Source organism: Aythya marila, assembly GCF_965140915.1.
Source record: "Aythya marila genome assembly, chromosome: 3".
Taxonomy (NCBI): domain Eukaryota; kingdom Metazoa; phylum Chordata; class Aves; order Anseriformes; family Anatidae; genus Aythya; species Aythya marila.
Window position 1 is genome coordinate 4,452,783 of NC_139044.1, and position 143,882 is coordinate 4,596,664.

A 143,882-nucleotide genomic window follows, 5' to 3' on the forward strand; every position below is an offset into this window, starting at 1 on the left:
TGAGGAGATAGGGGAATGGTCTTAGACCGACAGCTCGCAGAATTACTCAGGTACTCCAGCTCCATAACCCGAGATCAGACCATGGAGCTGCCTGTTTGCTCTTCCCCCCTTGTATGCTGGATTGTCAGGGCAACCATTGCCAGGATTGCCATCAAGCAGGTAGGAGATGTCTCTTCAGAGAGCCTGTTCCTGCTCTGACCATGCTCTTCAAGTGTCCAGCAGGCTCCTGGACCTGTTTGTTTTTTTGCATCGATTCTTGACCAGGTTTACAATACAGCAGACAGCACAATCAACCCTTCCTATGGGAGGAGAAGGGCAAGAGGAGCTCGGAGCTAGACCTGGCAACGTGAACCAGGAGGAAGGAGAGACAGCTTGCTGGATTGATAAGGGGCTGGGGCAGTGCTTGCAGCTCTGCCATGCCAGGGGCTCGGCTGCTGACAGGGTGGGGATGGACTCTTCCTGGGGTGGTGCTTAATGTGGCTAATGACAACCAGAAGTAGGAGAGAGAGGCCCAGGAATGGATAAAGAATAAATTGGCTGCACTATGTACAGAGAGGGCCAAACAGATGTTGGGCCTGATCCAGAGCCCATTGAGTTAATGGAAAGGCTCCCTTTGGTTTCGTTGGACACTGTATCAGACCCATTACAGCTTCGCAGGAAGCAGTGGAGACCAAGAGTAATAACTTGTGGTGACTGGAGTGGTGTGTGTTGCATAGGTGTGGGCTGTGAGGTTTTCATGGTGAAAACAGATGGGTCTTCAAGACCTGTCCATTTGGCCTGGCTAACCTTCCTGCCTCGCCTCCCCCACCTTATGGGAAGCAGTCTCATGCGGTTTTGGTCCTCTGGCCAACATTTTGGCATGATTTTGTGCAGAAGTGCCCTTCTCCCTTCTGTCTTCCCCCTCCTTCTTGATGAGGTTCCGCTGTGATCCTGTGGTGTCCCAGAGCTGAGAGACCAGTGACTTGAGCTGTCCGCAGAGAAGGAAGGAGCAAGGCCTGCTGAGGACCGCTGACCAGGGAGGTTTTTTGTTGTGGACCAACAAGAAACATAATGTAAAGCAGGTGTTTCTGCAGTTGTGAGACATTTATAAAACCAACATTATCCAACAAGTCTCCCACTCACATTCTCATCCACATGATATGGCAAGGTCTCACACGAAGGACTGCAAATAGAAAACATCTCTTTGTACTAGTTGGCTTGCAACCTGCACTAGGGCCTCTCTCCCCTTCTGCTGTCTGTGCTTTTCTGTTTATTTAGGTGTGTGCTTTTGTTTCTGTTTTTACGTTTAGCACAAGTGGAAAGGAAATGGAATTTTGTGCAGCTTAGGAGCCTGAGAGCACACTGTGTTTGGATCTTGGGCCTTTATTTGTCCTCATGCCATAGGTGCAGGTGTTCACAGGCCAGATCCTCCACTAGTAGAAACTGCCCCAGCCTCCAGGAGAGCTCCCTCCATCTGGCCAACACATTTGAGGAGGTTTCTGATATCCAGAGGTGGAGACACAGGGCAAACTTAGGCCAAATTGTCTCATAAACCCCTAAACGGGGGTGAGAACTTGCAGCTGAGCAGCAGCCATTTTCTCCTGGTGACAGTACCAGGAGGGATGGATTGACCATTGCATACAGAAATGTGTCAGCATACTGTAGAGGCTGGTTCATTCAGGGTCATTACTTTATTGTAAATGTAAATTTGGGAAAAGTTTAATTTAGTCTAATTTAGTCCATTTTGTAGAGAGGCAGGGAAGTAAATTATCAGGGTAATGTCAGGTCTCTTTCAGGACAGCCCCTACCCAAACACAGATAGCTTTGCTCCATATCCGTCTGTCAGCAAGGGAAATGCTCATGGTGGAGTGGGATTCACTTGTACTGCTGAGAGAAGAAGCTTTGTCTTTCTCCTGTGAGAAACTCTGCTCTGAATGGGGCTCATAGTTCACAAAGGTTGTATAAGGTAGAGCTTGCTCAGCATCAGGACCACTATACTGATTTATCCCAACTGAAGACCTGCCCCAGTGTTCCTTCACATACCCATAGTCCACAACTGGATTTTCAATCATCCATTAACAAAGGAGCCACTCCCCAGTCTTTCATAAAACACTGTTGGTTCTCGTGCACCCCATCTCCAGCTGTATTCATGTAGGCTTCATTCCTCATGTGCCCCTTTGCATGCACATTACTGCTGGTTTGAGCAAGGGAACCCATGCTGGCACTGGTGTGCACACACTGCAGTGGGGCTGGGCTTGGCTCAGGATGAGCTGGGTTTTAGGTACATAGCAGGTCAAAGTTGTGACCCTACAACAACCAACATCTAGAATAAAATCTGTCACTCTTAACAATAATAATGCACTTCTAGCCCTGTTCAAAAAAAAAGGTGGTACTGAAAAAAGCCACTGAACTTTTAGTGTGAGGTAAGGGTCAGTGTATGGCTGGATAAATTGTCTGGCAGAAAGGTTGTGTGGCAATTTGGCCATTGTACCACAGCACAGCTGAAGCAGAATGCCTGAGCCCTATGTTCTCGTCCTCTTTTTAACCATGCTGGCTTGTTTATGTTTGGGTGGTAGATGGGTGTATCCCTTACTCCAATTTTTGGCTCGTATCTGTCCACTTGGATGTCAATGTAAACTGCTGCAATTATATCCTAATCGTGTCCCGCTATTGGAAATGATTAGTCTGTTCGTGTTCCACAAATGCTGGCTGGCTTCACCTGGCAGTGGCTGGGAATTGTCATGGCAGATATGAAAGGCCAGAGAACGTAGGGATTCATAACTTTATGTGAGCTACAGTGTTTTCCAGGTGGCAAAGCCTAACAAGACTATTCTATTGAATTTAGATATAAACAGGATGCTGGAGGAGAAATGTCAGCTTCTAGACTGGGATTCAGGTAGCAATAGAGTGCACAGGTATTTTGAGGCAAGGGCTGTCTTACTTTGCTGTCTCATTCAGAAAGTTAATTTCTTATTAAAATAAGTCACAGTGTTATGGGGGATTTTTTTAATTTCAGATTAAAGTTCAAAAATATCCAGATTTTATCATTAAATGGCACTTCCCTTTCCCACCTCCCCACCATGGCAGCCTTTGCTCTTCCATACCTACCAGTTCTAGTGGGTGGAACTGGATGTAAAACGTAGCCAGTGTATTAACTTCAAGGCTATTTATTCTACAAGAGAGCTCTAATTCCAAATAACACCGATGCCAACCTTTTTTTTTTTTTTTTTCCCCAGCACTCAGGCATACAACACACTTTCCTCTATTGGAGCTCATCATTCCATAACTCCAGAAAATGCAATATAAACTTTGGCTACTATGCATGCTTCAATTTGAAAACACAGCAGTGATCTGGGATTTTAATTCAAGCAAATTTGAAAGTGGATTAGAAATAGGATCCAGCTGCATCTCTAATAGTCAAAAGACAAATTAGCAGAACATTGGAGTTGAAATGAACTCCGTCTTTCTTTTTGCATTTTCCCCCCTTTTGCTTAGACCTAAAATACCATAATTAAATTGTCATTTGTTCCTTACCTTGGTAGAAGCTCTCCCCAGCTGAACACATCTCAGTTTCCATCCTAAACATTTACCTACAGCACAGGGTTGGGGGAGGATGGGGTTATTACTTGTTTGAAGAAATTAGAAATCAGAGGTATGCACAGCCTGTCTGTTATAGTCTTCAGCGTGCGTGTTGCCAGGCTCTACAGGTTATACATCATTAGCGCACAGAGTGTCCAGGAGAGCCCAAAGCTTGTGCAGGTGTGTTGGCAAAGCTCACACCACTTCCCTCCCTCCTCCCTCTCTGCTGCACTTCCAGCAAGCCGATACTTGAAACTCGATGTGGCAAAATCGCAAAGAGCTCTTCTAAACTTTGTTAGCTCGAAGCTCACCCAGCAGACGTGACTGTGAGATGGCGCGTGGAGCCTGGAAGGGACTCACTGGAAAAACAAAACCATTGAGTCAAAAGTTTAGTGTGTTTTTCCATGATTGTATGAAAAGAAAAAAAAAAAAAAAGTGCATGTGTGTTTTTTTAAGCACTTTCAGATATTAGAAGTTTAGTGAACACAGAGACAGTTTCTTCTGTTTTTTCTTTTCCCCTGCCCTTGAACTTTCGGAATGACTATAGGGAATATATTCCAGCCTGTTTTCAATGACCCATTCATATGGTGGTTTTATTTCAGCTTTTCCCAAAAGGGAACAAGCTCCATTCTATCTCTGCTCCTGGCATTAGCTGCCATTATTTGTGCATCCCACTCAGATAATCACTAAAGTGGATGGCATCTGAAAATAATTATGTACACAGCTCTTCCCCCGCTTCCAAGACGGAGACAGAAGCTGGGAAAGGAGCCTTTGCATATTCAGCACTTGTTAAAGGAATGAAATATAGCGTTGTGTGATATTATTGTATCCCGAAACCTGGGCATTCAGCAGCAGCTCCTTTTGACTCTGGCCCCGCAGCACCTGATCACAGAGCTCGTCATCCTTGCTATCTTCCCTGGCTTTGCTAGAAAAGTTGCCCTGTCTGCTTGCACGGCATGCCAAAGAGCAAGAACTGTCAGATGGGTCTCAAATGTACCAGCAGTGGCTGTGGCCTCCCTCGGGGAGGAAGGATCTAGCTGCGTCCAGTACCCTCCTTTGTTTAGGAGACACCATCGCAGTTGCATTTTTACAACCAGATGTTCTGGCCCCAAGCAAGAGCTTGGTGACAAGTGGGTGGCCTGTGCAGGGCGTGGTGTCTCTCTGTAGGACGGGATGAGATTTTCCAGTGAAAATCATGTTCAATCCTGAGCTAAAATGGTGAGGCTCTGTCTTTATACTGCTCATGGCAAAGTCACCTATGTCCCTACGGCAGTCGCTGCCAAGTGACCTGATTCAGGTTCTCCATTACCTGTCGGAGCTCTACCAGCCAGGGAAATAGGTGAGTCACTTTTATTTGAGAAGATATTTAATGACTATTTTAGGATGTTTGCAGCTTCAGCCTCCCTTCTTGCAGTGGCTAAGAGGAGCCATTGGCAGGAACCTGAGCATTTCCAATGCAACCTGCCCAAACAGCAGCAGCAGCAGGTACCAGCACCAGGCCTCCGAGCCGAGCGGGTGCTAGGAAAAGGAGAGGCACGGATTTTGCCAGGGCACGCTGCAACTGCAGAGTAAGGCTTTCTCTGTTTAGTCCTTCAGCTCTGGAGGAGCTTCATGCAGTGCTGTCACAGTGGGGACTTGATCCTGGCTGTGGCCCTAGACAGTGCCAGTAACACTGCTTTTATTCTTCTTTCCTGAGAGTCTCCTCATGGCCTCTACTGAAGACAAGAAGAGAGATGAGGTGCAGCAGTGGTCTGACCCAGCGTGGCCCTTCCCAGATACTTCATTTACACCTTTCTCTCTTCCACTGCAGAGTCAGGAGGAAAGCCGTGACTCTGCAGCCAGGAAAGCCTGTAATGTCTGCAAGGGCTTATGGCTGGGGACATTGGAGTTTGGCAGCTGCCTCCCCAGGAATGAGCTGAGGACACTGAGCAGTTCCCTGCTCCCATCTGTTGGGTGCCAGCAGAGCTATTTCACATATCCGGAAAGCAACAATTACAAGGGAGCAATTATTTTTTGCCACTGCTACAGGGTCACTGCTATCTCCTGATCTAGGCAGCCAGCAGAAGTGTTTGTTCATGGCTTGCTCCATTGTCCATCCCCAGCTTTTCTCCATGGCAGTACATTGTTTGAGATGTTGTTTAAATCCTCCTGCCAGTCCCAACAATGCCTCACGCAACCCCAGCATGTCAGGAGCTTTGAGGCCACAGAGAAACCAAGCCTGCTCAGCCCAGCACTGTTTGTTGCGAAGTGTTTGCTTAGCGATTAACTCATGCACGGACATACACAGCCACAAATCTCTAGGTTGTCTCACAGCCCTTTCATTCAATTAAGTCTGTTGACTTAGTCTCATTTTGAGCAGTAACTGGATTTAGATAAGGCAGTGGAAACCAAAACATCAATTGTGTGATTTCTGGCCCAGCCGGTATGCTGATCTGAGGGGAATGTTTGTGCGGGTGATAACCGAGGTAGCGCAGTGATTAGGACAAAGTCATTTCGTGCAGGGTTCTGTAAAGTAAAATCCGCTCTGCATTAAGTACCAGCACGGGCCACAGGGAACCAAAGGGAGCTGCTGCTTGCCTCTGCAGACTCACTGGATGTGCTGTGCTGTGACCAGCAGCTGGCAGTGGGGAGGTCGTGGTCTGCCTGCAGGAGCAGCCGTGGCAGGGCTGGGGCAAAGGGGCTGTGCTGGAGCCCAGCTGATGTAACCCTGACCGCTCCTCTGAAGCCACAGATGCAGGGAGGTAATCATTGGGATTCAGACAGTTACTTTTTCTCAGCAGTAGCCTAAAGTTATTCCGGGATAATTTCTTCCCACGATCTCAAATTTACATTCAGCTCCTAATGGAGTTGGTTTGTCCAGCTTGAACCAGCCCTCCTCACACACATCCCTAGGAGGAGGAAATGCAGATGGCACAGAGTCAGCATCTCCACTCCTTATGAGTCAGGTGGCCCAGACAGAAAAATCCTCTATTCTACAATGGGTGACGTCTCCCCGTATCAGAAAAGAAAAATAGAAAAGGAAGATATTCTATTTGCAAGCATACGGTTTTGTGATAGCCTCCTGTGTCTTCTATTGGTGACACACTACAGTGAGAAAGCATACTGGGAAACATACATACATATTTGTCAAATGCATATTTCAGTGCATGACTTTTTTGGTTGCATTCTTTTCCATATTACTGTTAAGCTAATGGGGAACATGGTTTGTAGGCATTCCTGATGTCCTGCAGATTTTCAGCAAGATTTGTGGAGGAACAGAGCAAGAAAAGCTAGCCAGAAGACATTGCTTCCTGTGCACATCAGACAAGGTACGCTGTTAGAAAGATAGCAAATATATTGTCACCTTTCTCTTTCTTCTTTTCCATGGTAGGGAGGGTTTTTTCCCAAATTATCCTTTTCCCTCTGACATTCATCTGTCACATAAAGAGATCATTCTAGCTTGTTGCTCTTTGCTGATGGAAATTGAAAGGGGGGAACACGTACATTGTTCAAAGCAACGGGCAGCATGCAGCCTTGGAGCACATATTCCTCCAAACAGTACAGCTTCACCACGGGAGGAATGCGTTGCTTCAGAGAACTTCTCTTCCCAGGTCCTCCCACCCTGCTTGTTTCTCTTTTGGGCCATGCAGCACTTCTCTTAGAGTTAACGTTTTAAAACCAGTGTTTACTGAGAAAAGCACTGAGCCCATGTGCATGCCGTGGAGTAGGAATGGGGAGGAGGTGCTGAACACCTCCAGGCACCGAGCCAATATTTCATGTCACTGCTCCGGGCTTGGAACGAGAACCACCACGACCAGCTTCAGCCATACTACTATGTGCACTCACAGTCACGCTTATTATTAGACCTTCCTATGGGGAGTACAGCACGCTGGCACGTGGGCAGAGGGTGTTTTAGTGCCTTCAGACACTGCTCAGTGTTTCCATCAGTGACTCGGATGACAGAGTGCTTTTGGCTTTCTGGCACCGGGGCACGGCAGGAGCAGTAGACGTGCATCACGCGCTGCAGCCTCACCGCCTTGCTCCCTGTGCAGACGCCCTCAGCCTGTGACTGGTTTTGTCCCAGCTGCTGCCACCAGAAGCAGGACAAACACATTAAAGGGTGCTTGCTTTGGGCTGCAAGGCAGTGGCTGCTGCAATGCCATCGCCCAGCGGCACAGCAGCAGAGCTGTGCCCAGGCTCGGCGGGTGAGCACAACGCAGCGTGCAGCTCCTGGGACCCAGCAAGTGGCTGGGCACATGTGTACACACACACACAAACACTTAATTGTTGGCAACTTAGCATATATTAAACATCTTCTGGTAGTGATGAAAGATGGCATCCTCCCAGAGTTTTGCATACCTGTGAGCTAATCAGCCCTTTGTGTGAAAGCGTAGGTGGGGACTCTTCTAACAATACAAAGCTGATTAGCTCATCATCTTGGCTTTAGGGGCATACTGATGTGCCCATCCTGCTTTTAGAGCTATGAATAATCTGGCTTCACTGCCGTCTTCTTATAAAAAAAAGGAGAGAGTGTAGTTTCAGGGCTTGGTACTCAAGCCTGTTTCTCAGTACAGGTGATGAGTAGGTATTCGCCTATTATTCACTGGTATCACTCTTGGCTTCAGGTCTCCTTTGGACAACTGTTGGTATCAGAAATGATATCTATCTGACAGAAATAATTGCTATTTTTCAGCCATTGGTTGGAATAACACTCTTACAGATTAGGTAGGAGTGATTCACTGTCAAACTGAGAAGGTGCACCAACAGGAGCCTGTGGTGGTCACAGTTCATTTACATCTCTCTGTTAATGGTTTGGATGGTGGAGCAGACAGGGCTCTCACAGTAGGATAAAACAATGAAATAGGCTGGAAGGTCCCTGCCTATCTGTGGGAGGGGAAGGGGATTTATTTTAAATGTTCTCAATAAACTTTAGAAACAGTCTTACATGAAAAAGAAAGTGTATAACCAAAATGCACATAGGCACCTGGTCTTGGTACTGGAATTATGCACGGGGAGCTGGGAGAGGAGAAGCTCAAAGTCTGGCATGTGATGCTGTGGCCAGAAAGATGCTTGTTATTAGGACAGGTATTTAGAGCACTCCTCGTGGGGAGGTCATTGTGGCGCTGGAGAAGCCCAGACCAAAGATCTGCGCTCCCTCCTTTGAATAAAGATGTAAGCACACAGGGAAGGCTGGAGGAGAACAGCAGAACTGATAAGAATTTTCAGAAAAAAATATGACCTGAAAGGAATTGTTGTTTTAATTAGGGTTGCTTAGTCTAGAAAAGACAGAGGACAGCTAAGAGAGACTGCACATGTGGGGACAGTAGCTGATAGGGGTATAAAAGGATATGGTGGTCACTGGGTCTATCTGCATGGGGAAGAACAGGATCTAATTGGCTTTATTGGCAGCAAACAGAGGAGGTAAGAGTTCAGGAAAGCTTTATCCATAAGGAAAGGGAGACACTAGCACTGATGTGAGGCGTTGGGATCTCCACCACTGGGAAATCCCAAGAGTTTAAACAAAAGTACAAGAGGAATGGTGTGGGTACAGGCACAGAAAGATGCAGGAGGGTCTCTCCATATCTACTTGCCTTTGGTTAAGCCCGTTCTTCAGAGATTGTTGCTTTGGTGGTGGTAGCAGGAGGCACGTGGGACACAAGTTGCTAAAACAGAAAAGATGTTGATAGGGAGGTATGTTTGCACAGAAAATGTTGATAAGACAGGAAAAATGTTACCGTTGTCAGAAACGAGAGCCAGCAGTTTTAGATGTTCTACTTCAAAAAAAAAGTACATTTCAGGAAAATGGATCCTTTGGCAAAGCATCGTCTTCTATTAAACAAAACATTTAGATGGAAAAATTTGCAAGGAGCTCTGTAGATTAGCAGCCCAGAAATATCACAAGACACCTGAAGTGCAATTGCTGATACTGGAGATGGTTACTTTTTGCCATTTGGGATTAAGCAGAGGTAAGACAGCAGCTCTGTATGGAGTGGAAAGGAGGATGGAGAGATTCTCAGGGGAGCCTGGGAGAAGCTTCACCTGCAAAAAAAGGCAGCGCAAGAACAAGTATGCAGAAGGGCTCTGTGCAGTAACGTGCCAAATTAAGGGGGAAATGGTATCTTTCACAAAGTCGAGGAAGGGCTGCGGTTAAGGGATGAGAGTCAGAAACCCAGCAGTCAAAAACTGCCAGTTCTCACAAAGCCTGCCCTTATATGTACTCCGTCCAGGAAACTGGTTAGTGGGATGTGAAACTACCATATGTTTTTGCAGATGCTACAAGTATGTGTGCTTTCCTTATGTATATATGCTTTATACCCACTTTTGAAAATGGGTCAAAGCCTTCCAGTCCTACAGCATAAAAACTCTGGAGAATTTACAGATCTGAGATGCCATGATTACTGTTTCTGGACAGTAATTTCGCTTTCCCCTATTGAGGCTTGGAAAAACAGGGAAGAGTGCAAAAGGAGATCCACACCAAAGATCAAGGCAGGCACATCTGCCTGGCTGTCAGATTTCACGCCAACAAATTGGAAGAAAATTAAAAAATCCAGGCCAGATCTGGTCCTTGCTCTGGAAGTACAAAGAGGTCTGAAAGGCACCTACACAGGCTTGGCGTAAAACCACCACAGAAACTCCTGTTTTTCTCTGCTCTTGCCATCCTTTCAATACAAAAATGCCAAGTGAATACAAAGGAGTGACATCTTCTGGTTAAAATCATCTTGGGTTTGTATTACTTGAGTGAAGAGGTGGTTGCAATGTCTAGCTCAGCCCACCACAGCTCACTAGCAGCTCTTCCCAACACTTCAAGTCACAGGCTTACAGCTTCAATCAACAGTCCTGCAAGTGTAGGAGCTGGGGGACCACTAATGCTCAGAGGGTGGGTTTTTCACCAAAGCCCTGGGAGACTGGCACCCTGAGACACCATCAGGTGTGGAGGATGAGCTACCTTCATCATCACCTTGCTCTTACATTCAGCTTTCCAGCACAAACAGCCCCAAAAGGCTCTGCAGTGGGGGCAATATGACACTGCCAGATGATTGCACATTGCCTCTTAATACGACGCAAATTGTGTTGTTTGTACACCATTGCTCAGTTCCAAATTACAAGCCTTATCTCCCAGGAAGCTGAGGACGGCTCTATAGTTTTAGAAACCTCATGGTAAAAGGGTCAGGTTTTAAATATAGTGTTTTCCAGAAAGACTATCTTAAAAACACAGTGCTGTTCAAATCCTCTGCTTCCTTTAATGCTATTTTCAGGTTGTTGTTTTTCAAATTAAACATTAGGCTTAGCAACATGCATGAGACGTTAGATTAAAGGGACACTGCTTGGGTTTTCCATCTCAGTCTAGAAATAGCTATTCCATGGGTGGGCCAGGTGAAGTCCAGCAAGGTTATTGTCGCCTGACTTCCCCCGGGTTTCTGGGTGGGGGAGAGAGAGGGGTGACTGGCAGCTTGCAGAAAAATCTGGCCAAGAGCATTGGGCCACATCCTTCGCTGAGGTAAATCAACATCATCTGAGTGGCATTTCTGGAACCATGACTATTTTCATCGGGATCAGGCCTTTTACATATGGTGAGGAAGTGGTAAAGATCACAAAGGGAAGGAAAGATATACATGCATGGCAAAAAAGCTATGGGGTTTTCCTATGTAGGTGGTGTCATTTTCTCTAAAGAATTAAAGCGTGGCTTTCCCAGCACTCGTTCCCTTTAAGGATGCACGCTGAGCAGCGCGTCCCGATAAGACAACAAGCACAGATGCCTAGAGGAAGAATACTGTTGTTGTGAAGACACAGGCCCAAAAGGCAAAATGTCTGGATTTTATTTGCAGTTCTGCCACGAACTTCCTGGATGATCGTAGCCAAGTTAACCAGGTCCGTTTTTTTTTTTTCAGGCAGAGTCTGTGCCCTCCCTGCATATGCATGAAGCCCACATCGCCTTTCAGGACTTTGTGCAGAAGTCCAAGAAGCGCAAAGCTGCAAAGAAATGCTGCCGCCTACATGCTGCCCCAGTTTCCCCAGGCAAAGGGTGATGATCTGGTGAAGCCACTGAATCCATGCCAGCAGGGATTTGGATCCAGAAGCAGGCAAGAGCATCAGAGCAGCTGTGCTGCTCTGGATCAAAGCCCACCATCCGATGGCCCGTCACTGGCAGCTGGTGGAAGCGAGTGCCCAGGGAAGAGAGCAAAAAGCAGGGTGAGCAGAGCTAGACATCCACGCCGTGCTTTCCTGGCCTCTAACCACTTGAGGCAGGGGGACTTGCAGAGCTAGGAGTGGTTTGTGTGAACTTAGCAACCCTCGAAGGATTTCTAAACCTGGGAGCATGAGTTGTCCAGGACAAGCTCTCGGAGATGTTTAGCTTCCTTGGTGCAGGGCTCATTTGTTCAGCTCTACGTCAGACCTGCTGGGTCACACGGGGCTTTTGTAGCTGCTACAAAGGAGAGCCTTCCCTTCACTGTGTCAGCTCTCTGCCGCTCAGGAGGAAGTGATGCTGCCTGCCAGGGGGTTGAGGCTAAACACACTGATGTTTCCTCATGCCTTGGAAGGGAAGAGAAGTCTGGAGAGAATTATTGTTGTGATGTATAGGAGCTTTGCCAGCACAATGCCCTGTAATAACAGCTACTCTTCCTTCAGGTCATTAAGTTACAAATTTTTTAGTACTCTTGCTCATGACAAGTAGATCCCAGCTTTAAAGAGATGTTTTCTTCCTCTTTCCTTTTCCTGACTTTCTAAATATATTTTGCAGATTTTCTTTTTTTATGGCAGTGTATCCAAATCTCCCTGTTCAATTTTTCTTCCAGATCTTTCCTCAGAGCCAAAAGGCTGTAACCAGATAACCAACACATTTGTTCCCTGTCTCCATGGCTCAGCAAAGCATTAGGAGATCCTCTGAGGAGCACTATAAATGCTGAAACCAGATTCAGAATGAAGGTCTACCTGCTCTCAGAGACAGTCTTGCATCTGCTTTGTCCAGCCACGAGACAGCTGCACCCTGGAAGCCACAGAGATGAGGTACAGTGGCGCTGGTTCCAAGCTTTCCCCCCAGCTCGTGGTGGGGTTCATACACCTGGGCTCCAAATGGTGTTAACGTGGCTACACAGCTTCAGTGTGGAGATGGCTTTTGTCCAGTTGGCTGAGAAGGGGGCTGGATTGACAGACAGCTGTTTGCATCGGCCGGTGTAGACATGCCCAAATTCTCCTAACGTGCTACTGAAGGGTACTCAGATATTACAGTGATGAGGGCAGTCAGAGAACCTGTTTAGACCAGAACATGGGTTTCAGTGGCAGTTTTCTGGCTGATTAATTGGGTGACTTTGTGCAAGTCTCGACTTGCTGTTGCCCTATCCAATAAATGGCAATAGCAGCATTTGCTTCCCTTCGTAAAACACTTTGAGGTCTATGGATAATCCTCCTCCTTTTTCCCACCCATGATGATGGGACCAAGTGGAATCTTACGACACACCGAGTTTCTGTGGTCTAGCATTTGCCAAGCATTTGAAAATGACTCTTTGGCTTGAGTTTATTATTGAGTCTGTGATTGCCACGTGATTTCTCATGGAAGCTCCTAGTTTAAATCAGGTCACTAAACAACCAAAAGTGCATGGGATTAGGAGGGAGGCTGAAGTAGTCATCAGGAATCTACAGATCCATGATGACCTAAGCGTCCCGCCTGGAGCACCCTGCAAGCGGTAACCACACATCAGTAATTTTGTCAATAACCAACAACATTTTGTGGTTCAAAGATCTGCAAACATTTAAGAGTGGAAAACTCTAAATAGGAGAAGATTTCTCCTTAACACCACGTTGCTCTCTCCATTACCCAGTAAGTTGTGCATGCAGTAGACACAACTAGAGAAGGATGTCTTCGTAAGGCATTCAGAGGTGTTCTCACAACCTAATGTTCAGCATGTGGAATTCAAGGACACTCTACTGCTGTGGACAACTGATTTTTAGGACACATTTTATCTTTCCTTGGGGTTTTCCTTGAGCAGGGATGTTTTCTCATATACTTGATATAAGATATAAGTTCTTAGGTCTCATCCCTTCCAGGTCCCAAAGTTATGTGTTACTGAGGTTATGCTATTTTTTACAATGACCTGAAAGAAAACCTAAATCATCACAAATAAACCTTACAGATGAGTTGGGAACTGAAGAAGAGAGTCAGTAGTTAAGAAAACAGGTCACAGACACAGAGAGATCTTCCCAAAGAACATTGCGAGGCTGTATGTGAGACTTGAAGAGCTAGGAAAGAGATCTATATCATGCAGCTCGATCTAATGAGCTTACAGAAGAGAGGCTAAGGGATGGCTTGATCACAATCTCTAAGGGCTCACAAGAGGAAGAGAAACATGGAAATGAAGTAGATGTATACAGAAATACTGCAGCTAAAACTTAAGCTCAACTTTTTTTTTCTTTTTTTTTCTTTTGGGGGGATAGAACAATAGCTAAGTTCAGAGCTATTTCTTTTTTGGGTGAGCAGGAGCAATAGCTAATTTCAGAGCAATGCTCCAAGGCGTCTGCAATAGCTCCTGTAGTCCCCAAGCAGGTGGGGGCAGGTGTTTAAAAACATATGGTGTAGTTCAAAGAGGAACAAACTGGAGGTTGTCTGGAAGCCCTTGCCAGATGAGGTACCAGATTATGTGGTCTTCCCGAGTAGTACAGGTAGTGAACCACTTTGTTTTGGACTTCTTCAGCCACAGCAATTTAAGAGAATGCCACATCTTGCCACGTATCGAACAGAATTAGTAAGGGGAAAAGTCTTTTGAGAAGAAAGAGCATTTGAAAGGCTCTCAAATCCAGATAGCTTGAGGTATCTGAGGTAGCTTGAGCTACCTCCTCTCTTGTCCTTTGCCTCAGCCATATCATTATGAGATGACAGCATCAGAGTTACCTGCGAGAATTTCTTCCTTTCAATTACTTAAAAAAAAAAAAAAGAAAACATAAAAAGAGTCCATCAATGATTACAAATAGAAGACTGGTGTATGAGCTACTGAGATATCCCAGAGCAGCGCTTAGGGTCTGCTCCTCCATTTGAAGAGAAAAGTGTGGGGGGACTCAGCTCCCAGCTGGGCTGGACCCAGTGGCTGCGTATTTATGAGTCCTATCAGATACCATCTGTCCATACACAAGCTATGTTTTACTTATAAAGTAAATTACATTACATGGCCTATAATGTACGTTTTCAAAGGGGACCCACCTTAAAAACATTTTGTTTAATAAAATAACTTAATTAGAAGAGAGCTTCTGGCTGATGTGGTTGAGGCTGTGATAATTTTTCCTTCTCAAATCATTTTCTCTGTTTATTATACTTAATTATAGTGTAATTATGTATCCATCCTCTAGGCAAATTATGCAATCAGAAAATGTGAGTGGTTCATTTGCCACTGCATTTGGAACCAGTGTTTACATCCCTAGTATAAAATATGGGCATCATTTCTATTATTTATAGTATATATGGATATGCATATATATAAAAGATGTTTCACACAGAATGAAGCATTGGTGTAAAGATTTTATTGACAGTCATTTTTGCATCATCCAACTAATTCATTTGTGGCCTGCTAATACGAAAACCATCCAAAGCTCAAAGTAGTAAAATCTTTATACCCTACCAGGAATTTTCTCAAACATAAATCCTGTGCAGCTGAGGAACATAGAAGTTCCTCGGTTTAGCCTCAGTTTTGGGGGGTGGATAATTATTACTTTTAAGAGTTCTTTTTTGCATTTCACTTTTTAACTTTCTGGCCAGAATTTCCTAGCACAGCAAGAGAGGAAGGAACCCTGCAGTATTCAGTTACGGGCTGTAGATTTCTGTTCAAGTCATGAGTTCAGACTAACCTTTTTGTCCCATGTGCTTCATGAACTTTCTAGCCATGGCAGCACTGACTTTTAAAGGCTAGGCTGCTCTCCCTCTTTTTTTTTTTTTTCATGATGGGAATTGACAGGTTGTGGTTGAACGTAGTGAAAGATGAAGCCAAATGTCCAAACTTTGAAAAACCTTTTGAGATTGATGTTTTCTCCTTCCTTGGCCAGCTCTCAGCACAAATTCAACCTGGATTTCCTCTTGGCAATTTCAAGCTCTCTTCGTGTGCTTATTTTGCAGAGATGGGGCCGCTCACACCAGTGGAGCAGGAGGGGAAGAAAATGCTTCTGTGGGTGAAGCTCGGCCCAGTCCTGTTGGCATCAAGCGGACGTGTTTGTTATAGCTGGCAGAGAGGTGAGCCATCCCTACAACATAGCAAGCCTGCCTAACTGTCACCAGGCCAACCCCACAGCTGATGGAAATCTGGGTAACTATTTGATCTGCCCCATTTTCCCCATGCTGGGGAGCTGGTCCTACCTCTCCCGTTGTCGCTCATCTGCATAGTGTTCTCCACGAGTGTCTTGCAAACACACCTTTGCAGGAAATAAAAGGCCTTGACGTGGTCTAGCTTCCACCTCGTTCCCTGCAGGCAAGCTGGTATTATTATGAAGAGCCAGAGTTTCTCAGCCACGTAGGCAAAATTGAATTTTGCCACACCACAGCTGAAGGGCCAGGACCTGCCTGGAGAGCGAGCGGTGGGGAGGTCGGGGCAGAGACGGGCTGGGTGGGGAGAGCTGTGAGTGTGGGACCCGGGGACTGGGGTGATGGGAGAGCTGGGGGTGGCAGTCCAGGCCCCTGGCTGGAGATAGGAAGCGGGAGTGGAGAAATAAGATGATTTCTGATCCTCCTCTCCAGCCCTGCAGCTCCCCCATGCCGGCAGCGGCCTCAAACACCCTTTCCACCTCCCCACCCTTGAAACACAGCCACTGCTCCATTCCTCTCCCTGGGAGGGGTGCTGTCAGTTGTGGTCTCTGAGGGAAAGGCGCTACCCCAGCCCACCTGGGATAAAGCAGTGGAGTGCAGAATCAAAGCCCAGATCCAGGCACATACTTTGTGGTAACTTAAGATCCAATAAAAGTCCGGGAAGATTTTCAGAGGAGCCACCAAACTTTCCCAAGTGGTGGTGTTCCTCCATCCTAACCCACTGACCCACTGGGGAGCTGCCGGTCCTGGCAAGTCCCCACGCACAGCAGGTAGGATGAGATGTGCTGACAGCTCCCAGTCTGCAAGCACGCAGCAGCTCTGCAGAGCACTGAAGGACCACAAGACCAGGCACTGACTCAGTCCACGGCGAGCAGGCATGTCCCCAGAGCAGGATGAGATGGGAGCAGTAGGTACGTAAGATGTTTTTGTTTTTTTCCTGATGTTATCCCCATTTTCCCAGGTCCCAGCTTCAGACAGCCGTCTGCCATCCGCTTTGGCCAGACACCGAGACGCTAGCAATTGGCTGGCGTTACTGTCATGAGCAAAGGTATGGCACTGTGAGTTGTCTGAGCCTTGTCAGGCTTTTCCCGCAGTGATTCTGCATGGTGTGAAAGAGGTTGGGAATCGGAGAATGGCTCTCTGGCTGATCGGCCTGCTGCCAGAGGAGGATTTGTCCATGATAGTCTCACTTGCTTTCGGGGTGTGGCCTGAAAGGGAAGGTTTGAGACAATATTTGTTGGGGTTTTTCCACTCTTTGTTGTGAAATCTTTGGTTTTCTCATGCCTTGATTTTTGGAGTATGTGCCTTAAAAAGCAATATGACAAATGCCTAGCTCCAGGTAACGCTTTGCACCTAGAAGGAATGCTGGGTTTTCTGGACTCAAATGATGGGGAGGCTGTGATGCCGTTTGCCCAATGTCAGGCAGCAGTCTGAAAGCAGGGCTCGGAGCAGGAGCTGACTGCCAAATCCCTGCCCCTTCCATGGGCTCCACCATCCCTTCCATCCTTTTCTAGTTTTGTTTCTCCTTGCTTTCCTCAAGAAAAATGAAAGGAGAAAATTAAATAGAGATTACGAGCTCCAGCATCTGTGTTAGGGGAATCTGTAGCCAAATGAAAGGTGACCGAACTAGGTCCAGTACTGGCTGTTGATTCTTAAGGACCTCTTACTGCAGAGTGAACTGCTTCAGAAATCAGCCTGAGGGCTGATAACCCACAGCTCTGAGTGAGAACAAGGGTCACCACTCTTGATCTGAGATTTAATCAGTTGGGTTTCAGTTATCAAAAAACAAAGCTCACAAAGGAAGCCTGACATTTTTATATCTTGCACTACTCCAGTGAAAGCTGCGCTCAAGATCAGGGAAGACAGAAATTATACATGGGAATGAGATCTCAGTGATACCCTTTTTGAAGCCTCTGGATGATCATATAACGCACAAACCAAAGCCCTGAGTGGTTTATTTTGATGTGTGGATCCATGCTGTTACCAGTGAAATGAAGTCCGTGCATCCTGCCCGGCGGCATGTTTGTGCAATCGGTATGAAGGGGCTGATCTAGCAAGCCTTGCATGAGAATTTTTCTTTCCCATACGTGCTCTCAGGAGGTGTTAATGCTGTGCTGAGGAGCTCTGCTCATGGACTAGGACTATTGTGTGAAATGTGATACTGTCACGTCGTGGAGAAAATGCTGTCACCCCCATCCTCAGGATGGATATGTCTGCTATAGGCAAACTCATGATAGTTAGGGCTTCCAGACAGCTAGCAGGGGGCAGCAGCAGCTCCCTGGGACGCCTCAGCCCCAGCAGCCTGGCCCAGCACACAATGAGCCTCATGCTCGTGACAATATCTGAACTTTTCTAAGTTAAAGCCAGCAGAAGTGGCTTTCCATTCAGACCTTCAGTTTCCATGTTGACGTGCCATTATGCCATGAGGCAGCCCAGGAAGAATACTTGGGCGTGCTAGGCAGTGGGGTGTAGTGCATGGAGAGGTCACGAGTCAGTGTCTGCAGCTACAAAGGGCCAAACTGAAAGCTTCTCATTAGTAAGAAGCAAAACGGGGTGAAATGGGCTTTGCCCACGTTTATTAAACTTGGTGTTTTAAACCACCACTTCCTGTCCCAGTCAGCAAAACCCAACCCCTGCTGTTAGAAATTACTGCTCTGATTCTGGGGGGGTTCACAGTCCTGCTCCCTCTCACAGGCCGGGCTGGCACCTTTCACCTCTGGAGAAGGTTTGAACAACAGGCATCCAGCTGAAACCCCATGTCCCAGCTAGAAGCAAAACACGCCTTTAAATCAGCTATGGGGCACATTTCCCAAATGCTCTGCTATCTCCGGTCCCCTCTACTTTGTCTGTGAAACTATTACTTTGCATAATAGAAGGGAGAGACGCTCTGACCATCTGGTAGGCAACGCCATGTATAATTTAGGTTGCTTCACTCACTCTCCCATCAACAACAGGAAAGTAGATTCCTTCTGGTTTCCCTTGATCTCTTAGCCCTTTGCTACAAATGCACGGTCCCAGGCACTTGCGGGGGAGTAAACTGCATCCTGCACTGGGCCACAGCGTTTTGAGGGATGCCTCTGCTTGTGGGTGGGACCCCGTCACAACCAGGTTGTTTCCTGATTCTGCGTGACCAAAGGGATCACGAACTCAGTAAATCCCCGCCAGGAAAGGACAGCTGGTAGCAATGGATCTGCAAATTCCCCTTTCCCCTCCCAGGGGTTCTCCAGGACAGGGATAGCATCTTCAGGGCTCTGGGGAAACGCTGTCATCCCCAAGGAGCCCCTCACCGCAGGGACCGAGCCACCTGCTTGTCCCAGTGGCGGTCTTCTCAGGCAGAGCAGCTGCCAGGAAACCTGCAGCAGGGAAACCACCATTCGCTGCTGTTCCTCTATGTCAATTATTTGGGCCTATCCAGGCCTGCGCGCTTGTTTATCCACTCCTGGTGAGCACGGTGAGGTGGTTAAGGCCCTGATGCTGAAGTTTATGGCTTAAATCAGTGGGATTATTCATGAGGTCAGAGATAACCGTGTGCTTTTATACCTGGCTAGAACGGCGTCTCAAGCTGACGGCTGGGAGTCAAAAGCTCTGAGTCATCGGGTCCCTCCTCGCCTTCCTGTGTGACCAGTCTGCCCGTGTCTGCTTCCTCGCCTGCCGCAGAAGGAGGATGGCAGTCGCTTTTATCTGATGGTTACTTTCAAATGGCCCTAGAGGCCTCTTCTGGTCTGATGAAAATTCAGTAGAAGCTGGACTAGCGTGGAAAAGACAGCAGGACATTTAACTAATGAACGCGCTGGAGCTCAGGAAAGCAATTACATCCTTTCTTCCTCCTCCCCACGTTCCCACACGGGTTACTCAGAGATTGCTGCAGAATTTTCTCTGAGCAAAGAGAAGTGGAAGGCCATGAAAAGGCTGAGATGGGTCCCTCGGAGCTGAAGGAAACCTCATGTGGGATGGTGGTTTGGGTGCCCCGTACGGCAGATTGCTAGGCTAGCAGATTCCCAGCAATAGTTACACCTTAAAAGAGGCCCCGCTCAATTAAAACCCGTGACCTTGATTCTGCAAACCTCTTCTTTACATACATAGCTCATAAAACAAAAAGATGCAGAAAAACAAGAGAGGGAGAAAGAGGCAAAAAAGAGGGCCACTCGCATATATTTTATGTCCCACTACACAACAGTTCCCCAGGGAAGTGTGCGAGAGGACTTCTTCATTTGGCATGCACATCTCTGCTTGGGTAGTGCGAAAACCTGCGTGCAGTGCTGTGTACAGCTGCCGTAGCCATGTGAATATGCAGGGCTGAAACCCTGGAGAGGAGCTGTGGGCGTCCTCCGAGCTGCCCCGTGCTTTTGCAGGCATTTGTAAATACAATTGCTCTCACTTTCCATTGATAGAAATCAAAAGGCAATTAAGAATCAAGCTCTTTAAATTGATAAGTCTCTTGAATTTGAAACATTTTTCATTCTTCGGCTGGTATCGCTGCCTAGATTAGATTATTTTTTTAAAGGCAAGATTAAAATAAACAGTATTTGTGGTTTAATTATTTGAATGACTAAGAAGCTCCAGCTTTATTTTAACTTCACAGAGGACTGGGAGATGTTTTTAATGATATGTTTGACTCGCATAGAATCTTTCATCCAGGGATCTCAAACTGCTTTTCAAATAATTAATTAATCCTTGTACCTTTCCATGAGACAGTTTTATCTCTGACATTACTGATGGGTAAACAAAGGCACAAAGACGTCAAGGCACAAGCTGCTTTCCAAATATTAATTAATTAATCCTCACACCACTCTGTGAGACTGTTACTGTCTCTGGTATTACCAATGGGTAAACTAAGGCACAAATATGCAAGCAACTCGCCTGAGGCCGTGCAGGTGAGTCAGTAGCAGAGCAGAGAATAGCATATGACCGGTCGAAGCCTTGGCTAATTGTTTCTAGCAAGTGCTACGCCGCGCTTCTGACAACAGACCCTGCAAGCCCCTGTGTGAAGCACAGCTGAAAGCAACTGGGTTTCTGAAAATATCCCTCCTTTCTGTCTCCACCCACTGGAGGCTGCCTTTGCCCGCGTTTGCCTGCAGCTCCTTTTCAGCTCGTAATGACCGGTGGAAGCCCACGTTGTTGTGATGACAAGTGGTTGTTGGGAAGTACCTGGGGAGTTTTGAGCTCCTCCAGTGATGGGGGCTGTGCAAACACTTTGCCCTGCGGCTGGGGGCCCCAGGAGAGCAGCACGCAGGTTTGCTGGTGTTTGCCCCTGTACCGGCCCCGTGTGGCACCCTGGGGCCCCTCAGCAGCCAAGAACACCTTGCGTCCTGGCACGGGCTGTCAGCTCGGGCTTCAGCAGGTATTTAGACAAAGGAGCAAGAGCTCTGTGTCCTATCCATGAGGAAGAGGAAAAGCACTCTCTGCCCTCAGGAAAGGGCTCTCCTTCCCATCCAGCCGCAGCAATTTTCCGTGCAGGCACCTGAACCCTCACCATGCTCACATCCCAGCTGAGCTATTTCAAACATGGGCTTGGCCTCATCAAATGCAGTCTCATTTCCACATGAAAGCGCTGGAGGAATACGAAGCCAGCTCATCTGTATTGATAAGAATTTGGCATTACTTTCCCCAAGTTATCTAAGCTTTCTGTGTACATTAATCACAATGCACAAACCAGGAGCTGGGGGGATGCATCTTCCCAGCTGGCTTTCCCTGGGCTCGGGCAGTAATCCGCCTCTGTTTCTTTTTGCGTATGTTTTTGTTGTTGTTGTTTTTTTCTAAACTTCCTTTTTCCAGTTCCACTCCGCTGGAGCCTGATTGCTCCCTCCCCTCTGCAATTTGGATGCCTCATTCTTCTTGCTCCAGCTCTGATGCAAGCGCTGCGCTGCCGTGCTTGCCAAACCTGGCATGAGTACCCACTGCTAGTCTAGACACCAGTCTAACTGTAGCGCTAATGCTAGGGTTTAACAGACTGATCTCGGCATTTGTCATAGCTCTGCCCACGGTCATCGCTTTGATCTTTATCCTTGAAAACCACAGCCATTGACAAAGGTAAAATGAATTTCTGTCTTTGAAAGACTTTGATGGCATTCCCGTGTTTTGTTTCTTTTTTTTTTTTTCTTTTTTTTTTTCTTCTCTTATTTGCTCTTCCAGCTGAACTTCATCATAACGCTTTTGATTACAGCTGCAACTCCAGGACTGGCTACAGTTGTTCTTTCTTTCTTTCTTTCTGCCGTACAGCCATTTAAAAATCTAAGGGGGAAATCCTGGGACACTTCTGAGACAAACTGCCAGTGAGTGTAATGTAAACTTTAATGGGAGTCAGCAACTGAGGGCCCTCAGGATTTGTCATCTTGAATAGGGCCAAGTGCCAAAAGCAGGAGAGAAGGAGAACTATTTGATATTAGATTTCTAGTTCGAAATCTGCACTCTGCCAAGTACTATTATTTGCCTCCATGTAGTACCTAGAGGTTGAGCTGAGACAAGGGCCTTCTATTAGACGTTGTATAGACACGTTGTAAGAGATTGCCTCTGCCTGGAGGTGTTTATAATTTAAATAAACATGATGAGCAAATCGAGTGTTACTAGCTCCATCTTCTAGATGGGGAAGTGAAGGAAAGGAGCGTACATACCTCGTCCAAGGTCACACAGGGGACCTGAATTCATTGGAGAGCTCCAGGTATGACAGCTGGTGATAATGTCCCCTTTGCCAATGAGCTCTTTGGCTCCAGAAGCAATGGCTGGGCTCTCACCATGCAGCTAGAGGTGCCTCTCGTTTGCAAGGATTTATGACACTTTTCCCTGCTTGGAGTTGCAGGATTTGGCTCACTGCGGGGGAATGCTACACAAACTTCCCAGCAGCTCAGCCACCACTAGAGAAAAAGCTGCTTCTGAGCCAATTTTTTATTTTTTTTTTGTAATGCTGTAAAAGCCAATTGTGAGATGCCTCATTCCTTTGAATTTACTGTAGGAAACAAGCTACGTGAGGAACCTTCAGCAAGGTACTTCCACCAACCTTCATGTAGGAGCAGTGATGAACTTCAGTGAAGCCAGACGAGGTGGTCCTTCCATGGGGCCTGAGATAAGAGCAGGAGTTCACAGAGCTTGAGGTTTAATATCATGCACAATGTAAAAGTAAATAAATTCAATAGGGAAGGCTTTGATTACAGGATATACACAGCGCGTTATTTGCACATCTGTAAAAATCTTCCAAGGGCCGTGAGTGAAATCCAGGTTTGTTGCGGTCAATGGGATTTTTGCCACAGACGGCTGTGGGGCCAAGTTCCCCCTAAACACTTGCACATCCTTTCCCTGTTTTCTAGCACACAGGTGATGCCAATGGGACTCAGCAGCAGCTGGAGTGGAGGGCAGTGAATTATAGCAGCACGGGGAGGAGAACTCCAGAGGAGTGAGTGATGCTAGCAACTATGAAAGCCCTGACAGTGGTATCACACAGCCCATCCAGAACAGCCTTCAGGGTAGCCAGTCCATAGCTAGGAGAAGTTGTTTGTCAAAAATGGGTTTTGTTCAACACACAAATAAATCTGCCTTCAAAACTGCAGCTGGAAGTTTTCCTGTTCTGATATACATGTATAAATATCACATAAACACATACACATAGCTGGCAAATAAAAATGTTGTATGTAGGTAAAGTGTGTACGTTTTAGATAGCAAAATGCATATATTTTATGCATATAGTCATGTAGCTATATATTCCCAACATCCATAAAAATGTATTTTCCTGTTTTTTCCAGCCACTTCACCAACTGATTCACAGATGCCAAATGTTGACACAATATGTTAAAGAGCAATGTTGACAGTTTTCCATGGACAGTTTTCTGTAGTCTCGGAGAAGCTCTACTCCACATTTCTTCTGAGATTCAAAGGAATTTGATTAACATTTTGCTGTTGCCCATTTCTGACTATCCTGATTTCAGCCGGGACTGGAGGAGCACTTGATGAGTATGTCTCTTTTGTTATTTACAGCCTTGTCAAAACGATGAAGTAGCAGGAATCTCCTCAGAGAGCAATGTATCACAGCATTTTTCAAGATGATTTCCAAATCAAAGATGACTTCCAAGGAGCAGCAAGGGTGTAATCCTGGAGCCAATCAAGCCAATGGCAAAAATCCCACTTTTTGCATGATATTCTTAATGAAGCCTCTGAAATTTTGGAGCTTCATATATTATGGCTAAAAGATCCTGTCCAAACTCAGCATCTGTGAGCCTTACAGAGGCATGACCCCAAAAAGAAGTGATGAAAAATGTCCATTTTAAAAACAAATATCCCTGTTTATAATGAGACCAGGGGGAAAATGGAGAATTCAGTACTTAATACTGACACCTGCCACTTGCAAAATCTCTGCACTGCTAGAAACAAATATTAGTGAGAGTTTGGAAACTTTCAGTCACTCATTTTTTCCTCCTTCGCTTCCATTTTGCTCTCTGGTACGCCTGCCCAGTAACATCATGGACATTGCTGAAATGTCATGATGAACTTTGTTCGTGTACTAGTTCCAGGTGAGATGGCCTTGGGAGTAGCTATAATTCTTAACAAAACAAAACAAAAGAAGTATTTGCCAACGTTTCTGGATATAGTCGTTATTTCCCAGGCACAGAGACTCGTCAGAGCACCCATAAATATCACTGTCATTGAAATCTGATTTCCAAGTTCTTTCCTGCAAATGCCCACCGGCTGTGAAAACCCAGCCGAGTTTTGGCTGCTGGGTTATAAACTCCTTCTGGGCTGTGCTTGGTGTCTGGCACAGCGGCCAGGGGTCTCTGCCAGTGCAATGGGGTGCTACAAGCGTCATAAACGGCCAGGTTGATTTTTACTCTTCCTTGAGCAACTGAAAGAAACCGGGCTAGATAGAGTCTTGGTCCCAACAAATACAGAAGTTCTGACATTGTCATATAAGGAAAATCCAGTTTCTTAGAGAAAACCTCAGACAAGATAGCCATCCTAAGATATTTGTTGATTTATGCTATATAGATGCAAACAAAACCAATGTACCTTACAATAAATGGGTTACTGAGCGTTACCAGAGCATTTCCACATCTGATTTCTAGCTGGTAGGCTTGGTGGTTTTTTTTCTGTTGGTGCACGTCGGTGAACGAGAACTTATTTTCCAATTGAATGAAAAATTTTGCCTCCCACAATATTCAGAAACCATTGAAAGGTTTAGAGCTCTCAATAGGAAAAAGCTAAGAACAGCAGTTCAATTATTTTCTGAGAGATTTCTTCAGTATTGCACTCCCCCATCACCTCAAAGCTACAGAGAAGTAACATATTAACCGAAATAACAAAATTAATCCATGTCATCAGCAGTTTTCATGGGGGAGAGGAGTAGTCCCTGGTTATTTTCCCCATTTACTACTTATGCTTAAATCTGGTTTTAATCCAGCTCTGACCTCCGTCAGTGGCTGCTCTGCAGCATCCCGAAGCCACACGGGGCTGGACTCGGAGCTGAACTCAGACTCCAAGCAGGCCATTGCAACTCAACGCCGTGTATTAATGACAGTAATAGCAATATCCTTAGAGCCTACTGGAACCTACTGAAAGCCAAAATTAGCTCAGCTGAGCTGGAAAGGCCTCCACCGATCCTCTTAGCAAGGTATGTGAACACAGGGAGCAGGACGCGGTGCGGGCAGATGCCAGCTGGGCTGACACAGGAGAAAGCCCGCAGGGTGTGCAGAAGTGATCGGGGCTCAGCATGCTGGGGTAGAGGAAAGCAAGCACGGCTGAATGGCACCGTTTATGTCCCGAAGGAGAGCCCAAGTGCCAGCCAGCGCCAGGAGATAAGGAGAGCCCCGCAGAAGGGCACAAAGGTAGCACTGATGAGCGGTGCTTGGCTCGGCTCCCACAGGGGTCGCAGCTGGATCCCCTATTAGCTTTCCTCAACACAGCATTATTGAGATTATGCTGAGCTACTCGGTGGTAATGCCCCCCTCCCACGGACCTTTCACGAGAAAACAGAAGTGTTTGACATTCCAGGCATAAGCAAAGACAGTCGAAGGCACTGCTGTCTACTATAAGCTGGAGAATTTGGCTACAACTGTACAGAGTCCAGCAAAGCACGTGGCAGGGTTACTCTGTGAGTAAACTGATGCACGAGCCTGCAGGATCTGCCTAAGCAGAAGCAGGACTGAAACCTGGGTCTGCGGTGGTGTGTCCTGGGCTCGGCTGTGAGAGCCTCCACTGGAAATAGTGCATACCTCCGCTGGCATAAATGTGTCCACTCTGAAATTTAAAACATTGCCTATATCACGACAAGGGGAAACTCTTAGTTATTACCATTTCTCATCATCCTCGTGGAGCTGATGTCCCACACAGAAGCCTGGTTCATCACACAAGGAAACCTCTAGCGTGGCGTTGTTGTCGTTCTTGTTCAGCTCTGTTTGTTTTCCAGTTCCCATCCAATCGGCTCCAATGAATCGAGGTGGGAGGAGGTAAAGCAATTGGAATGGGCAATTTTTAAGGCTGCGCTGAGCATAAGGTAAGAAAATATCATAAATTTTATTTCATGCCTTCTTGCCAATTGTTAGAAATGTGCAGTCCATATGAATTCATATAACAAGGAGGGAATGTTGGGAAAACCAATAAAGATTTTGTGGTCTTAACTATAATGAATGTAGTTTGATATAGAGTCTGTTTTTCACTGCATGGCAAAATGAATCATAAAATACTGGACCTTGAAACTCCTGCATTTTTTAACAATAGCCTGGGGACAGTTTACAGTGTAATGAATTGTAATTAACCCACCTTCAAAATCTTTTATGAGTATTTTGCCAATTAGCTTCGCATGCTTGCTAATGACTCATGGCCAGCGCATGTCTTTACAGAGCAGGCTTTTACAGCACACGCTAGCCTGTTAAGTCAGCAGAAGTATGCAGGACGGTGAGGTATACACAGGTAAGGCCCAGCCAGTCCTAGCAACGTGCATATTTCAACATTCAAAGAGCTTTTGCTGTTCTCTCAGACCCAAAATAACTGTAATAATGTATAGCAACGTCAAAAGGCTTTGGTTTCCAAAGGATTGCGAGGAATGCAAAGGGCTCAAGTCCTGACATCTGTTGTTACTTAGTACTAACATATATAATGCTGCTAATTGCTGAGCCATCTTTGTTTTCCTTACTTAGCACTAGGGTTAGAATTATTTTATTTTTGTGGTTCATGGCTTCCTGCCACTTGCAACACAAAGTCCACTCTAAAGAAAATAAAACAACTACCAGGCTGCCTACTAACAGTGTGGAGGGCTGGGGTTGTTTCTTCCCCCTCTTTGGCTTTTTTTTTTTTTTTTTTTTTAATTCAAGGGGAATAAGTGGAGACGTGCCCCAGACAGGACGAGCGGAGCTGGGACCTGAGCAGCATCACAGCAAGCAGCCGTGTGAGCCAGTATCCTGTCTGCTGGTGTAGCCAGGAGGAGATGCGGAAGGAGGAAACTCAAGGAGGAGGTACGGCGTGATCCTTCCCCAGCTGTACCCTCCTTGCTTCAGGCAATCCGTGGTTTATGGACTTCCCAAAGCAGAGGCTGCCTCCAGACCAGTGTGTTTTAATAGCCACCCATGGACCTATCCTCCTCAAATTTTTTTGATCCCTTTCTCAAGCCATTTATAACTTTTGGCCTCCGCAACATCCTGTGGCAACGAGTTCCACAATTTAATTATGCTTTGCATGAAAAAGTACTTCCTCGTGTTGGTTTAAACCTTCTTGCGTGAATGCTGTGTCAGGTCCCCTTACGAGAAGCAGTGGACAACCATTTCCTATTTGCCTTTTTCTATATGTCATTCACAATCTGACAGACCTCCACTGTACCGCCCGCTTCTATCACTCCTTTCCACCCTGAAGACTCCTCATCTAGTTAGTTTCTTGTCTTTATGGAAGCTGTTTCCTACCTCTCCTCATCCAGAATGCTTTCGTTTCTGTGTTTTCTAGTTCAGTTCAACCCTTCTGGACTTAGATGACCAGAAAACACACTACCATTGCCGTACAGTTTCACTGAGGACTGCTATGATGACATTTTCTGTTTTGTTCCTTCCTGCTTCTTTGCCAGCTAATTCTTAACATGATGGTTGCCTCTCCTGATGGACTTTACATGATGTTTACACAGGACTCCAAGCTCTCTTTGCTAAATGTCGAACTGAGGTCTCCTCCACGTTGAAGTACAGTTAGGGTGAGTTTTCTGCATGTGCTCTGCTTTTGTTGACACTGCACTACATCAGTCATTTTATTGCCCAGTCACTCAGGATCATGAACTCTTTCGGCAGTGCTTTGTGGCCAGATTTAGTTTTACAATGCTGAATAATTTGCATCGTCTGCAAAATTTCTCATCTCACTATTCATCCTTTTTACCAGGCTATTTATGAATACGTCTGAACACTGTCAAATTAGTATTGCAACGACCTCAGTTCTAAGTAATGCACAAAACCTTTCTCTTGTACAGAGAGATGTGGCAGATGTCCTAGCATGAAGCCCTGAGGGGACCCAGTTGTATCCTCCAACAATTGTGAACAGAGCTTCATACCCATCTTCCAGAAAGACATCTTTTAACCTGTTATTACTCTGGGAAATAACTTTATTTTCCCATCCTTTATCACGGAGCCTCGATGCAGATAGTTTTTAGGCATTTGTGTTTATTGGTATGACTCTCTTAACTCCTCCAAGCATGTTATCAATATTGAGTGGGTAAGCTGGAGAAATCTCTGCTAAGAAGTCCCATCTGTTGTGTCAAGTATTTCATTCCATAGCCAGGGATACGTCATTTGTCGGCCTATTATTTTTAATAACTATCAGATCATCTTTCCCTGATGATCATAGTTTCACTGTAAACCATGCCAACCATCAAACAGAAGGACCTCAGATTAGAAAGACTTTCCTCTGCCCGCGCTCTTCTTCATGCTTCATGAATGGAGGAGGAGGAGGAGATGTCAGAGCCCAACAGTATTTTCCTTTGAGCAGTGATTCCCAGAGCTTTGGTGTAGGCTGGAAGCAGAAATACAAAGACTTTGGTTGAGCTGTCGGGTTCCTCCAACCCCATAGCCAGGAAGGTGCCCAGCCTCGGCCCAGAATCATGCAAAACAGCTGATGTTGAGCAAAAACTGAACCAGCATCTTTGGCTAGTCAGGAGTTTGACACTGTACTTACTTAAGTTGGGATGATATGAGCTTAAAAATCATGCAAGAAAACCCAGGCTGATGCTTGCTCTGTAATCTGATCAGTCAGCCAACATTCAGCCTTGTATCCGGGCCCTCTCCTACCTTGAGCTATGTTGTGTTTGATTATCATTGTACGCTTTTCAATGTAGTAGTAATTCAAAAAACTCCACCTGAGACTTTCAGAAGTGATCATCACTGGCCTAGATGGGCTACTGAGAGTTTAAGGCAAATCTTCATGTTTTGGAGAACTGTTCATGCATGTCATACATTTATATCCTGGGCAGCTTTTTTACCACATAGAAGTCAAAGGCTTTCCATTATCAATATTTCTTAAAAAATGAAAATGTCACCATACACTTAGTCCAGTAGATTAAATCCACAGAATATTTTTGAGTTAATTAACTGAATTTAAGATAATGCAAGTTATGTACCCTTGAGTACAAGTTGAGTACAGTGCTTGGTGGCGCTTTTTTATTTCCACATCCAAAGACTTCTAGTTTTCAAATCTAGGGAATTATGTCCCTTCTAAATTTTGAATTTATTTTGTTTTCATTTATATCAGCAAAGGTGACTGATCTGGTCACACACATCTGAAATATTTTGCATCTTGGATCTCTGAAAAGCTGAACTCATCCTGATCTGCTTACACAGATCAGCTGAAAAGAGATTTTTTTCTCTTTACTGTACCGCAGTATAGATCCATTTCTCCTGGAAGATCAGCTCTCACAGCAGTGTGAAACCAGTTAGCATCAGCGAGCCATTTCCTCGTTTCACAAAATAGTGCCACTTCTCTGTTGTCCCAGATCATTCTCACTCCCCCGTCAGCCAGCTGTCCAAGTGGTTTAGCAGGAAGGGCCAAACTTGTGAACTTAACCCAGACTTAACTTGTGCCTCATCCTCGAAAGCTGTGCATCTGCGAGGCGTCCCTGGAGGGCTGTGACTCAGCTCTCCCCAGCTCTGTTGTGGTGCCGGACCTGTCACACCAAGTCATCATGAGGTGCTGAGCGTTGCCCCTCTGGGGTTGTTCTGCACACCGCTTTCCTCCTGGAAAACCTGTTTGCTGGCCGTGCAGGTAACCCAGTGCAGAAAATTGTATCACAACCATGGGAGCCTGGTACTTGGAGCAAACCGGGAAGAGGAGCCAACACCTCCTGCATGAATTGTACAATTCCATGAATCTTAAGGGTTGAGCAGCATGTTTGGACCAAAACCTTTTTCCAAAGAAAAACTTCAACTTAAATATATTTCAAAATTCCACTGATCATGCCATGCTGACCTGATTTGCAAATTTCAACCTTTTTTTTTTTTTTTTTTTTTTTTCCTCTTGTTAATTCAATGGGAGCTTTGCCTGTTCTGTGCAGGACTGGACCATCTGTATATGTCCAAGTAATGGCAAAATATTTGTTCTGTCCTAAATAAGCTCAATATGTCTACAAACTACAGAGATTTTCAATCCTGCTATTTCTACAAAGTATGGACTTTGCTTCACTGGGGGCCTAATCCTGAATCAGTTTACTCAGTGGGAATGGTGGCATTAAACTAAATAAGAGCACAATCAGACCATGCATTATTTTAGCCAAGCTAACATGCCACAAAAAAATGTGTAGAATCATTTATTTAAAAAAAAAAAAAAAAGAGAGAGAGAGAGAAATTAAACATATGGTTAGATAATTACTGGGAATCACTGAACACCTACACAGGATAGTTGCAAGCATGGAAATACTCATACACATATTTGAAGTTATACCACAGATTCCTTGGGTGGGTTTCTTTGCCTTGCTATTTTATGTCTGGACAAATAATTTGGATTGCGATTGCTCAGGTAATGTAATCTGAAATCATGTTGCCTGTGTAGCAAACAGAAGTGAAAAGAGAGAACATTTCATTCCTGTCTAACACGAAGCAAAGTTCACAGCTGCAGTGTTTCATTCCAAGCAACACCATTGCCTGTAATGCAGCAAAGCACGGCGGAGGGGGCACTGAAATTATTTTTCTTCTGCCAGAGCTAAGGCATGACTTTTCTTTTGGGTGGGGGAACTTCTTATCAGCTCCAGAGCATAAAAGCGAGCAGCGTTCCCATGCTGCGATAGAAATTGCACTTTGTGTAACTCCAACAAACTGCCTGCCATGCTTGGAGCCATTATTTTTGTGCACAGTGGCACAGACAGGGAGTGTGAATGTGGTAGCGTGGGATGGGAGGTGTGGAGGTGCAAAGGACTCTCAGACTGGCCAGGTAAATCTCAGCAGCTCCGTTCTGCTACTGTGTGTTTTCTTCATCAGTTGCAGGGCAGTGATCTGAGGACCAAACCAAGCAAGGTGCAACAAAGGTGGGCTAATGCCTATGTCCTACAGAAACTCTTGAGACAGACGAAACCTTGCCACTGAATAACGTCTATCTTCTTTCTCTTCGCTAGCACTTAGCCTCTAAAATTTGGTGGAAATTTCAAAAGCTGGAAGTGGCCATTGCATCCTTGAGTAAAATGCTGTCCCTTTTACAACCAGCCAATTCATGCATTTGTCTGTGAATTCCCCAGTCCCCAACACAGGGCACATTTCTGCCCTTTTCCTCTCTCCTCAGAGCGACCTTCAGTCCCTGCCCGCTCCCCACATCAAGCACAGGTGGGTCAAAAATCAGTCCTGGTAGGAACACATTTTAGTGAGTGCACAGCTCATATTTACACACAAGAAAGAGCTTTGCTGCACCAGGCACTTTGATGTCATCTACGCCTGAGCTCTCTAAAACATATCCTATCTGAGTAGCTCTGAGCTAACCTGGAAGTTTGAATGCAATGTGAACAAACACAGATAGCAATTTCTCCCCTCTGATTTCCCCAAAAGCATTTCATTTCTTTGTGGTTACCTGCATTATATTGGTCTAAGTATTCACTTTGTAGGCAGAAACATATATATAATCCCTATTTTTTTCCTGATAAGTAGTTCTTCTGATGTTCTTTTCCAAACCTATAGACATCTGCTAAGAGCCCCCAGGCATGATTCCTCTTGGGCTATTGCTGCTTGAGCAAGGAAAGATTCACAGCAGTAGAGTACCTTCAGGTTCCCTAAACACCTAAAATTTAGTATGGTTTCTCTCTCTCTCTCTCTTTTTTTTTTTTTTTATAATAAATAAATAAAATTTTGTCACCTAAGAAAGCCCTACAAATTTTAAACCTCCCTACATTAAAACAGAGCCATCTTCCTGTGAAGACAATACAAAAACCCTGCAGACAGGGCCAGTTGTTAATTTTGCTTGAGCGCAGACCTCCATACCCCTGCCAGCCTCCCTGGCTTGCTGATAGAAATGCCTCTTTCTCATAAGCCAACCCAAAGCTTCAAATGAGAGAGACAATGAGAATTTGGCACATACCCTGCAAAGGGTGATCCCAACACAACCCGGCTGCTGCTTGGCACGCGTCTCCGGCTTCAGTACAAGAGACTGCTGTGTCAGTAAGTTCAGGCCCATTTTCCCCCATATGAGCTTTTCTAGCAAGCTCCATCTTAAATGAGAAAATTGTTCGTGCTCGCTCTCACCACTCGTTAGGAAACCTTTCTCTAATTTCTCTAATTTCTAAATCCATCCACAGCAGTTTGTATTACTGTTTTCATACCAGAGCATCCCTTTGCCTGAAGAGTTCTTCAGCTTCCTTATTTTTTTTTTAACACATTTATAGACAGAAATCTCAGCCATTGATTTTCTCAGCTAATCCCTCATGGTGTCCTTACCCATAGCAGGCCCTCCTGTCCTTGCCAACCTTGGTAGCACACTTTGGCATTTGCTTCAGCCTCAGCTCATTTCTTGTTGCTTGGTGAGCACAGAGGGGCACCGCGTTGAGCCGTGTTGAAGCCAAGCTCTTGTGTGTGCCCGCTGTGCTGCCACTGTCTCGTCTCTCCCTTTGGATTGCATTTCCCTTTTCATGGCTACGGCATAGTTGTGGCTCAGAGTCACCCTGTGATTACAGGACACCGAAGTCTTCTTCCTCCCCGAGCAGCTCTAAGTGCTCAGCTCGTTACAGACTGTTTTCTCAGTAACAATACCCAGCTCTGGTGATTTGCATTAGCTACGGCTCTGGGCTTCCTCCTCTAGAAGAGCCAGGGCTTTGCCATTGACACCAAGTGAAGAACCAGCTCTCAGTACTCGATGTGTTGAGGGGAAAGAAAAAAAGTAATGAAATAAAGACAGCCAGAGCTGCATTGCAGCCTAATGCGTTATAGCACTACCAACCAACACAGGGACTTCTCCTGCCAGCTTGGAAACCAGATACAAGTAGAGTGCTTCTATTTTAGCATTAAAATGGAAACAGGTGGGAAGGACGGATGGGATTTATCAAGCCAAAGAAAAACTTTTTTTTTTCTTTTTTTTTTTTTTTAATCTGAATGGAATGGAAATGATAATCCTGCAGTGTTACTGTGGCGCTGCAGTATTGGCCTTCCCCTTGCTCGGCCTTTGGCAGTAAGGGTTCAGTTGCAGTGAGGCTGCAGCGTTGCAGTTTACTTCCTCACCCAATCTAGCTCTCTCCTAGGGCTGCCCCTCTGTGAGTTATTACACTGCCTGGCACAGCCAGAGGATGCGACTGAAGAGAAGAGTTGAGTTTTGCAATGATTTTTTATAGATGGCTAATTGAAAAATATGAATATAAATGAGCTGCTGGATATTTCATTGCTTAGAGGGTACGTCTCTGGTTGGTCGGGTAAGTAATAAAATGGACTACCAGGTAATGCAGTTATCTAGATTATTATTGATATTATATTATCTTTGTTGCCTTTTTAAAACTATTTGCAGTAAACGGCCCTGAGTCTGAAATTATTTTAAAGCACGAAAATATTTAGTGATCCAGCTACTGAAAGGTCTGTGATAGACTTTTGCGTCCGTGTGAAATGCCACTGAAATCAAATGGCTCGGGCTAACTGCGCGCACTCGGAGCAGCAGACAGCCTGTAACACAAGCAGGATCCGTACCAGTGACGTGTCCTGTGTGCCCATCTCACAGGGCACAAAGAAATGGTTGCTCCTTTCCTTAAGCTGCATACAGGTGACTTCTTTATATTTTTAGTTGGAAGGAAAAACACTTTTCTGCTATGTTAAGGTTCGGAAGTGGAGTCCTTTTATGTTATTATTATAGTTACTTTTTTTTTTTTTTTTTTTTTTTTTTTTTTTTTACAGTTTTATGCTTCTTTGTACTTCTTGGTTTGAGACGGAACCAGAAGTCCAAACAACGAAGTGTTTGCAAAAGTCCTGATGGTCGGGAGATCACTGAACTCCTTCAAACCAAGAGAGATGAAAAGCTTACAAGAAAAGTTGCTCTCCAGAGGCTTTCAGCCCAGTTACGAGGAACCGAGGCAGGCTGAATACACTCAGGGCGATGAATGGAGGGAGGAAACATTCAGGTACCTTTCAAATACGCAGCCAAACAATCTGAGGTTTCCCTGTCACATGCCTAGACGCATGTTTCAAAAGGGTATAAAATAAAAGAAAGAAAAATACGCTGTCTGGGAATTCTTACCCCGTGACTGTTGCGCAGCCAAAAAGCTGGGTAATTCTCTTCAACTGAATAAACATCGGGGGGAGTCTGAGAGCAATTTGGCTCCAGAGCAAATATTGTTACCGAATTCTTTGCACCTGCAGTGGTCAGGGAGATGATAATACACCCTCTCCATGTCTTCCTATCCCACGCTTTGGAGCACAGCCACGCAATGTCTCACGTCTGCTGCAGCGTACATGTTTGTGAGGGCAGGACTTCAGGCAAGCCCCTGCTGGTGGGGCTGCAGTACGATCCACAGCCCAGCCCCTAACACCCGCTCTTGTCTTGGCCCCCAGCAAACCCAACACCCCGACACGACTCGAGAGCAGCAAGGCAGCTGCACTGCCCCTGCTGCGGCCGATTCTCAGCCGGTGCTGTGCCGGCTTTGCACCACACTGCCCAGCTGGGGTTTGTCGTGGCGTTACTCACTAAGCAGGGTCAAAAATAATAATGAAGAGGTTAAGGGCTTTGGCTGCCATAGCTTTGCTACCATTCTACCAGCCTAGGCACAGATACCAAGGAAAAACACACACTTAGGAAACACAGGTGCCACAGGACCTCAGTGCCTTGTCTATAAAATGGAGAGCATTCCTGTGCCCCTGTCTTGTCACATCGGTGTGTGGCTTAGCGCGTCCATCCACCGAGGAGCAGTTGAGGGATCGAGCCACCAAATGCCACCAAGGCAGAGAAACACTCACACCATCGTCGTGTGCACTTCGCACAGCTGGGCTGAAGGTGAAATGAAGGAATTTGGTGTCAGACGCTCCACTGCAGTCACCAATAGCCCCCTTCAGCAGGGATTTGAGGACAAAGCAAATGGAAAGGATAAAGAAGAAATGAGATGGGGTTTCTCCTGTTCCTACCTTAGTCCATCAGCACCGTGGCTGCTCAGGTAAGGGAGCTTCAAGTCAGGAATAGAGGATACACTTAATATTTGTAGCATTTTAAAATGTTCCCACTGTAAAACCACTTTTTCACTGGAAGACTCTTAGACAGCTATTTATAAAGAGTTCTTGTATCATATTTGGAGATTAAATTCAGTCCTAAGTCATAAGGTATTGGTTTTACGTTATTCTTCCCATATATTCGACTGTATTTCCCTTAATACTTAGTAACTGCTGTGTTTTTTTCTTGTGGAGGGAACTTTTCAAGTTAGTTGCATTTATCAAAAGGACAGGAAAAAAGTGGGTACAGTCAATGTTCTAGTAAAATACTTTTGTCCTCAGAACACCATCATTTGCCATGCAGCATAGCAGTGCCATAAAATTCAGCCACTTAGTCTCATACATAGTCTTGCAGTTTGCATGTAAAACAACTGCCTCTTGGCTATACCCCTGGCCCATAAAACCGCACATCAGCCACTGCTGTGGGTTTCCCAGGAAAAAAGTGCACGCACGCATAGTTGAACAAAAAAAAAAAAAAAAGTGTACACACACATACTTGAACGAGGTAGTACTGAGTTAGCGTCGTTGACTCACTGTCCCCAAGTTCCATCCCACTAAAAAATGAGTGTTTTATATCCATGGGGAGTTTCATAGTAAGAGAAACTCGCTACGTGGGATACTTAATGCATTAAAAGACATTCTGTTTTGGAAGAGCTACGCGTGCATGCACATGCACAGGCATATGCCTTTATCTTCTAGACCAAGGGTCTTGTGGTCATGCCTAGTCCGTGTTTTTGATAAGTAAAATAAATCAGACTCCTTCATGTCTGCATTAATAAGCAGGTTTAAGAACAGGTGACAACAAGGCAGCTTGGACTCTCACTGGGAAATAAATGCTAGGTAAAGAGAAAGTTGCACCTCAATGTGAAGACAGTCATCAGATTATTAGGAAGGAGGACAAAAAGAGGAGATGATGATGATGAGTTACAGAGCCCAAATTCAAAGGAGTTTATGCCAATTTTTGGTAGCTAAGTAGCTGTAAAGACTACCAAGTATTTTCTTAAGCTTACTAAACATATTAGCTGATAATTGGTAATATCTGTCCATGAAAATTAACCCCGTACAACAGAGCAATTTAATCACTGCAAATCCATGTTGGCAGAAAAAGAGTTCTGGTTTTTGTATCACTTGGCTGAGCTAAGTAAATGAAAACACGGGAGATTTGGTTGATCCTCCACAAAGCTTTTGGGACATGATGTGATCAGAGAGGAACAGGACAGTCTTGTGATTAGTTCTGAATGGAGAGAGTCCCGTGCACTAAACTGGGCTTATGAACTATGCTACTTCCAAGCCTGGTTGTGGCACGTATTTGCTGTGGTGGGCAGCGAAGCCCCGTGAGATGAGACTAATCCCCTTGGCCTATTTTGTCCATTTGGACATGGAGGAGAGGCTCTGGCAACGTAGGCATGCAGTGCCTCCAGCAATCCATAAATAAACAGTTCAGGAATGAACCTGAACAAACCCTGATGGTTTTTTGCTCAAATGAGGGTGATGTGGAAAGCTCTTACCCAAACCCCATGCATCACAACACATTTCGCTCCTCTCACCACGCTGGCAGACCCAATCAGCCCAGTAATCTTATCCACCCTGCTAAACCCAACCATTAATTTCTGCTGAAGACGTACTCCCACAGAGGCACAGAGGAAATATGCTCAAAGCGTCCCAAGCCAGCGTCGTGCCATTGCCCTAAAGGAGCAGCCCCATTAGCAGAGCCTCTGCTATATTCAACCCAGACTTCCTAACAGTATCACATCATAAAACCATCATGCATCTGGCCCAGATTTAAGGCACAGTTGGCAGTATTTGATACAAGAAAGAAACCAAGGACTGAATTAGTATCCCATGAGGTTGTTTTTTTTCAAGTCACAGATGAAGTGCAGAGCCATGTGGAGAAGTCCTCCATACGCCTACTAACCCTTCCCAAACGAAAGAAGGGCTGTCTAGGTTTTATATTCTTTGAAAATACCACTTCATTACCGCCCCTTTACTTGTTGCCAGGAGAGGTTAACAAAATTACTGAGGGATGAAACATACTTGAAACATTCTTTCTGGATCATCAAACAGGATTAGCGTATGGATTACACTCGGCGGTGCAGCACACCTGAAGGAGACGGGGCTGGGGGGACTGCACGCTCCCCCGTCTGTCTCCTGTGTTAACAAGGACACAGCGCAGTGCACGGGGTGTGTGCATGCACGTGTGGCTTGTTGGCTACCAGCTGGAGCCTTTGGAGGGGAAGGAGAGGCAGAAACCAACCAAACCAAAGTGCTTGCTGCCCAGGGCTGCCTGAACCACGCTGCACTTCGCTGCTCCTGACACGGAGTCTCGCTTTTGGCAGAGGCTTGGCCAGTGCTAGTCTGGCCGTGCCATGAGCGTGGTGCATGCAGCTAGAAATCCCCGACGCACACCCGAAGGGACTTGCCTCGCTGCCGGCACACCAGGCAGGGAGGCAGGCCAGGTGAGCGCCACACGCTCTGGGGAAGCTCGTCTCTCCAGGCCTTACCTCCTCACCAGCAAAGTCCGCGCTCCTTTGCAGCCTACTGACGTGACAACCTTCAGCAGTGAGTAGCTCGCCCTGCCTTCTCCTAGCTAGTGTGGTGTTTCCAGCTCCTCACCAGCTAAACACTCTTCCTACTGATCTTTTTTTAACCCATCAATAAACTGCATGGATTATCCAGAGCTTGCACAGTTCATGTGGCACAGGATGACATCGGTCTTTGCTCTGACAGTGGCCCAGGCAGGCGCAGCTGCCTCATTTATTCCTACCAGTGTTTTGGGGTGGTAATTTTTTTTTTCTGAATTTTCTTGTCACTTTTCACTAATGGGTTACAAAAATAAAGCTTTGCACATATCTGTGCTTAAGAAGAACAATCTTTCCTGTAAAACGCATTTTATAACATCACATAGATCAGAATCCAAAGCTGCTGCTGCAGAACGAGATGGCACGGAGGGTTTCTTCTTTTGGGTCAGTATTTCTGGTAGGCACCTGAAAACCAAGCCAGCAGAAGCAAGAGCCTGCACTGTGTTCAGTCAGCACTATTCCCTGTGTGCTGAGGCATATTTGGGTTTGGAGCAGGGAGTTTGTAAATTCAGCACAGGAGAAAAAAAAAAAAGACTTTCACAAAGGTGGCCCACACGACTTAGCAAGGGGTGGTTCCACCCTCAGCAGCATCACCTCAACCAGCGGCTGGACTTTTCAAGTTGAACAGCACATCCACCAGCCATTGCTTTGAGATATGTATGGGGGAGAAATACCTGCCAGCTGCAGCGATTTTTGTCTGTAGACGTTCATTTGTGAGTGGAACTGGGCTGCTCCAGCTGCAAGGACCCTGTGCAGCCTCCGTCCTTCGTACCAAACACCCACCTCTCCATGGGGATGTGCGACACGGAGAGGAGGAAACAGTAAAACAAATGCAGCCGGTGTCACACCGTCCTCTTCAGGATAGGGATTGTCTTTCATATACAGCGCCCAGCATCTAAAAGATCCCAAACCATGCTCCGAGTCCTGAGACTGCACTGTAATAGCAATTACTTGATTTCAGAGGTTTAATTCAGGTGCAACAGCCATCCAGTGCTGCCAGACGAGCTATTGCAAATTGCTGCTGTCCACTGAGACAAGACGAATGTTGATTAATCTACAGCATTTTTTACTGTCTTGTGTTTTTTTAATATCTCACTTCTGATCTCTACCTAATGGCCTAGCAAGTTCCCTTGCTGGTTAGAGTTATTTAGACCGCCCTAGCAGCCCAAAGCATTTATGGTCAGTGTAATTTAAATCTCTTTGTTATAGTCTTAGGAATCTCCTGAAAATAGAAAGTAAAACTAATGGGAAACACAAATGTTTTATAGATTATATGCATGTCTTTAAGAGGTAGTAGCCAGCTAAGCAGAAGGTAGGGGAAAAAAGCAGAGATCAAAATCTAGGTCAGAACAAATGCTGGGCAAGAGCCCATGCTGTCAAGTCCCAGGCCTCCCTCAAGAGAAAGAATGAAAAGAATATTTTTTTTTTTTTTTTTAAAGGCGGAATAACGATCTTTTCAAACATCCTATGTTCGTAAAAAAAGACATTTCAGAAATGCCATTGCTCCATCCGTTTCTAGGACAACCCCTGTTACCACTAATTTTACAGGTGCTTCGTCGCCTGTGCTGCAGAGCAAAGTCCGCAAACCGCAGCCCAGGCAGCTCCGTCTGGATGTGAGGAAAATCTTCCCTTCCACCCTCAACCACTGCGATCAGTACCAAGCTACACGCACGGAGCAGCGGCGGCCGGGCACCAGCACCCCCCTTTGCCGTGCCTGCTGCTGCCCAGGGCTGGGAGCTCCCCGGAGTGCCAGCGCTGGCCTTGCAGGTGAGGGGACGGCAGCCGCGGCCGCTTCAGACTGGGGTTGATGCTTGGCTGAAGTCACGTCCTTAGGCTACACTTCTCAAATGTGGCAGCGTAATTTTAAAAGCCTCACTTTGAGAAGTCACTTAGGCACTTCAATGGTAAGTCTGAGTGGCTTACAGTGAGATTTACACCCGCAACTGCCTTCGGTTCCCCTTGACGTGGCTCCAGCCACTTCACTTGTCCCACTGAGCTACCAGAGCTCCTGATCTCGCCCCATGGTGGGTTTTCACTTCATGCCTAAATCCCTGGCCCCTCTGGGTGCCAGCACGTTCGAGGTAAGAGCTGCCCTTTTTACTGGGGGGCTGATGCTGCGATCCTTATGGAGCTCCCTTAGCTCGAGAATGATTTGGCACAAAGACAGTGGGCTGCTCTGCCTTGGCTTTCGAAAGCAGAGTGGGATATGTGACCTGACACAAAATACCAGCATTTATGAGAGGAACTGGCCACAGTGTGAGCATAAGAACATACCAACGTCGTAGCTCCCCACCCTTTGATCTTGGTGCTTTAATGATTAATTAGTGCTAAAGTACTGGAAAAATACCTCACTGGAGGCAGTTTAAGCTTCTCTTTGTATAGATAAAAACTGTGATTCACATAAAAGGATAACCCGGAAATGCAAGACAGAGAGGGTGAGATTAAAGCACAAGCCTCTGTTCACATGCAGATGTTTGCCCAACAGGACAAATTGGAGAATCTGTTGGGCTTTAGGGAGCGTTTCCATGAAACTGCCTACATTTTCCATCACATTGCAAGGAAGGCTGACTGTCAGTGCAGAGGGAAATTTGTCCCTTAGAAAGGTGCATATGTGTTTGAGGAGATTTGAGCTTTAAAGAAACATCACATCCTATGGCAGTTTGCAGAAAAGTAATCCTTGCCTCCAGCGTTTGAAAAGAAGCCATTTCCCCCTTCTGCTGTCGCAGCTGCGTGTGTAAATGTTTCCAAATATGCTTCGGGCTCTAAGTCCCACTACCACCAGTGCTCAAGACGAAGCATAACGTGGGAGGGAAAGCTTTTTCTTGCTCAATCCTGCAGAGTTTATGCATACCACACCAAAAAATCTGGTGCTGACCTTTTCAGAGGCAATGCACCCGGTTATACCACTGCTCTCCCCCTTCTTGTCTGGCCGACCGTGTACCCCTCTGGGTGCAAACGTTCAGGGATGCAGACGAGGCCAAGACCAGGCAATCTAACCAGCAATGGTTTATGTGCCTCCCCAGCCAAAAAAACAGGCAATGTGGAGAGTCCGTGACCCAAAGCTGACCACAGTGTGTCTTCTTTTAACAAGCTGTGGCTCATATCCCACCGGCAAAGGGCTTGGGACAGGGCTGTGCCTCCAAGCTGGTCTTCCACCGCTGGCTGCTAGTGTGAGCAGTCACAGCTTCCCGGGGAGGAGCCGTGTGCGTGGCCAAACAGACAGGGAGACCCTTCTGAAACGGAGTAATACACAGCTCTTTACCTGAGTCCAGCTCAGCCCTGAAAACACCTGGTTTATGGCACATCTGTAACAGCACACGTGGAGACTGCTGCTCGCAAAGCGCTACAAAGCAAGAGGCGTTGACATTTTTCATGGAAAAAAAAAAAATCAGGAAAGGTTTGTTTGGGTCTTCTAAATCGACAATTTTAAATGAAATGTTTGACTTGGACTCTATAGCAGTGAAGTGCTTTTGTGGAAGATGCCGTGCCACCACGTGCAGTTCGGACGCTGCCCCGCCACCCCCCGTGAGTGCAGCCGGGCTGTGGGGCTCAGGGTTGGCACCATGCGTCTTGGCGCCCAAAGCCCGGCAGTGCAGAAGGACCAGGAGCACAAGGCAGCGGAGCTGTAGTGCCATTCGGTTTGCTGGTGCACAACGAAATGCTGGGACACTTCCTGGGAATATTTTCTCCCTTTACATAATCTGTTCCATAAACACATCACTGTAGCACAGTTGTGGTCTTCTGGGGAAGAAAACAAACGCTGACTTTCTCACAGGACAGACATTCCAGTTTTCGGTTCCCATTTGCCAGTGATTTTAGGATTCATTTCTCCATATATTCGATGTTTCCATCCATAGCAAGGGTGTGGGATAACCCTTAATTGATTCGCTTTGAGATCATCACATCAAAGCTGCCCTTGAAGTACAGATCATTAGCGTTGTATTGGCAGAAAGTAGATTTTAATATTAACTAGCAGAGCTACTGGAAGTGCTCTTGGTGGAACCTGAAAGGCAGAAGAATTGGCCAGGCTTTGCGTTCATTACGAAAAATTGAAGCTGAGCACAGGTCCAGTAAAAGGGCAGGCAGCTAAGCCTCGGAGGTGAATCACAGCCCATGGTTAGGTAGCCCAGGGGCAAGGCCAAATGCATTATTATACACCCGCGTCACATGAAACAGGAAAATTGTTTTATGGTTTTGACATCCAAAACCACTTGGCTTTAGATGAATTCCACACAACCCCCAAATTGAATCGAAATCTGAGGTAGGAATACAGAATTCATAGCCTGTGTAATGACAGATCTCTGCTCCCAGAGCTTTGATCCTGTCCTGGGTAAGCTGAAGGGAAAGGTCGGTATAAATAGCGTTAGCTAGAAGAGAAGAACTCCAGCGAGGAGGATTTCTGAGCACGCAATGTCAGTTGTGTTACGGGTTTTGGAGAGCAAGGATCCCGTCCTCCCCCAGAGCAGGACATGTACCTGGGCAGGGCAGAAACCCAAGGCCACTGATCTCAGTCAAGCAGGGTCCTCGCCTGCACCCCAAACTGGCACTCCTCGGGCATGGCAGACACCAGGCTGTCTGCTCAGCCACAGGCATAGGGGATAAGGCAGCATGCATGCATCTGCTTGCAGATATCTTTGTCCCTACTCCTTTTCTTCTCCTCCCTCAGTTCTACCTTGGTCCCAAGACTTTGTCCCTCCAACCTGTCAAAAAACAAATTTCAGCTTGAATGATGAAAATGTCAGCATTTGCTAAAGATGTGTGAAAGATGCCTGAAAAGTCTGGAAATAGGCACCCGAAGATCCTTATGTACACAGCAGCAGCAGCTATAGCTCGCAAAATTGGATGAGATGTGCAGGCTGGAAAATGCAATGCACTGCAAGGCGAGCAAAGCAAGTCCAGGAGCGGATACAGGGAGACGCAGAGTTACAGGCAACATCAGCTGGGCAAGGACCTCTGTCATTCACCTCTGTCAGCCACCTCCAAGCCTGGTTAACTCTCTATGGAAGCAGAAGGTGCCCGTACAGACTGCACAGTTTGCTCACCTTGCCCCGCCAGCTCAGGGCTGTTGTGGTCATCAGGAAGACCCCGAGCGTGGCTCCACTTCCAGCTGCCCCCCAGCACAAGGAGCCTCCCGGCCCTTTGATTCCAGAGGGAGCCAGCATCAGCCCCCGTGCTCAGCGTCTCTGCCGCGAGGCCGCCCAGCCCCAGCTCCTCCTGGTAGCTCCATCTGGGTGGGATCTGAACCTGGGGTCCGGGGGGAAACTTGAAGTCTGGTGAATGCCTCATCCTGCTGGATTTCAAAGAGGACAGCTCTGCAGGGCTGGGAGTCGATGCTGAAAACAGGTCGCTGCTAATAAAACACAAATGCTTTGCCCTAAAATAGTGAGCAGTGCTTACAGAACTGGAGTGAACAGAGACAACACTTCTTAATTCAGCTCTCAGTGCTGTTTACCCCTTAGGATATCCCAATAATGTTTCCTTCCAGGGGTAACTACGAGGAGATATCCACACATCTGCCTGGCTTGCGAGGATGTCAGGAGAAAAGCTCCCAACAAAGAGCCGTACCTCACCTCACACCCTAAATGCAGAAAGCCTCGGGGCATTGGCATACCTTTGTGAGGAGCAAATTCCTAAGTCGAGGGCTCTCTGCACAGGAACACCCTATCCTCCAGCACCGGCACATTTAATCCCCAGCCCCATCAGGCAGCACTTCCCACCACCCACAGGTCCGGGGTGATGGAGCGATCCCGTTAGCTCCTCGTGCCAGCAAAGCTCAGCCCCAGAGCAGCGCAGCGAGATTCAAAGAGCTCCAGGTGCGCCTGTGACACGCGGGCAAATTTTGCAGCCCTGCAGTTCCCCAAATCTGTCTCTCAAAGGCAAAAAAGGGAAAAAAAAAAAAAAGTGATTGCGTGGTTAGCACATCCAAGGAGCACTCTGACACCTCTAACTGTAAGCCTGGGACCACTCACTATTTCACTATTCTTCTTTTCTGGACTTAATAAACCGGGATCTGCCGGTATTGTCACAAATCCAAACTCTGATCCTTTAGCTCAGTTTTGCAGTTCTGGTGTCTATGTCTATGTGTCCTTGTGTGCTTCCTTGACGTGAATTTATTTGAATAGTTCCTTTTCTTGTGCTGGTTATCTTCAAGAGATTTATCAGAACAATCCAGGCTGGTTCTGTAAATGAATATTAGTAAGGCACGATAGCCGTTCTGCTGTATTTGGATGGGGTTGGTATCCATATTCATTTATTTTTTTAGGCTCAATCCAAAATGAAAGGCAACTCCTGCCCTATTTCAGAGGGATAGAGGAGTAAAATAGAAAAATAATTCCAGAAGCTGACGTGGACCCAAACCTGCACTGCAGAACCAGGGCTCATTTTTTCTGGTGGGGGATTCTGGAGTGTCCAAAAACTACGGAAGGAAAGAAACCCAAACCCACTGAGACCGAAACCAGCTCCTGGGTGGACCCAAGGTGGTGTGGCCGCTGCAGGCATCTCCTCGCCAGCACCACACCTCAGCGTGTCGGAGAGCTCAGCAGCAACCCGCCAGAAGCTGTGATGGGCAACCCAAAAGTCCAAAAGGCAGGAGGAGAACCAGACGTCGGCGGGGAGGAGCGCTCTCCCTTTGGGTTGCCGCAGGTGGACAGGTTCGGTGACTGTTTCATTTGCTTTTCCCTGGCCCCCGCGTGCCAGGTGCTGCCCCTCCTAACCCTCATCTGTCCCCGCGGTGGAGCACCCCATCCTGCCTTCCTGCACAACTGCGCGAGCAGCTTCTGCACTTTCACGCCGATCAAGAGAAGAAAGACGCTCCCATGGCCGCGGGGAAGGATTAGAGGCTGGTATCTGAGTCCTATTTCGGGCTACGCTGTTGGGCAAATCATTTAAACTTTCCATACTTCCTTGTGTAGAAACTTTACATTTGGAGAGGAGGAAATCAGCGCACTTCCTTCCCCTTTGAATTATGTGTCAATTCTTTGTGAGCTGCAAAGGCATCGAAAGCCCACACAAACACGCCTGCAGATGCTTTTCTCGGGATTCTGTAGCCAGAGGGTCCCATTGACATGCAAATGCCAGGCCCTCCCCAATTACACACGGTTCTCGTTCCTACACCTCGGATAACCTAAGCTGAAGGAAGCGGAGTCTGTATGGAAATAACCATCCTTTCCCAAACTTCACCTATTACAACTGGTACCTGTGAGTGCACCCGGGGAGGCCGTGCTGACTGCACACCCCCGTGTGACACGACACCAGAGGGAAGTGCCTCCTGCCACAGGAGCACTCGGGGACCTCACGGCCGTAACCCACCCCCGGGCTGGCAGTGGAGGCGCAGGGGCACGGCCTCTGGGCGTGAAGGGAGCCGCCACAGCCTGGTAAAGCTGCTGCCTCCCACCTCCAGCTCTGGCGGTGAGCTTGGACACAGCAGAGGCTGGAGCCTGCCTGCAGGAACCCCGCGGTAGGAAGCTCGTAGCAGGAGAAAATCTGGCTTTCTGTCTCCTGTCATTGAAGCTGGGTCAGAAAACTGGATTTGCGTGCACGCGCATCTAAAACACAAAGCCGGGACGTGGCTGCAGCTCTGCCCATCCCATCTTAACCCTCCTCAAGAATCCAGCTAACAAAATCACTTCTGGTCCAGCCCAGCCCTTCAGGGTGTGGGGGCACTGGCCACAATTTATCAAAGGAAAGCCCCCCTCTGTTTTGCAAAACCTAGGCTTATTTCTCCCTACTGGTGTCCCATTTCAGCTACAGAAAATTGCTGTCTAAAGGTGCAAATACCATTTTTTGTCAGTGTATCAACAAACAATGCACACTTGCAGCTCGTTTAATTAAAAGGGCTAATTTCCTTCAATTGTCTGTTCAGGCATCGCACAGGTGTTCTGTTTCGGAGCGTATTAGTACACGGTGCTCTGAGCCTAAAAGCTAATTTTTAACTTAACCTAATAATGTCAGAAATAATGACCCGTGATTACTGCCTTGTGAATCAGACCCTATGATACTTAAAATAATTAGCATCAAAGCCTAACTGGTAGCTTGCTAAATTCATTATCAGCCATAAACCATCAGCACCGAGCCCAACTTTATATTGAATGCTGGCGCGGGCTCCCCCCGCCTCTTGGAGGCAGCTTTTTAACACGTTAGATTTAGAAATGTAGTGAAAGCTTTGGCTACCGATCCTTCTTGAAGGAAGAAACTGTAGTACTAGTACTGAATGCCATGTGATTAAAAACAACTCGCTATTTTATGTGGCTCCTGTTGTGTGTGGAGCAAGGGTTTCTCAAGGCTTCTTCATCCCAAGAAGTTCTCCTCGTGCCTTTTGCACCCCTTCTTGCCAGCCAGCCTTCCCACCAGGGTCAGACACAGACACAGCTGCCTCTGGAAAGCCTGCCCTGGACAAACAGACACGGGCACGTAGCTGGGGCTGGTGGCTGCAGCATCCCTGCCAGCAACTTCAGCTGGGAGCCAAGGAGGCACAGGCTGCCCTGCACGGGCAGGGTTGCCCATCCTGCATGTGTGCCACAGAGCAGAACAAGCAAACGCCGGTCCCTGAGAGCTAAACGCAATTTCCTGTGTCATCTGCTGAGCCCAAGCTGAGATCTGAAGCTCAGTCCATGCTTGAAGCTTCTCCAGGTGCTCAGCTTTCCTGATGTAGATCTGCCTGACAAATGACAACAACAACAAAGGCCCCAAAACAAGCTGGTGATCTGGAGAATTTCCTCCTCGCATCCAGGGAAGTTCAGAGAAGAAAATCTCTCGGCTGGGACGTGCACCTGATAATACCTTCTCACAAGCGTTCCCACCCACAAAACAAATAGCAAAACCCGTTGGCTTTGGGGTGTAAACCAAATTAGAAACAGGGCTGGGAAGCCTACCAAATACCCACAAGGAGTTTGGCTAAAGGACTCCGATGCTCCTGAATATTTGACTTGTTGTTCTCCCACTAAAATCACGGCGAGTCCAAAGCCTAAGGAGTCACTTGCTTTAAAAATGCTATGTCAGGCCTTCAAGCCTGTTTGGAAGTTTGTGAAAATTTTGTCCTGATGCTATTAAAAAAAATAAATAAATCCTCAATCACAACCACTTTGAATGCCAGAGGTCCCTAATGTCCCAGCTCTCCTATTCATCCCAGCTGCCCCATTACCACAGCCCCATATGAGCGAGTCCCTGTAAGGCCAGTCACGGCCAGCAGCTGGGAGAACAATCACTAAGGAAAAAAAAAAAAATCCTGGAGCGAAGAGGTTAGAAAATATTTTTGGTGGCTGATCATGATCCTGTAGGTCACTGCTGCTTTGGTTAGGGCCTAGCATTGCCGAGCAGGCTGTGCTGCAGAAGGCTCTTGGAGCTCCTTTGAGTTCATGGAAGATCCCAGAGGAGGTTTTATATGATTATGAGTGTTTCCAATATTCACTCTGGACTATTAGATTTTTATTTCGTTTCTATTGTTAATTACATTTTTGACTACCCTTTAGCTGTACTGGGAGACATTTTTTTTGCAACATCATTAAATAAACCAGTAAAAATGAAGTGCTTTGCTGTTAAGTGAAATGACTCTGTTAAGCTTTCGTCTCTTTTCTCCTCTCTTAAGACTTTGAGCTTTTTTCAATAATTTACATTCTTTTTTTTCCAGCAAGAAAAGAGAGAAGAATGGAGGGGGAAAGAAGCAGATGAGAGTCAGTGTCTAACCTTTTTTTTTTGACAGAAAGCAGGTACCTCTGTACAGATAGGTCATTAGCATCTCAGAAAATTGTCCAGCTGGTTTGTTGTTTGTTGTGAGGAGCTGCGGTCAGTGTTGCTTTACAGGTGGCAGCTGCTGGAAAAGCATCTCTCTCCCCAGGCCCAGTCGTTCCCTGGTGTCATAGCGGGGATCCTGGAAGCCAGGCTCTGTGCCCACCTCTGGTTTTGTCCCAGGCTGACATGAGGTGAGAGCTTCTGCTAAGGCTAACACGTAATGAATGTGAAAATGACAACTGCTGTATGGTCCCTTCTGGTTTGGTTTTGGTTTTGTCCTTGCTTTTGGTTTTGTTCTCGTTTTTGTATTTTAATCCTGTGGCCATTTAGCCTGATTTGAGTGCTAGAGCACTGATAATTGCAAACAAGCCGACGGCCCCCTGACAGTGTCCAGGGCTCCCGGCCAGCGCCTCCCGCACAGCCCCAGCTGCTCCGAGGCTTCCTTCCCTCCAGACCCATCTTCTGCGACGCCTCTCGGCCAAGCAGCTCCTCCACCTTCCTTGCTATTAGGTGGAGCTTGGAGCACTTCACCTGCCCTTGCAAGTCGGCGAGCAATAAGCCTGCAGCTCCCTGCGGGGCTCCAAAACCTCCCGCGAGGGTGGAGCAGGAAGAGGCTCCTGCCGTCCTCCTGCCAGCTGCCGCGGGAGAGGTGCAGCCAAGGAATGGCAGCCGGGCGTGGGGAGGGAAATGGATGCTCGGGGGAAGGCAGGGGGAAGGCAGGGTGAGAGAGGGGCAACAAGAGACAGCAAGACAATTTTAGGGATTATAATTTGGTATTATCTAACTACTGGGATTGCTTCTGCAGGGTTTTATCAGGGCTGGTATGTGCCAAACAGGAGTAAGTACACTAGCAGAACCTCACCAGAGCACCACTAAAAGGAAAACAAAGCCAGGTCTATGGTTCACCTGGAAGGAGGAGGGCGCATATGCACTTGGATAGCCTATGGAGGAGAAAAAAATGGCTCTGAAGCATTTGACATCAACTCCTCGGTATCCCCACAAATGCATTTCCCACCTGTCTGCAGGTGTCTTTGCATGTTCCATGTACAAAACCGTACACCAAGATACACGCAGGACTCCACGGCAGTCACACAGTGTATAAATCCCACTTCTTTCCCTCCACACAACATGATGTAACCTAAAAGTTACTCACTGCAAGCTGGTAGGACTTTATTCAGTATGAAACGAAAACCACGTGGCAGAAATGTAATCATTTCTGTCGCTAAAATACACTGCCCTTGAAGATCACCTTGCTCAGGGTTTTGTTCTACGGCACCAGGAGAAGTGGGATGGGGCCTAGGGGAAAGAAATTGTTCTCCACAAGAGCTAGAGTTGCTAATCTTCCTCTTCCAACCAAACTTTGCATAGCAGTCTGTGGGAGAAACTGAAACACGGGGCAAAGCCTTATGTCTAAGAACATCCACCACCAAGGCTTTTACACGCAGTCTGGCACTGGCCAGTGATGAGGGATCTCACTGCAGCCACAAACCTGTTGTTCCTCCCCCTTTCCACACACCGTACGCACAGACACGCAGCCTTAGTGGCTCTAAGCTCAGCTCGTGCTTCCCCCAGTCACCCGTGTCCCATTTTTGAGTCTGTGCCTGACCCCAGAGCACGGCGGCTCTCGGCTGCTGTTTTGGGAAGAGGACCAGGCTGCAGCTCTCTGGGCTACGCTTTGCTCCCAAGACCACCTGGAAGTGTTTTGGTGCCCCTCTCCGTTTGGCCACCCCCCACTGGTTGACCTTCCCGGCGCCCGGTGCCTGGATCCTCAGGGGGTGAGAGCCATTAGAGCCATTGCCACCTTGCTAAGAGCTGTTCTGATGGCTCCGTGCCACAGTGCTGGTGGAAATGATCCTTCGAGAACCCCTTAGGGTGCATTACTAGTTCACAAGGAAAGCTGCTGATAGAGGTTCGTGGTGTCACCAGCCATCCTTAGGACCAGAGATGAGTGGAGGTGTTCGGTCGGAGCTGTCCCCTCCTGTTCCCACGTCAAGGAGCTCAGCCAGATCCACACCTGAACTCGGTGGCTTGGGCCCGTTCTTAGCTCTGATGCTCAGCAAGCTGAAAGGACTTGGGAGCTTCTCCATATTGCTTATAAGCATCCATCAAAACAACTGTAAATGAGTTATGCTTCAAGTATGCAAGAGCTTGGGTCTCTATGCCAAAAAACGATTAGTGTTCTCAGGCTTCCAGCAATGCAAAGCAGAGTCTGAAATGTCCTGATGAGAGATATATGCATTTCCTCTTAGACAATTAATATTAGGGGTGGGTTTTATTGCTATTCTTTTTTATGTTGTTAACATCCTGCCCTCTTTCCTGGTTCCTCCCAAAGAGCTACAATGCAATTTGCAAAACTCCCCTTTGTAAGATGTAAACATTTACTAAACATTGTCTTTCCACTTTGTATTATGACAAAAGAATAGAAGTCAAGATGTTAAATATATTTCTGTATTTGCATCTGAAAGCCCCAGGCCTTCCTGAACATACTTGTAGATAACTTCCATTGTTTTGAGCACATTACCTTTTCTGTTGATCATCATCTCCATGAAAATCCAAAGGCGAGGTCTTTGCTGCAGCACCGCGTCGGTCCCATTTATTACTCAGTGCCGTACAGATGCGTGAATGCCGTGTGATGATCATCCGTGTTATTCCACCTCGTTATTTAATATTGAGACACACGCAGCCTGGCTCGCAAACTCACTGCTGGGGGTTTGCAAATGAGTGGCCAGCAGATCTTGCTTATTCTCCAGCACAATTACGGCTGAACCCGGGGTTGAAACTACTTCTGCAGAGGCCATTCCCAGAGTTGTCACACGCTTTGGCAGCAAAGTCTTGGGTGGTAAGACTGATCCCACTGTCTTTGTGGGACAGCCGGGCTGCATCAGCTCTCGGGGGGCTGCAAAACAGACTCACCAGCTGCCTGAGCAGCCCGGGAAGGCAGCAAGTGTGAGCGAACCCTGATCCTAGCGCACAAACCTCCAGCACGCCAAAAACCCTGCTGAGTTTTCTCTGAAGCCAAAACACCTGGAAGCACATCAGTCACTTCCTTCTCGTCTCTGCTAGATAGAAGAAATCCAGTGGCTTCATCAGCTCTGCTTGGCCAGAAGCCTTCAAAGTTAAGACAGGACCTTAAGCCTAGTTTTGACGGAGATGAAGCATGGAGCATCTAAAGCCTCCTTCTGCAGCCTTCTTGTGAACACCCCGGGCAGACTTCTGCCACCACAGCATGGTGGCATGGTGGCAGACCCACCATGATCTCATTTTCTCTTCTTTTGCATTTGCTTCCCTCTCTGCTTGCTGTAAATATGTTCCTATGTTTTACAGGTGGTACAAAATGGCATTACTTTGATTCATGTTACAATGTTCTCCAAAGACTTAAAATAAAAGCAATTTTCACAATTGTATTTCATGTCCTTAAGCAAATGCTCTTCCTTACACTTTCTTCCCCGTTCTTGTGTGTGTGTGTGTGTGTGCGTGCATTTTTTCATGAATAAAGAGCATAGTTTACCTGCACAAATTCTTTAAGCTTAATTATTTGGAAGATTTCCAGTTAAAAGTCCTACTGCATAAGCAAACATCATTTAGAGAAGATCTGCTTAGTGTCACCTGGCATTTTTCTTCAAACAAGGTGAAAATCCAATCCAAGGAGATGTAAGAAGAGATGCACCGACTGACTCCCCAAAACAGACGGGACTTTGGGATGTGACTTTGCAAAACTGATTGGTACGGGGGGGCATTTTTCTAAAGACAGGTTTTCTAGAGCTACGGCAATGGTTTCAGAGCAGACGTACTTAAATCTCTTTAACATCACACCACATCCACAGAGGCACATCTTTGTGAAATTTCTGGAGGGAGGTGGGGTTGTTTGTTTGTTTCAAGTAGCCTGTTAACCTCGTTTTCTGCTGCAGACAAAGCCTTCAGGCCAATCCTGCAAACACCTCTGGTATTGTTCAGAGCAGTTGCCTTTGCACCTGCCAGGAAATTTGTAAGATCAGAGACTCAGATCCACCTCTTGCAACCTCTTTGCCTTCCTGGAAACTCCCCCAAAATAGCTGACTGGGTAGGATTAGGCTCTTGCTTTGGAAGTTGATTATGTGATCTCTGTTTCTTTCGGTCTTGCCAGCCAGGGCTTACCTCCAGATGAGTATTTCAGCACGTGCTTAACCTTAAGCAACGAGATACTCATGCTTATAGTTAAGTATAGGCTTAAAAATTTTGTTGGAAGCAAATCACAAGCACATTCTTACATACTTCTCTGGGCTGGGCCTAACCAGAGTTCTCCTGTTAAAACGGTCTTTTTTTTCTTTTCTTTTTTTTTTCCCCCCAACACTTATCCCATCACTGTAATTTCCCTCTTCAATAACGCTCTCCATCTGCTTCATTCCAGCGCAACCAAAGGGAGATGACATTTTTGTCTACAGCGAGTAAATCATAACAGACAGCACACTGGTACATCATGCACGGCTCCGCAGAAACAGGCAACTTCTCCCATTCCAAGCAGCTGGCCCAGACGGGGCTGTCTGAGCCACATCTCTCGCCGAACCATCGCCTCTTGTGCCCCTCGTGTCCTCTGAGTGCTGCACTACCCACACGGGTGCTTTACCCAGGTTTTTGGGGGAAGCTGCCTGCTCCGCTGAGCGGCGAGGAACACGCAGGGAAAGCAGCGTCCTAGCAGAGAGTTAACAGCGTTGCACACGAGCCATTTCACCTACAGCAAGAAGTGAAAGCATGCGACTACACCCAGCAAGTGATCACAGAGCACCCTGCAGGGAATTTGCTTCCATTTCAAAGGGAGAGATCAAAACCCACAAAGAAGGGGGATGGGGGGTGGGGGGGGAGAGGGAGAAAGAAAGAAAGATGCTCCCAGCCTGTGCATGAGATCAATGTTGGGCCCGACCTCATAAGTTTTCTGAGAGGAAGGGAGAGATATGGACAGAAGAATCAGAGAGCACCTTCAGTGCCTGATTATTTATGGGCTGGGGTTTGATCCTACACACTGCGATAAATGGGAGGTTTGCCACCGACTTCAATGGAAGCAGAAACAAGTCCTATCACCTTGAGGTTTATTGGCTGTCTGCAGAAAGTCTTCAAATTTATATAGAAATTAAAGAGAGGATAATTCGATAGTTTGATGGTGACGTCGTGGTTCTCACATTAAAAGAGACACAAATTCATCCTTTGGTTTTTTTTATGGTCTTCTTTTTCCTGGCTTTTTTTTTTTTTTTTTTTTTTTTAAGAAAAATGCTCATGTTTCAGGGGAAGACTGATAAAAATGGGATGGTCGTGTGCATAAAAAAAAAAAAAAAGAGGACTTACAGCTCAGCCTTGTCCCCCTTCCTTCACTCAAGGCTCAGTAGTTTAAAGCAGTTGGCATTAGTGGGAGCATCAAACGAGCCATTCTGTAAGAGTTCCCCTCCTGTGCCAAAAGCAAAAAAAAGGCTGTCCTAGTTTGAACTACGCCAAATAGGGCATTTGGCCTTGAGAAATGACTTTAAAGAGCTGAAAAAAAAAAATTAACTCTGTGCTCAAAGCCTGTGTTTGGGATATATTGATCAGGTGGAGAAGTCAGCCATAGGTGGCAGAGCCAGGCTCAGGACTCCCTGCAGCTCCTTTGGAGCTACAGACTCAAATGCCTGCCATCTCCTTGGTTGCTTAATTATTAATTATTAATTTTTGCATTCTTCCACTTGCTGCAGCCAGTTAATGCCACTACAATGGCCCGTTCCCCTCTGATTGAGTTTGGGCTCAGGAGCTTGGTGGCAAATATGTAAATTAAGGACCTTATTACCATCAACATAATAAAATTACCCGTCTCCAGCTTACTGCTGTTAATTTCTTTGGAAACCCAAAGCATGATGCGGTGGCAGCTCCTCGTGTCCAGGCACACCAGGACGGGGCCCATCCCCTGCCCAGCAGCCACGGGGCACGGGGAGGGTGCATGGAGCTGACAAGCAACGAGAGAAACTCAAGACCACCACCAGACTCTGCCAGGTGGCCTTTTCTTTTGGAGACCTTTTGCTCGAGAAGCCTGCACCTGCGGGAGGGGTCCTGGAGGCAGCACTGATGGCCCATCAGCCTGCAGGGTGTGGGGGCAGCCCTGGAGGAAGGGCAGGTAGGGACGGGAGGAAACACTTGAGGTTGGCACAGGAATGAAACAGCCCCGATCCCTCCTTCTCCCATGAAAACATTACACCACCTAAGGCTGTTAATTCTTAGCAAAACCCAAGAGAAACCTTGGTGCGGGCAACAACAGCAAAAAAAAAAAAAATCTTTAAAATGAATCGTGAAAAATACAGCTTGACCAAAACTATTTGAATTCGTGCCATATTCTGTGAGGGTTTCTGTCTTGCTTTGTTTTGTTTTGTTCTGCATTGTTTGATGCCTTCTTGGGGGAGGCGGGACGGGTAAGAAGAGCAAAAACATTTCAAATCGACCTGAAAGGATGTTTTTCTCCCCTCCTGAGATTTTCCCACTTTGGTCAGCGTGCTGGAGAACTTGCTAGCTCCCGCAGCCCCACCGCTTCCAGCCCCCCAGCAGCCAAATTGCCGGGGCCGATGCCAGCCCCGGGGTGGTGGGGCCGGAGCTGCCCTGCACCCAGACCCCGCGCTCGGCCCCCGAATTTCCCCGCCGGAGGCCGTGCTGCGAGCTACGGCCGGTGGCTGCTCCGGTGAGGAGACAAGCCTCTGCTGCGAGATGCATAATCTCCAATTTATACAGAGCTTTGAAAGGCATCCAACGGTCTAATTGGGAGGCCCTTAAATTAAAGTGGGGATGGGATTTGGAATCCACTTTAGAGCTTGCGGTTTGGAGGGAAGCATGGGGATCCATTTCATCTGTGTTGATATCAGGGGAGCCCAATATAAATGTTTTCTGGCGCTTTTATTCCTCCAGCCCTGGGGTTTACATGAGGGTTGGCTTTTTGTTCATTTTTTTTTTCTTCTTCTTCTCCTCTGTTGTTGGTTTTTTTTGCACTCTGAAGCCTCTTCCAAGTGTAATTGCAGACGAGGTGCGCTATCGCAGCGTCTGGGGCAGCACCTCTCCGCTCGCAGCGCTGCTGCCAGACCCGGGCATCCTCACGGCCGTCACCCCACGCCTGTCACCCCGCTGCCGGCGGTGGCCCTGCCCGGATCCCGAGGCAGGACAGCGGTGGTACCTATAGGAAGCGACCTCGTGCTCCTGCAGTGCCAACGCGGTGCCATCGGCACGGGGACACGCTGCCGGTGGGCGGAGGAGAGCCAAGAGGTGCCCACTGCAGCTCCAGCCCTCTCCCCTCCAGCCTGAGCTGGGTTTTGACAGCTCCGGCGTTAAAAGCACACTGTGCCCTCTGGCCTCGGGCTTGGGAGACATAGCTCGGGGATGGCTTTATTGGCCCGCCATCAGCAGGGAAGCTCTGTTGCCCTTAAGCAACAGCTTTGCAGCTGAGGCAACCGCGGGCGGCGGGAGAGAAGGGGGGTTCTCCTTTGCACATCTGCTTTTCATCTGACTCTGCTGGAGAGCTGCAGCCACTCTGCATCGCTCCCCACTTGGCCCGATGACAAGGACCCCGTGGCTGAGTGCACCCGAGCGCTGGCTGCAGACCCCGCGCTCCGCCACCCTTTGCTCACAGCACAAACCTGGGCTCTCGTTCGACAGCCACAGAAACGCGTCTGCTTCTACCCACCGGGAACCAGAAGCCAAAAGGGACACGTATTTTCCACCTGTCCCACTGTCCCGGGCAGCATACGCCCAAAAGGTGAGAGACTGCAAGGGAAAAGCTCACCACTCCAGGCATGTGCTTGCAGAGCCGCCAGGCGAGCAACCTGCCACGAGCAGAGGAGGGCTGTGCATGGTCCCACCAGCCCCCTGCGCAGGTGCCACGGCACGGCCAGGCTGATTTACAGCGTTGGAGAGCTGACCTCTGCGTATCGGGAGTGCTGAAACATGTCAGCAGCTGCTCCATGCGGCCACTTCTCCGTCTGATCTTCTAAGAAGATATTCAGCGAGCGACCAGAAGTATAAAATGATTTGAGGGAGTGGGAGTTTCCTTAACTTCGTGTTTTTCCTGCCAGCACTGAGTTATTTCTCCTCGCCACTTGAGGTGGTTTATGTTCACAAAAGCCCTGCAACAACAATGCCGTGCGTGAGCAGGAAATTCCCTTCCCATCACAGCGACACAAGGAGGAGGACGGGGAGCATACAATGCATGTAAAAATATAAACATGAGAAATGACCTCATTTGTGCCAATGCTCAGCCTGATTATATAGGTTCGTGGCCAGAAGTTCTCCCAGGGCCTTATTTTCGCTCTCCCCTCCACTGATGTGCGCTCTGATCAAAAACAGGATAGCATAATGAAATAAGGCTTGGCCTCTCCTCTCGTGCTTCCCCTCTGACTCCTGAGCCTCCTCCCTGGGCAAGCACCACAGCGGCTCCCGTTCTGCTGGAGCTGGGAGGGCAGGTTGGCTTTGGCCCCGTCCCCACGGGGAGCAACTGTGCAGGCTGAATGCTCTGGCAGGAGTTCCCTGGTGGGAAACACACACGTATGAAAATAAGGGAAGGGCTTGAAGCTAAAGGCCTGGCAGGAGATGCAGAAAAACTCGCCCTCATCTCCCAGCTCTCCCTCGGTGACATCTGGCTAATCCTGGGAGCCTGCAGATCACCTCTGTGCCCCACCACTGGCACAGCAAAATATTCCTGCCACCTCTCCCCCCTCCGCAGAGTGACCCCAGAGCTGTGCATCTTTTGGGATGACACACCGGGGAACACATCTCAGCTCCGGTCGAGCTCTTTCTGGCCAGTAAAAGTCACAAATCCGGTGACATCCTGACCAGAGAGGAGGTTGAACCGCCAGGTTTCTGTTCTGCAAGAGGCTGTGACATTTTGTGAGAGTGCGTGGGGGGAGCCACTTCAGAAAAATAGAGAGGAAAATTTCCCACAGAAAGGAAATTACTAAGGATTTTTTGTTTCATCTTAAGGGGAAAAAATGCGAAATCTTTCCACTGGATTTGTTTCCTTGTGAAATAAATAAATAGCTGGCTCTTTCGACACTTGAGGATTTGCTACTTTACCCTGCCCTGGGGTCACGGCGAGCATCCGGCACCCTGGTAGCAAAGAGAGGCAGGAGGCCCTGGTGGGGTCCCTGGTTCTCCAGCTGAGATGCTTGGGGCCAGAGAGCCCCCACTAACCCCACACATTGGCCAACAAGCTCCACATTGCCCCAGATCCTCGGCCCAGGACCATTCCTGCCTGCTGTGAAGTGTACAGCGCCCGTGGTCCTCCACCACGTGGCAGAGCAGGATGGCACAGCTGCCCTGTCCCCCCAGGAAGAGGTGTCTGTCATTTGGTTATCTGCCTCCTGCTCCCCTGCCAGTCCCTTCCTTCATTAAATTAACACCTCGTTATAAAATGCAAGCTGCTTTGTTCCTACAAATGGTGCTGGAGGGTGTTTACTTTTCTAATGAATATCCTGTGTAGAATGGAAATCTGTCCCTGGCAGTCCTTAACAAGTGCTTCATTAAGCTGTTTGAAAAATGTTCCTTTCTGTTCTTCTTTGAACAGGTTACACTTTGCTCTTTTAAGCTAGCTTTTGGCTGCCTCCCCATACCTGAGAGGATGGGTGGAGAGGTGGCCATCTGCTCCCAGAGCAAGCAGCCCTTTTAATCCTCAGCAACAGGAAATGTGCTGACAGACAGCGCAGTCTCTACCAGGTAAAAGAGCATCCCTCTGCTGATAGTGGCAGTAGGGACAGCATGGCGTGGCAGTGCCCGGAACGGTGTGAGAAGAGAGAGGCATTCACCTGCACGGGGAGCAACGAGGGTCATGCTCTTGCAGTACCATTACAGCACCAGGGAGTTCAAAAGCATACCAGAAATAAGAAAAGAGGGGTGGTGGATGAGGAGACCAGACAGTCAAAAGTATGTAAATCCTGCTCAGAGTTAGACATAGACTTCAAAAACTGCTTGTCCGGGAGAGCAGGGTGAAACTCTTACAGGCAAGGGTGCTGCTAAGCGTGATCGAGTCCATCTCCTAGTCTGTGTTAGCAACGACAAGAAATCTGCTCGTATTTCTGCTGAGTAGAGCTCAGTCTGAAAACTGTTTATTAAAAGCTTTGGGATAGCGTTTGGTGAAGCTTCTTCCCAGATCAGCAAAGGGAACTAGGTACCACGTATGGTGCCTTTCACCCAGAACTGAAGGAATGCTCACAAAAAAGCAGAAAACACAGGGCATGTCCCTTTGGGGCAAGAGACTCGATGCTGTGCCGATGAAACCAGACCACACAGTGTCCCCACAAAGAACTGCATGTTCTGGGTTGATACATTGCTCATTTCTGTCTCCAGCCAGTCCCACATACAAATGAGACGCCCCACGCACCTGAAGGGTTACTTCCATGGGTGTCCGAACTGATGCCTCCTCTGCCAGGCAGATGCCAGTGATCACAGCTGCTGAGATGGTACCAAAAACCTGCGTTTGGGACCTATGGACTGTGGCTAGTATCAAACCTAACAGAGGGTTTTAAAGAAGAGGACCTATATTGCTTTAAGGGTGAGAAAACTGCACTAGTTCAAAGCTAATACGACCTCCTTTGCCCTAGAATTACTTCAGCAGTCTAATTCACCTGGATAAGCAGGTAACACACTAGAAAATTGTATGCAGCCATGAAGCAAGGCTCACTCACCAACCCCACAAGCCCTTCTTTTGCTCCACTGCCATCTGACATGACTCCTCCCAGGCAAGAAAGTTTGGGGAGGGATACGGGGCTGAAAAAATGATATCACTTCTGTCAGAGTAAACATGGGTCCCTCTTTTAAAAGACCTAATCATCTTTGGGGAAAGTGATGCCAGCACGATGCAGGTACAATAAAAGCAGAGCAAAAGCAAGTTTTGGTGGAAGCGCGTGTCTCTGTGGGCACCACAGGCACAGGAGAACTGCAGTGAAGTCAGTGCAGATTTACACCAGGCTCCAAACCTGCACTGAAACATGCAGTCAGTGACATGAAATCGGTAATAACATTTACAGAATGAGGAAACAAACTGACTTCCTAACCAGCCACCCCATTAAGATACGTTCCCTTGTTAAAGCTGCCTTGATAGAGGAGTTGATAATTAACCAGCCAATGTCTGTACTGTACCAGCACACTGTCCGGTGTTATCTGACCGTGGTCTGCAGAGATAACACCGGACAATGGCTGCTTGGAAAGGCGGCAAAATGGAAAGAAGTGCTCAAATGCCTGCGTGAAAAAAATAACACCACTATTCAGATACTAAGCTACTAAATTCAGCCGCTCCACATAAATACTGGTTAGCTCGGAGAGCTTTCCTAGCAGATGATATGTGACTTTGACTGAAAGACCAGTAGTCCAGCTGTGATCTCACTTTGATTTTGCTCAGTCTTTAAGTTCATTCAGCAGAGAGGAAAAGGAGTCCATCTGCCACTAGCCAGCGGAAGGAGCAGGCATTTAGAAACCACAGTGCTGAAAGCACAGGAAAAATGGCTGAAATACCCCAGAAGACCAGGGACAAAGCAAGCCAGATATCATCAAGTGTTTCTTCTAGCAAACCCTGAATCCAAATTCTGGCCAATAATTTGGGTGAGGAACTGCTCCAAACAGGGCGAAGAAGACTTCTCACACAACCTAGAGAAAATATTGCTTAGAATAAACACAGGTCCTGCCTAACAGGCTGTAGGCTTGTCCGAAAACAGAGGATTTTGGCTTTTCCTGTGGCCACATGATTCCAGGCGGACCATCCACAGGCTGCCTCAAGCACTCACACCAAATTAGCATTGTCATCATCTATTAATACATATGACCCGCGATTGAATACTTGTAAAACAGGACGGGGCTCATTCTGCCCTAATTGACCAGTATCCATTAGGAATAGCTACACCGAAGCTGGTGGAGTCTCTTGGAGCTGAGATTACAATCTAACTCGATACCTCTGAAGATTTTTTGTTACTTGCCACTTCATATGAGCTAATGAGCAGCTCTGCCTCTCTTGTAAAACTCCAAGAAATGTGTAGCCTAAAGAAATAGGTCTGCTTTTCTGCCTATTCTATGCCTATGGATCAGGTGAGTCTGACTTCACGTCCACACACAATTCAGTTTCCCAGAAAACGCTGGAAGATTATACTGAGACATACTTAAAGACGCTATTTCTAATATTTTGTCCTTTTAATTGCAGTGGCTCTTTATGATACGTGCTCTGGGAACAATGGCAAAAAGTGCCATCTGAAAAGTTGTATTTACACACACTTTACTCTTCTCGGCAGTGGTAGCAAGGTTACTCAGGGAGGAGGATAGGACAGAGGCGGGCCTGTCTTCCCTACCGCCAGTCCTGCAAACCCATCACATCAAAATATGTGGCTGAGCACTGTTTAATATACATTAAAAAACTAGCTTCAAAGGCAAGCAGGAAAAATAACTAATCAACCTTGTTCCTGAAGAGAAAGGGAAGGCGTTACACTGTAAAGAGCCTCCTGCTCCCTGTTCCTGCACAGCCTTCAAAACAAGATCTTGAATACGCTTTATTGGACCTCTGAACATCTCTTCAGGGCTGGGCTAATGAATCATAGCTAATGCCAGAGGCAGTGGCGGAAAACTTGTCGACCTGCTTCACATTCTGTTCTCTTGCCATAAATTTGGAGAAGAAAAAAAAAAAAAAAAAAAGGAATAGTGCATACAAAGGTCTCTCAAAGGTTTTGGAAATTTGTACACACTCCTTACCCAGCCAGGCCTGCAGGAGCTTCACAGTAATTACATTAAATAAATCCTCAGTGACCCCACCGGCAGCAGAGCCTGCTCAGCCAGGTTCGCCACCGGGACCGTCACCAGGGCATGTGGAGACCTCCAAGGCCAAGGGGATCAGCACTCCCTGGGCCAGCTCTGCTCCTCGGGCAGTGCCAAGGCCGTGATCTCCAGCAAGTGCACGTCTGCCATCCTCCCCCTCACTGCAAACCCCTCACAGAAAGCGGAGGGACAGCGCAGGCTGGAGGAGAAACATCGAGGCCTAGGAGCAAGGGGCAGAGCTAGGCCTCACCTCCGCTCCTACCTCAGTTGTCATGTCAGCTTTTTGTCCCCTGACATCTCCATCATTTGGCAGCCTTGGGCTTTCCACTAGGGTGCTCCTAGTGCTTCAGAGCTTGCCATACGTTGCTCAGCCACCCTCCTCTGCCCAGCAGTGGCATTTCCTCACATGAACCACGTTTCCCCCTGACCGGAGCAAAGCGATCAAGTCTGGGGCTACCACCTGAAGGGAGCCCCCACGGCATGTGTGGCTCCCCACTCGCCTGCAGCTTTTGTAGCCAGATGTGCCAGTGGAAAAAAAAAAAAATCTAATGAAAAAATTCATCAGAAAGGTAGTGGTTTATCTCCAAACTGTGTCTGATGGGCTCAAAGCAAAGCAGGGGGCACCGTCTCCTTGCCCATGGCAGGGGGCTTGGAATCAGATGATTTTTAGGGTCTCTTCCATCCCAAACCATTTTATGATCCTACTTCAAGAAAAATAGAGATCTCTTCTAAATATAATCCTTTTCCTCTCCACAGCAAGCTAATCAGAGACCAGCTCATTAAGATCATAGAGTTTGCATGTGGAACAAAGCTATGATTAAAAAACATGCAGGGCCTGATCTGTGCAGCTGGAAAACAAACGAACAAAAACCTGAAAAAACACCAAACCAGCCATCCCGAGAGCCCTAACCGCTACAATATCACTTCAAAAGCCCCCCCACGTGTAGAGGATATGAGAACTAGGGGTCAATAGATGCAGCAGAAACCAGGGCTGGCTCCCTTTGCCCTGAGTTCAGGCCTTCCCGCTCCGTGGTGGCACTGTTGCACACTAATGGAGCACTAGGGCAATAAAAAATGCTGCAGTGGCAATAAAGTCAGTCCCTATAAACTTCTGTTTCATCACAGCAACGGGCTGGATCTTGGGTGTGGTCTGAAATTAGCCCACGTTCACCAGGTGATCAACTGGAGCCAACAGCTCAACTGTGTTGAGCTTTGTAGCTGCATGATGTTTGGAAATACTCGGGTGCTGTTCCTGGGGAGAGGGACAGAAGCGTTGTTTTAAAGCGGGGTGAGAAAATGTCTGTATAGGAATGGTAAGAAATAATACAGGCAGGCAAGCAGTAAGCTCATCAATAAACAGAATCGATAAGATAAACCCTTCAAAGACTGGCCCAGGGTGTCCTCACTAGTGGCAGAGGATACCAAGCATCATCTCAGCGTGTATACATGTACATCAGCAGGGGACAAGGACACAGTAATGGCACTTTGAGTCACCTTTCTTAAACTGAATTCCTACCGACTTTCCATATCCATGTGACAAAGGCATATCGAAGAGCACCACTTTTTCAGAGGAGGGAAGACCCAAGCATCTCGTACAAAGATGACAGCAACTTGAGGTGCTCAGGGAACACGAAAAGCAATTACTGTAAGGTGAGGGTGAAAGTGTGAACCTGGAGCGACAGTGGAGCTCTCTCTGGCCCTTCCTACACCATGCCTAGCCCCAATGCCCCAGCACATCATCATCTCATCGAGCCTCTTCTGGCTTCTTAGAAACATTAGTCAGAAAGTCCACCTGTTTCATTCCTAAGGAGAGTCCAGTCTTCTCAATAGTTTTGTAGAAAAAACAAAGAACAAAAACTAGCAGCAAAAAATAGTGATATTGGTTTTCTTACACTACACAACAGCTGCAGAACAGCTGTGGGAGAGCCCCACTACTGCCAGGCACCTTTCCAAAGGCTTAGAGCACAGGATGAGCCTGCACCTTCACTCACTCCACTCCTGCCCCTGCACCTTGCACGAGCCTCCCACGCAGATCCCCGTGCTGAGACTACTGCACCTCCTCAAGGCCGTAGCTGCTTGCAGATTTGCCAGTCCTCAGCTACGCTTCATGCCTGGCCCCATATCCTCCAGAGCTGCCAGCTTCGAGTGTGACCTTCATGGCCTCCCTGAGGGCCGAGAGTTTTACCCCAGGGCAGGAGCAGCTCGGGGCTGGGCTGAGGAGCAGCGTGTTGCCACCCCAAGGGTGCTGGGACTGCAGGGACACCTGCCCTAGGGGGACTCTTCTCCATCAAACTGCAGCAATGCCACCAAGTCCCAAGACCCAATTCCTTCTTTGAGCTTTTTTTTTTTTTCCTCCTTTCTTCGCCTCACTGTGGTTCTTTTTTGGTCAAATTATTCCAGGGAACTCTTTATTTTAGTAAGAACTCTGATATCATTCCTATTAGATGATAAACATTTATAAGCCAAAGCATAATTCCAAATACTTAGCCCTTAGGTAAACACTAGAAAGTAAAGGTCAAACTGTAAACATCAGTATTTTTGTAAAGATTGTGCGCATTCATGTTTTGAATTCTTGTTTTCCTTAAGTAAACCCCAGGCAAGAGATAACAGATGCCTAATTTCAAAGATCCTGAAAGTTGTAATTTGGCACGCAATGGCATGCGTTGTAATGAAGTTTACAGAAGCACTCTCTGAAGCGTTCACACATGAAAAATTAAAGTGGAGATAGTTGTTTTATTTAAATTAAACCTATTTTCAGAAACCTTTTATCCAGCCATAAACTGCTGCGGAGTAGAAGATCAACATTTGCGTCTCCAAGTTCTCTTCCTAATAACAAGCCACTAACGCGGCGCGCTCTGCCTGAAAGGACCATTAGGAAAACATCTCTTTGCTGGGGGGCTTACAGGGATGTTTGCTGCTCACAAAACAGATAAGAAAAGACTTAATGTTCTTGCAAAGCCGAGCTCTCAAAAGTGACGAAAAGCCAGGGTTATGGTAAATGGAGCAATTTTACCTCCTCTTGCACCTTGTGCCCGAGCAGGGATTCAGCAGTGGGATGACCCCGCTCCTGTTTTCGCTGCAGGGTGTGTCCCAGCCTCGGCCAGGGCCGGGAAGGGGCTGCCCTGACCCTGCGGAGCTGATGGATAATCGATGGGAGCCTCGGCATGCACTGCGTGCTCCCGGGCTGGCCTCGCTGCACGTGACTCAAGCCCAGCTGCAGCAGCAGAATGAGCCATGTCCTCAGCTGCTTTGCCATGGAGCTCTTGACGCTATTGCTTAGGCGCGTCACAAAAATGTATCTGCACTGTTTCCCAACGAAGCGCAGGGACGACCTTTCCCCCATTTTGGAGGCTGGAAAGCAAGGAAAGAGAAAGAGGAGCTGAAGGATCCATAGCTCTGGGGATGGTGCAAAGGCTGGGGATTGCCAAAGGCTTTTCATTTCCCAGAGCGCTAAGGCATTTGCTATAAGCCAGCTCTCCTGAGCTTCTATTGCAATTGTGGCTGCTCAGCATTTCAGGTCAGATCGCTGGGTCTCAAGTCAGATACCCAGAATATGAGGAACACTTAATTGGTGACCACCCATGAAGAGTTTGGTTTAAGCGACTTGCCTGGAATCACTCTGGCAGAAGCACTGAGAGCTCCAGCTCCCTAGCGTACATCTGAACAGCCTTAAATATTTTTTCGTCTTTCCACAAACCCCCACCTCATTCACTGTTCATCTTCCCTCTCCTGCCAGAAATGGGGTAGAGATCCTTGGGACAATAGTGTCTTTTACTGCACAACCCTGATTCTTTCCCCAAACAGGTCTGTAATTGTAGTGGTCTAATTAAAGGCTGTATCGTAACACAGAAGACGGGAGCAGGCCTGGGAAGAGAATTAAAGTTGCAAGATAATTTTGGTACATCCTAAGTGTTTTTAAATACAGTTCACACACAGACACGCACACACACATGCATATGTGATTCCCTTGACTTCAAAAACAAAGAAATCAAAACGAAGCTACAAAAATCCACTGTATCACTGGAAACAAATTCCAGCAGTGCTGGGACCCCTGGAGTTGAAGCTGACGAAGTACCTGTGCGAAGGCGAGCTCCTTGTCCTCTGCAGTGCAGGCAAAAGAGGGCTGAGCACATGCTTGTCTGGGGGCTTCACAGCTACTTGCTGAGCTGGGTGAATGCAGGAATGACCAGCTCCATTTCAGGTTTCTGCAGGGAAATATGCTGAGCACAAACTTTTCTACTATCTCCCAAAATGCAGAGGCTTCCTGCTCTCTTTTCTACTCTATTGTTTGTGCATCTATGCACCAAGGGGATGTAGGAACTCTCTGCAATCATCTAACCCTCTCCTGGGACTAGAGGGAGGCTCTCAGCTAGAGACACAGGTTTTCCTGAGATTACTCCCATCCTGGAAATACAGCTGCAATTACCGAGCAACTCCCTTCTTGCCCATGCCCCCTCCATCTCAGCAGAGGACGTGCCCGTCACGGCTGGGGGCTGTGGGGAGCAGCCCGAGCTGGCTCTGCAAGGATGGTGTTTTTCCCTCAAACATCAGCGGAGCACGTGCAAGCTGAGAGGTTTGAAATGTTCATTAAGTGGCCGGGTTTGGCAGGAAAATGAAGTGAAAGTCACTCTCCTGCCAAATCTCAACAGCACGGTGGTGCTAGAGCTGCTCAAATTGGAGGATATCTTAATGTTTCAAGGCAAGCTAAACTTCTTTTCCCAAAAATAAAAAAATAAAAAAATAAATAAAAAATGGCAGTGCCAGTCCCACATCAACCACATGCTACAGACACATACGTGCAAAAACACACACACACACCGAGCAGCACTGCCACTGACATTTTGACATTGTTAAGTGAAGAGATGGGCTTGCTCTGATTTACTGCAAACTTCTGGGAAGTTTTATATTTCAGATCCACCCTTCATAATTACAGAAAACAGTACAATGGCTGAAACTCCTTCCTGCAATATTTTAAAAATGATTTCCACTATATTTGCCCACGTGCCACCAATAAATAGGGCTTTTGTACCCGTCTGGCCAGAGTTGTTTTTTGTTTGCTTTGCTTTTACTACGATTATTCCTTTTGATTAGCTGTCAGGCACAGCTTTTTTCTTACTTTGCCTCACTTGGCTGTGGTTGATCAACTTATCACCTGTCTACCTCAAACACAGAACTTACATTTCAGCCTCACAAAGTTGGATGCATTTTCTTGCAGACCGACTACATACATCATAGGCAAATAAAAAATGTGCAAACAAACTACAAATGGATTACGTGGGAATAAGAAAAGCACAGTAGACGGGTACAAACCTTTGCATTTAAACTGTTAGGAACAAATAACCATCTTATTAAATACAATATAACTGCTTATATTTGATTCTACAAAAGGAAGGCCTCTTGGAGACAGGGCCTACCAGCAAAATCTGGTTTTACTGGTCTCATATTGGACAGTAAAGTTGGCAGCAGCTGCCAAAGCTGGGACTTCAAAGAACTCAGGATTTGCTGGAGAAGATTCAACCAAGTCCACCCCAGGAGCTCTCCCCTGACCTTACGTAGCACCAGGTATGTGAGAAGAGAGGAGAAAAAAAAAAAAATCTTCCTTCCCATTATACTTCTAGGGCTGTGATTCCCACAAAATGCAATTATTTTCCCCAGTAAAATTCAGGACTAATATACATACTTTTGTTATTTCAGACTAATTGCTTTTGTAATTAGGTTTAAGCTCTGAGAGAACACTGTCCACAGCTGTCTATTTTCTCTTTGGGATGTGTCTAACAAACAAAGAAATGGAATCAAATACAATGAAACAATAGCTAAGGAGTACATAGCCTCATCAGATATAAGCACCAGCAAACAATGGCATTTCTCTATTTCCCATCAAGGAATCTGTAGGACGAGACAGACAGCAGCTATTTTTCTGAAGACTTGAAAAACAACAACAACAAAACCACCTTAGGCCGTTTGTACCTAAACTGCCTTTATAAGGTACTACAGACATTTTCTGAAAATCACAAAACTTTTCAATTTTGTTGACTGCTTAATCAATTCACCAGGGCGGCAGAAAGCAAAAATGCTTTTGGCTCAAACAGAAAAGAAACTGACAAAAAGAAAAGAAAAATAGGGGCTTCTCCATAAAATGCAATTTCAGTTTAAAAACTCTCCAGAGGAAAATTTTCTTTCAGTTCTGCCCTTGGTTCTCCTACCACCTTCCTCCTTTCCCCAAACAAGTATTTCTACTTCAATCAAAGGCAAAAAGGGGAAAAGAAAAAAAAAAAAAAAAAAAAAAGAGACAACAAAAAGGAGCCTGATTTTCCAGAACACCCAAATCCCAGCAATCCAAATAAATTTCCCTTTGAACCATCTCAATCTAGACACCCAGATATTGAGACACACATAGATATTGTTATTCAGATCTGAAGTGCTGGCCAAGGTTTGTATTTCACCGGATGATTAGTATTCTAAGACAGCAAAATATGCTTGTACAACCAGCTCGGGAAGCACAGGGATCCCTGCTGGCTGGAGAGTCCCCGGCAGGGAGATGGAAGCAACCAACCTTTGCACTAACCCATTTCTGGGCTTACAGATCTTCCACCAGAACTCTGAGGGGAAACATTTGGCTGTCTGCTCAAGCATACACTACTTCAAGATGGTTTTGTAATAAATGCCATTAACGTTGCACGTTTGAGAGGTCTTGCAGGTTGCAGCATAACCTCCCGAAACTCCGCTCAGTTACACATTGACTAAGTGAACAGTGTGGAGTCGGTTTGGATTTCACCATATTCGGCCTGAATGAACCTAAAGCAGCACAAAACTTGCCCGGTATGAGCCAGCACCAGCTAGATTCTCAACACTTCAGCAGCTAACGTTTCCCTTCAGCGTCACTGAAGTTTGGGAGGTTTGCTTTGGTGACCTGTGGCCTTTCTTTCTTCCCACCCGCCTCATTCTTTCTTTCTTTGCTATGTATGTTAATTTGGGGAAAATCATAGCCTAGGGCAACACACCTGACTGCTTCCCACCCCAAAATCATTTACCATTTAATGCACGGTTACATTCATTCTTCTGCCTTTATAGTTCCCTAATGAGCTTGAACTGCAATTAACAAAATGATTGCGTTCACTCCAGTACAATGCACCTGCAAATACCAGGATGGGAAGTCATATTTAAAACAAAAATACACTCGGTACATATTTCAGCATAAACTTGATATTCTAGCATGGGCTTGAATTTTAACAGGTGTCAGTGGTTGCAGTTTGCTGTCACTTTTTTATTCTCTTCTAATTGGTTGAAGGTGTCCCTATATTGTCAGCTCATCCACGGCTCAATGGTTCTGTGAGCAAAAAATACAAAATACTTCACTTTATTTTTCTACTGAAATAACTTTTCATCCTGTATTTAACACTTTTTCTTGTAAAAATTCTGATTGAAGCTAGTATTATAGCTTCTTATCTGCAAGAAAATCATTTTAAACCCATTGTTAAGATTAATTCAAAACTGATATTTATGAGAAAAAATGCCTGGAATAAAAGTTGTTTCTTACACTATTCCACTGATATTGGTCACAGCACTCTAACAAGTCTGTGACCTCCTAATCTGCATACTGCAACTGAACTCCCACATATACATTTTTAATGATTTTGGTGAAAACATGATATTTTCTTTTTCTCTGCTTGTTAAGTGGAGCACAAACAAAAATATCTCATATATGGAAACAAGAACTCATTACATTTGTATTGATCCATCTACTGCTCTTCCTCGTTGCCTTTTCTCTCTGTTGCAGACAGAGGTTGGACAGAAGCTCTGGAGGTCCTCCTGGCCAGCCTCCTGCTCACGCACAGCAGGGCCAGCTTCAGGTCACACTGGGTTGCTCAGGGCCACGTCCAGTCAGTCTCCAAAAGTGGAAAATTCACAGTTCCTCGGGAATAAAGTGCTAAACCACTGGTGCAGTGCTGAACTTTCTCCTTATATTCAGTCAGATTTCCCCTTGCTGTTACCTGTGGCAGCTGCCTCCTGTCCTTCCACTGCACACCTTTGAGGCTGGCTCCATGCCCTCTATACCCTCCTTTTGGGTCATGGAAGACTCTCATAAGATCCCCTTAACTAAATAAGTTAGGATCCTGCAGACCTGTTCCCCAACCTTTCCTCAGCTGTCTCCAACCTTACCTGTGTCTCTGTCGAACTTGAGGAGATTCCTGTGGGCCCATTCCTCCAGCTTGTCCCTCCAGCAGTCCCTGCGGCCAGCATCCTCACTTGCTAGCGTATCAATTCACTTCCCAGGGGCTGGTGCCAGCCGCAAGCTCACTAAAGCAGCACTCCGCCCTCTTGATCAGGTTGCTGATGAAGATGTTAAACACCAGCAGCCCCTCGGCACCTTCAGATGCACCCTGCCCTGTCCCATGGGTTTGTTAGTGCCACGCTCTTAGTGATCTTTAGTTTTCCTCTAACACAGGCACCACCTCACCTCCAGACTCTGCCACTACGCACAGAGGCCTGCAAGCAGATCTTGCCAGTAAAGGCCCCCAGCAACACACTGAATGCGTCAGCCTTGTCCCATGCCTTTCGTTGCTGGCCACAGACAGCAGAAGGCCCTCATCCTCCTTGGCTTCCCCTTTGTCACTGACATACCTGTAGAAACGATCTGCTCACCCTTCACAAGCCTTGTGAGTTCCAACTCCAGCTGAGCTTTGAGTTTCCTAATTCTGTTGCTACACACCTAGGCAACATTTCTGTGCTCCTCTTTGGTAGCTTGTCCCTGCTTCCACCTCCATGCTTTTCCTTTTTGCATTTAAAATCAGTCAGGAGTTCCCCATTCAGCTAAGCTGGCCTCCTGCTTTACCTGCTCAGCTTCCTGAACATCAGGATGGACTGTTCTTGTGCTTTGAGGAGGCTGTCCTTGAAGATCAAGCAACTTTCATGGGTCTCTCTGCCCTCCAGGGCAGACTCCCAGGAGATCCTGCCTACCAGTTCCTTGAACAAGCTGAAGTCCACACTCTTGAAGTCCCAAGTGATTATTGCATTACTCGCCTTTCCCTCTTTCCTCAGGTTCTTAAACCACCATCCTATGATATTGCAGCCAAGTCATCCCCAAACATTTCTTCCTTATTCATGAGCAGCAGGTTGAGCACTGTTCCTCCATCAGTCAGCTCATCCAGCACCAAAAAGTTGTCTCTGATGCCCTCCATGAGTCTCCTGAGTTGCTTACACGCCATCAAGCTTCCAGCAGATAGGGAAAGGGTTATGGATCTCCTAAAAGGGGTTTGCTTAGTATCAGAAAAGTGAATCCTCTTCTTGGTAACTGGAATTTTGCTTGTGTTAAGAGCAGAGTATTCCTATCGTGACCTTGTAAGCCACGGTACTATCATTGTACATGTAAGTACCCTGTAGGATCACAAGTGGAACCTGTATAACATAAATGCAGTGATTACAAGTGACTCTGGAAGGGGTCCGTTCAGACTTGTGGAGGATCTCTGGAGTTCTGTACACAGTGTAGAAGTGAAGGCAACGCAACACAGAATTATTGCCTGAAGTGTTTGTTTATTGCCAACTTGGGCCTGTGGGTGAGCAGCAGTGGCTTGTGCCAGGAGCTGAGGAAGAGGCATAACGTGACCTACCTGAGTGAGGAAAGCTCCCAGCCAGACAGTCTGCCTACTGCACCTGTCCAGAGGGCAAGGCCAGGAAATGAGCAAAGGAAGAAGCATTTCTGTACCTTGTGGGCCCTGTCCAATCCCCCCAGTCAATGACTGTCAGAGTCTTCATTTCTTATCAGAAAGACAGGATCTGCAAAAGTGCCACAGAGTAGCATCAGGAACCTGACCCTCTCTTTCTGAAGGACTCGGTTACTGGCTGCAGGCAGCACCTTTGCTGGCTTTAAATCAGGCAGTAGGTAGTTTTTTGGACTTCTGGCCAAATTCTCATTCAATCTTTCAACCCCACTGAAACCAGAGTAAGCATAAGGCAAGCTTGGCCTTCAGTTTGAACTGGCTCGCACAGCTTACACAAGCTCAGAAGAAGCCTGGTGATGTAAACGAGTGCCTGATTTGGCTGTGACTCACTCACCCTGTCACACAGCCCCAGTGACTGATCTGTCCTGGCTCTTCAGCAGGTGAGACTTCCGAGGAACTTCTGTCCATACACTGGCTGTTAAGACATTCGCGTCTCCTGGTCATCAAGCTCCCTCCTATGTATCAGACGACCTTAAATCCCCCTGCAACACCCCTACTGCCACCATCCTTATTTGAGCACTTCATAATTTTTACCGAATTTGCCTCCGCAACTGCCCTGCAGGATGGATTTCCCCCAGGTAAATGATAAGGCAACAATGGGAAACTAAGGGCCAGATTTTTTAAACAGAATTTAGTTCAAGTTGCTGCGAGTTTCAATAAACCTTTACTTTGCCTCTGAGCTGGGTGAGCTCACAGCCCCTGATTTGCTTAGTGCTCTGGATTTGTAAGGGTTCAGGCGAAGCAAAAGTGCCAAGTTTCACACTGTTTTGCACATGAAACCATAAATCCCGCTCCAGAACCCCAGGGGCATGCGGGGGGCTGTTGTTCAAAAGGTTCATGAACTTGGGCAGATATCAGAGCTTATAACAACGTACTAAATTAAGTTCTGTCCAAAACTTTTTCATGGGCCTAGCCTACAAAATAGCTAATAAGAACATTTAAAGTTTTTTCCAGAATTGGGCCACTGGCGAAAACAAAACAAACAAAAAAGAAATATTGCCATATTTCATTCTTAGCTTATCTTTTTTGGTTAATTCAGTGCATTACTTTCTCCTGGTAAATGCACAGGCAGTTTTCTTTAGATTTTTTAACTTTTGCTAGGTATCTAGATATGATTCTTTCCTACTTTGTTTTTAAGGTAGGCATCTACCAAACCAAGACAGAGGACCACATTCCACAAGGTGAGACTACATGAAAATGTTTACTTGGCCTAATCATAAGATAGCTATTCTTCTAAAAAATCTTTAGTACACAACATAAAGTAACCCTTTGCCGGTATTCCTTATCTGCTCACTTCAGTAAAAAGCTAAATCAAAGTAATAGAAAAATCTTAAGTAACAATAGTTACCACCCCAAATCCATTCTATTACTCCGATAACTCCGGCTTTCAGTGAAAACAACAACCAGTTTTCACTATCTTCTTCCAGTGAAGTTTTATAGAGGAAAATTTGCCATTCAAAAATCAGGATGTTCATTATATCGACTTGAGAATAAAACTGAGAAAAATATTTGCTCACCTATTCTGCAGGCAAACACATCGGCACATTAAAAAAGCACTCAGTTGACAGTTGCTTTGAAAAGCAAACTTCAAGAGAAAGGCATATCTTGCCAGCCAGATTTGAGACTTCCTAATGATAAAAAACAACTTAGTCCATTACGACCCTAGCATAATGCCACTCATCCTAACAAGGGGAGACAGAGACAGGTTTTCTTGCCTACAAAGCAGTCATTCTGATAAGTTAATACACAGAGCAGTGGCAAGGACTCTGGTTTGATTAATACTGAAGTCACCACTGCAATGGATCCAGCTGAAGCTGTTCAGAGTAGCACAGCTCTTCCTTCCATATCTGTACAGTGAAACCTCATTTCGATGTATATTTACCACCAACTTGCCAATAACTAGCATAACAAGCAGGATCAGATATCCTGACAGCTTATAGCACGACACAGTGTTTTGTGAGTAGCTTGCAAAGCACTTTAGTAACAGAGGTGCTGAGGGGTGATGGTCATCTCGAGAGCCAGTGAAGAACCCGGGTTCCAGGACCTTCAAAACATTTTTCCATCCTGACTGACATCCTTCTGGGAACAGCAGCCCTCTGCCTCTTAGAAGAGCTCTCTAAGCCTTCCACTTAGCTCTGGGAGTAGCATCAGTGGTTACTGTAGACAGCTTTTCATTCCCTGCCTGCCCAACACACAAAACTGGCATGGCCAAAGAGAGTAGGGAAGAAAGAGATAGGAGAAAAAAAAAAAAAAAAAAAGAGAAAAAAAAAAAAAAAAGAGAAAAAGAAAAAAAAAGGAAAAGAAAGGGGGAGAAAAAGGAGAAAAGAGAAAAAAAAAAAACTGAAAGAACCTTTAATCTCTTAAGGGAAAAAAAATCAGCAACAACAAAAAACTTATTAATGGAATGTTAAGATTGTGTATTAAACCCACAAAAGTCAGAAAATGAAGGATTTAAAGACTCCCGTGGCTCTTTTAACCCTTCCCTCTGCCTGCGTGCATTACAGGCTTTTCATTACACACCCACGTAACACTGGGCAAAGGGACATAACCGTAGGTGATGTTTAAGTGGGAGCATGGCTTGTTATGAAGTAAAGCTACAGAAATGAAAATGTTAATAACTAGTCGCTTTATCTTGTAAAAGTTTAATATTCACTATTAAAGAATGGCAGGACACTAAAGAAATAGCAAGATGTTGTTATGGACCTAAATGAAATATTGAATAAATGAGCTGTTCCCCCCAGTAAATATTTTCATTGGAGTTTATTTGCAGCAGAATTTATCTCCCCGTGAACCCAATATGATGGCAATATATCACGGTAAGTAACTATCCCCCAGTTTATGCCTGTGCGTAAACAAGTCTCACTGAAATAAGCTGTTTGCCCTGTACCAAACACCCCCAGATTTTTCAGTCCCGTGCCTGCAAAATTCAGCATGCTCCCTCCTGCTAAACCCTCTGCACGCTCTGTATCTGCCACACTTGGGGTAGCTGCACACTTCCCACCCAGTAACACGCACATCCTCTTCGTGAGCGAGGAAATACTATTATCCTGGCTGTACAAATGAGAATTCTGGGCACTGAGAGATTAAAGCTAAGCATTTCAAAGCATCCCAGTTAATTAAAATGACTGGAAAATGGGTGTCCAAATTGTTTAGATACCTTTGAAGTCTCAGAATAATTATATTGCTCAAGGTCACACAGGGAGTTTATGGCTGACCCACAACTTGAACCCAGATTTCCAGCGTCCCACTCCAGCACCTTAATCACAAAGCCATCTTTGCTTTCCAATTTAATACTGGCCAGACCTGGTTCGCATGCAAACCTGTTACCAGCGGACGAAACCTGTTATTATGCCATCTAATGTAGCTATCTATCTCTACCCTACAGGATAAACAGCAGCGCATTTGGGCATCTCTAAATTCTTTCAGGTACGTATCATTAGAAAACACTTAGGAGGCAGGGAGAAACTATTTGAGGATTAGCACAAAAAGACAGCGAGGGGCCCTTCCGATGGCGCACTGCAACCCTGCAGCACAGGGAGGTTTGCAGCCTCTCCACTCCTTAGTCTGGTGGCCCTGCTGCTCAGACTAGCCCTTTTTTCTGATGCAGTATTTGACTAGCAGCATCTCTTTTTAACAGATTTGGCTGCCAAAGCCAGTCCTGTTGCTACCAGCTTGGCCGTGAATTCTCTGCCTTCTGTGATAAGGCCCGCTTGACGCTACAGCCAACAGTGCTGCCATGCTTCTTGCCACCAGGCGGGCTGGATTAGAGCAGAAAATAAACCTGCAGAGATGTTAGGAGTAGCACTAAGACTTCAGCAGCAGAGCAGCTGGTGGAAGAGCCCTCTCCCAAAGAAAAGCTCAGGAAGGCCCTGACAGAGAAGCCTCCACACGATGCAGACCGAGGGGCTTGTGCACGCCGCGCTGCCAGCCGCTAGCGCTCAGTGCCACTCGTCAGCCTCTCCCGCGTCGCTGCAGTCTTTGCACAGAAGAGGGCTGCACTTCACAAGCCAGTTTTGATAGCCACTAACAAACCTGACCTCAGCTTCATTTCTCTCGGGCATACACTCTGGTTATGCACTCCTCTCATTTCCAGCTGTAAGTCAGAAGGCTGCCTTGGCCAAACAGCCTCTGATTGTTGGCACAAAGCATCCGGGCCTTCGAATGAACCGATGCGGTGACATAAAGCAAAGCTCCCCAGATAGGATTCAGTCTCGGGTTCTCCCTAGACACACCAACACCCTCTAGGACGAGGAACGCAATGCAGCACAGAGATCAACACAAGGCACGCACACACTCAACGTGCTGACTCTTTATCACAGAGGTTGCTAATTTCCCATGCTAAGAACAACCTTTGGAACTAAAATGAATTATGAGTCTCATTCTGAGTGCATCAAAGAGTAGACAGCCTTTTTAAAGTAGTCGAGATCACCTCAGCTGTGCTTTTGTTATCTAGCCCAAGGTTAAGGATTTGGCCTTGGGCTAACAATTGGCTCAGAAAACCAGGATCATATAATGAGAGTTCCAGGAAGAGAGAAAAACCAAGGCTTGGTAAAGGCACATTCTTCAAAGTGTCCCAGCATCTGACCCTTTTTTCCCCTCCCCCTCAGATGAATGGGGTAAAAAAAGAGAGGACTGGAGCCTGAAACGCTGAAGGATGTATTCACATACAAGATGAGCTGGAAAGACATTCCAGATCGTTCCCAGACACTCAGGCTTACAGAACAACAAACTTTCCTCACCAGTTAGATGGAAAAGTTGGCAGTAAGCCGCTGCATGGCTAAGGTCTCAAGAGGAGGCAGCTGTTGGAAAGGGCAGCACCTGGTTTATTTTCTTTGATATAACACACAAGTTGGACTACTTCGATTTAAAAACCTGCAAAAACAGGCTAAGACCTTCCAGCAGGTGAGAACTGCAGTAGCTACCTGCCAGCAGAATGGCCTGCTGGGTTACACAGAGCTGATCACAAACTACTGCCCTTTTTTTTTTTTTTTTTTAAAGGTGTTTTTTTGTTTGTTTGTTCTTGTTGTTGCTTGGTTGGTTTTGGTAGTGTTTTGTGTTGTGTTTTTTTTCCAGAACCTGCACATGGGAGAGTCACAGACCACTTTCCCAACCTTTGCTGCCGACAAACACCAGAGCTCCACCCACGCTCTCCACTCCAGTTTCCCAGGCGTTGGTCCTTCTCCCCAAGGAACTCTGCAGTGGGCATGAATCAGTCACTTAGCAGGTGTGTAGGATCTCTCTCTAAATGACTCTGCCCTCTAGGGTACATTTGGGTTATATTTTCAAAGATAGAAATCTTTTCATTTGCAAACCTGGGAGAATTCTTTGCCCAACCAGTCAATAAGTAGTTAACAACCAGCTATTTCCTTTAAAAAAAAGTTAAAAAATAAAAATAAATCACCAGACCAGGAAAAATAAATCACTTAATCTTTGATTCTCCCCTCAGTAACAACATCATCCCGAACATAGGCTATTGCTAAACCTAAGTAACTAAAAGTGTTGATGGACTTTAAAAATACTTGCAGTTAAGAAAAGGAGAGCTTCAATTCCATTTCCTTCTGAGTTTTGGGTCTCAAGGTGCCATTCTGAGGCTTTTCCCCAGAGCGTGAGGAAATTTCTTTGTAGGGATCTCAGATTTTGTGGTGTATTCACAGCATTCCAGCACTGGATGCTTTAAAGTAAGCCTGCATGATGCCACTGGTCTGTACATTGAAAGCTAAAATAATAGCTACTTTTCTGCCATTCCAGTAACCTAGGCCTTGAACAACAGGAATAAAAGACAATCAATAATGCCAATAGTATTTTGCAGTACAAAGCTGCTCATTTTCCACTTAAAGCTGCTGGGCCTATATTTTTTTTCACAGTTCCTGGGCTGGGAAAACAGCTTCCACACGCATTAGGAGCTGGTCCAACGACAACAGTTTGTGACATCAAAACCGCCTTCGTGTCAATACTACGATGTCAGCTGGAGGATCAGGACCTTTCATGAAAATGCACAAGGATGCTGGACTCTTAAAAGAGCAAGCTTCCTTTTAAGTGCAAGATCTTTTCCTTCAAAGGAAAAGAGAAAATGCAAGCAGAAAAGTTGTGTCAGAACTGTCCTTAAAATAGAATATTTAAAACAATTGTCAGCGAGCAATGTTTATCAGAAATAATACATACCCTGTCTCTCTTCCTAATTCCTAACAAGCCAATAACTCCAATGGTCTATGAAGTCCCATACGAAGTTATTGATAAGTCATGAGAAAAATGCAAAAGTCAAGATTATAATGAAATGAATCATTGTTTCTGGCTGTAAAGCAGAGGCATTCTGCTCAGCCCGCGTGTTTGGTGCAGTGGCAGGTCAGACATCCTCTCCCCTTCCCCCTCCCATCACCATTGGCCTTGCAATTAAGCTTCAATATGCCTGTGTGTATATTATTGATGTGGAAACAGCTATTTCCATCATGCCGCAGACATTCTATACTTTTGAAGTCTGTGGTTACAGAGTCATTATTCCGTACAACACTTTCCCATCACTAGGGTGTGCAGGATGCCATAAAAAAAAGTTTTTGTGAAAGTTCCAAGCTACTGGAGTTATGTCAATAGTTACCTTAAATACATTCTTTTTCATATGTGCTCTCCCTGCCTTTTGAGGCTTTGCTTTAATAAAAAGAGCCAGATTGTCTGAGAATGAACTCAGTAGAGCTACGCGCACTTGCAGATCTGGTTGGTATTTCCATCTTTTAATCTGCATGTTGTTTCCAGGATGATGATGCTAGTAATAGTAGTAGTAGTAGTAATAATAATAGTAATAATAATAATAATACATTTGCCTCTGTTTGTAGTGAAACTCTGCTGGAGTTGAATGCTTTGTTTTAATGAGACACACTGAATGAAGCAGCATCCTGCAGTGCAAGAAGTACATGTCAGCTCTCCACTGCCTTGGCATTACAACCCAAGCTACAGTACAATATTCATAATTTTCTTGGTGATCTCCCAGAAAAACCTTCTTAATTTAATCTCTAATGGGATTATCAGCCTCATTAAATCGTAAATCTGCCACAGTCCAGCTGTTGTGGGAACCTGAACTTTTGTTATCAATTCGCTGCTCTCATTTCTCTACCTGAGGTTACTTCAGAAACTTTTAACACTTTCAGCTTCAAAAGCCTGCAGGCCTTTCCCCACTTCCCTCACCCCTAACTTCTTCCCTGCCTTGTTGCCAGCTAAGAAGCCAGACAGCTGCTTCTTTCCTGGAGCTCAGCCAGTATACCCAACCGCTGCCCTAACCCAGTCCAGTTTCTGCACCAAGAGCCAGCCACGTTCTGCAGAAGCCCCTACGGGAATGAACTGTGGGGAGCAAAACCCATCGCTGCCCTGCCTTACGAGCCGAGAGCCAAGCTGACCCACTGCAAGTTTCATTGCTCTGGAGAAGTCCAACAGCTCTCAGCCGCTGTTTGCCTGTCGAGGGCAATACAAGCCCGGGCAGGCAGCACAGCTGAGCCTTCACAGCACTATGTAAATACAGAAGCAAATGAGCTCTGGCCCTCAGACTGCTGGCAAGTTACAAACATGGTCCCTGGTGCTCCCAGGTGCAAACAACGCGTGCAAAACTTCGCAGCCTTCCCAAACTAAAATTCTTGCTGAAGGCAGGGACAAGTTTCCCTCTGCGAATAAGGCAGAAGCAGGAGAAAAGCAGCGTGCCTGCTTCGGTAAGCGCCCACTGCACAAGGCTGGTGGACCAAAGGGGGCTAGACCCCCGAGAGCCCTGACATGTGCCTGGATTCCAAAAAGAAAAAATTTCCACCCTAGGAAACCACTACCGCCTGTTGCAGACACGGCTATCAGGAGTACAGCTCATGAAGGACTAGCACCAGGCAGAAAGGGAAGAACCAATCTTACAGTCATTTTGGCATCCTGTTTGTGCCCAAGCAAGTCCAATGTAGTGGACACACATGAACTGTTACTTTCTCATACACCTGCAAAATCTCTTAGGAGAAATAAAAAAAAAATAGAAGTTCAGCAGAGTAAAATATATATTCTAAAGGAGCTGCGATTTTTTTTTTTTTCTTGTACACAGTAGCTTAATAAAATAAAAGACCACCACTCTTATCCAACAGCCTCCTTGCAGCAACCACATGTAAACTCCGGCTTCTGAACTTAACTTCTTCTTTTTCCTATGTAACTAAAAAACAAAGTGGTTTGTGCCTGTAACAACCATTTATAACATTTTAAAAATACATTTTAATGCCTTTGGCTTTTCATCCTCATTTTGAGCAGCTTAAGTCAACTGGGAACAAGCCTTGTGGTTCTCATGTTCTCGCATTATAAGAACACAACAAATCAAGTTCTCATAGCAGCAGCGTGCCCTACTGAAAGGGGAAAGGTTGCCTTAATGTAAAGGAGAAGAGAAGCATTCCATATCCATAATTAGATAAATAATACTTCAGGCAAGATATGGCACCTTTAAAACTGCTTTTTCACTCTTGAATTTTTTCTCTGCTTGTTACTACAGAAACCATCTAGCAACCAGAATCTAAGACAGACTCCACCCAAAACAGAGAAAAACAATATAGACAGAGTAGGCTTTTCCTCCATTTTTCCCCTTCTTTTTTTTTTTTCCTCTTTCTTTTCATTCCTTTCTTTTTTTTTTTTTTTTAAGGGGTGGGTGAGTGCTAAAGAAATATATCTTACTGTGCAAAGGAGAGGAGCATTTTACATGCGGTTGAAACAGTAAAGCTCTGATTACAGATGGCAGAAATGAAAGCAGGGAATGAGTAATGAGCAATGAGAAATGCGTAATGCGGGATGAGGATATAATTTCCACACATCGGCTAAAGAAAGGTTTACACTCTTAAGCAATAAAAACAAACCATTAAGCCAGACCTGCACTGTCAGGAAGTATAAAACAGTTCTTGAAACTCTGCAGTTACTATACAAAAGCTTTTCATAAACTTTTGTTTCCTGATCTTCATAAAACATTAACATCAAGCTGCCATATGGCAATTAGCTGCCTCCTGAAATCAATAAAAAAAAATCAACAATTTAGGAATAGCTATATAATAAAATAGTTCAATAATTATCCTCTTATAATAGTGTAGCAAAGTGTGTCTAATATAAATGCAGTCCAGATGAGCTCCATCTTCAAAGCTGAGAGTACAATAACGTTCCTCTCCAAGCCTCATCAGTACTGATTGCACCACTGCAAGACCTCGACCTGCCTAGCAGGGGAGCAAGCAGGTGATATGACAGTCTGCGGACACCCAAACCCAACGACCACGTGAGCAGGAAAGGTCTCAGTGCCTGATTATGACGAGCCCAGGTTAGCGCAGCAGAACGGATCCTGCTGGGTGAAAATGGCCAGTGCTCTCAGGAGAGCTTACCTCAGCTGAAGATCTTCCCGCGTCATTTTTACATGCTGCTGACCACAGAAGTCCAACTGAATTTTGCGCAAAAATTATCAAGCCACTCGACAAAGCTGTTACTGATTCTCAAAAGGACAAGGAGAGATGCTGATCACATTTGTGTTTAGAGAGATGCTTATCTGAAATGCACAAAGGGTGACATTATCTATCACAATCTCTGCCTATATAGGTTATATTAAGTGCCTAGAAGCAACAAGTTTAGGGGAAACGGGCTATAGAGTAACAAAGGCAGTTTTGCGTTCTAGATCTTCTGCTTTTTCTCCTCTTAAGAGGAAAAAAAAAAAGCTCACTGCTTCTTGTAGAGCACTGTAACACTAATAAGTACTAACGAACTAAAATAATTTCTAGAGTATTTTGGTAACGGCATACTTTTGGTGTTTAGGATTATTTAGCAGTCATTACCAGACTTAGAAGATACCAGAAAGGCCACATTTCTCAGGAGGGCTGTCTGATCACCAACACTATTTAGCAGAGTCCAGGAACCCAACTGAGGTGTAAGATGATTTTCTACTACCTATGTAGGAAAGCCTCTGTTTTGTTTCCTTTCTTTAAAAATCCTACTCAAACTTCAGTGCAGCACTCTCACATCTCCAATCTAGAGAGTTTAAGGGTTAGGAATTTAAAAAGATATACTTTGAAACCAATTCTGCAGAAATTTGTTGACTTGCCGAGCTTGATGCATGCATATTTCCTCCTCAAAATCAGGAACTGCCGATTCTGTGACTAACACTACCCGGGCATAGCAATGCTTAGAGGAGTGGATCTTCCTATGTTTACAATTACCCGTTGGCCTCACGGTGTGTTTTATGAAGGATGCAATTCTCTGTCAAGCAACAGGAAGTTTGCCTTTACCAGGAACGCAGCATCACGTCATGAGCCAGCTCCTGCTCATGCATAGACAAGCGCTGCAGCCAATTTTTTTAAACCAAGATTACCATCAACGTGTTCTCATGCCTCAGAGGAGATGTAAAGCAGTCGCCACTCTGGAAAAAGCCTCCCTCAGTCTAGTTGCACTCCCTGGACTAGGAGCTACGAAACTTAAGCCTGGCAAGCTTGGAGCTCAGGATCTGGTTAGACATGCCATGGGGTCCTCACTGATTTCAGCAGGCTTGGGATCGAGCCTTTTCTTCTCATAGAAATGGTGCAATCCCTAATTTTTCAGCACTTTACATCCAGCTTTTGAAAAAAGGGGTTATAGAGTATGATAGCGCCGCTGTGACTTGACTGGCACAACCATGTAAATAACTGGCAAATAACCAATAAATTCTTGCAGCACCTTCGCTGTGGCACATCCTGCGACCTTGCCAAAGCGACAGCCGTCATCTCACCCATCACCACTAACACTGGCGTGCCCTTCCTAACAAGCAAAAGGCAAACCAAAGCTCTGCACCAAGAGACTCCCGCCCTAAAAACAACACAATAGCCAACAAAACAGCACCGGTCTCTTAAAAACACAAATGAGAGGAGGCTGACCACCCAGCAAACTTGCAGGCTACTACGTAGTATCAGCGTGACCAATAACACAAGAACAGAGCCAAACTGCCCAGCAGCAGATTGCTCTCTACTAGTTACTAAAAATACTGCTGCTACAAAGAATGCATTAAGTTTTTATCTCACCACAGAAGATTACATCTTGCCCAATATATTTCTGAGCTCACGAGACAAAAATGGAAGCAGCCAACAAGAAGTTAGGGTTAGTTTTTCTGTCCTCTCTGCCTATAGTGCTTTCCGATGATTAGCAGCAGAGGAAGCGAACTTTTCTGTAAGAGCACCTGTAAGACATCACCAAGTTGCCCTTCTCAGCAACAAGCCTGCCTACTAGTGCCTTTTCCGTAACCCAGAAGATTCTGGCAACCAGGAGGAGTTTGGGGAGGGTCATGACAAAGAGGAGGAGGTTTCTGTTAATAGAAGGTTATCCTAGTGGTAAGCCAGAATCAGGTTTCCAGTTGACTTAGAGAGGTCTCTAATGGAACACCCGTGCACGTGGCATCAGAACGTGCTGCCTCGGTTCACCAAATCCAGAAATTGATCCACTCATCAGGACACGAAGCAACACAAGAGGGCTCTGAGGTCTCCAGAGGTGTCAGCACAGAGTCACTCCACGTTCACTACACACGGCAGACAGCTCCCGAGATAGGCAAGGACTTACCACTGGTAGTCTAACACAATTTCATTCTGCTCCTGGCTTTGGTGCACTTTGCAGCGGATCACCAAGAAGCCACTTTAACCTACTTCCCTGCCATACTATTTCAGCGTAACTTTCGTGCAACAAGCAACCCAACCTCTGCACGCTCATCCCATGTTCCTCAACCAGTGAGCTGACTGCCGTACCAGTCCTTTAACATGCAACAGGCACAACGAGTAGTAGCTTCGATGCTGAGCTCACCAACTGCAAATCACGCTTCTGCCCCTTGCACAAAGAATTTAAAATGTAAAAAGATGTAAGCACGAGTTATCCTGGTGACGGCTGGACAAGCGAACCACGTTTTCTTACAGACTGGACTTTTCAAAAAGACATAGCAGAGTTCTGTGATTTATTATCTGAAATAGATTTAAACATTTTTTGGAAAAAAATAAAAAAATAAAATAAAAAAAAGCTTTCAAACACAAAACCCTGGAAAGGAAGACAAGCTAATCTGCAAAACAGCAAAACCGTCAGCTGAGGTTAGATAGGAGGCTGCATGACAACAACCTGCTGTATGAAGGGCAAAAATTGAAGATTAATTTCACTATTACACTCCACAGAAGTGAGCTCTCATCTGAGGTGAGGAAGTATGCAACGCTTTTTCAACTGTTAAAGACAAGGGCCAGTACAAATACGATAATCATTCCTCTTTAGCATACATAATCACAGAAAAAAAGATGACATTTTCGTTTTTATTATTTTATATTTGGCCAGGACTTTTGAAGGAAGGACTTTTAAAGGAAACATCAAACATTCACTTTTCTGTAGGTCTAGAAAGGACTCAGTCTTCCCCCACCCCCACCTCCCCTAGGACTTCTATTGGCCCTTCTTATATTCACTCTGCAAATTAGTTGGGAATAGCAGTATTTATACTAGATCAGCAACGTCTGGTTCTTATCCAAATGTTCCACCTAAAGAGGATGCCAGTTCTCATGGATTGGACAGCCCACCCTGCAGCATTCCTGAGAATTGTACTATATAATAATCTTGAAAGTCAGCAGAGTGGATTATCCACTTTTTTCTGGACTTGAACTCGTGACCTTAACAGTAGCACAGCAGAAAGCAAATGTGCTATGCACTTTGCCATAGTAACCTTCCATGTATTCTTTTCAACTTAAATACACACAATTGAAACAGCTACAATTTTGGAAAATTATGTACAAACCCTATATTTTTTTCTTTTTGATTACATATAAATACAAATTAGCTATTCTTCTAAAAAGTGGTTATAATAGTAAATAAATACAAAATAAGAATCTGACCATTATACTTCATGTGCTGGGGTTAAACCCATATAAAATGTACAACTAAAATACATTTAAAATCTTTAAAGGAATATTTCTCTGATTAAAATATTTGTTTTCCCAACTTTTTCGTAGACATAAATATATTTTCAAAATAGTTGTGTTTTTTTTTTTTCTTTCCATTTCATTACATAAATAAAGTCTTCATTGGGAAATATTAAAGTGTCAGCTTTTTTTTTTTTTTTTTTCTTTTTGTGTTTGTCTAATATATTTGCTGTGTTAGCGGCACCCACAACCCTCCACAACCATATCTTGATAGTTCTTTAATACAACTTTTTCGTTCTCATCAAGGTAGAGCATTGAAATAGCACTCAGTTCTGTCGGCACACAGCAAGCCTTGGGGATTTTGGAATTCACTGAATTGACCAAAGTCTGAACAATGGCATGGTTTGTTGAGTTTAGATGGTCTGCCAGTGGAAAAGGACATTCCCCGTGGCAGTAAAAGGCACTATACCCCGGCGGGGCAACAATCCAGTCATTCCACCCCACATCATTGAAGTCCACATATAACGGATGCCTTTTGCAACTGTATTTGTGGCGTTTACGCTGTTTGTGTTTCACTTGACGCTTTTCTCTTTTATGAAGCGGGTGTCCCTTGCCATCATGCCCAAACGTTACTAATAATGGCCTGAGCTGAGACCAGCTATCTTCATCCTGATGTAAAGACCTGCTAATCCTAACGTGCCTCTTGGAGGCACTGTTCTCTTTGTCCAAGTGAACCACCTCTACCACAAACCCATGATTAGGTTGTCCATGTGCAATCCACCTCAAAACAGCTGGCGTTACATCAAAACTTTCCCATTTACTTGCATTATGATGCACCAACCTGGTGTCCAAAAGTCTTGTGACAGGGTCCTTAGAGGTGGCTGTGGCTGGCTTTATAATTTCATAAATATTAATACGGTGATGGTAGCTGCTGTTGTTCTCAAAGGCTCCGTGCACCTGTTTCCGAAAAATCTGGAGTTCAGCTGAGGTGATAGACTCCTCATTAGGGATGGAAGTTAAATTAAAGAAGAAACGCCGTGCTGTTTTCCCACTCGTTTCTGGCAGTTCTTCCAAAACTTCTAATTTGATTAAACAGGGAGGGGGGGAAAAGAGAGAGAAAAAAAAAAATCAGGAACTGAGACAAGCAACCAAACCCCTCAGTTAGTCTGCTGCTGGCAACTTTCAGATGACAGTTCGCACACGTGACATACAAGGTCTGAAAGACTCGCAGGCAGAACATACCCTCTCCCTTGTCTTTCTGTTTATTTATGCAAGCACGTATAGCATGAAGTTAAGAACGCTTCATTCATTGTTATGCGCTTTGATTGAACGCTGGTGCCCTTTGCATTCCAGGTAGTTATAATGAGTGGCAAGGAACATGAAGCATTACGCTGGAATTCAAGGACATCAGTGAGAAAACTCAAGCACTGTAGTTAGCGGAGGCCTGATGAGAATCATTAAAACTGATTGAGGATTTAGGGTAATTATCTCATTTTGGCATTTTTCGAGAATACAGCTCTAACGTCAATCCCTTAAACTCCATTCTCAACACTGGAACTCCCCAATTTAGGTAACTTATTTAATCTCGATGTAGGGATTTGTGTGTCTTAATTAGAGACAGCGAACTCAACATCTGTAAAGGCGCTTCTCGAAGCACACCCTAGTGTTTGCTCGAAAGGACTGTAAAGAATGGCAGGAGGGTTCAACTGCTGAAGGGGATGGACGGTGAAGGGATGACGAAACAACAGGTTTTCCAAAACAAAACAAAACCCTAAACCCCATGCCATTCTCCCCTTTCAGCCAACACACTCTTGAATGGGACTTCAGGGGGAGTACAATGTATCTAGCGCTGCTATGAGCTATGTTGTTGCTAAAGGCACTGAAATGATGGCAAGTGCTTGCCCAGGGAAATCCCTCTAAAATCAGGACTTTTAATTCTGGTGCTAAGCATCCCAGAGAAAGACTCACTTTCTGAATGGCTGCAGGAACTGGTGCAAGCAGCTCTTAGTCCCATAACCATTCCCTGCTGGTTCCAGCAGGACTTCCAGCACAAGGTAAGGCTCGGCTTTATGGCATTTCAGGACCAGACCAGTATTTATGAATAAGGCAGAAGCTTTGAGTGGTCACAAAACAAACTCCTGCTTTAGTAAGTCATGAACTGTGAGGGAGAACTCAATGAAAAATTGGAGTCACACTGATTTTTTCTACATTTTGTGAAAATTGGAGAATAGCTTTTATGTCAAAAAGAGTCTGTCACAACACTGCTACTTCAAACGTTTTTGCATCTGCCTCCAAACCGTAAAGGTTGCCCTCGCAGCTCCTCTCTCGCTTAGTGCCATGCCTGCTGTGCTCAGGTTTAAAAGGAACGAGCCACGCGCTGGCTTTTCCCCCTTCACTGCTGAGTGTTTACTTTCCACGTAGGGAAGCAGGCTACAGCGAGAGGTTACGTTTCACCATTCACCTCCTTTCCCACCATGGTGCTTTCCACTAACCACCACCTCCACTTCTCCGAGGCCACCTCCTTTACCCATCGGACCCCTTACATCCTAGCAAACTTTTTTTTTTTTTTTTTTCGCCCCGGTTTCGCGCTGGGGAGCGTGGGGAAATCACATTTTCATGACTTTTCCAGCGAGCCCGCTGCGTGCCAGCACCGGAGACTAACAGCCAGGAAAGATTACAACCTGGGGAAACGTTTCCCAACGAGCACGCGAGCGACGCGCGCCACTGGCTCCGTGGGCCTGGGCGAGGAGCTGCTCGACGGGAGCTGCTCTGGGGGAAAGGCGCCCACCAGAGCTGGGGCAGGGGGCCCCGAGGTGCTGCCAGGGCCGGGTGCCCGGCTCGGGGGGCTGGCCGGGCACCCGCTGCTTTTAGGGCCGAGGGGCCTCCGGCAGCGGGCGGCCGTGGGCTGGGTGGCGTGGGGCCGGGGCTCGACGGCTCCTCGCAGGGATCGGCCGAGGGTTTCGCTCGCCTCCCACGGGGATTAGGCGGGGATTAGCAAACTCGGGCAGGCTTCGTATTGGAAGCGAGAGCTGCGGGAGCCGCCGCGCCGGGGCTGCCGGCACCCAGGCGGGACGCAAAGCGCCGGGACCCCCCCGACGGGGCTCCGCGGGGCCCCCCCGGCCCTCCCCGCCCCCGGACACCCCCCGGCCGCCCCTACCTTCGTGGTGGAAGCTGCGCACGGTGTTGGCGCGGCTGGCAGCCCTCTCCAGCGGGTAGCCCAGCGCCGGCGCTTGCCCCAGCCGCTGGCCAGCGTGCAGGCGGTAGAGGTCCAGCATGTAGGGCGGGATGACGACGTCCTTGCCGGGGCTGGGCCGCCGCTTCAGCCCGAACATGTGGAGCAGGCGCAGCTCGAACTCGCCCAGGAGCTCCTCGGGGCGCTGCGCGGCCGGGGCGGCGCGGCCGGGCTCGCCGAGACGCCGCCGGCCCCCGGGAGGCATGAGGCCGGCCGCGCCGCCCAGCAGCACCCGGCACAGCAGCAGCGCCAGGAGGGAGCGGGTCGCGGCACCCATCGTGGACCTGCGCGGGGGAGGAGGAGGAGGAGGCGATGGGAGGCAGTCAGCGCGGGCAGGGGGGGGAAGGAGGGGTGGGAAAATGGGGGGGGGGGGGGGGGCACGGCCCGCAAGGGGGTCCCACCCCGGCTGGGGGAGCCCCGTCGGGGCGGGAGGGTCCCGGGTCCCCCGCGGCGGGGGCCAGAAGGGGCCAGGAGGGGCCGGGGCGCCCCGCAGCACGCACGGGGGCAGGGGGCCGGGGCCGGGGCGGCCGCTGTCAGCCCGGCCGGGGGCACCGAGGGGCCGGGCCGCTGCCCTCGGGGCGGCACAGGTGGGAGCCCTGCACGGAGCCAGCTCCCCGCCGCGCTGCCGGCTCGGCACGGCTCGGCTCGGCTCGGCTCCGGGACCGGCTCCGCACCCCCCCCCCCGGGCCGGAGAGAAAGGCAGGGTTATTTTTCTCTCGGCGGAGCGCGAGGAGGGGAAGGAGGAGAATACAAATCCTGCTAGGTCCTCAGCCAAAGCCGCAGGACGTCCTTCTCCCCCGTGAGACTCGGCGCCGGGTTACTGCTCCCGGCACGGGGAGCGTTAGCGGCCCGGCCCCCCTCTCTCTTGCAGAGCGCCGGCACCTCCGCCGTGGCCCTCGGAGTCATCCTGCGGGAAGGCTGGCAGCGGCTCGGCGACCGCCAGAGCTATACCTGTGTGCAGCAGCAGGGGTTGTGTCTGCAGGAGGGTTTTCTGCTCTCGGGGTGTTTTTCCCGCATCACTTGGTGTTACTCCGAACTTCGCTGCTGCTCCTCTACAGCTGCCGAGCAGAAACCAGAAGTTCCCTGAAGTGCAGTCCGCCCCAGAAACATACTTTTAGCAGCCGGTTTGGGAGGCAGGAGGCAAGTCCCGGCCAGGGAAGGGCTTCTCCCTTTTAAAAGCAGCGATCGAAAAGTTGGTGCTTCTTCTTCTTCCTCCTCCTCCTCCTCGCGTGTGTGTGCGTGTGCCTGCCCGTGAATGGGTGCCTATGTGTCTACGGAGTTCAAAGGCTCCTTGTGAGAAATGTCCTCTGCATCACCCGCCCCGCACAGATGGACATTTACCGGCACTCCCGCAGCACCATTGAGCCGAAGCTTCACTTTTCTCCGCTCCCTTAAAAAAGAAAGAAGGGGGGGGGGGGGGGGGGGGGGGTGGAGGGAAGGGGGAGGGAAGATGAGGGAAGGGAAGGGAAGGAAAAAAAAAAAAAAAAAAAAAAAAAAGGGTGGGGAGAGCAGCCCGCAGCGGCTGCGCTAGGGGACAGCGGCGGGTGCGCGGCCGCCTCCCGCCCCGCGCCGCACCATGGACGGGGCCGGCCGGGGCCGCGGGGCTTTTTGTGGCGGCGGTGTCACGACCCCGGCGGCTCGGGGCCGGCGCCAATCACAGGCGCCCTGTGGGAGCGGGCTGCGGCCCCGCACGGCTTTTAAGGGAGGCGCCGCCTCCCGGCCTCGCTCCTGCCCTCCCCGCCTCCGCCCGCTTCCCTCCCGAGCCCGCCTGAGCCGTGCCGAGCCCGGCCCGGGTCGCGGGACGGGGACGGGGCTGGGGCTGGGGCTGGGGCAGGTCCCGGTCCCGTTAGGACGCGGCCCGGCCCCGCCGTGCGCCCCCGGCCCCGGGGCGAGCCCGGGCTCCGCCGCCCAGGGGCCGGGTGCGGGGCGCGCAGGGCAGCGGCAGCGCCCCCGGCCCCGTCCCCGCAGCGCCCCTCACAGCCGCATCCCGCGGCAGCCCCGGCCCCGGGGCCGGCTCCCCACTTGGCCGTGCCCGGGGCTGTCCCCGCTCTCCTCCCCCGGAGAGAGGCGTCGAGGCCGGCCGTGGAGCCGGGCTCCGCTCCGCTCCGCTCCTCCCGGCTGCGGGTCCGGCCCCTGGCTGCCCGCGTGTTTTTTGGCTGTGGCTGCCCTCCAGTGGCGGAAAGGAGGCGGCTCCTCCGCCGCTCGCCTCCCCTCCGCCCCGCGGCACCTGCCCCCGAGCCCCCCGGCTGGCAGCCCCCCAAGCCCCGCTGCCTGCTCCCCCTGTGGCTGCCCACCCGCACCCTTTGCTGTGTGCGGGGCCCGAGGCGATGCCCTGCAATGAGGGGAGGGGAGCGCTCCCGTGGGAGCAGCCTTCTCCCTCCATCTCAGGGCTTCTCCGCCGCTTTGAGGCAGGAGCCTTTGGGCTGGGGCCTCTTGGCCTTCCTCTCACCCTAGGCCGCCCTCAGCTCCACCAGCAGAAGCTCGCTGTGGGGACGCCGCGGTGCGATGTGACCCCAAGGGCTGCTGAGGCCGTCCCGTGCCCGCTGCTCCCCGGGGACGGCCGCGGCAGGAGCGGTGCCACGGGGAGCTGAAGGCCCTCCGCGCCCCCGCGGCCTGTCCGCTGCGTTCCAGGGCAGATAATGTTTAATTTTATGACTTCCTGCAAGTCTTTAGCATGAACTGAAGGTGCGTGCGGTGTGACTTCAGGGTATGCCAATTATGTAAATCAGCACTAAAATAACAATGGCAACGTAGTTTACACATCACTGACATTAAATGAGCACTTCAACTTCTAATTGCCATTCCAGTTCAATCTGCAGTGGGTCATGCCAGGAAATAGTCATTTCTTGCCTCAACACTTACTGCCCGTGCCTGGAGCACAGGCTGTGCTGTGTGCCCGGCGAGGCTTTATCTCGGGGAGCTTTCTGTGTCAGGACGGTGAGCCCTGGGAGGGAGAAGTGTGCTTGTGGTTGCTCTGAAGGCCTGGACCTGCTATCGAGAGCTTCTTGTAGGTTTGCCCCTCTCTGCTTTTAAATACAAGTTGGCTCTCACTGTCATCTGTTGTCTTGGCCATGAGAGACGTTGCCCCTACTGGTTTTTCAGCCCCTGCACAAGAACCTCCTACATCTCGAGCGCCAACATGGCTGAGGCCACAAGTGAAGGAGGACCTTTGGCAGCCAACATCACACACAGGTGCATTCAGCATCGCTCTGTGCGGTGCAAACACACCGGGACGTGCCCACCCAGCCTTAGCTCCCCAAAGGAGCAGTGCAGCAGATGTAACGCCCTTGTCGCCTTCCCACCACGCGGTTGTGGGGAACCAGAGAGGACAAAACCAAAGCTAACCCAGCCGTAATTCCTGGTGCTGCAATTCTGCACAGGCTCCGCCAAACCGAGGAGGGAAGCGGTGCCTCAGCTCGAGTCAGCCCCAACGCGGCGTCATTTCATCCTGCAGACCGAGCCTGCTGAATTTCTGGTGGAGAAACCCGCGCTCACGCTGAAGAGATCCGGTACAGATGTGGGGTTTTTAGGAAACCTGACCATGCATATTTGTTAATCTCCTTTGTGAAACTTCATTTCCCTGCTCCTGAACTTTGTATAGTTGAGTGGACTGATTAATTTCTTCTTTCTTTCCTGTCTCTGCGCCCTACTTTTCCTTCTTTCTTGGTTTAGTGGTTTTTTGGTTTGGGGTTGGGTTTTTTTTTGAGCCAGTGAGTATTCAACGAGCGACACCTGCTTCTAAGGTTTCAGATCCAGGTGCTCCTTGCAGGCGTCCAAACACAGCTGATAGATCTCGACTTTAAGTATTGTTAGGTTTTCTTAGTGAAATGATGGAAAAGTACCCATACGAGGATAGGTTTTGCAACACCCTGAGTGCCCTTTATCAAGCCCTGAAGGACAAGAAGAAAGTGTTTTTTTCCCACAGCATTTTCTTCTCAAAAATATTATACCAAATGACATTTATATATTGCCACCAGGTAGTGTCTCTTTCCTGGCCTGGTTAAACTGTGCCCACCCATGGCACAAGAATTCGGAAATCTTGGGGGCAGGAGACTTCAGCTGGAGGACCTAGGTTAGAAATGCTCACCGGGGTTTCTGGCCGTTACTGTCAATCCTTGCCAAAAGAACCCCACAATTTCTGGTCTAGTTAGAGTTGTGGGTCCCTAGGAGCAAGCACGCTGCTCTACGCCTGTCAATAGCCAACAGTTTTACCGCTGACTTCAGCAGACCAGTTAGACCAATGCTGAGAACTTTTAAAATTCCCACTTTAGACTACTTTCCCCCAGGTATGATGAACTTTTGACATGATACGTTAATAGCAGAGAGCTTTTTAGTATATATTTTGTACGTTTTCGTGACTAAACCTGCCTCTTATGAAAAATCTGTGCTGAAGCATAGAAAATATACATGATACAGCATCAAATGCACTCCTGAAAATGAGTTAAGATGTGTTAGTGATGTTGAGGTTTTGGCTTCATAAAGGGTGGAGATTATCTGAAAGCTTTTCTGTTTCTGGACTCTGCTTCCTGCTGGCATCTGTGTGAATATGATGTGTGGTCATTCTTTAAAATACTACTTAATGCTGTTTTCTGAAGATGTATTTGACTTTCGGTGGTTTGTCTTTTAACATCCATCAGTTGTCTCTGCTGCACAGTCTGTCTCCTTTTCCCATTAAGGATGGATTCTCACTCAGAAAGGTTATTTTTAAAACAGTCATTTGTTTCTGAAGAGGGGAAAGGCAGTTTATTCAGAAATGTCTATTTCATTCTTATTCACCTTTGCTGAAATCTGGCAGCTCTTCAAAGCTGTTGCTGTGTTTCACAGTGAGTCTCAATTTCATTCATCAAATCTTGGCTCTCCTTCCGTCATAGCAGCAAGAAAATTGGGATTTATCAGGAAATACAACCCAGACCCAGTATTTTCTACACTTCCAGGACGTCTCCCTTGCTAATGAGCGATAACAGTTGTAACGCTGTTACATCCGCAAATGCAGGCTGCAGCAATCAGTTCACATGGCTGCACAACTGTCGTATCGTACGACAAATTCCTACCAGTTGTAACTCCTACCATTGCTGGGGAACAAGGAAAAAGGGAGAGGGAGACTAACACGATAACATTTTGATGTGTTTAGCATCAAGAGGTGAAAAAATGCTCAAGCACCTCTGAAAGCCTGGAGAACAACGAAGATGTCACCTGACAGATTTCTAGGCATCACATCATTTATATATTTCTAATTACATGCAGCATGAATAGTTAGAGACTGTCAGACTAGGAAGATGTGGTAGGCAGTGAACCGACCACAATTCGGGAGACCTCAGGTCTCTCCTCGGCACTACGTGTCCTTTTCCTTCCCTCCATGCCTCAGTTTTCCCACTTTGGAAGTGGGGATGGTGATGCTGACCCCCCACTTGCAGGTCGCTGCAAGACCTATTAGGAAAAGTGCTAAGACCTGGGCTTTGCTATTGTTTGGGGCTCAACAGTGGGTTAATGCCAGTAGTAATCTCAAATATCTGGAATCCCAGGGCTCAATCTCACCCTCAAGTCAGTGGCAAAATTCCTGTTGGTTTTGGTGGTACAGGCTCACACGTTTAAGTAGCAAAGCGCCCAGGATGCTGACTATTCCAGTCCGAAGACTCAGAGCAAAGAGAGATTTTTTTAATTATATAAGTCTTGGTAGGAAGAAAACGAGGTGAGGGCGTTCCCCCACATAAAAGAGAAACAGCTGTGTCATAGATGGTCCACTTCAGGAGCTTATAATTTCATCACTGCACAGATATTGACGTCAAGTAAAATGGAGGATAATATAAAGCTACGCATGTCGCCTTAAGAAGTGCATATTTCAGCAGTGAAACTGGATCATGTTTTGCAATTAAAATAAAATAAAGGCAAGCGTGACGTTCTGTTTAAGCAGATTGTCTGTATGAAGGCTTTATTGTAGCTGCAGATTTAGGGCATATGAAAAGGTTTTCTGTGCTCAGTTGCAGGATGAAAAACATTGCATCATCAGGCATTCTTGTTCTCTAACACTTCTTTGCCAGTGTGCCTTTGATAATGAATGGTTGCAATTTTATTTTCTGGTCTAAAGTCATGTTTTCTCAGGTCATTATCATTCCAATTTTTAAATATCCTCTTAGAACTAGACAGGACTACGGAAAGTAATAGTAAAGCTTTGTGCCTGCTCTGCGGCATGTGCTCGGCACAAGTGATCAGCTGCTGCACCTGCTTCACACTGGGAGCAAAGCTATTTGCTTTCAATTATGTCCCTTGTTCCCAGCTCTGCCCAGTTTTCAGAGAAGCTCTGATGGCAACAGGCCTCAGTTCTAGCAGCACCCTGTGACTTGTGTTTGGTTGGTTTGTGCGTTACAAACCCTACTGAAGGGGTTTCTTGGGAGAACAACATCCTTTCACCCTTCCCAGGCCCTCGTCTGCTCCGGTGCTGCACAGCTCCCTCTGCGGCGGTCCTGCGAGAATGCTCAAAACTGCAGGAACTGATTAGTGGCACATGTTGCATTGTGTTGTGTTCATCCCCGGAACATCTGCAGCCTGGACATCACAGTACTTCTCCTCCCCATTCTTCTCCAAGAGGAGGAAGAACTGCTACCCCATTTTACAGAAGGGGAAAAGCAGCAGAGAGCAGTGAAAGGCTGTTTTTTTTAAGAGGTATACAGAAGCCCGAAGACCTATATAGGTCACAACGAGATTTTCAAGGATGCATAATCAGGCTAGAGACACAAATTCCCAAAACTTCAGAAAGACGTCAGTAGCTGGCTCATGTCGACATTTTTGAAAATCCCAATCCCAAATCCATTATCCAATAGTTGCCCGAAAAATTCTTGCCATGCTTTGTCCACAGTTCTTCCGAAACCCGTAAATCCTAGCAGGAACAAAATCGCCTCATTCAGCTACGGAGCAAATCTCTGACGTCGCAGGAGACTATCTGTGCTGGGGAGAGAGGGGTTTTTACAACCTCGGCCAGGACAACAGATGTATTGGTCACCATTTTGACACACAGGTTTGTTCCCAAGCCGGATCAGTCGCTGCAGCAGAGGTGCACGTAGCAGTGAACTCCCTCGTGTGCTGTGCTGTCACCTCCTCCCTTTTGTTTTTCTCACCGCTGAAGGATGGAGCGCTGGGTGGGAGCTGTACAGCCAGTCTGCTTGGCGCTTTGGGGAAGCCCGGACCGACCTTTATGTTCCCTAACACCTTCCACAACCTTCCCTCAGACTCCTGCTCTTCCTGCCGTCTCCTGCGCTTCCCTCTTCCCACTGCCACCAGTCCCTCTGCCACAGCTGCCTCCACCTGACACACGGGTCCTGGGAGCACCGGCTCTGGCTCCCCTCCTGCTCCCGCAGCGGTGCAGCCCCCCGGTCCCCTCCCTGCCACCTGCACACCCCAAGGCTGTGCCGTGCTCCTGTCACCCCCTGCTAAGGTGTCCCTCAGCGGGAGCAGCTTCAGACCCCACAGTGCCCTCGCTCTGCACAAGATCTGCTTCCCTAGCAGGCTCACACAGCCTTGGCACCGTGTTCCTGTTGGTTTGCCTTCCTTACCTTTTCTGTTTTCTCTGTAGCTTTCACCCGAATGCACTCCATAAACATTCGCATCCACTCACCTGGGTATACTAAACACTGCGTGCGTGCCTTCAGTCAGCCATGGAATAAACTCCTTTCACAGAAATCCAAATACCAAACAAACAAACAAGCCATGGGGAACCATGGAAAAACTTCACTTATTTCGCACCTCTACCCTTCTCACCTGCTCTCTGTGCACACCCCACACCCCTGCGTGCAGCCCCGCCAGCCACTGGGTGCGAAAAAGGGAAAGGAACCATCCCCAAATTTCTCCTGCCCCTCTTTGTCCCCCACAAAAGGCAGCCAGCACGCGAGTCAGGGAAGAAGCACAATCGCTGTGAGCCCCAAATTGCTACCTCAATCCACTTCGACCAGACTGGATGCATTCAGTAAGCACTGGTTCAGATGCTCACACAGCCTGGGAAGAGCCCCGAGGACCTAGAAATGAATGTTATGAATAAATCCTTCAAAACTTAGGGCCACTCTCTCCATACCAATGGAAAGCTGAAATTCCAAGTTGCGCAACTGAATGTGACATTCATTTCTGCAGCTGCTGGGAAAATAGTTTCCTTGCAAGATAAATTTAATAAACAGTAGAGTGTTTTGTATCTATTTTTTCCCTAAGCAACTTCTGAAACGTCGGATGTTAATATTAAGGAACTTTGACAGATTAAAAAAAATGCATCCCTGTAATAATATGCAAATAATATTTTTTCCTTCCCTCCATTCATTTACAGTATTGGACAGGTTCTGACACAGCAAGCTGGATCTACTGAGGCCAACATTGCTAAAAAGCAACTTTCTCAAAACTCTCCAAATGAAAATATACAGAGATTAAATAAAATAGAGGTTTTATATTTAGCCAAAGTGATTTCACAGCTAACCCTGAGTGCATGTCATTTGCAGTACATTGCCATGTGTGTCCAGGCAGCCGGACGCATATTTTATGTTTTCTTTCATTAGAAATAATGAATTCTAATTTCATTAGAAATAAAAATTCCTCTACACTGGGTCACGATCAGGCTTCTACCTGAAATGTGTCTCCTGCATTTAACAAGCCCTGTAGGCTACTGCCCAAAGTAGCACACGGGCCCTCTGCTGCCGTGCTCTGCATCGATTTCCCTTGCTGTGCACCTCGGCCACGTTGTGGTCGCCCTCTGGGAAGCTGCAATGATGCAGGTGCAGGAAGGTGTCTGAGTTACGTGTTCTGCAGAGAAGTTCTGCATCCTAAGGACCCCACAGAGGTGCTGCTGCTATATTGGCAGTCCCAAGACGCCAGGTATCAGCTGCTGCAGCAGACAGCTTTAAGGTCTAACTCCATCTCTTTGGCTTTTGATTTGTTCTGTGGCTTTCTGAAAGCACCATGAGAGGAGATGCCTGAGCATCAGGCACCAAAGGGATCGTTTATAACCAACGTCTCCAAGCAGAGCAGCAGAAGGAATATCCCCCATGTGTTCAGAGAAGGTTTTCTTCAGCATCCCTCAAGAGTAGTGTAATTGCTGCTGGCAATGCCTCCATTTGCCCTGCTACTGACAAAGGCATTTTTAATACTGCTACCTTGATATAAATGATGGAATAAAACCAGGAAAGGCACACTTACCCAGCTAAATGATGGGTTTGCTCTTTTCTGCACAGCTTTTCTCTTGTTGTAACATTTCACACCCTAGGAGCAGAAAACACCCCAACGTCATATCCCAGGCAGGAAACAAAACCCTAAGCAGACGGTTGGGAATTGACTCTAATCTCACCCGTAATGGGCCAGTGGCAAGGGCATTCGGAAGTCAGCACCTGCAGCACGGAGGGCTTCAGACACCACATTTGGCTTGCAAAGACAATGTGAGACGAGTCTTTTGGGCCAGAAAGGTGGATTTGGGGGTCAGAGCATCTATAGTCTAGCCCCAGGTTAGTGGAGCTGCAGCTCTTCCTTCATTTGTGTGTAAGGCACTGCTCACACCTGCACTAAGGGCACTGAGTAGAAACCCCAGTCTGGCAGCATCCAAGTGGCATCATATCGCTGTCTGCATGGCAGCTCAAAGACTTGCCAAAAAAAGTACTGCCTTCGTGTCCCTTCCCTTCCAAGGGGAATCACTCCATGCTCCTCCTGGCCCCGCTGCAGTGCCAGGGAAGGAAAATCCTCTTCTTTCAAAGCCCAGGGCAAGCTTCCACGGGAGCAAGCTAGACCCACAGCCCTGTTTATATCTCTTCCTCTAAGGCTACGTCTCTACTAGTAAATTAAGTGTGCCTGGGAACATTCCTGGGCACGGAGGCCAACTGGCATGGAAAAGCCTGCTTTGCTGCTGGCTGCCTTCAAACTGCTGCGTAGGGATGGGCCCGAGACTGCCAGAACCAACCATGCCTGGAGACCCTTTGGGACAGAGCTTCTTGGCCTGGCTCAAAAGCATACCAGAGCTGTCCTGACAGCACTACCAGGCAATTCCCTGGGCCTAGAAGTGTTCCCAGGTGATGCTTTATTTATAAATAAAGCACAGATGTAGCCCAAGGCTGTGCCTCGTTCCCCCTGCTCAGGCATCACCTGGAGGATGCAGAACAGGGATTCACCCTATCAGCCACTGGCCAGCTGGTGGTGGTTTCATACAGCAGGTCCTGAGGATGCCTGCCCCACGTGGCTGTTCCCACAGAGGGGCTGAAGGACATTTCGGATAGCTACAGTGCTGCGAGCTGTCCACAGGTTTGCTGAAACCCATGGAGCTCTGCATGGGCACCCTAACAGCATGTACCCGGTGTAGTTTTGCATTGTATTTGGTCCACAAACCTGATGCCAAGAGCGCAGACCCAACAATTCAGGTGCCCCGAGCATGGGCTTCCACCATCCCTCCATTGATTGCCCCAGCCCCAGCTCCCCGCTCCATCTCCTCTGCCAGAAGCAGAGCTCCTGCAGCAAACAGCTTGAGGAGCTTGAAGAGCTCTGCCTGAGAAGTCACGCGCTGTGCTTTGGGTAGCAGAGTCCTGGTTTGGGTGGGAATTTCCACGTTACACGTAAGTTCTTTCCCTTATATTTAAATTACATGGAAATTCTTCTAATAATCAAACCTCGTTAAATCTCAGTTAAAATCTTTAACTTGTAAACCGGGATTCCAGAATCTGTAGGAGCTGCACTCCCTTCCCTGCCATCGCTGAAGGTACAGTAGCTAACATTTCAGCTAACGTTGTTTTGTTCAAAATCAAATGAGGTTCATATTAAGCCTACAAAAGGAAATCATGATTGATGATCTGGCCTGCCCAACTACAATTCCTTTAGTAACAAAAATATTTTGTAAGTTCATTTATTATTGAGATCAAGCAATGAGTCTGGAGCTACAGAAAATGGTTCCAATTAGATTCAAGTAATTGCCATTTTGAGTGAACATGAGCTTTTTTTGGATAAAAAAAAAAAAAAAGGCAATAAAAGCTCGAGTAAGCTCACATCTGAGATTTAAGCCTTCAAAGCTTTTTTTCCTCCCTCCTTTTTTTTTTTAAAGTGAGAGAGACATGCCCAGGGAGGATGGGGGGGAGGAGGCGTACGGGTGCATGGAGAAAAGAGGAGTGATTTTCCCAAGCTGATTTTTCTTACCGAGTGACCCAGGCTCCCTGGGAATGCCGCCCATGTGATCTGCACCGACGGGGCAGCGGCAGCGCCAGCACGAGGAGCGTCCGCAGCACCAGGAAAATAAGCGGCCGACGGGGGAAAGCCTGTAAAGCACAGGTTTCCTAATCTCACTGCAATGCTCCTGCAGCCAAGGGAGAAGTGTCTTCTCCTGCAGCAGCCTTCAGAGCCAGCGCTGCAGCACGTGGAGGACGCAAGCAGTTTCGGTGCGGTGCCAGCAGTCACCGCAGAGCACGGGACGTAGGAACCTCACTAGGAGCTGGGTCCCAGGCCCCTGCACACCTTTCCTGTGCTTTTATATTTGTCTAACTTCAGTCGAGAACTGCCTGGGACAAGTCCTGCTGCTGGAGAAGGTCAGCCTGCCAGCAGGGGCTCAGCAGAGGTGGCATTCTGCTTTCATGGCATGAAGAGCAGTGCCACAGACACATGGGCTCCTCCAAAACAGGTTTCTTACCGGATCTCACATGAATCATAACACCCAGAGCCATCACTACCGTATCCCTGCACAGTACTGCCTGCTGGCAGGCAACGGTTTCAGAGACCCTATAAGCCACCCCCAGAGGAGACCCTAAGCATGGAGATTTGGGTGGTACAGGAACTATATGGAGCTGGATCGCTGCTAGGGATCACGGCAAGGGAAGGTGCAGGGTGCCCTCCTACACTGATCAAAATGTGTAGTTACTAGTAAGAGGAAATATAGGCACGACTAAAAGAAATCCACTCCCATCCCCGTGCCAAAAAGCCCCTTATCCCCGGCAGCCCTCCCAGCAGGATGGCGTGCCCGGTAGATAAGTCACAAATAACACAGTCCTTCCGCACCCTCCCACCCAGAGAAGCACTAATCAGAATTGCTTGAAGCACAGCTTGAAACAATTTTCCAGCCAACGCTGGGGGGGCTGAAGTCACCACCCTCCTTCTGCGCGGTGAGGAACCTCTTCCACCCATGGACACGTGGATGCAAAAGCAAAGAGGATGGGATAAGACAACATTTCCATGCTCCACGGGCAGCAGCCACACGCACACAGCTCATACAGGCGTTTCATTGAGCACGGTGTCAGCGCCCACTATATTACCTGTCTCTCACCACAAACATTTGCCTTCTGCAGGGTACTTCCCATGAAGACCATGAGTGGTCAAGGAGTTATGAGCGAGGGAAGGAAGGTGGATTGTTTCTGATTTCAATACGTTCATTTCTTCCTTTTATTGCCCAGATGTCATCATCAGATGCTCAATTTCCTGTGCCCACCTGAAGGTCTACAAAGGTTCTCCACCGCCTCTATAGATGATTTAATCTCTGGAGTCCAATTTGCTAATAATTACATTCAGATCATAAATACAGATTTAGATTTTTGTACAGCAGCACAGAGCTGCTTTCGTGTCTGACTGCACATCAGTATAACACAGAACACTTTCTGCTTTAGCACAACTTTGGTTCACAGCTTCTTAGTGCTCCTGGTGGAAGTCCTGGAGAGAAATCTGAAGTCAGCCTGGAGACCTATGCGGCTCAGCTCAAGCTGTGTCGACTGACAGAAGCTGAAGACCTAGCTCCTCTGAGAAGTGTTCTTACAACACCTCGGCATTTCTGGGGCCAGTTCCTGATCAAACCTGACAAGAAAACTCGGACTCTTTTCGTTAGAGACAGCCTCCCGTGATTCTCACTTGATACCTTCAGGTTTTGTTCTAAGCTTGTAAATATTTTTCCTTAAAAGTGGTTCAAGAATGGAAGTTTTAATATACGGGACATGTCAATATTTGGTTTCATTAAGAAACTATGGCCTCCTTGTTCTTGGTCTACAAGATTTCCTTCCCCCCGGAGCAGTCACCCCATGAATGCAGAGAAGTTCCCCTCTGCAGTATCAAGGCAGGGAAGCGCAGCCACCTGAAGCACTGCTCTGGATGCTTCCAGGCACGGCCCCATCTCCTTCAGATGCTCCCCGACACCGCGGGGATGCATTCAGGAGCAGCATCACACCAGCTCCTGCCTGCCAGAAACTCGGTGCTGTGTGTGTTTCACTCCAGGCTGGACCACGGCTTGCTCCCCAGAGCCTTCGGGTGGCTGAGCCCCACGGAGGATTTCACCAGGACCAACGCAAGCGAAATCAGTCGGCTGCAAGGTCCCTGCAGGAGCTGACGGTGATGTCTGTCTAACTAAAATGAAGTATCAATATCCTAGCTCACACTTGATGAAAGAGCCATTCTGAATTATTTACTGTATGTCATACTTCAGGTTTTCATTTCAATATATTGTGAGATGTACGATACATTATTTATAAGCGTGGCAAATTAAAATGCAGTTTCAAATCCACCTGTAGTTTCTCCGCTTGGGTTCACAGTCCAGTTTGCAACAATCAGGTGCTAATCTATTTCTGCTAATGGTTCTTCAGCTAGAGAGACATAGAGGCATACAAATTTTCCATTGAAGTCAATCTTATCCAGCTTGAATCATTTAACAGCCCGTCCTCCTTGAGATATCCTAGTGAAATGCAGCTTGGGCAAAAGGGGCAAAGGTACCTGCAGCAGGTGAGCCCGCAGCTGTTCCCCAGCTTTACCCAGGAGCACACAGTGCTGTGGGGGCTCTTCCTCGCTCCTTGAGATGTCTGCGTGTCTCTGTCAAACAGGCACTTCAAGAGCGGTATTTTATTTTCTATTTCTTTCTCTTCCCTTTTTCACAGGTGGTTTTGTAGGAAGATCTTGGAAACATGCTTTCTTTTAACATGTCCAGGCATATGTTTCTTCGTGTAGGGGTGGCAGTGAAGAGTTTCGTCTTCTACTCTGAGACGTCACATGTTCAATAAAGGAGTTGTTGCTTTGTCTTCCAACTCGTTTTTAGACCAGCCTTGCAAAGCTCTTCGTATCTACTTGTCAATATATTTTTCATCCTCTTTATGGCAAATAGAATAAGGAAACGGATTTTAATATTCCTCCTTTGGACCTCCACAGAGACGTATCTTCAGACAAGAGCCCAGGTGGCAGTGATTTGAGCTCTCTTCATTAGTGGGCAACACCTCTGCAAAATTGCAATCTTCTGAGCAACACAACACACAACACTGAGCCTTGAAGAATGATAAGTTTAAGATGCAATATTTCCTGACTCGCCAGAGCTCACAATGGAAAGCTTTGTACTGGTTGAGGGGAGAAATTCCAAGTTTCTGTCCATGAAAGATCCTAAGTTCTTTAAAAATCATGACATGTTTATGCAGAGTAAAACAATTTTAGGCCCATTTAGGACATTCTGTCCCTCTGAAATCCACACTGCTGAATCTGTCCAGATGATAGGAAAACTTTTGTTGCAATAAGAACATGTAACAATTCCTACTATATTTAAAATCTTCAAAGCATCTGACACATACCTTTACACAATGGTCTTGTTTAGTACCTTGTTAGCAGTTTTGTTTAAAACGGAGCCGTGGTTTATGTTTTCCCAAATCATGGGACTCCCCCAGAGGTATGACGATGAGAACTGCTCCCAGCTGGGAGCCTCGCTGTGGAAAGAAAGTGCCATCAGACACGGGGGCTCACAGAGCCTCGAGAAGTTTCCTACACAACATCCTGCCTTTGATTTGCTTTTGCCCTACCAAAGGCAGAGCAAAAATGTAGAAAGAGCCCTGCCTGCAGTGCTGGCGTACCTGGGAGCAGCAGCCGATGTGGCCCTGAAGCAGGCATCCCCTGCCTTGTGCCCCAGCGCGGGTAGGGCAGGACAGAGCAGGAGCTCCCTGCAGCCCCACTGTGCTGGGATCCCATCGCCCAGCCCACAGCACAGCCCCAAATACCAGGGCAACACCGGCGGGGGGCCGTTAAGTTGCTGGGCAGGGATGGAGCGAGGAGCCCAAGGGCAGCGGGGGGCCAGGAACAGGTTAATTTTGCCCTTGGAGTCAGAAAGGCATCAAAGCAGAATTGCTACAGAAGGGAAACTGAGCAGCTGCCAGACCCAAGAGCTGCTGCTTTACCTGATGTTAAAAAGGGAAAGAAAATGTCGTTTCCTCTGGTTTCTTGCGAACCTGAAACTGGATTTCTGCCAGCATGAAGAGAGCCCGTTACGTACACCCTTATATATAGACAATGTCTACGGGTACCTTATCTCTGGGAAGTCTCCAGCTGAAAAAGCCTGGCTGAAAGGTGCGGCTCCCCTTTTAATGTCAGCCCCCAGGGTGGCACAAATGGTGACTGTTTGGGTTCGTTTCTCCTGAGCAAAACGTGAGGTTGCAGCAAAGGGGAGTATGAGATGGCTGGAGGTTTTCTGGTCCAGGGGAACGTCCCATCGGACTGCGATCCCGTTACATACTCAGTCTGCAACAGGTTTCATTTAGGACATGGGCAAATCATTACTCGCCCTGTGTCTCGGTTTCTGTGCCTAAAATACTGAGTGAAATAGCTAGCAGGCATTGGACATCCCAATGTATGGACTCTAGGATGTGCTTACTATCTGCATTGCCCAAGACTTAGTCAGAAAAAAATAACAAACCTTTGATATTACAATAATGGTAGCAAACTGTGAAAGTCTGCAATTACATTAAATTAAAACCCGGTGAGGTTCCCCATACTCCGAAGGGGTTGCATGAAACAGGAAGCGTATTACCATCAAACTGTGTTGCAGCTGAAGTATTTTAGGTTTGGGACATTTGGATTTTAAAATTAGAAGTTGAAATTTACACAGAGACATACTTCAGTCGAAACCTTGCATTTCACCAAAAAACTACCTTTGGCAACAGATTTTCCCATTCAACTCTGTTACACTGCACCATTGTTTGTCGGACTTCTTTCCCTGCTACTTCTGGTCTTCCTTGTGAGCACAGCTCAGATTTTGCATCTGCTTTTTTTCCTGCCCAACAATCAATCATTAGAGTACAAATATCTTTAAAAATCAAAGCTAGCATCACACTGTGGACCAATTGGGTTGGCTGAAGCATTTTACACACAAGAAGTAAGGACGGCAGCACACGCCTGAAGTTACAGCTCAGAGCTTAATTAATACCAGGGTTTTTCACCCTGCTATTAATACTTCCCTCTTGAGCTGAATGGGACTTGACCTTGTCACAACAAGATCAGGGCAAGTCTGTGAAAACAATGTTATGACATCAAAGCCAAAACAAAGGAATGTCATCGCATGTGTCGGAGGAGGATGTGACGGGGTCCTCTGACAGAAGCCAAACAATGTCGGTGTGACACCGAGAAACCTTCTTAGCCACCAAGCCGGTGGAGAGAACCACTGCCATGGGAGAATCTGGAGGACAGCAATTCCTTGAAATTCCAGAAGACGTGGACTTGATCCTCAGCTGCTGTAAACGGACTGCACTTTAATGGGGTTGGACGGATTTGCATCTGTTGGAGATCTTGTCCACTGCAACCAAACTGAGGGAACTTGGATAAATTAAAATACCACCCCGCCAAAGGGCATATAAATTCATGAGCAGCATGCTCGGGCATTGCTCCCCATACCTCATAGTGTAAATAAGGCCACATCATATTTCATTTGTGGGTAAGAGCTCTCAGTTCCTCGTGCCCCTCTCCGGCACGAAAACCCCCACTTAAGGCTGGTTACTTTTCCACCTGATGCTTAGCTGGAAAAGCCTCACTGAGCAATCACTGTTCCCGTCAGCTACCGCCTGGAAGGGGGGGAGTTTCCCCGTGCCCCCTCCCCTTCCCTCGAAGAATTAACAGTACGGCCTTAGAAGGGGATTTTCCAGTATAAACAGACCTAAGCCAAACTCTTCTGCTGGCCTCTCCGTGCCCCAGCCCATATTTGCCCCATGTATAATTACCTGTGGATTTCACCTAGAAGACAGAGGATTTCACTTATAACCCCAAATAGGCAGGCTCTGACGTAATGGCAGTCTGAGGAATATAGGTCAGGGAGGTGGCCTGGCCACTGGAAATGAATTTTTGAAGCAGAATGAGCAACCTTGTTAGAGGGGAAGATAGTAATCAGCAGTGGGCCTTGGATCTAAACATTTCACCTCCAGCACTCTTGCAGCTACAGCCCTCATCTGTTTCACTTTCCTATTTTAAGTTCCTGACTCATATCCTAAATATTGACTTCTATTTTTCTATTAGCACTGGATTTTCAGCCTCCATATTGACTTTGACTGTACCTATGGTTGATATTAAGCCTCTCAGGTCAACAAACTTTTATAGCTGTTAGCTGCTGAAACCACACTGGGCAGGAACTGGCACTATAGAGCAGTAGCTAGAAGCAATATTATTGGGAATTATAAATTATTCCTCTGCCTGAACTTTTCCTCTTATTAACATAGCTACATTCATTTTTAAACATGTGGCAAACGAATCGCACGGGGAGGACAATTGGGACTCTGTGATCTTGGGAGCCCCCGCCACCACCAGTGGGGACGGATTCTCCTCTGGGAACAGCGGAGTAACGCAGGCGAACTGGCAGCAGGGGTACGGCAGCGAAATCGCAGCTGGAAATACCTGTGAGGACAGACAACACCCAGCCCGAGGATCAGAAGCCCCAAATCCATCTTAGCTGTACACACAGGCTCTTAATCTTCTCCTTTGGCTACTATTTTAGCAGGACGCGTAACTGAGCTGTTGCAAGCCAACATCAGAGAGCCCTGACCATCCATCATTTGTAAAACACTTAATGTATGGAAGAAACAATAACAGCATTAAAAGAACATTATGGTGGTGACAAAGCCAAGCCAAAAAGTGAGGAAACACAGCAATTAAGATTAACTTATGCCTCGCGGCCGAGTCTTTTTCTGCAGACCACATGCTGGCTTTTTGCACAGGGCCCAAGCTCGGGCGCGGGGCGCACGGGAGGTCCAGCTAGCCACAAGCTGTGCCAGGCATTTTGCTAGCACGGGAGGACTGCAGCGGTGGGACGTGGCAGGAATTGTCTGCTGCTGCATCCCTTGGACATCCCGTCAGGCACCGCCGACCCCAGCACACGTCCCTGCACAAAGAGCTCCCCAAAAGGGCTCGTTTCCAGCCAGCCTCACCGCCGGGCAGAACGTGACCCAGATCTATCTCCAATTTTCAGTCCGTGCCACGTTCAGTTTCATACTTTCTCAAAAGCGGTTATCTCCGAGGAAATGATTCCCGGGATGATAAGCCATGAATGACTTATTCAGGCAGTGTTTTCAGCCCTTCATCAGCCTGCTAGATCTCACACTAATGTTCCAGTCCTTCACATACTGATTCATTTTTCATGTGCTACCAGGCCTTTTTCAGGCAAAGACTGCCAAGCTAATGCGCTCCGGCCATGTAGTAAGCTATTTCTTTCCCTTTTTGTTTTTCTTACCCCATACCTTGAGTACAAGCCTGAGGAAGGAAGGAAGGGTCTGTCAGAGACGTCGTGTGATACTTGTGATTTATTATGGCTTGCTGGCACACAAGTCCCTGCAGGTCACCGGACCCTCCCTGTGCTAGGCACCGTACTGATGCTGTGCGGGGCGATGTGTCAGCCAGTACGGGGTGTCCTTTTCCCACACTTTTTAACTGGAGAGGGGTGGTTTCCCTCCTCAGTGATGGGAAGGGCAGCAAAGGTACAGGCTGGCTACAGGGGGAAGCCGCAGAAGAAACCGTGCAAGTGCCTGGAGCTGAACCCAGACCCGCAAGGCCCTGCAATGCCTCTGTCTCCCCAGCACGTTCCCAGTCCTTCCAGCTCTCAGGGCAAACCCCAGAAACACACTTTTCCCTTGCCTAAAACCTGCAGATTTACGCTTTTCAAGGCTTTACCACTTAATGGCAAAATTCTGGCCCACAGTTACGCTGTGTTCTCTCTGCCAAAGCACATCCACGGGTTGTAATCGGAGAGCGCTTTTTTTCCCATCCTCCCTCCGGTCTTGCCATGAGGTGGAAGAAGCCGTGATGGGTTGCAGTCACCTCCCCTCCCCGTGCCTGGTGCCAGCAAGCTGCAGCCCAAAGCCGGGTGCTGAGCAAGCCCCGTTCTGCCAGCACACAGCACAGCCCCGGCGGGCAGCCCCGGTAAGGAGACGCGCGGGTTGCTCGGAGTGGTGGCAATTAAGGGCAGCGAGGAAGTAGCATTTACCCTGCTCTTAACAGCCCGGTTTCATGTGTAACCCCAAAGGTGATGCCTTGAACATGCGCATCCTGTATTTCATCCCTCGCAGCGGGCGTGAGCTCCTCTCCCAGCAGTCTGGGAGGCCTCTGAGGAGGCCTGCGATGGGTGTTGGGAGGCACTGCAACGTACAGCGGGCGTAATGACAGCCAGATAGCTAAAACCAATCCTTCTGGGAACATCCCTAGCCCTTTAGCTCCTAATTCCAGCTGTACATGACCACAGCAGCAAGATGGAGCGAGATAAGCCTGTTGTCTTAATCAGACCTCCACTATCTGATCAGCGTTTGGACTGCACTAAGCCAGCACACTTGTTTCCGTGCTGCCCCCCTGCTCTGCAAGCAATGCAATTACCGAACATTTTAAAAGACAAGACAGGGGAAAAAAATAAAAAATTGCTCTGCGAACTCCCTGCTGCCATTACGGTCCCAAGCGAGGCAGCCCTGCTCTGCTGTGCGCTCCCAGGAGCACCACTCGTGCTGTGAACAGCTCCTCCTTACCCCATCACTCCACACATGGGACACTATCCCCTTATTACCCTCACCCAGGGCCCTGACCTCAATTATTAACTGCGTTTAGCAAGGACATTATTAAACCTGACTCTCTGCTCCCAGATGAGCTATCATGTGTCTCTCCTTAACCCAGCAGGAACCTTTTTCTCACCCCGTGCCCTCCTTATTACCCTTTAATGTGCCCCGAAGCCTCTGGAGCAACCCCATCCATCCCAGATAATGTCATTTCTAGAAAGACAGTAAAAAGGGCAGGAGAGCCCATTCCTGCAGATTTTTCCCTAACTGGCTCCAAAGCATCTTCCCATTTCCTTTCCAGTTTCATCACCCATCTTTAGTAACAGCTTCTAAAATCCAGTAGGCCTCTCCCCTCACAGAGAAGTGCAGAGCTGCAGATTTGGGCACATCGGTTTTTAGCAGGACGCTAATCCCTTACCCCCGTGAAAATGAGCGCAACTGTCCACTACGATTAAAAAGCAACCAGATACTAATAACTAACTACTAATTAGCTTACACTTCGCTGGCAGCTCTCATGGCAAAGAAAAAGAGGAGTGTGCCTGAACCCTAATATAAAATGTCAGCGAATGTCTCCGCTTTTCTGCTTGGCACAGGCTGCTCGCAGCGTGCCGATGGCGTGGGAGCAGCGAGGGCTGGCTCTGGGCAGTGCTCCCCGCTCCTTCGGGCTGTAGCTGGGCCGTGGCCCTCGGTGCAAGCTGCAGCTCTTAGGGCAGCTTTACTTCCTAAGCAGCTGGAAAAGCCCGCTGGAGGCTGTTCCAGCAGCTGAACCAAGGAGACCTCAGCAGCCTCGAAGCCTGTTGTTGCCTTCCTTGCTCCTCTTCTGGGGCTTTTACAACATGATACAGCAGGGCTCACGTCATGTGGCAAGGGGATGCCTCCCTGGGTCACCCTGCAAACCCCCAAGCCCATGGGAGACCCTGGGTTAATGGGTAACCTCCAGTGGCTGGAGATACCTGCAGCGTGTCTGCGCCCCGCAGCAGGGCCACAGCCTTCACAGAGCCTTTGCAGAGGCCGGCAAGGCAGCTTCCCACCGCCTCCTTTTCCATCCCCAGATGCCAGCCGTAGCACAGGAATTCCTCGCTGCAGTGCCCCGTGGCTTCACTCGACACCCCTTGTGGTGGCACGCCGCCCTGCTCCGTCCCCCAGCCGGGCAATCCCACCTCCCTCCCTGCACCGCCTCGCGAGAGGAAATCTGCTCGGGGCTGCACTTCTGAAGCCAACCGCCTCCCTTTCCCATTTCCATTCCTGTCCTCCGCTACATCCCCATACAGTGCCCGGCACCGCAAAGTCCCTGTCTCCTTCGGGGCTGCCATACTGCAGACAATCCCTGCTGATAAACAGCTGGAAGGCACGCAAACATCCACCAAACCTACCCTCTGCCTTATGGTGAGCAGCTGACGAGCACGGCAGCCCTCAGATACAACACTATGACTGAATATTGCAAGCACGCCGAACGTTTTGTGGATGAGAATGCTCCCTCCCCTCAAAATATTTGTTTTCAATACCCACAAAGTAGTATAATGTCATTGAGCGAGGAAAGTTCTGGCAGTCGGTGCGCAGCCTGGCAGAGCTACAAGTCCTGTAGGTGTTATGATACACACGCAACATGTTTTACAAATAGAAAGTGGTTTCCAGAGTTCTTTAATATATTCTAATTTCCCCACCTCTGCCCAAAAAAGCTGCAGTTATGAAAATACGGTTGCATACTGAAATATTAAACTAGAAATGTGAAGAGAGTTGTTTTTTAAAAAAGCTCTCTTTTCAGCTATTTCTTCTTCTTCTTCTTCTCCTTTTTTTTTTTTTTTTTTTTTTTTTTTTTTTAAGTCAGGTATGTTTTTAGCAACTTAAACAGGTTGGGTTACCCACAAGAAGTAGTAATTTTTCCACCTAGCAGATTGAGGTATTCATACCTTCTTTAAACAGTTCTAAATTTATTCTCCAGTATTATTCAAATAGAAATATTTGCATGTACACCCTGAATCGGATAAAACCCTTTCAGTGTTAACCCATGGGTAGAAACCACACAAATGAAGCAGATTAACAAAATGCACCTTCTTTGAATCCAAGCAGCCTTTGGAAGAAAGGCTTCCAAAATCCATCCTGCCTCCACTGCTCATTATTCTTTATTCGTTTTACAGGAGAAGCCCGCTCAAGAGCAAGGCCAGTACCGGGACAACGTGCAGTGAGACAGACCCCTCACCTGAAGAACTTGCTGGCCAGCAGCCAGCTGGGTGTAAGAAGCTCTTGGTCTGTTCTACAGGTGGGAGACCAACATAAAAAAGAGCCGGAATGAGAAGTGCTCGGAGCCACGCGAGGCACCTTGGTGAGAAGCAAGCATCGAGCACCTCTGTCTCACCCCAACGCCTCAGCCACAATGCCCAAGTGCACCAGCTGCTTCTTGTGAATTTGCGAGGTGCAGAGAAGCCAAGCTGGCACTTTGCAAGCCCCTGAGGTCTCCAGCTTCTCCTTCAGGTGAAGTGATGACACCTTCAGCCAGACCCCTCACAAGACCACAGAGCAGAGGCACTAAGGGGTCACACGGAGCGGCTCTCGCTGCCTCTGTCAGCACCAACTTCGCAGCGTCCACTTGCACAGCAAAGGGGTGTCACTGATTTCCTCTGGGAACCTGAATGGCTGGGCCAAAAACTGCATCCTAACAGTTGGGTAGGTATTTCCATCACCTAAATGACGATGTTTTCGGTTTGTCTCGGGTGACTGTCTCCAGGAACTACACTTCTCACTTCACTTTCTTGGGATTAGCAAATAAAAAAAAGTTCCCCGGGGACTCCAAACCTATGAGAGGGGCAAGGCAGAGGAAAACTGCAGTCTGCCACAGGGCCTGGGGACTGTGATACCTCAGGCAGAGGACTTCAGGCAGCAGGAGCTGGAAACTATTGGGGGGCTTTCTCAGGCTTCGCAATTCCTTTATTGCCACAGCCTACAAAATGCAATCACCGCATGCAATCCCAATACACCTGTTCACAGTGAAGAGCAGCCTTTCTAATCCCAAAGACCCACGCATGGATGGTCTCCCAACTTCTTGTATATCTAACGTGTGAGGCAACCCCAGAGCTTCACGTAGGTTGTGATGGGGAGACGCTGTCAGGCTGCACTGCTACTGGAGTGGGGGTGAAGCCATGCTGGGAGCGGGGCTGGCAGTGAGGCACCTGTGCAGCAGCTGCAGGTCACGACCACAAGGTCTATCTGTAGCCTGAGGACAGAAACTGAGAGAAGTTGGTACAAATTATGCGAATTACCCAAATAATGCTTGCTGGAAAATTACATCCCCATTCTGCCATCCGTTAGCCTGCAAGTCGCTCCTCAGACAGCAGAAGAACAAATACCAAAATAAAATATTACTCAGCAGAAGGTGGGGCTGACAGATTGTGCCTTCAGCATTTCTTAACTGCTTGCAAATAAACTCCCATCTTAACAACTCTATTTTTTAGGCCAGGTCCTCACCAGGCCAGCTTCTTGGAGCTAAACTCAACAGTGTTGTTTCAGGCTAGCATGAATCCATGACTTACAAGCAGTTGCTGATGGTTTCTGCAACCCGCTGTCTGTCTCCAGGTTGTTTGCCAGATTCAGTAGGATTTCTCTTGGTACTTCCCACCTCCTGCTGCTGCACAGGGGCCCCAAGCCACTGGGGTCTGTACGGGGAGCCCAGCTTCGCTGCGCCCACCCAGTCATCGGTGGAAGGTTTTACACCTGGCTCTTCCCCTGGAAAATGTGACCCAGGAGATGTAACCCCGACCGTCGGTCCAGTCTCCAGCCCAGTTGAGTCCCAACCCAGCAGACCATGCGGTTAAGTCCCGAGGGACTTAAGCATGTGCTTAAGTGCTGTGCTGGATCAGTGCCTTCACAACCAGTCCGACTGCTTTGTTAGCAGTGCTGAGCACCAGGGCTGAGCTCCAACAGGAAATAGCAGCTTCCCTTTGAAGTCCTGCCACTGATGTTCACGTAGGTGGGACTTCAAAGAGGAGCCACCGCTTCCCCTCCCAGTATCGGAGGCCCCAGTGTTAGAGAAGCAGTAGTGCTGGTTTTAATTGCATTAAGGGATGCTTTAGGGCGGACGATTCAGCCCTTCTCAGTAAAAGGACAACTTTAAAAGGTTCCCACCTGCTGGCAAGAGACCCAAGGAAAGGTTAACTCGCATCCCAGAATGCCCTTTAGAACACAAGTCTGTGGAAAGCAATCTCTTCCCCTCCTGCTAACTGTTTTCCCTGCTGACACTGGAAACTACCTGGCGAGCTTCTCATTTACTCTGGAGCTGCACTGCTGGCCATCATAAGGGTCCCTCGCCAACTGGGACGTGGACAAGGAATGGCCAACCTCAGCTCCCGTAGCAGAGATCACCGAGCCAACGCCAAGAAATACCCCCACAGGCAACCTAGATGGCTGATTCTGCTGCTGACTGACTGACAATCATACACGAGAGCACCTTTAACCTCTCTGTATCTCCTCTCCTTGAGGGAAAACAAACCAGAGAAGTCCACATCCTATATGGTGTAAATAAACTCACGTTACACCAAAACCAGACTCCGCTTTTCCTCTTTCCAGTCTTGCAAAGATTGCCAATATCCAGCTGTGCTCTAAATCTCCAACCAGAAGCAAGACTCAGTCAGACGGGAGAGGGATCAGTCCACAAATACAGAAAACCCTGAGAGGCACTGATCACTGAATGCACTAGAGAAGCAGCTAGCATTCCCAGGAAATAAAAATAACTGTGTGCAGGGCTTGCACTGATTTGCAAAGCTCTTCCATGTTCATTATGCTGTTTTTCTCTTACCTGAATTTCCATTTCATATCCAATATATGCAATCTGTATTCCATATATTTCTATATTCAAAAGCCAGCTATGTAAGTAGGCATGGATTCTGATGGAAGGTGAGTAATTGCATGTTATTTGAGGGCTGAGCACTTTGTGGCCTCATCACATGGAGTTCAGCTGAGCTTTGCTGTTCAGGTCGCCGACTTGCCGTAACCTGGTCATCTCACCTGACCATTTCGTATTTTGTACCTCTGCACACAACCCTTGCATGTTGTTTGTGGAACAAACCTGAGTCAGCAGCAAAGCAGTATGCCAGTGGGGAGTAATAAGAGGAGGATGTTTACCCCAGTAAAACCAGCTAAGCACAGATGCACCCCAAAAGTGCAGAGAGAGCTCGATGCCCCCAGGGGCTGAAAGGAGCAGCAATATCCACACAGTGTGACAAGACTGGGCTTGACCACCCAAATGATCCCAAATCCTGACATCTGTCCCAGTGTGAAGAATCACTGAAAAGCTGAACTGAAATGGTTTCTGGCTCTGGGAGAAAAGATCTGTGGGGAAAGACATGGCCACATAGATACGGCTTTGCTTATCCAACTCAACTGCAGAACAGCTCGTATAGAAATGCTTGAAAAATTGCCTCTTTTTATCAACAGAAAAGTGTTTTTTTCCAATAGATTTCTCCTAAAGTTTTAAACTTTTACCATAAAAATGCCACTGTGCATTTTCGGTCAAAATTACGCAATTATACTAATATTCTGCAGTTTCCCATTAAGAATTTCTTGGATTTAGGAGTCTGGGAATTTTCATTGCTATTCTTTCTGAATATTTAATCAACGTTTTCCACTGAGGGTGAAAAAAATATTCTGTCCAAGTGTAGGTTTCCTTGCAAGGTTGAGAAGGGCAAGGGGAAGGAGGGGGCGCTGTATTTTTCCTTAAAGACACAAACATTCTCTTATAACTTAAGTCACCGCTGCACTTGTGAGCCTGACAAATTTAGAGGACTTAAAATCAATCAGTAAAAAAAAGAGCTTGACCACAAAGGAAGTTCTGGTCAACCCTTCAGCTTTACATCATAGGCAACATTTATTTTATCACAGCCTTACAAAAATTAAAATAGAAAAATGCATCTTCTTGGAAAACAGTAGTTATTTTCTTCCCCTGCTCAGATATTTTTATAAGCCCTGTTCCACCAGCCTCACTCATGCTGAGAATCACCTTACCCTGCAGAGCAGACCATTTATTTAGAGGCAAGATATTATGTCCCAAGCAGGACACTAAGATGCCTCCACCCAACAAAAACTCTACTGTGCAGCTGAGCTGGACCAACCTACATCCCAGGTCCAAGTCTGGTTTGAAGCATTACCCATACTGTCTGGATACCGGCCTCTATAAATAAACAGGCAAGAACGTTTGGAGAAGAGGTGAAGCCTTTCTCATTAGTTGTGAGCAAGGAAGGAAGTTGTACCTTACCAGAGACTGCGGGAATTCACAGCTCCCTCCTTCCCTTAATAGCACTGCTGGAGGCAGAGAGGAGCAGGGCAGAGCAGCCTTACAGGGATGGTCCAGCAAAATAGCCAGGACGACCTGGGAAATGAAATACCGCACATGAGTAAGGGTGGCAGAACTTGCCTGACAGATACCTTTCTTGCTGGCTAATCATAACCACGATTTATAGCTGTTTCCATTAAATCTTAATAAAAGGACACAATGGCACAGAGGCTGATCCGAACGGCTGGCAAACACGTCTTAACCCATCTTTGTTCACAGAACTGGTTCCGATGTTTGTTACCTCCCTGCGGCCCCTGCTTGTTTTGGTTGTTTACACGGATTGGCTTCAGTAAAACTGCCACTGGTCTAGGAGGAAACTTCTGGTCAGAAGACACATAAACAGACCTGACCAGGGCTGGTTTCGATGTTCGGCTGGAGCGCAGCAGCCCTACATTTGAAGGCCTGATACAGCTCAGGGAGCTGGACTAGGATCTGCTAAATCCCAGAGGGATATCAACTCCCAGGCAAGAGGCCACTCTTGGATGTTGCTTTCCTGTAAGAGTCATTTCAGGCTGGATACAAGTACTGAAAGATTTGCTGCTACCAGTGAGACCAGTCCAGCAGCCCGGAGGCCAGAACCCCGACCCAGAAGGAGCAGGGACTGGCACTGGGTCTCCCATACGCCAAGTGAGTGACTTGGCTAGCTACTGGTTTACTGCGGTAATAAGAAAAACAAAACCTTGATGGATCCCATGTCTTTCAAGCAGAACGGAAAAAACTTGAAATCTCACAACCTCTTGTGCAACAGGAGAACCATTTCCTACTCGCTGCCACAGGGGGTAAATCTGCAGGGTTTATCACCTCGTGTCGCCAAAGTCAGAATCTGGCCTGCTGCCTTCCACCCTCATTCAGAATGCACTTTCATCTCTAGTATAAACACCGAGACATATCAAAAGCCCTGTTGACAGTACTGCTCTCATTTTCTGCTTTCAGAAGTTGCCAAAATGTACAAAATTAAACTCTCCGAGTCACAGTAGGCTGTTTTGTCAGTTTATCCAATCGGTAACGCAATACTATCGTAACCTCTATCATTCTCACTCTTCTTTTTTTCTTCCCCCACCCCCTTTCTTTCTTTCTTAAGCAAGAATTTCCCCTGGAAGGGAGCAGAGTTCCTCCAAAAATTAAATCATAGCATCAAATTTCAAAACCACAAATATAAATCAAGTACCGTTCCATTGACACGGAGGAATATTGCTTTGCACGACATGCTGCAGGAGCACTGTCCACGCCACAGTAGGTACTCTAGTTATTACCACAGCTATAGTCTAAGGAGCTAGAGGAGCTTCTCTGGGAATTTCCTCTGAAATTGCAGGAGCTGGAAAGGAGCACTGACTGCTCCACTCTCTCTTAGCTACTACCTAAAAAGCACATTTGAGAACTAGCTCTGTATTTCTTTGGTGTTTTTCCTTGTTCCTTTCAAAACTAATGAGAAATTCCGGACCTCAAAAAATACAGAATTAGGTCCTTCCTAATTTCATTAATGAACACACGAGCAAAATAAGCAGCACCATTTAACAAACTGCAATTCTGTGGAAAACTTCTAGGAAAACAGGAGCAATGCCAGACGTTTCTCCAGCACAGGAGCTCCTAAGCGAGGAAATACATCCCCACAGTAAGGCATGCATGACATTTCCAAATGACCTTCACTTGAAATCAAAGTGTAACATACATTACCTCAGTACATAATTCATTCTTAATCTATTAATGATATGACTCATTAACGTATTAGTAGCAGTAGCGGTGTTAATAGTAGTAATACTACTGCTAATGTCATTGCCGTGCTAACAGGTTTCAACATGCTCGTTCTTCTACTCACACACAACAAAAGGCTTTGCGACCCAGTACCACAGAGGTGGTGAGACACGGAATTTGATAGCCCTGCCGGTTACCACATGGGGTGTCTGCTATTATCTCTTCTTATCTCCCTGAGGAGTCTCAGATCTAAACGTGCAATCAAAAGGGTCGGTCAGCGGTAAGATCCCTGACGGTATCTTTGCTGGACACGGGATGAAGCAGTCGAGAATGTCTTTTTCATATTCCTCCGATGTTTCTGTAATTATGCAATCAGGTGTGAAATGCCAATGTAGGACACACAGGGCTGTAGCACAGATTTCTGTTTCTCCCAGTTGCAGGAATACTCTTACCTCAGGGAAAGATTTTATGAAGTCATTTCGCAGAGCTTGTCAAGAGCTACCAGGGAAGGCTAACACACAGCATAAGAAAAGCTGTTGCATGTCTGGTTTTCTACCCTCTGTTTCCCTGCTTGGATATCTCACCTGAAAAGAGGTCAGAGGAATTGCTCTCTTAGTTTGGGACTTCCAGAAGTGCAGTTCCCCTGACCTTGGGGCGAGGTCTGCGTTCACCCACCGGGCCCTGCCAGCACGGCCACGCAGGCATCAACGCAATGACTTCTGACCACGCTGGTTGGTACAGAAAGTACTGCTCACGAGAGGTGGGCTGAAATCCAGGTTCTGGTTTCAAGCATCTTTAAAAATTTCCTGCTTTACAAACCCAGCCTTAGGGTCAGGCCCTTCCCTGGTTCTAGAAAACTAGGAAAAGAAAACTGGATGGTATCCCTGGCCTCATGCACTGATAAAATCTGCAAGCATGGGTCCACCTGCCCCTCTCTGGTCACGGAGGTGAAAAGGAGCCATCCTGTCATATCTTGCCACATATCCCTGACTCCTGCATGATGGGGAATCCACACCTCAGCAGAGAATCAGCTGGGAGCCACAGCTGGGGTGGAAAATATCCACAGCAGCATTATATAGGAACAATAAAAAGCAAGACTGTAATTACCTTCCTGCTCACCCTCACGGCGCTGCAATGAGGTCTCTGCCATGAACGCCTGATCTCCATACAAGGGCTGTGCATCTCAGTATATCCTAACAGTGACTGCCCTAGAGCTCTCACCACAAAGCCTGTACGGTGTAGGGCACCATACAGGTGTCGTGCCCACCAGCCTTGGGCCTGCCTAGGGCTGCTGGAAACCAAGCAGGGGAGCCAGCTGGGGCTCCAAGCCCCACACGAAGAAGCCAAGCAGCAGACTGCAGCCTGTTCCCCGCTCAGATGGGCGTCTGAAGGACACCCGTGGAGGCAGCCGATCCCGATGCCACTCGGGTGCAGCCCCAAGGCAGCTCTGTGTCCCGGAGAGGGGTCACCAGCCCCGTGCCAAGGCTGCATGGGATGGCAAGGGCCATCCAAGCGTCTGTCGATGTTTGCCGTCACCACTGGTTTATCTGGCTCCCACCTGCCAGCTGTTTGGAGCCCCCAAACTGTTATTATCAAGGAGATTGTATTAAGTACTATGTGCACAAGTGAGTAAGTAGACAGGCTCACCCCTCAGGAATGGGAAAACAAAGTCTCACAGGCAGATCTCTCCTCCTCCCTTTCCTCAGGCTTACCTTCATTTTTGGAGACAGACCCAAAACCAGTCCAGCTCCCCCCATGCCAGGCACAAGGGACAAGGCCCCAGGATCCTCTCTGCCCATTTTTAGCCTTTTTCACAGCTTTGCCCAGGTCACCCAGCTAACGGGCTGAAGCCCGCTCGCTGCACGTGCTGGAGTAACTGCAGCCTTGCCGCAGCTGCCTGCCTGCCTCCTCCTCACCCAACAACCCCCGGCAATCTTCCACTGGGAAATACAGCAAGTGGGGGGTTTTACACCCCTGAAAACAAGGGAAAAGCCCCCGATGCCTCTGTCCCACTGTGCTGATAATCTGATATCGATAATCTGGAGAGTCTGTCCTGGACACGTACTGTATGGTGGCCCACGTGCTGGTGGGGGAAACACACTGCTTGGTCACCCCGTGCCCCCAGCAACCCTTCTGCTGCGACCTGCAGAGGGGCGAACTTCACCTTTGCAGAGCTTTAGTGAAACCTCCACTGCTGAACCCTGCTCCTCTGTAGAGGGGGGGACAGTCCTCCCAGTGCTCCTGCGCTGTAGGAACATGGGCTTTTACATTCAGGCTGCTTTATGGAGGCTCTTGAGAGGAGAGGAGAGCTCCTAAATTGAAACCACATTGCCCAGCCTGAGCCAGAGCCTGCTGCATGAGCCCTGTCTACTCCCCGAGTCTTTCCAGTGCTGCTTGCTTCGCAGCGAGAACAGGGAACAGTGGGGTTACAGATCCCAGGAATCTGCCAGCATGGAAACAGGAACAGCTAACAGCTTAAAGCCTCCACCAGAGCTCAGGGACGCGCTTCCATCTTTCCAGGTCTTGGTGGGTGCACAGCGGTCTGAACAGCTCTTTGTGTCTGTAGCTGCTACAAGAGGAACACCTCTCCTCTTTTTACTTTTTTCTTTTTTTCTTTTTTTTTTTTTTTTTTTCCCAAAAGAGAAGCTGCTGGGACGTGCTCACCATCTCACTCTCTTCTGATAACCCTTTCGGCATCCTTCCGTTTTCTGGTGATTCAGTTGTTGCCCCCTGAAATCTGATTCCTGATCTCAGCCCTCTCTTATCAGCTCCTTTCGCTGAGGAGTCCCAAAGCAACGGGTTAGTTTTAATCTCTGCGCTCTTTCTCTGTCCCCGAGGCCTCGTTTTGCTGGGGGAGGAGGTGAGTGACAGGGCGGACGTTCGGGGGGGAAGGGGCTGCCATCCATTAACTCGCTCTTATCTATCTATTCATCTGCCCGGCAAGACAAAGCCATGATTGTTGCTCCAGCTGACAGACCTGCGCTGGCTTCGCTCCAGCTCCTGTGGGCCAGGGGCGCAGAGGAGATGCGGAGCCACGGCCCAAGCACAAGAGGCCCCCCCGCACGGGCTCCGTGCTGAGCTCTGCACCCCACATCTTCCCGGCTGCTGGTACCCAAAGCGAGCCCACCCCGGCCACCTGCTCCCTCCGGTCGGTGTCTCAGTTCTGCTGGGTGTATGCGTTTGGCCGGGTGCATAAACCTGCCCTGAAAACACGGGATTGACTCTGCGCCACCCCGGCATCCGGCAAACCCGTTTGGGGCTGTGCTCTCATTTAAGCAATTATATGGGATATAGGGTGCTAGAACATGAGTTCCCTTATCTCTGTTTCCCACATCACGCCCTTTCCTAAGGCAAATTGATGCAGCCCCATTGAAGCCGAGGCACTGACTGACACTAGCTGAAGATCTGGCCCCGATTCTGCCATGCTTTGCCTCTGGGTAGTCATTTACACCTGTTCGTCGTGCACAGGGCGACCAGCAGCAACCGCTCGAGCTGCGTGGCACTGCAGCCCCATCCCATCGCCTTCAGAGCCCGCCGTGCCCCGCACCGATCCGTGGCACGGGGCCCCGCTCCCCCCGCATCTGAGTCGGTTTTGGCGTTGCACACAGGCATCCTCTCTTCTGTGGCTACTAACCCCTGAGACTGCTGCCAAGTCTCGTGAAAGAAAAAGTTGTGACCCGATTCCTGGAGGGTGACTTGGTGTAAATAACTCTCGGTGGCAGGATGACACCCTCCTGAAATCTAGCAGTGCACTTGTCAGCCCGTGAAGCGTGGAGCCAAGAGCCAGTCCCCACACAGCTTCACACGCCGAATGTCTTTTCCTCCCCTTGCACACGCAAAATCCCTGGCAATTTCCGGAAGAGCTGCGGTTGTGCAAGCCAAACAGGGCTTGGCTTATTTTCTGAATCATCCAAATAGAGCCAGTTTGCATGGACAACATCAGCTTTTGAGCGAGGCTTGCCAGGACTGAAAAAAAAGCTTTATGCCTGAATTAGAGCCCGGTTCCTGCAGCTAGCTGGCTTTCCTGGGTTGCCCCTGCAGCCAGCTTTAACCTCGGGGCTGTAGAGTCTTCCAGGGACTCTGCAGACCGATGTCCGTGCCCTGCTTGTAACACGCCTGCAGGAATGGAGCTGGACTTCCTCTGCCTTTCTCCTGGTCTCGGGGACAGCCTGTCGCTGGTGCTATTCGGTAGCCTCAGAAGAGACTGTGCAAACAAAGCTGAAGCTGGGCAGCCACCAACAAACATCTCCATGGGCTCTGCTTTTCTTGGAGGCTTCCAGGTATGACAGTCACTCTGTTTTTTTCCATTGCCGTCCAAAATCCAATCTCGATCTCAAACCAAATGGATCTAGCATTTAGATCTAAGGCACCACGGTTAGATCTGTGGCTTGCTTTGGGCTTCTAATTTCCATAGGGATTTGCATAATAAAATACAGTAATAGGCTGGGCATGTACAGCGAGCTGTGGCTGTGAGCCAGGAGCTAATGAGCTCTATTGCAGACTCTTTAGCTCCGGACAAGTCACTTGACCTTCCAAAGTCACATCATCCCCATCTGTGAAATGGGGTAGTAATACTTGCCTCACAGGGGTGTTGTGAGGATTAATTAGTTACTGCTTGTACATCACTTTGATGATCTTAAGAGCTACATGCTTCTTAAGTATTGTTATTATATCATGGCTGGGAAGATATTGCAGCTGGGGCTAAATCCCGCCCTTGGAAAAAGATGCGTCTTCCCCCACGTCTTGTAAAATCAGCTGCTGGGCTTGCGCAAGGAGCATTTATATAACTTTGGTACCAAACAGCAATATGCACCTCGTACCTTTGACGTTGCCAAATCCCCAGAACAATATCCTGCTGGCAGTCATGTGGTGCACCCATCCCGGCGCAAACAGCTTTGGGCAGGAGCCCGATTGCGAGCTCTTTCTCTCTCTTCCCCCATGCCAACCTCTCCTGAAGTTAGTAAATGTTTCCACCAGGCATTTCAGAGTTGACCTCAGGTCCAGAGCTCGGTGCGCCACGCAAAGCCCCCGGGCACGGCAGCCCACGGAGGACACGCTGCGCGCTGCCAAGAGGACGCCCCGCGCAGGACCGCGCGCCCAGGACCGCCGAGTGTGCTCTGCGCAGGGCAAAGCCATGGCAAGTCTGCAGAAAGACACAGATGCGTCCATGAACGCAGCCAGGAAAGGTAAGCTCCCCTCACCCGAGCTCTATCCCTCGGGTTGGCACTTCTCGCTCAGCCTTACACTCCCCCCGTACGTTTTCTGGAGGGCAAAGCCCTTTCTCCTCCTCAGCGTTTGGGCCTGAATGACAGCAAACAGCGCACAAAGAAAAGGATTTCACTGACTGCACCGGGCTACGGCTAAGGATCATGAGGCTCAAACCACAGCATCCAGCCAACTCGTGGAACACACAGGAGTTACGCATCCAAATTTCAGTGACATTTAGTGGAAGTCGGCCAAATGGCTCCCTTTGATTCCTTTGAAATCCGAGCCATAACTGTCACTGCATCTTAGACGTGTGAACTGCTCTGAGAAGGCTCCCATATAGATTAGACCGCGATCAAAGAGTTCCTCTAAACGGAATTGCACGAAGACGGAGAGCTGAGGAGAGGCTGATCGGCAACAACAGTGTCTGCAAAAGAAGCCCCCAGCCTAGCAGGTTCGCAAGGGTTAAAGAAGAAAGTTGTTTGGGTAGACGGTGTACATTAACTATCATTTTCAGTCAGCATGCAATGACTAGTTAGCGGGGCTTATCATCCTCAGCTATGTGAGGAATTACAATAAATGCCTGAAATGCAAGCAGGTTTCCGGCTTAGGTAGGTAAATAATGGGAGCCACTATTTTTGTCTGAGCTGCAAGAATTCCCTGCGCACACACACTCCCCTCCCCACTGTAACACGTCTAGCCCTACTCCCTGCTGCTTGCCAAAATGAGGTCCTTTCATGCTTCCTCGGGACTTTGCTTTGTCTGCAGAAGTAGCCAACTCAGGACTTCCTCCTTGGTGGAAAGCAGGAGGTTACATTTGCTGCACTCATGCGTTTAAAATACTTCTGGAACGCGGTGACCGAAGGATGAGTGGCAGGAGGTACGAGCAGCTCTGAGACAGGGACTGCACGGTTTGTAGGGACAAGGTAACAAACAAGCGGAGCGGAGCTGTGGCACTGTCAGAGCCTGGTAGCGATCCCCCCGCTGCCTTCGGTGCCATGAGGCTTCACCTCCGCAGCGCATCCCGCGCAGAACGTGCTCTCAGATGGCTCGGTACTTCAGCTGCTATTGGGACAGCCAGTGGAGAAAAACACCGCCTGCCTCTGCAGGATAGGAACAGGGTAAACTTTGGAGAGCACTTAGTAGTAAATAGGGAATAAAGTCATTACAGTCGGGCAGTTTATTCTCATTTAGCCCAAGGCCCTTTTCCCTGCCCTGGCATCCCCTGGCACGTGCCTGACCTGGCCTCTCTCGGAGGCCCCTTTGAGGTTTGCGCGACGCAGCCTTCACGCGCCAGCTCACGAAAACCCCGGGCGCCTGCCCCAGGAGGGGAAGCAGGGTGGGATCCTGCGCCTTGTGCAGTCCCGCGTTGACTTGGCCATGCTCCAGGTAAGAACCTCAGCCCGTGAATGCTCCAACTGATGTGAGCCACCGCTGGGGAAAGCCTGGCAGAGGCACGGAGCTGGCGGTGCCCGGAAGGGTTAACCAGCAGCGGGGCTCACGGCGTGTCCTCCCTCGCTCCTCCACACACGCCGTAGCTCTTCGCAAAGTGAACGTATTAACACTGGCATGCTCCCACACACCGCCTTGGCTCCCCTCCAGGAAATCATAACCCAGCTATTTGGCACACAAGGCCGCAATTTTATTTACACAATCAACTTCTTGATAAACACAAAACTTACAAAATATACCACACCCTTAAAATATATATATATATAAAAAAAAAAAAAAAGGAAGGAGTGTGGGGAGAATTGCAGTAACCTGAATGTCTTGGCCAGAAGGCCAACCCACTTGATTTGGTAGCCCTATCCCCAAAGAAGTCACCTGTGGCTACATAAGGGTTTGCCCTGGCTTTGAGGCAGGATCCTGCTCAGGGAGGACGTGGAGGGGCTCCATGGGGCTGGGAAATGCGGGGTGCATCTGTGCTGCCCCAGGCAGGTTTGCTCCTGGGCAGCGGGTAGTGCAGGCACCAGTGGCACCCCCAGCCCTCAGAGCCCTCGCCTGGTGTCACCGCTGCTCCCGGTGAGCATCCCTGTCCCCTGATGAGGGCAAGAGTGCCCCACTTTTCCCATCACCCCAAAGCACTGTCAAACAGCTCTTGTCCTCTTCTCAGCGTGACACTGTGGGGAGGGTCCCGTCCCTATGAACTTTGCAGCCTTCAGCTCCATGCCCCTTAATCAGTCTGACCAACTGCAGGTGGAAGTGTAGCTGTCCTCTGGGGAAGGAAAACATCACTGCCGGGTTTTCTGGAGACACGCTCCACTTTGCCAGAGCATCTTAGCTGGGAAGCCTCAGCCCTGAGCAGCCCCAAAGCTTTGGTTGACCCCCTCAAAGCTGTCCCCTTGCCTGGCTACTTGGGAAGTGGCTCAGTCTCACTCCATTGACTCTGCAGATATGGGAGAGCAGGGCAGCCCCTGGTGCAAGCTCTCCAAAAGCTGGGGCTGATGCTCGTTCTGCCAAGCTTCAAACTGCACCAAGACATAAGCATTAAGACAAGGAGATGCTTATCCACAGCCCAAACCCCACTCAAGAGAAACTGCATGAGGAAAAATAATGGGCCAAGGGCATTAAACTGATTTATACTGGCTGAGGATCTGGACAAATCTACTTTATTCCTCACAGATAAAAAGATCTGCCCGAGGCTAATAAGCTTTTGATAGTTTCGGAAACAAAGATTGATTTTATTTATACTTTTTTTTTTCACAAATAGGAAGAACCACCTTCAAATACCTGAGACACACTGCAATCATTTAGACAGATAAACATCTTGATTCCTAGAGATAACAGGAGCTGAATGGTTGGCCTCAAAACCAAGCATTCGTGACAATTCTTGAAACAAGAATGTTATTACTCCCCATTTCCACAACAATTTACATGCGACTGCAAAGAAAACCCTTCTCCCTGTGCAGCTGGATCATGTACTCTAAACACGCTGCCCGCAGCCTTGCCACAGTACCTGAACACCCGGAGCTGGGTGCTGCCTGCCAGAGATTTTCCTTCTCTTCACAGCTTGGGAAGGGAGAACACGGGTTCACCTAAACAGACAGCAACTGTGATGGCAATTTCTCCTGCTACACAATACAAAACAACGACCACGTGTTCGCTCCCCTCTCTCCCTCTCCAAAAAGCAGCAGTTGAATAAGAACCACCACGATCAGTCAAGAGGGGAGCTTGCCCTTGGGGACTGCCCCTCAGCTCATGAGGCCAAGTCCCAGAGAGACTGCTGCGGGATGCTGATACAGCTGCTCCAGTCCAAGCACCTGTCAGTGCTGTCTTGTTTTTGCAGTACCCATCCCTAAGGGTCTTGCACTCACCTCCACAACTAAATATTTGCAAGGGGTAATGTAGATGTTTCCTATCCATTCAGCTGCCCATCAACAAAAAGCTGTGCTTGTATTGAGAAGCATCATCACAAACACCAGGTGTTGCTGGATTTCTCTAGAGGGGTCACCTCCTGCAACTTTACAGCGAGTAGCACCACAGCTACTGGTTTCCACTCCAATAATTTTAATGTACCTAAGGACCTCATCTCTAACTTACAGTCAATTTGTATCCCTTGTGAATGCAGGGACTTGAATGCCTAAGATGCAAAAACCAGAAGGCAACTTTCCTCCAGCTCTAGGCACCAAAACGGCAGGATTTCTAAAGCCGATCTCAAGATCCGACTTTTCTGAATGCTGCCATATAAAAGAGACACAGCTCTCAGTACGCAGGTGGTTAATAAGAAGCGCTATAAACTGGCGAACCAACTGAACTGGTTTGCTGGAAGTACGTTCTGCAAATAGCCTCCTTAGTGCATCTTTTCATCTTACATACATTACATCCAAAAGCCAGGTGCCTTGTCAGAAATGACACTGGGACACCACGTGTTCCCAGCTGCACACAGCCACTTGGCACACTGCTGCTGCTCAGTGCGGGCAGGCAGTGGGTGCTCCAGCACGCAGCAGCAGCCCGTGGCCTGTGTGCTGCTGGCTGGGTGCAGGCTCCTGCACGGCCAGAGCAGCAGTGGTGGCTTTTTTGCAGGGCAAAAGTGGGCTGAAGAGAGCCTACAGCTCTCAGGAAAACCTCCTCTTCCAATGTGATCCATCCGGGAGGGATCGGACCAGTGGCCAACAGCACCACAGCTCTCGGTGTTGCTGAAAGTGGGGAGACAACACTGGCAGCATCAAAGGCACTGAGTGCTCAGAGCTCCTGGACGCCTCCCATATCCTTGCCAGCATTTGCAAAACTAAAGGGCTTTGCAAAAGGGCTTTGCTAAAGGGTTTTGCAAAAGTGCATAGCTTTTGGGAGAGCATAATTTGGACCAGCAACCACTGCCCCTTCAGAGTGACACTGGGGTGAGGATAAAACACAAGTGATCTTCTTCCACCTCACCATAACCCTCACACCATGTTTGCCCCCCTCTTCTCCTGCGTCTCTGCAGAGGTTGAGATGCCAAGACCAGGGGGAACCAGGGCCCAAATGAGAACTTCATGGCCCTGCAAGAAAGCTCGGGGACCTTCCAGCTGAGGGACATTTCCAACAGAAGCACCCGTGGTTTGTCGGAAACGGGCTCCAAACTGGCCTCGTCAAGCCTCTGAAATAAGAGCCACAGGAGGGCAAGATGTGGAGGAGGACTTCAAGGGTGCTTTCAAATGAACTGAATCAGAGGTTTACCCAACCCCGCTCTTTCAGAAGTTTCTGAATAACGCACTGGCTTGAACCACTGGAAAGAAACAAATAAATGAGCTGGCAACTTTCACAGGGAGGAGCCTTGAAGCCCAGTTCCCAAGACCACGCCAACCAGCTCGGTGTGACAGCATGCAGGAATGAAAATAGGTAGGTAACATTAACAGAAATACACTGAAACTTAATAACAGCAGCTTGTCAGGACATGCAGCGAGGAGAAATGGCTCATAATAGCTCCAGCTTGTATTATGAATGTTTCAGAGCCACCTGGCTACACGAGCTGCCTCAGCTCAGCTGGTGTTCTGTGTACGCCGTGGTGAGCCACGCTGCGTGCTCCGCAGGGCGGCCGTCAGGCTGCAGCCCCAACACCCGCAGAGACATCCCGAGAGACACCGCTCCTCTCGGCAGACCCTGCGTGTCTTAGGAGAGCAACGCAGCATCGAACAGAGCCTCTGACGAGCTAAGGCCGCGTCCTCCTTTGGTGTAAATCAGCAAGGCTCACTCGGGGCAAACGGAGTTGCCCTGATTTACACCGCCCCTGCGCTGCAGCCCCATTGTATGAACGCCTCCTCGCCTCGGTCCCAGCTCCCGCGTGTCTGTCAGTAGCTTCCAGCAAAGGCACAGCTCGTAAGGGAAAGCAATCCCCCTGCCTTTCCTCTCCCGATCTGATTCGCATACAAAATGGGCTTCTGAACTCAAAAATTATGGGAGGGATTCAGGGAGGAGGAAAGGGAGACACAAGAGCCCTTTTATTTTGCGTCTTATTCACAATGAAAATTGGCACAGAAGCCGACCACATACATTAACATAGTTTGGGCAAGTTTAACTCTCATGAATACATTTCTGTGGAAAAACTATGTGACTATGGAAAAATCCCCTCTTTTTTGCCACTTGAAAAGATAACAGGCTTCTATGTGGAACATACCCAGAACCTGCCTGATTCAGAGACATGGAAATACAAAGATGAATAAGGCTGAGTTTCCCATGCTAGGGGCCCATGGAAAGTGAGAGGGGAGGAAGCAGTAAGGAGGCCCATTGACTCGCCAGGAGGACTTTCATCCTACAGGTGAAGGAAGTATTTGAAGGCACGAGTAACATTGCAGGCCTGTTCCAGAGCCCATTTAAGTCACTGGCAAACATTTCATTGACTTCACTGGGATGTGGGTCAGGGCTAAACAGTTTTCAAATATAAGCCAAGGCTATTTCTACATCGCTGCGTAATGAGTGGGATTCAAAGCCATTCAAGTGTGCCCAGTGCTGGGACTTACCTGCTGGCTGTCCGCAGCCCTGGCTGCTAGCCTGGCTGCTGCTTGGGCGCAGATCTCCGTAGGAGAATTTTTGAGAGGAACCGCTGAGGAAGAGCTGAGCTGAGAGCCTTTTTGGAGGCTTGTTTGGACTGAAGTGTGCACTAGACTTCAGCCACGTCTAAGTCAGGCGGGCTGGAGGAAGAATAGCTCTGGCCAAATGTGCCGGGGCAGCAACTCCTCTCCTTCTGTCCCGTGCCTCACCTCTGCTGCCCCTCGCCAGGCTCAGGCTGAGGAGGGCTCCCCACATGTGCTGCGGGGTTTGCAGTGGGCTCATCTGCTGGCCAGTGGGCCCCTTCCCTTGTGTGGTGGTAGAAGTGCACCTGGATCCCAAATCTGGAATTTGAAGCCAGCCCAGCCCCCAGCTACATCAGCTTGTGCTGGGACCTTCTGACCCAGCCCCAGCCCAGACGCAGCCTTCCAAGTGCCGCAGAATTGCCTGAGTTACAAAGAAAGTGGCCCTCTTCTTACATCCCTAACTGCAACCTACAAGCTATTGCCATTCCTATATCGGAATATGGGAGGAAACCCCTTCTCCTTTGCTCACTGCCATCCCACAGCACTAGCCCTGCCTCAGTGCCCTGTTGATGGCTGAGGACAGTAACCTCAGTGTTACTATTTTCTTTTGAGTGAGCGTCTGCTTTATTACTAGCCTATCTGATATGACAGCTTGCATTACACGTCCTTCAACAGACCACTTGAGTAGCACGCCATTGTATTAGGCCTTTAATATCTTTCTAATTAGTTTAATAAATTACTAATTGAACTCTTTAAATGACTCATATTGGTGCAGTGAGTCTCACTGTACAGAAAATTCAGCGATCTCAGAAGAGGATACACCACAGAATCATCCTCTCCTGCTAGGTAACGCAAAGTTAAACTGTGGGGTAGGCACAGGACAGGGAATTTTCCCCCAAGATTAGCAGTTCAGAGCCCGTACCGCTGCGATGTATCTAAGAACCACATCTTTTGCACCTGCCTGAACGCGGAGTTTCCACTGATGTCAGCGTGTGGAACAAGCGAGGCGTGCAGACCCACACATCGGGGGCAATGGATCTGCAGAGCAGATCAAAAGGGAGAGTCCTCCCGCTGGGGCGAGCCCGTCCGTAGTGCTAGCTGCTGCCATCGTGACACTCAGCACACATCGCCGCTGATGTCACTGCTAACTGTGGTCCCACTGGGGAGGTGGGGCTTGGCAGCGAGCACCAAACAGGATTTCTTGTGGACTGTCCAACAGTGACCACTCCAGCAATGCCAAGAGGCTGCCTTTGCCTTTTCCAACTCAACTGTCATTAAATACAACCCAGGACCAATGTCTGCAGCTGGCAATAGCTTGGCAGCTGGCAAAAAGTAACTGAGTCTTTCAGGATCTGTTCTGCACATGCACAATTCGCTGCTACTGCGCTTGCTCGGATGTGTCTGCCTGACCCTTCACTCACTGAGCTGCTGTTTTTTCCCTAGCAGCCAGCCTGCTCGCCACCTCCCTTGGAGCAAAGGATGGGGCTGTTCTCACCTAGCAGTGACCAACAGTGCTGCCATCTGCATCAGCTCAGCCACATTCACCTCCCAGCTGAGTTAACGGAGGGAGATAGGCATTGCTAGGGAGTACAGTGCCCAGCCTGCGGCAGATACTTACCTCGGGAGGAGATTGGTATCGCTCCCCAACAGCTGCGGAGAGCATTTAGCTCTGGATCGGCTGTAGATGTCCACACAGGGCCAGAGGAATCCCATCCCAAGTGAGTGGTCAGATGCTGAGCCGCTGCTGCTGCTGTGATGGGTTAAAAGCAGAGTTGTTTTACTGACCAGCTGGCCCTGTGTGTGTCCCTTGCTCCTCGCCCACCGGTTTGGCCTGCTTCTAAACCGTCTTTTATGATTGCCCCTAGCACGGGAACCTGTCCCTGCACCTCCAACAAGCAACAAGAACATGAAGACCGCCACGTGTGCACAGGCAGAGCTGCTCTAACACAAAGGCTGGAAGCAGAACTGGATAGCCAAGTCCTTACCTGCAGACAAAAAGCCCCAAAAGGGACCTTTGTAGACATCTCAGCTGGTGTCCTGCGTTACCAGTCAGCCTTTCGCCCAGCAGATCTCTGAGCTTAGAAAGCGACGTGGTTCCCTGCTATAATTATGGGTATGTTCCCACTGGATTCGGCACCACTGGTTAACCAAACATCACGCATTAGCTTCTCGGAGAAAGACTATTTATTTTACCCACACAAGGTTTATCTTGAAGGAGCCATCAACTTTCCATGGAAAGATCAGGCTCTACTATACATCAGGCATTAGAGGCAGCTTCTAAACTTTAATATCTCCAAAGGAACAATAACTGTGACCCTTCCAATATTTTATATTTGCAGACAAGCGCTATGAACTCACTGGGATCAGCAGGTGGTGTGTGTTCAGCTGCTCGGAGCAGCATTCGGCCTGCCTATTCCCAGCGAGGGCAGCTGACATCAGAGAGGCAATGCCCCGTGAATGTGCCATTCAGCGGACAGGAGGGCCCACAGTCTGCACGTTAGACATGAAAGTGTTTGTAACATGCAGATGTTTTCCATGCAGAGGCCGAGCAAAGTGATGGACGAGCTCGTGTAAATCTTGTGCTGTTGCGTGTTTGTTGTTTTAGTTGTTGTTGTTTAAATTTCTCCCTCACATGCCCCCATTTCCTTGCCTTGTGTGGAAGAATGATAGCATTAAAAATAATGGGTTATATCCGTGGCTGATATCATTTGGTGTGACTCCAGTGACTTCACAGAGCTATGCCTGTTTACACAAGCTGCAAGTTTCTCCCATCAATTTAAAGCTGTACAGATTTACATCACGGGGAACACGGCTGTTTGTTTTTTCCCTCGCTTGATTAAAGGGTCCTCCCACGGCCACGTGAGCCAGAGCAGAGCTGAGGTGCTGAGCAGGAGAGGCCCACGGCTGCACCCACCGCCGCCTCTCCTTGTTGGCACGTAGCTCCGTGCCCTCCCCACCTCCCTGAGTCCCAACACATCCCAAATGTCCCTGAGCCCCCCCTCTTCACCACCAGGGCTGGGGGTAAAAACTCCTGCTGTGGTTGATAGGGGGCAGTGACCTGGATGCACAGGTCCCTCTGCCCAGGTGATTTCCTTAACCACCAAGCTAATGGCTATTTTTAAAAAGTTCTCCTTCCCTTTCATTTTCATTTCATGAAACATTTCGAGACGCCTTGCTTTCATCTTCCTATGGAGTAAAAACACATTTCGAAACCTGACCATTTTCTATTAAATGAAATTCTTGTGTTCCCACTTGCCCTAACCAGAAGTACTGTACCATCACATCCGCAGAATATGCTGCATTGTGCTACGATCTTGTGCCGTTCTGCAGAGAAACAAGACAAGGTTTCACGTGGCATTACAACCCAACCTCACTCAATACTCCCCTCCTGGAAGCAAGCACCCATCCACGCACACAAAGCATGAAGCCAGACACTTCCCTTTCAGAAACAGTTTGCTGAGCAGGCTGGAGAGCTTAAATGCTGCTGAAAACAACAACAACACTGCTGGACAACGAGCTGGCCCAGCCTGATTTGGGGATACACTGAATAATCCAAAAGAGCAGGTGACTTAAATACCAAATTCCTTGCCACATTTACTGATTTAATGTGACCACTAAAGTTCTCCAGGCTTTTTGGAAGCCCTAGTTGTGATTGCAGGAACCAGTATGTCCAAGACAATTCCACAGGTTGAACGCTGTCATTAAAAGCGTGACCTGTTCCTGCTTGAGGCAAACGATGGAGTCCCTGCAGGAGTGGGAGTGAATTAACTGCCTGTACCATCCATCCGTCACTGCAGGAGCTCTCCCCTACGAAGCAAGACCACTGGAGGTCTCCGAGGCCATGGTAAAAGTCTCACATATTTTCCAATTAAATCTGAGCTTCATACTGCCTAGTGACCTGCAAGACGTGTTTGGAGTACATTTGCTGGATGAATTGAGAGAGCACCCAAGATGACGAGGGAGAATTCCAATATAAGGACAAACCTTTTCACCAGGAAAAGTGGTCAAACACCGAGACAGAGGTCCAGAAAGATTGTCTCCACCTTGGAGATCTTCTAAACATGATGGGACAAGGCCCTCAGCTACCTGCTTTGAGCAGGAAGCCCTGATGCTAGATGATCTCCAGAGGTGCCTTCCACCCTTAACTATTCCCTGTTTTCATGAACACGATCCCGATGTTTGGGAACCACTGCAAGAGTGTGAGATAACCTCTCAGGGGCAGGATCCATGTCCTGTTTCTCAGCCATAACACTATTTAAATAAGAAGTCATCAAAGAAAAAGCAGGTATTCTTTAATATTGCTCACCTGCAGCCCCAGTCACGCCTATTCTCTACAGCCCCATGCTTAACGCGGCGCCTGTTTCAGAAGGAGGTGCCAAAGCCTCCCAGTTGAGCCTGCTGCATGCGGGGGCCCTTCCCGCAGGGCCCTGCTCCTGAAGCCCACCTTCCCAGCAGTGTGCCTACGTGCTGCATGTACGCTGCTTTCCACGTGCCCTCCCGCTCTGAGATCAACGTTTCCAGCCTGTTCCTCCTTCCCCGGGGCTGCTGACTTGCTGGAGGTTAAGCTGCCTCTCAAACAGCCCCCTTCCCACTTAGCCTGTATCCCGGGATTTTCTTCCATGAAAAAGGCACTGTAAAGGCTCTGGGCCCTGTGCTATGATTTACACTTTTTCATCTCCTGTAGAAAGCCTGCCGTGTATGTGATGATACCATTCAGCTCCGTTTACCTGAGAACTTAAAAAAATACCGTCGGAGGTTGTTTTTTCCATATGGGTAAATAGTAGGGGTGGGAGTATTCCTTATGGGAAACCTGGAACAGTCACACTCTGTCGGCCTGACATTTCCTGCTGTAATTGAAACTTTTGATGTTAAAAATTCCATTTACACAGTGTCTCTCTAAGCCAGGCGGGGAGAAGGGCAGAGGTGGGCGCAGCGTTAGCACACAGTTTCCCCAACTCCCCCACTGCAGCCAGTTAAACTACAGCAGGTGAGATGCGTAGATGTAAGGGCAGGAATATGAGGAAGGAAATACCAGCTGAGTTAGGTAATTTGGGTCAGAGGAAGCCAGGCATAGTTACAGAGGCAGGTAGAGATTAAATCAGCTTGAGGCTCTAGGTCTTCGCTCCTGCCCATGCCCCTGCCCAGGAGGGCTGGGAGAGGAGCACCCGCACGGTGCCGCGCTCGCAGGGATGTGTATCTTGGATGCCTGGGCTCCACCTTGAGAAGAGGGACAGAAAAAAACAGCTCCCTCAGAACTTCTGGGGCCTTCTGATCCAAGCTGCTACGTAACCCCTTAGGTTGGGTTTTCATGACCTGCCTCAGTCTGCCCTGCGGCAAGTTACAGGGCGCTTGGCCGAGTGTCTGCAGAAATCCCACCCGAAGCTGCGCGGCCTGACCCTCAGCCTGACCCTCGGCCAGAGCAGCCAAGCCTCAGGCAGAGACCCAGGCAGAGCAGCCCCCTGCCACCAGGCCTACACTTCCCCCAGCACCAGCTCCAGGGCCCACCACAGCCTGGCCCCTGAAGACCAGCACACAGCTGCTCCCCACCGAAGGCAGCCCAGCAAGCCTGGCCCGTCTCAGCTCGGTTTATCCATGCACGGGGCTGCTCCCAGCTGGGGACGCATCTCGTGGGTCCACAGGGCTTTCAGCCAGCACAGCTCACCCATCAGCTCTCCCTCGGCTCTGCAGCAGCTGCTGGCTCAAGCCCTGCCTCTACCGCTGGCTCTACCCCAGCCCAGGAGCTCCGGTCGTTCCCAGCCCTCCAGCGAGGCAGCCGCCTGCCCTCCTCCTCCACGAAACCTCCGGCAGACTCTCCAGGGCTGAAGAGCAGCAGCAAGAAACATCTGAGTGCTGGTATCGCCACTGGCCCCAGCTCCCGCTAGCAGCAAATATATTAATAAGACAAAGTACGGGACAAAGTGGAATCCTTGTGAGTAATGGACATAATTACATTAGCTAGGCAAAGTAACTTTATGTTAAGAAATATTTTTGGCATGCCATGAAAAGTTTAAATCCTGTCACACCCCAACAGTTACAAAAGTCAAAGACAACATAACACGAGCTTTATTTTAACTGTTACATGCATTTGCATAAAAATGCTTTTTCAGAACGATGATACAGCCTTGCTTCCCTGTTTTATTTTTTTTGCTATTTTCCTTTTGATGCAACTTTCTTGTATCCTCAAAGGCATGAAGCAGAACAGGAAACAGTTCCGCCTGCAACTCTTTTCTCAGGCACCTTAAAAAAGGAAAGCTCAATATTGTGTGCTGAGCTTCTTCAAGATATCCACCGACAAGACAGTAAAAAAAAAAAACAAGAACCTAGCTTCACCAACCATTTCTGAAGATCTGTATCTCCATCGTCAAATATGTATCTGACCCTCCAGCCACAACAGTGACAGCCACGGCAGTGACAGCCACAATAACAAGCCAATGAAATTCACCATTATTCTTTCTAGCAATCTTTACAAGCAATGGGCAGCACGGGGTAAGAAAACCGAAGCTGGTCTACAGAAACAGACATTTTAAAAAGGAAACAAGTGAGTTATTTGAACAGCTGCTCACTTTAATTCTCATTTCCAACCCTGTAACATCCATGATAATTGACTATGAACTCAACCCACGCCTTGGAGTACCACAAAAAGTTTGTTCAAAAACTATTCGGGCCTTAAAAATACTGATCAACTAACACATTTTATAATGCTGGCTTTCTCAAACTCAGTCACCATCACTAATGACGGTTTTTGTTGTTTCAGATTGCACAAAACATTTCCTCTGAGGCCAAACAGATCTTTTTTTTTTTCATTTTTGACAGACTGAATACTTCAGGGGTAAAATTCATTTTGAAAGCCCTAATAAACCAGAACTGCAGGTGATCCCAGTGCCCACCAGTTGCTCCTACATCTCCACCAAGGAACCTTTCGCAAGAAGATTCACAACGTGTGTTCCAGTCTTCCCAGGCAAAGCTGGGACAATGCCTTGCACAACAACCATTTTTCCTACTACAGCAGCATCGAGAAGCCTCCTACGGCTGTGGCTCGCAGGTGCCCATCATTCAAAAGGCTGCCCCTTACCTGAGGGGCTCAACTGAGAGAGAGAGAAAGATGGGAAAACAAAACCAAAGTAACTTGCCTAGTGCCGTGCAGCAAACTGACAGCAGTCTGGTTCACCTTGACTCTTCCTTCAGTGACCTGTCTGATAGGAGCGTATGATCAGACTCGGGAGAAAGCCTTTATTTTGGTTTCACCTGACTTATTTCTGCTTTGGGAGCCAGCAGGGGGTTGCCAAACTGCAGCAAGTACAGATGTAAAGGTCTTCAGCAGATACCCAAGGGAAACCAAGAAAAATCTTTATCTTCGTCTTATATCGATCTTGATCTTTGTCCACCTGGCACAGAGGGGAACTCCCAGTGTACCACTAGCAGAAGCCACATACCAGAAATTATCAACTGTGAAGTAAAGAAAAACAAAAAAAACCTGAGGAGGTAAAAGAGATACAAGGTAAATAGGAAAAGAGGAGTGCTGTCAGGACCTGATGGCAATACTTAGCATAAGAGTTGTGGGAGTCTCTGGTCTACTGCTATGGGTAAACATTTGTCCAAATGACAGCACATGGTGGAAAATTATGTGAGATGGGCCAGAACTAAGTCGTGATTGATGAGCCTTGGAAGAACAGGACCTGGCTCTCCAATGTTGGTTTTGCAACCTTTGATCTTTATAGCCACGCATTATAAAGCGGTTTCAACTTGTAACTAAATTCCTGACATACTCAGCTGTAAAATCCAGACCTATCCTGAGTAATAAAACAAATACATAAACTGGAACTTAGGTGAGAGAGTCATCTTTTGCCGTCACTTAATGCTGGGAACACCTAGAGCTCCTTGTAGTAGATTCAGTAGGAAAGCGTAATTTTAAGAGCGGCACGAAAGGATTTTGGCTAGAAACAAATTCATTGGGCTGTACAGACTACATCATTAATCCTGCTTGGCCAACTTACAGTGCCTCTAAAGGGCACTGCAGAACAGGCATCTTGCAAACTGTTATGTGCGCTGTAAGTACACCACGTGATGTTCATCAAACAGGACTTCTATCACACTGTGTATCAGAGCCACGGGCCTTCTGCAGAAACGTCATTCTAAGAACTTCTTGCCTACTGTGGGTATAACCAATAAATCAAGGTAGTTGCACAAGCCACAACCTAGGTGGCATTAATTAGATCAGTGGAAGTTATGATCCAACCTAATTATCACTGCTACCCCACCTACGTTTAATTTCAGTGTTTCTTCCTATCTTTCCCCCAGAGGGTCAATAGGAGAGCTAAACTGCATGCTTCAACAGTGTCAATCTCCAGAAGCAGCACGAAAGAGCGATGTTTAGTAATTATGTAAGTGCAAGTAAGGGGAAGGGGACTATCACGAGATGGGATCAGATACCGTACAGCAAGGGGAGGAAGAAAGAAAAAAATTCACCCTTTGCCCCTTACGCACCTTGAAGCTTTGCACTGGGACAAGAGGTCTAGGAGTTGTGCTTCCAGACCTGACCCAGCTGGGTATCTACACGTAGAAATCACTGTAAGCATACGGGCTGCCATACTGAAGTAAACCTGATTTCCCAAAATTTTTAAAATATATTGAAAATGGCCCGAATGGCATGTCCCAGGGGAGGGAAGGAAAGGTCAATGTACTGAGGTGGGACCTGGGGCATCTCTGATGACATCTATGCATCTGTATCAGCAAGTGCTGCAGCACAGCAGGAACAGACGTGCAGAAACATCTGAAGAAACAACTGGCATCGAAGACTCGACAGCCACACTCTGTGCATTACCATTCTGTGCAGGTTTTACTTCAGACAAGCTGCAGTCTATCAGCAGCAGAAGCTGGCACAGGTTGCCCCATGCCAGTGCAGTCCCAGCGAGCATCCACCGGCTTTGTGCCACACCACAGGAACCCAGTTCACACCCTCCACGACAGCACTGAAACACAGATGTGCAGGTCAGTTGGGGATCACTAGGAGACCTGCTGCAGAAGCACTCTGTTGAGCTCAAATAACAGGCTAACGCTGATGCTGGGCCCCTTTCCCTGCTGGGCATGGCCAAGTGACCGGGGATATGTGTGCTGCTGACCACCGACAGCTCGAACTCCACAGCAAACATCTGAGATAGCGACAGGGCAAGAGCCACAGCAGTACCACAAAGTCAGTGCAATGCCAAGCCTGGGCTATTTAACACTGCTGAAATAGTCCAGCGTAACAGCCCTGAGGTGGGTCTGTGCTGGCCTAACACAAGTGTCCCCACGCATGGGCAGCCAGCTCCCCGGCACGGGTTGTGCACTCCTCGTCTCCGTCACTCCCTCTGTCAATAGGGACAATTTCCTACGCCGGAGTCTCTGGGGGCTGTGCTTCAGGAAGTAGGAGTCATACAAATATAAATACAAATGGGAAACCAAGTGTTTGCAAGACCAAGCCCTGCATCACAGTCCAGGATACGGTTGTAACGAGAGTACATGGCTGAAGGAGAGTAGAGCCTTTGAAATGGTGGCTGAATGGGCCTCGTACAGAAAGGTGTCAGGCCTTTGGGGCTCAGCAGTTCTCTCTGATTGGAAGTTGCACCATCACAAAGAGGCTTTCTGCTAAAAATTCCCAAAGACACTCTGTTGTAGCAGGTCAATTGGTTCTGTTCTTCTTTGACCCCTCTCCTATGCCTCTGCTCTTCCCTACCCTTACAACAAAACATTTTCCTTTGACACAGTGCAGGGCTCTGCTTGAAGAGAGCTTGGTGTAACCAGGTGTGTTCCTAGCGAGCTGCAGCCTGCAGCACAAAGACACCACTGTTTGTCAGAAGGGCGTTCAGTAATGTTCACTCGACAGAAGAGACCAAGAGCAGGGCAATATCCATCAGCCCCCTGCATTCGCTGGTACTTAAGGAGAGGTCAGTAGCTGTATCTTTCTGAGAACTACACTTACCTTTGCACAGCCAAAAAAAAACAAACGTATACAAATTTCACAATGGAAACTTTCGGTGATATCCTGCCACGTGAAACCTGAGGCACCAAAAAATATTCAACAGCCAAGCCCGATAATCTAACAACTGATTTGCCCCCCTGGTTGGGTGCAGAACTGTTGAGATAGTATTTGGTACCTAGCAGCAAAAGCTGTCGTATTCCAGTTTTTTCATGCCTCGCTGCTACAGAAAGGCCCTGATTCACACCACTTCATTATCTGTTCTCATTTTTATAGGCAGCCAGAGGGCATGCTGGATCCTCAGTTTGTTTGTCTGGATCCACTCACTAGTAAATTACGTGTAGTGAGCAATGACGTGCACCTGGACATTTAGTCTGAGCAGCTTCTTTACCATTCAAATAGGTTGTGCTTCTTTAGCAAAGAAAGGCAACAGATCTCTCTGAAATGTTTTTTCTTTATGTTTTTGTACTTCTTGGAGCTGTATCATAAGCAGACCAGAAGTGCCAAAAATCAAGGACAAAAGAGAAGAAAGAAAAGCACAAGACTTCCCCATAAAGCACTGTCATAATCAGTGTGCTGCGAACACAAGGATCCTACAGCCAAGCCCACAGCCACACGATGGTGGCAATCGAAGTGGTAGTGCTTAATATTTTGCTGTATAGTTAGACAAGAAACACTACAGAGGAACAGAGATATTTAAAGATCCAACTAAGAAATCTGCAGCAATGTTGTGAGTGCAAGCCTGACATGTTGTCTGGAGATCCAGAAATGGAAACAACCTGGAAATCTTCCTGGGACCAAGCCTTTAGCCCCTCCCTGGTTCTCTTGGAGTAATCAGTACATATAATTTGCTATTGTAATAAAGGGAAGTGGGGCAGAGAGGGACTGATACAGGATACAGACAAGGCCTGGGGTATTCCAGTGAAATCCTCTTGACGTACAACCCTTGGAGACCAAGGACAAGCAGTGAGAACCAGAGACACAACCCAACAGATCCTTGCTCGACTTCTCCCATCATTAGCAGGGTACCACAGAGAATGGAGTTTAAAATGTCTTCTAAAATAGCTTTAAGGATTGGAAATCTGATAAGGCAAATACAAGTGGCAAAGCTCCAGTGACGTCAGCGAGACTTATATAAGGCAAGATTTTGTAATGGTAAGAGAAACACTGGATCTGAAAAGTCCTACATGCTGAACAAGGCTGTTTTCTGGGTTAACCTCAGCACAAGCCGTGGATTTGTCCTCAAAGCAATTTCCCCCCTGCCAGAAAATAAAATAAAAACTGAACTCAAGTCTGTTTCTGCAAAAATTGTCACTTGCATGTAATTTAATGCAAAACTACTCACGAATAAGGCAACCGAGATATTAACATTGAATGATGCTTTAGAAACTAAAATTTGAATTTATGCATATTACAATTTGCATGAAGAAAGTGTGACTGTAAAAAAACAGTACATTTAGCCAGTCCTGGGACAATATGGCATGGGAGTCATTCTTCCCTCATACAATTCTTCTTTTCAAGACGATCTAGTAAGTTGGTGTGAATTAACACTGGTCATTTGAAATCAATTGGGAAAAAAAAAAAAAAAAAAGGAACTATGCCAAATTACATCAGTGACGGATCCAGCCTTTTGACTTCAAGTTATCCTCAGTTAACACTGGCGTAATCAGAAAAAGGCGACATTTACTTCTCTGCCCAATCAAAATAGCCTGAATATTGGCTACTTTCAGAGAACTGCCTGAAAACATTCCACAAACCATGAATTATTCACAGTATTAAACAAATAATTGTGACTAGTAAATAAATATTTGAAAGTAATGGCTGGTTCATAGACCATTCAAGCAGAGTGTAAGGGGGAGATATTCATCATATGAATTACCCATTAAGAATTATTGGCTCAGCTCTAGTTATAACTGATAAACAGTCATGTGGATAACAAGGCAAGTGTTTGGCAAGTCTCCTGCTTTCATTCGCAGCAATATGGCTTCCTTTTCAGCAGACACATAAGCTCAACTATTTATCCCACTTCTACCAGAGAAACTAACTGCTTCCAGTGCACCTGAAAGGCGAGGGCTGGCTCGCAGTTTCCCTGAGCCCTACTTGTCTGGTTAAATTCCAGGTCAGGCTGCAGCCCTCTGACAGAACCACATTCCTGCTGTAGTTTCAATTACCTAAATTATTCTTCACCTCCTGTCCTAAGCATGGGCATATTTTTGATGGCCCTGGCTGGGAAATGTGAATGCAAACTGCTACCAGATGTAGAGGGGAAGAATGATTTCAGATCGGACGCACTAACCTCCGAGTCAAAATATCTGAGACTCTGCTGTGCCACAGGCTTTCTGTAAGCCACTTAGGCCCAAATCCCCAAAGGTATTTAGGCTTTTAACTCCTGTTCATTTCAGTGAGAGTTAAAAGCCTAAGTACCTCTATGGCTCTGGGTTTGAGCCTCTGAGGTTGTCTACAAGCGTGAGGGTATCCGTAGGACCGGGCAGGCACAGCAGAGCCAGCTCTGAACAACCTGGCTCCTACAGAAGGGCGAGCTCCTGCTGTTGGTCTCCTCCTCAGCCACACGTGAAATATAATGTGATCGGGGAGAGCTCTCACCACTGGATTCCCGGCCCCAGCACACTCACAGAAGGCCAGGGTATCTTCCCACAGCACGGCGTTGTGCTGGGTAGGTGTAGCCCCCACACCTCAGAACTACACTGCGGGAGGAATTAATACAGCCAGCCACATTCACCCGGTGCCCAGGTGGGCAGCACGCAAAGCACCGGCAGCGAGCAGGCTTGGTGCAGCCAAACAGCCCTGCAAAAGCCATTTTAATGCAGCTTTTCAGAAAGCAGCTCCCACTGGCCACAGAAAGGCAGCAGGGGGCTGTGCAGCATGCTGTCGTTTAAATACCTGGCATCCTGCACTAACAATGCCAGCACAGCATCTGACTGCCTCGCCAGAAAGAATCAGAGCAAATGGTTAACGTGCAGTTATGGTAGTTAAAAAAAGAAATGCTTCGCTGCTGCTCTATTGTCAGTTCTGGCAAGCAGCACTGGGGAAGCCAAACACTGATAACATTGCTTTATTGTTCATGTAGGTCCCAACCTTAACATGCTACATCTGTATCTTCTGTCTCAAGAAGTTGCTTTCTTTTCATCAAACACATTCCAGAAGTCAACAGTAAAAGCACTGACAAGAGACAGCAGATTGATCCATTAACTCTCACTCACTGCTAACAGTTCCTTGGCTGAAATCGGACCCTGCATTCCACTTGGGAAGATTTGGTAAGTTCAAAATGTAAACATGCTTGCAGGATTTGGTTACTGCTCTCATACACTGCAGCTCCTGCCCCAGCTTAACAGGAGGTGCTGGGAATCTCTACAGGTGCTGTGCCTCTTACTTTATACACGTGTAATTAAATAACAAACAGGACAAGCCAAACGAGTCCTATGTGCCGTGTGTTAATATTATACTAGATTCTCAGTTAGTGCTAATCAGTGTGGTCGCAATGAAGGACATTACAGTACATAGCTCTTTCTAATATGTCTAACAATAATAATAATAATAATAAATAATAATAACGCACTGTTCCTTTGCCAGAAAAGATGTAATTAAGTGAGCACATATTTTCCCTTTGGAGACAGGCCCTTAAGCATCTTCCTTTTAACAGCAGATAAAATGAAAAGTGTTGCTTGCCGTGGCTCTGAATTTGCTTTGCAAAACCAGCCTTTATTTTAACTTAGATGTATCTAACAATGCTCCTTTGTTGAACTATTATCCTCCATCTGTAAGACCAAAGCATACAGGGGCTCTGCTCACAAACCAACACTCCAGTGCTTCGGTCGCTGTAAAAACACAGAGCAGAATGCAGGCGCTCTGCCAAAGACCCACCGTCACTGCGATTCTCAATTTCTTACCCATCTGCTAACAAAGCTGCGCAGCGCAGCATGGGCTCCTCTCCTACTGTGGCTCTCTGTCCCCCTCTACTGACTACAACAGGCGGTCCCGGGTCCAATTCCTGCATCCAGCGCCTCAGCCTGTGGTGCTGTTACCCTTGGAGAGGTGACAATGCACCTTCTGAGAGGCTGCGAGATGCTGGCTTATCCTGGGAAGAAGCTGATTTTTCCTGTGCAGCAGCTGGACAAACAGGGTTTTGTCCAAACAGGCCTCCGAGGTCGGCTTCTGCACCGCTCACAAAACAGAACAGGGTTTTGTGCTGAAAAACTTGAGGTGGAGGTAAAACATCACTGCAGTATCCCAGCCCGTCCCTTAATATTGTGATTCAAAATGGTGTCTTTGGTGTCCCACGGGAAATGAAGCCATGCTTCTTCTCCACGGGTCAGGTTCTTGAGATAGATCTTTTCCAGAAAGGTCATCTACTTCAGCTGAAGACTTGCTGCTTTTCAGGAGCTTCCCTTTTTCATATGACAATGGCATTTCTCGTAGACAGCAAGCTTCTTTCAGAAGAAACACACCTTATCAAAGGTGTATCTGACCAAATGCCCCCTTTGTGCACATATGAACCGATTACTAGCCTTTGGTTTTTATGCAGACTGCAGTACCATGTCCAACCCCACGTACAATCTCATGAGAAGAGCCAGTAGAGATTGCTACAGACACTGGGAGCTGCTCCACTGACATCACTGGGAGTTTTGCCACTGATTTCAGTAGAGTCATGATTTCATGCAGGACTCTGCTGCCATTGGACTCATGGCTTAATTACATGACTCTTTACTAACTGGCTCTGGGTTTCTGTGCTGCTGATTTCCCTCCAATCTTGCTCCAGGGGTTAGTTCTGACTTGTTACAGGGGCCTGTTTGAAAGCTTCATGTTTCTTATGCTTCCCTTCTTCCTTTGGTATTTCACAACTAGAGATGCACTTCCCTCTCCCAGGCATACCTGTGTACAGATCATCCATATGTACATCTCAACACTCAGGTTGTCTCTCCTCTCTTGTCTCAAGTTTCAGATGTTTTTTGCCCTTCCCCTGTTCTTCTCTTTTCCGTGATCAGGTCTTTCCATGTTTAGCACCCTTCTGTAATACAGCTCTATACACAGATGCTAGCTGTCAGAGAGCGATCTAGGAAAAATGATTTGCTTTAAGTTTCCAGATCATTTTGGCCTTCTGGTGTGACCCTTAAGAAGCCATCCCGTTTTCAGACCCATCTCTGCCAGTACAGAGACATCCTGCCCATTCAGCCTGCAAGTCCTTCAGGAACCAGCGCCGGTTTTGCTGCCTGTCTGCACAGCAGCAAGAGCAGTGGGGCCTGGGGTTTGTGCAGAACAGGGAGCACCCCTGTGGTAATTCTGGATGGAGGATTCCTATTGCTCAAGTTAACTTACAACACCTTAATTTGCAACCAGGACTTTGTCCGCCTTGCAGCCAAAGGCGTGAGAGCAACACATTGACCACCTTCACTCTAGCTCGTTTGGATACCTTAAGCAGTGGAGACACAGTGTTCAGGCACCAGCTCTTGCATATGTATGCCACATCCTGGGCAGGCTTGCCCAGCCTGCCCTAAACCCTGTGAAGATTAAAGCTAGATGCTATTTGATTATCTGTGCTGCAATCGTACCTCCCAGTTGCAGCGCAGGGGCACAGCCAGTGACCAGGGGACCGTTCCTCTCTCCATGCTGCGCTGCCAGGAGCACGCTGAAGCTGTGCAGGAAGGAAAAACCCCTTGTCTGCAGCCTGCTTGCTTTGTTCCAGAGCAGCCTGAGTTTTGTTAGCAGCTCACAAGCACTGTGATGTTCCGATCTCCCCTTTTCTTCCCCAGGCCTTGGAAGAGAAGATGGGCTTAAGACTGGAACAGCTTGAATTTGTTTTAGCTGCTTTTCCAGAAAGGATCTGTTAAAGAGAGAGAAACGCACTTTTGCATGAAGTTGTCCATAGCGAACATGGAACGAGGATGAGATGAGCTACCATGAATATTCCCAGAAACTGAATTACCACTTTTCTCATCCAGTTTAGATTTTACAATTTGCTTTCACTTACAGAAGGGATGTGAACCTCTCTAGAGTGACTTTATGCCTTCTGATGGGTTTGCTTTCCTAAGCTTTACTTTCCTCAGATTCTTTACAAGATGCTCAGGTCCTGGGACTAGATGCTGAAAACGAGTGCACTGCACCATGCTGCTATCTGACGTCAAGAAAAATGCCAGCAGCTGCAGCCACGTTATGTATGAGCATAACTAATGCAAAGTAAGAATAAGGCCCATAAGGGCTTGATTCTGCAACTATGCAGAATCCATGAATACAGCCACGTACCCTACCTGTACACAGAACTGCAATAATAAGTAAGAGAAAGGTAAGAGTAATTCAGACTCTTCCGTTTATAGGGGCTTGCTATGGAAATACACTAACAGAGCCTCTGAAAGCTAGACCCTTTGAAGAAGTCTCAAGTCCCAGACAGGGAACTTCAAATTGCAAACTGCTTCTCATCATCTCTGCCTAAATTTGCAAAAGTCAAGACAGGGCTGTAGCTGGCAGAAAACTAACCTTGCTAAAGCTGTACCTGATTATTCAGACATGTTTTCAAAATGAGAACTACGAAAAAAACTAAATCCAAGCACTTGTGAATTCCTGTTGACCTGCTACATAACTGCTTAGTGTCACACATTCAAGTTCGTCCAACAATGTACGTGTTAGCAGGGCTGCATCAAAAGCTTCAGTGTCTGAGTCTGGCTAAGCAAGCACAAGTTTGGATACTTATTTAAAACTTGTTTGTATCCCTTAGTTCACGAAGCCAGGGTGAAAATGTTGGAATAATCCTTCTCATGAGGTCTCCAGTAATACCTGCATCCAGCTAGGCTAGATAAACACTCAGAACAACCTTTCAGACCCTCCTTGCTCTGCCTCCCAGGTCCAGCTGAGACCCAAAGAGCAAAGTTTTGAAGTAGGACCAGTGTGGGGGGAAGAAAAGTTTGCTAAGTCTCGGTAAGCATATCCATGAGCCAGGGTTGAGTGCCTGCATCTTCGCATAGTGACGTCCAAAGTCTGGGAGAACCACAAACAGGTGTAACCAGCTATACGAACTGTAGGCTCTCCTGATAGAAAAATACAACTGCATATGTGCTCAAGCCTCTACACTTAAGTAATTGAGGAAAATAAGCCACTTTTAATTTTAAAAAGCTCTCAGCTGTGTCCTTAGTAATTAAGATAGCATGGATGCAATAAATCAGTCCATGTGCCAACCCACAGAGGTCAAATATAACCAGGCAGCAAATTATAGTAAACATTTATGAATCCCTTGTATATGGCACATGACCCCACCCACTCTCTTTGGCACAGCAGTTTGCTGTTGATTGCACTGGTCCTTCTGGCATTTCATGTCCTCATGCGAGTCATACCAAGTAGCCTCCCTGAAATATTGTACCTGAACATGATCAGACTCATTTTAATCATTGTGTGTATTTTAAATGATGACTAACACTCTGAGAGGATGAGAGAAAGCAAAATGGTCAGGGAGCTTTTTTTTAAGAAGAGGAACAAGGAAAATGTAAATCAAGGTTTCTATTTAAGCAAGGAGAAACTCAGTGCACCTTTCTGCAGAGGAAGGATGGTCTTGTGGCTGAAATACAGGAGAACGGCGTAAGAGCCAGCAAACCCATGGCGTGCCTCCAGGATAGCACTGAAAAGCCAAGGCAAAGTCCCTGTGTGTCCAGAGTTCCTCAGCTCCCCATCTTCGAAACAGGAATAATTATCCTTTCGTACCATCCTTTATCAGTCTTGCCCATCTACACCAAAAAACACTTCACTGAAAGGGACTGCCTTTAATTAGGTGTCTGTGTGTGCTTAGCACAATAAGGTGCCAATTTTAGCTGAGGTCCCTGAGAGTTCCTACCTCGCAACTGCACCAGGCATTTACTGCAGGGTTAATGACCAGCTGAGATTACTTGATATTATTATTTCATTTGTACTGCTGTCACACCTAAGAGCACCAGCCACAGACCCGAACCTGTTCTGTGTTTGCATTTAATGCATACTGAACATAATGACAGTGCCTCTCCCAAACAGCTTAAAATTAAGTCTTACTCTCCCTTCCCCCACCAGTGACTTGCACGGAGTTTGCTCCACATCTGCCAATGTGACAGCACCAGTATCTCCCTGTGCCTGCTCAGATTAGATACAGGTAACACCTGAGAAGTGGAGATGAGATTCTGGTCCCAACTAGAAGGAAAGTGAGAAATATATCTTCTACCAAAAGGTTTAAAGAAACAAAAGCATTTCCTTTGTTTTTAAGTTCAGTCATGCCCTACTGATAGTTTTGTTTTGACAAAAGGCAAAAGAACCCTCCAATAAGACAGACCTATGAAATAACCTTATGTTTTGTCTTCAGAAAAGCAATGCATTTTGATGGGGTTTGAATTTTCACAGAGGGTTACACTGAGAGAAAGCATTCCTACCTTATCCCCCCATAGAAAACTTTTGACCCCAAATTTCCATCTGCTGCCATTCTCAGTCCTGGTAGCAAAACAGAGGGCTTTACACACAAGTACCAGGGGGCTGGGGTAGGAAATCCACCATCTAACCTTTCTCTTTAGTTCAGTCAAAAGTGCTTGAAGCCCCCCTCACGTTAGAGTATCTAGGGAAGCCCAATGCAAGATAGCACATGCTGCATTCAGGAATACTTCAGGCACCGAAGTACAGTAGAGCTTCTGGTAGGGGATGAAAGAGATGGAGATGT

At 47.7% G+C, this 143,882-nt stretch overlaps 1 protein-coding gene across 7 annotated transcripts; it reads right to left on the reverse strand.

Annotated features, from left to right (window-relative positions):
- Positions 1-9,140: 9,140 nt before the first annotated feature.
- BMP2 (bone morphogenetic protein 2) lies at positions 9,141-112,399 on the reverse strand. 7 transcript variants are annotated; one of them, XR_014317100.1, is made up of 8 exons: positions 107,415-107,464; positions 95,474-95,536; positions 94,230-94,311; positions 87,257-87,695; positions 86,231-86,589; positions 83,915-84,152; positions 79,558-79,718; positions 9,141-9,200 (listed from the first exon to the last, which is right to left on the reverse strand). XR_014317100.1 is itself a non-coding variant. In XM_082755759.1 (7 exons), exons 5-7 carry the CDS (start codon positions 86,580-86,582, stop codon positions 26,184-26,186), a joined length of 687 nt encoding a protein of 228 aa, XP_082611885.1. In that variant the 5' UTR covers positions 86,583-86,589; positions 87,257-87,695; positions 94,230-94,311; positions 95,474-95,536; positions 107,415-107,468; the 3' UTR covers positions 26,118-26,183. The 7 variants fall into 7 exon arrangements, 6 of the variants coding, with proteins under 6 accessions (XP_082611885.1, XP_082611886.1, XP_082611887.1 ...); XM_082755759.1 differs by lacking the exons at positions 9,141-9,200; positions 79,558-79,718 and adding an exon at positions 26,118-26,280 and having other exon boundaries at positions 107,415-107,468; XM_082755760.1 differs by lacking the exons at positions 9,141-9,200; positions 79,558-79,718 and adding an exon at positions 28,690-28,777 and having other exon boundaries at positions 107,415-107,466.
- Positions 112,400-143,882: the final 31,483 nt, after the last annotated feature.

Coding starts and splice junctions, on each gene's coding strand:
- BMP2 (XM_082755757.1), bottom strand. CDS start 86,582: ATGGGTGCCGCGACCCGCTCCCTCCTGGCGCTGCTGCTGTGCCGGGTG. Junction 84,153..86,230: donor GCGCAGCTTCCACCACGAAG/GTAGGGGCGGCC, acceptor TAATCAAATTAG/AAGTTTTGGAAGAACTGCCA.